The sequence below is a fragment of the Camelus dromedarius genome, chromosome 3 (assembly GCF_036321535.1).
Source record: "Camelus dromedarius isolate mCamDro1 chromosome 3, mCamDro1.pat, whole genome shotgun sequence".
NCBI classification, from domain to species: Eukaryota; Metazoa; Chordata; class Mammalia; order Artiodactyla; family Camelidae; genus Camelus; species Camelus dromedarius.
Window position 1 is genome coordinate 84,236,617 of NC_087438.1, and position 144,179 is coordinate 84,380,795.

At 38.0% G+C, this 144,179-nt stretch overlaps 1 protein-coding gene and 1 non-coding gene across 6 annotated transcripts; one reads left to right on the forward strand and one right to left on the reverse strand.

Moving 5' to 3' along the window:
- Window positions 1–10,415: 10,415 nt before the first annotated feature.
- Window positions 10,416–93,541, forward strand: ZNF475 (zinc finger protein 475). 5 transcript variants are annotated; one of them, XM_064483432.1, is made up of 10 exons: window positions 10,416–10,903; window positions 19,215–19,265; window positions 22,931–23,012; window positions 23,857–23,962; window positions 29,781–29,859; window positions 34,319–34,434; window positions 45,059–45,262; window positions 67,764–69,007; window positions 90,143–90,323; window positions 93,017–93,541. In XM_064483432.1, exons 8-10 carry the CDS (start codon window positions 67,973–67,975, stop codon window positions 93,166–93,168), a joined length of 1,368 nt encoding a protein of 455 aa, XP_064339502.1. In that variant the 5' UTR covers window positions 10,416–10,903; window positions 19,215–19,265; window positions 22,931–23,012; window positions 23,857–23,962; window positions 29,781–29,859; window positions 34,319–34,434; window positions 45,059–45,262; window positions 67,764–67,972; the 3' UTR covers window positions 93,169–93,541. The 5 variants fall into 5 exon arrangements, 4 of the variants coding, with proteins under 4 accessions (XP_064339502.1, XP_010997113.1, XP_031304749.1 ...); XR_010379555.1 differs by lacking the exons at window positions 67,764–69,007; window positions 90,143–90,323; window positions 93,017–93,541 and having other exon boundaries at window positions 45,059–45,442; XM_010998811.3 differs by lacking the exons at window positions 10,416–10,903; window positions 19,215–19,265; window positions 22,931–23,012; ... (1 more) ...; window positions 29,781–29,859; window positions 34,319–34,434 and having other exon boundaries at window positions 44,654–45,262.
- A 26,297-nt stretch (window positions 93,542–119,838) lies between these two features.
- On the reverse strand, window positions 119,839–119,911 carry TRNAS-AGA (transfer RNA serine (anticodon AGA)). The gene has a single exon. It is a non-coding gene; the product is annotated as a tRNA-Ser (tRNA).
- Window positions 119,912–144,179: the final 24,268 nt, after the last annotated feature.

Genomic DNA, 144,179 nt, shown 5'->3' on the forward strand with positions numbered 1-144,179 from the left:
ACAAAATAAGAAAATGAGAAGAGGTGAAGTTATGATAGGAGAATGGGTGAAATTCAGTGAATCAGAGTTCAAAGTAATTTGGTTGTATTGAAACAAAAATCAATGGTCAGCCAATTGGCAAAACTGCCTACAAGTGAAGTCCAAGTGATTTGATCGGGCCTGATGGTCCAGTGACAAAAAGCCAACTGTTCTTCATGCCGTGAAGTGTACCAGGGTTATTCCTGTTTTTAATTGATACAATAAGGTGTGCTCCTTGGTCCACATCCTTCCTTATTTGCTGCTTCTCGGCTCTTCCTGGCATCAGCCTCACTGATACTTGGAGTAGAGGCAGAGTGAAGAAAGTTTTTGTTGGGGCTCTAAATGTGAAAACCTGTTTCCTAATCATTGCTTGAGATCAGCTTGAGAAAAATTATTCTTTTTCTTTCTGTTATCACTAGAATACTGCTCATTTTACCGTCTTACTTCTTGATTAGGTAACCCCTTATGCAAAGAATCAAAGACTTTTATACAATGGCTCTTAGAGCTATGAGAGCCTTTTAAAGCAGGCCCAGTTAGTTATATAGTTAGTACATTGTTGTAAACATGAGTTTCTTTGGCTTCTACATATTTTCTTTTCTTTCTTTTTTTTTTTTAAATTGCAGTATAGTCAGTTTATAGTGTTGTGTCAATTTCTGGTGTACAGCATAATAGGTTAGTTCATACATATATGTATGTACATATATTCATTTTCATATTTTCATTATAGGTTTACTTTCTTTTCCTACATTTCAACTATTTCATGGATCACAGTCATCCTTTCCAGAAGCTGTCAGGTAAAAAAAGAAAATTTGAACCTCATAAAGTCTGTGAGAACTCTGTCTCCTATAGGTACCATTACATAATGGAACTAAACAGTTTGACCACTATTCTGATTTACTTATGGGAACAAGACAGGCTTTTCTGCCAGTGACATATGTTTTATATTTTATTCTCAATCGTCTGTGTAAGTTTTCGCAAATAATTAGTGCAAGAGCCTATAATGCACTGACATATTTGAAAATTTAAATGAATTGATTAAATGAAAATGTTAAATGCATATTAAGTGAAAATCTTAAATGAATGTATACAGTGTCACAATGATCTGTGACTGAGGAATCCCTCATGCCCAAATAATTGAGCTGAATACATGGTGCCTTTTCAAGCTTGTTAAGTGGATCCTCAGTAGAGGAAGAATATAATAAGGAAATAAGCAGTAATAAAAATAAGCAACTCAATCACCCCCTTTAAAGGACAATACCTGTCCTCTCATTAATAACAAGCATTTCTATTTCTTGTCATTTGCTATGCTCCTGGCACAGTGCAAAGTGCTTAAATGCATTACCTCATCTTATCCTCACAGCAACCCTGTGAGATGGTTTTTAATACTTCCATTTTATGGATATAAAACTGGAAACTTAGATAGATTAAGCAACGTGCTTAGTTAAAAATTGGCAGAGCTAGATTTTGAACCCCAGGTTTACCCTGTTACAAACACCATATTACTCTTGCCATGCGAAGTGGAAAAAAAGAAAGTATTAGTCTCTTTCATTTTCTTTCTTTGTTTTAATTATTGGAAAATTAGTCTTAGTAACTCACTGAAGTTTACATAACAAGGAGATTGTGGCCAGGACAATTAAATGAGTAGACTAGCAATGACCATCTAGCTAGTGCCTATGGGTAAATGGCTTTGGGATGAGTGTTGACATACAAGTTGACTGGGTGATGGAGACAGACAGTCCTTGGATAACTGTTACCTCCACTATTAACAGAGTTCTTGGACAAATTAAACTATTCAGAGACTCAGGTTTCTCAGCCAAAAATAAAGATAATCAGACCTAGCTTGCAGGATTGTTGTGAGGATGAAATGTTTGTAAGTATATGGCAGAGAATCTAGCTTATGTTAGGCACTAAGCAGATGATAACTGTTGTTACTGTTTGGTACTTGGACATTAGAATTTAAAAGTAAACAAAGACTACATATTACAATTGTATATTATAAGTAAACAATCATGCGGGTGTTTTCCCTAAACACGGAAAAAGGGACAATCTTTATTTAATTTTTAAAAAGTACCTATTTTGTTACTTTGAGGCAGGAAGATTCTTTAAAAAGTAAATCAACTTTATTGAGATATAATTTATGCAAAATAAGATGCACAACATCAAGTACATAGTTTGATGAAGTTTAAAAAATCTATATGCCTTTGTAATCAGCACCACAATCAAGATATAGACTATTTCCATCATTCCATGAAGTCCCCATGAGCCCACTCCACCTCTGCCCCAGGAAACCACAGTTCCGATTTTTTTCACATAGATTAGTTTTATATGCTCTAGGACTTCATATAAGTAGGAATTATACAGCAAATATCCTCTTTTTTTCTTTTTTTATTGAAGTATAAGTCAGTTTACAATGTGTGTCAATTTCTAGTGTACAGCACAATGCTTCACTCATACATGAACGTACATATATTTGTTTTCATATTCTTTTTCACCATAAGCTACAAGATATTGAATATAGGTCCCAGTGCTAAACAGTATGAACTTGTTTATCTATTTTATATATACCAGTCAGTATCTGCAAATCTCAAAATCCCAATTTATCCCTTCCCACCTTCTTCCCCTCGGTAACCATAAGTTTGTATTCTATGTCTGAGAATTTGCTTCTGTTTTGTAAATAAGTTCGTTTGTCTTATTTATTTATTTATTTTTTTAGATTCCCCGTATGAGTGATATCATATGGTATTTTTCTTTCTCTTTCTGGCTTACTTCACTTAGAATGACAGTCTCCAGGGCCATCCATGTTGCTGCAAATGGCATTATTTTATTCTTTTTTGTAGCAGAGTAGCGTTCCATTGTATAAATATACGACAACTTCTTTATCCAGTCATCTTTCAATGGACATTTAGGTTGTTTCCATGTCTTGGCTATTGTAAATAGTGCTACTATGAACATTGGGGTGCAGGTATCTTTTTGAATTCAGATTCCCTCTGGATATATATGCCCAGGAGTGGGATCGCTGGATCATATGTTAAGTCTATTTTTAGTCTTTTGAGGAATCTCCATACTGTTTTCCACAATGGCTGCACCAAACTACATTCTCACAAACAGTGTAGGAGGGTTTCCTTTTCTCCACAGCCTCTCCTGCATTTATCGTTTGTGGACTTTCGAATGATGGCCATTCTGACTGGTGTGAGGTGATACCTCATGGTAGTTTTGACTCAGCAGATAACCTTTTGTGTCTGTTCTTTTCTCAGCATGTCTGTAAGAGTCATCCTTGTTGTTGCTCAATCAACAGTTCATTTGTTTTTCATAATGAGTAGTGTTTCATGCTATGGACATGCCATAGTTTGTTTATTTGTTTGTTTGTGTTCCAGACGGGAGCTATTATGATAAGGCTGCTATGGGTATTCATCTATGAGTTATTCTATGGATGTATTTTGTTTTGTTTTGTTTTTTGAGAAATACTTAGGGGTAGAATTGCTGCATCTTTAGAGTAAGGTACATGTTTAATTTTGTAAGAAATTGTCAAATCTTTTTATAAGTAGTTGTATTATTTTACATTCACATATGGGGATCCCCAGCACATACAGAGATCCCATTGTTCCACATTCTTGCCAACCCTTGATATATCAATCTTTTTCCATTTTACTCATTGGGATGAAGTGGTATTTCATTGTTATTTTAATTTGCATTTCCTTAATGACTAATGATTTTGAACGTATCTTTTATGTGCTGTTTTTTTTGTGTGCTACTCATTTATGAAATATGTATTCAATTTTTTGCCCATTTTTTCTTATATTATTATTATTAAGGTATAAGAGGATTTTTTTTTAATACATTCTGGAAACAAGACTTATGTGAGACATATGTATTACAAGTATTTTCTCTGTCCATGGGCTTACCTTTTCATTTTCTTAATGTTTTTTGAAGAACAGGAGTTTTTAATTTTTATAAAATCTATTTGATCAATTTTTTTTTCTTTTTGCATCCTAAGAAATCTTTCTAACCCAAATTGACAAGATTTACTTCTTCTATAAGCTTTATAATTTTAGCTCTATGTTCAGGTCTATGGTCCATCTAAGAATACTTTTGGGTAAAGTATGAGGTAGAAGTTGAGGTTTGTTTCACATGGATATCCTGTTGATTCAGCACAATTTGTTGAAAAGACTATTTCTCCAAGATGCCCCTTGGCACCTTTGTCAAAAATCAGTTTGCCTATATCTGCAGATCTATTTCTGGGCTTCCTATGTTTTTTTCACTCATCTGTTTTCTTATTCTCATGCCATTACCACACTGTCTTGATTATTATAGATTTATAGTAAGCCTTGATCAGGTAGTGAAAGTACCCCAAAAATATTTTGACTGTTCTTTATACTTCCATATACATTTTAGAAACACCTGGACAATTTCCACCTAAAAAACTGATTCTGATTGACATAGCATTGAATCTATAGATCAATCTGGGGAGAAATTACACTTTAACAATATGAATCTTCCAATCCATAAACATAGTATATATACACTCTACCTAGTCTCTAATTTCAGCAGTGTTTTATAATGTTTAATGTAGAAACTTTGCATCCCTTTTGTTAAGTTAATTCATAAGTATCTAGTGTGTTTTCAGATTATTGTAAATGGAAATATTTAAACTTAGTTTTCTTGTCATCTGTTGTTCAAAGAAACATGATTGATTTTATAAATTGACTATATCCTCTTAAAAACTTTTTTAAATTAAGATTTAACTGAAAAAATTGTGCTCTACACTGGAATTTGACACAACATTGTAAAATGACTATAACTCAATAAAAAAATGTTTAAAAAAAAAGATTTAAGGAGGAGACTAAAAAGAGACTGCAGAAGAAACCAGGTGGATGTAAATAAGAGAAGAAAAAGGAATGATTCTATATCATCACAAGGAACGATTAGTATATGAACAATTTTTGAAAGTAGGTAAATAAACAATAGTACTGTATCAGTGAACTGCTGCTGTATCACAAATCACCTCAAAACCTCACGCCTTAAAATAGCGTATGTACTATTATTTCACAGTCCTTTGAGTCAGCTGAGTGGTTATTCTGTTTTCACCTGGCTCACTCATGCAGATACACTAACTGTAGTTTGTCTCAAAAACATATGTGGAACCTAGTTTTTCTGTCTATGAATCAATTTATTGGGGAGAATAATTTTGACCATAAAAAAAAGAAATCTATTGAGAAGAACATGAATAATTTATTTCACATACTCGCAATATTGGGAATAACCAAATACTACCAAAAATAGTCGCTTGCTATTTAATATAAAATATTAATACTTCTCAACTAATTATGGTGATTCATTAAAAAATCAAAATCAAAAAGAAAGTATAAAGTATTATTTACTTATTAAATAAATTTAAGCCATTACAGAATCAGTAAGAGTTGCGTAAGAGGAGTCAGGAGCAGTGTTTGTACATATGAAAGTTGTTCGTTTAATCATGGATAAAAAAGGAAATGATTTTTAAATTAATGTTAATAATACATTTATATATATACATACATATGTATATAATAATACATATATATATATATTCTAATACTTTTAATATACAATATAACATGTCCAAAACTGATTATTAATCTGCAGCAAAAATTTTTTTTATTGTTCTTTATTTTAGTAACCATAATCCCAGCTGACTGGTCCAGAAACCTGGGAGTCATCCCTCAGATCCCTCTGTCCTTTGCCCCAACATCCAATCCTTTTTGAAATATGATCCATTGGAGCTCCTTTACGTTTCTACTTCTCCCCATCTCAGTTTCAAACACTCCTGACAAAGTCAGAAATTAGCTCTTTCTTAGGCAACAGCCCCCTAATCAGTTTCTCCACATTTCACCATTCCCACCACTCACTTATTCCATACTGCAGCCAGGGTGATTGTTTTTACAAACACATATGACCATGCCATTCCTGTCATCAAAACAATTTAGGAGAATCTCACTGTCCTTAGGGTAAAGTAGGAAATCCCTGCTATGGCCTAAGGGATTCTGCTCTTGCCAGCTTCTGCAGGTTCAGTGCCACCACCACCCCCTCCTCCCACAGCCCCTATGCACTGCTACTATTCATTGCTGTTTCCAGACCAAACTGTCATTCATACCCTCTCCCATAAGTCTTTTTTGTGTGAATCACTGTTTCCTCTACTCTTCAGCTAGACAACTTCATCTCATTCTTCAAGTCTCAGTTCAAATGTCATTTCTTTCTGGAGACTTTCCTTTAACCCCAACACTAGATCAACTCCTTTTTTGCACATGCATAGTATACTGCATTTCTTCGTAAAACTGACCTCACCTGTAATTATGTGTTCAATGTCTTCCCAACTGAACTTTTTAAAAGACATATATTTCATCAATAATTTAGTCATCCAAGCTTTTTATTTCCATCTGTAGGAATGAGGCCTTCCTTTATATATTGTGTGTGGACCAAGTACAATATCTGTTCTCAATACATGTTAATAAGTAGTAATAAAAAAAAATACTTTGTCCTAACTTAGCATAGTTTCAACAAATAGGTATTACACTCCCAGAATCAATGTGCCAAATGAAAAGTCACTTCAGCTGTCTCAGCATGGGTACTTAAGTATTTACTCACTTGGGAGAGAAATGGGTTTAATTTAACCAGAATAGCAGAGCGTCTGCTCCAGAGAGGTCTTGGGCTGAAGCAACTGGAACCTTAATCTCACTAAAATGACAAGGTCTTGGCAAAGGTGAATGGGGAATCTTTCCAAATGCTTGACTACATCAAACTGGCTTTAGTAGGGCCCTCACATTTACATGTATTAAAATCTACTTGTTTTTTAATTTTAAAAAGGTAAGGGTAACTTAATTGTAAACAAAGCACTTTTATCGTAAACTAAATAGTTTGAGTTATCGCATTTATATTTTCATTTGTAAATTGACTAATTCATTTAACGAAGTGGTGGTTCGCATTTTCGTAGGCCTCTGGTTATTTTATGAGCTGCACTTTGTTGAGAATGGTGTTTGGGCTTCTGAACAATGACTGCATGGTGAATTGTGAATAAGATGAAGAGAAGAAATACTTTCAGGTGATCTAACACAAAATTGCAAGGTTTAGGTGGGCAGAATGCTTGCATGATTACTGAAAAAATGCTCTTAAAAATTCAGTGACTTGTTCCTGAAAATAACAAGGCACCAGCTAAGAGCAGCTCCAGCTGCAATCCAAATAGTGATATTTTCATATGAGAAGTCCTAAATGATCCTTTAGTGATCTTTCAAGCAAACCACAGAGGAAATTCACAAACTACTACAGCAGACTTGCTTGTATTGACACTTGTGTACACAATTAAATAGGCTTTTCTCTATGTGTCTCTATTAAAGGGTTGCGTTTACAAAAGAAAAATATCCTCTACAACTAACTGTAGGAACAAAGAATAAAGAAACAGAAGTTGCTGTTTTGTTTCTCAATACATTTTTACTATGCTGTAACTCTGTACTAATAGTCAGCTATATAAATAAGTGATTAGTGAGAAAAATTGACACAATTTACTCATTTCCTTATGAATAAATGAATATTACCAAGCTGATTATTTCTGGAAGTAAATAATACATTTTTTGTGTGTGATACTAAGGGACCACTACATAAGCTACTGCTAAATATACTACATTATATTTAATCATCTTTAACAAAAAGATAAGTCTTTCATGATGGTACTCCAACTTCTGAGTAGCTATGCCATTGCACTTTGTAACAGAATGGAGCTCTATCATAAATATTCAATGTTTATTTCACATTGGCTAGAGATTGAGACTAAATGCAATGCCTGAAAAGATTTTTCAAAGAAAACTGGCTGTGTATGTGCTCTCTCTTATGGCATTTTCCTCAGAGACTGAGTAAAGTTTCTAACTGCTTATTTACTATTAGGATGATTGACCATTGTTTTGAATTGACATCCTGCTGGGCTAATATGGAGCCCAAGTTCTACTTGAGTTACATGTTCAGGACTACTTTTTGTGATTTTAAGACTAGTGTATAATGATGGCTAGAACTAAACGCTTACTCCATGCCTGCCAGACTATTAACAGAATAGATATAAAGGAGGAAGTGGTCTAAGAACAAGTGCCAGTGGTTTTTAGACTCGTACTAAAAGGCAGTGAAATGTCGTGGAGGTGTACTGAAGCAAAATTTCAGTTTTGGGAACTGAATGCTCTAAAAGTGGAACTAGATCTATGCAGCATTGTATTGTGGGTATCTGTGAGCTTGATTTATAATCCATTCTCAAAAGACCCTCAATTTCCTGGAATTTTTCTCAATTTTTGTAATAATTCCTAAAAAAAAAATCATTATAGTAGACATGTCCTTATTAGTTTAATGTCTCTAATCATCTTCCAAAAACCTCACATCTTCAAAACATATGGCTTCCGCTGGGAGACTTGAAATCAGTTTCTGGATTTACTATACAGGCTACTTGCTACTAGGAATTTGAGAAATTCATGGGAGGTGTCTGTCCAGGAACCCAAGAAATGGAATTTTAGGTGTGGTTAGCAAAATGACTTAAAACTGCTTTAGTAGACCTCCCTGGAGACAGAAAAATACTGTCTATAGGTGTAATGGGCTCAAAACCACATAGTATTTTCCTTTCCATAGTGGACTTTCTCGCTGCTCCAGAATGAGTGTACAGCAGGAGAGAGAGTTTCTGGAATTCATATGTCAATTTCATAACTGTGAGTGGGTAAAAACTCTGCTTTTGCATTCCTACAGACAACCACTGAAATGAGTCATCCTCTAGGGGACAATAGAGTGTGATACAGGCTCCGAATCAATGCAGGCTTGATCATTTCCTTGGATCAGGTTCATGAGGAAATGATTGATCATGAAGAATGATTAGTCTTAGACTTGAGAAAACCTTAAATAGGCTTTAACTTTATTGTGGTGCCCCAGAACCCCCTCAAATTTTTGTGGCTGAGGTGGTCCACTTGATTGATGCAGATGCAATTCAGGAGAATTACAGATGAATGAACCTAAACCCCAGATCTGCAGAAGACTTGAGGAGGAAGGGATGAGGCAAGGCTGACTCAGCCTCTTGAAGTGGGATACTCTAAAGTGAGGTTTCTGCCCTTAGGAGCCTCTGTCTTGCCAGGGGAGAGCCAAGTCGGGGGAGTGTCCCTCTTTATTTAACTCCCGCAGTATGACTTTTCAGCTGGCTAGCTCCCTACACTTTATAGTACCCAGGATAGGAGGGAAGTTTTTCTAGGCCACTTCTGATTCCCCAAAACTCTGTTACTCAGCTTCAGTTATGTCGGTGCAGGTCATTTAGCAGTCAACTGCCTATAATAGAATTCTGTAAAATTACCTTTATCCTCATGTTATGAAAACAAGGATCCCAAGTGGGTGAGTAGATGGACATTAAAAATCCTAATGCTGATTCATTTCCTTTCTGATTTTCTAGGATAAGCTTAGGCAGATACTGGTATGACACACTTTCCAGTGCCTGATGGGAAGCCTGTCTGACTTGAGTGAAGAAGGAGAAAAGCATGTTGGAGTGTGATAAGTGGTGGTGGTGAGTCCTACAAACGCATATGGCATTCTCCTCTTGGTCGTAGTGCAAAAAGATCTGATAGGGGAAAGGGTAACAGAAAAGTAGAATTACTTTGCAAGTATCCAGAGCCTCCTTCACCCCTTTGTTTTCTTCAAAAGAGAAAAAAAAAGTCATAATGGTTGGATCTCGTTTTCTCTGCAGAATTTGAGTGATGGGAAAATTCTTATGAGAAAAGCAATCAAAGCACAGGGTGAGAATAAACTTGACAGAGGGCTGCATGCAGCAGGGAAAGTCTCTGTAGGCAGCCAGACAGAGCTGCTGGTGAGGGACTGGTAGGACGGTCTCTCCTCTGAAAGGAAGATGAGAGAGAAAGGGTGGCAGTGGGAGGACCATGTTCAAGGACTGAGTTGAAAATTCTAAAAGGATGAGAAGCAAGAAAACGCTCCAAAAAAAAAAAAAAAAGTTAAATCATGTGGCTTGTATTAAGAACACACCATCCATTTTTAGGCATTTTCCCCCACCAAGAGACTTAGCAAAGATTCCAAATGCTTTTATTTACTATTTGAGAAAAGGCCATTTGGGGACAGGGACTGAATTATGTTTAAGTTACAATTCAATAGTATATTGATTTGGAATATATGTATTTATTAGCCTGAGTTACTTCTTTTAGCTCTTTCTTCACTTTATATTTTGATAATACACTTTCCTAAATAGCAATAAATCTGAAAAATATTTTAAAAATGTATTTTTAAATCAACAAAAAAATAAAGTTCTAGCTGGGTATTACAAGGCTTCCTGCCAAGTACAGTAATTGTTACTTGTGGAATTTTCTTAGAATGGCCAAGGCATTTGACTCAATAACTATAACTTTGGAATGAGTAGCTGGGTGGAGACATTAGTCTGTTGGAAATTTGGTGGGTTAGTTCAAGCCCATATGCTGGAAGAAAAGATTTATCGATGGATTTGCTCAGCAGATCCAAGAAACACATGGTGTATGTTTTCTTCAAATCGAACACTGAATTTCATTAACCTGTGCTATTGGCTCCCCCTTTCTCTTAACAGATTGCTTCTTTTTTCTACTCTTTTTGCCTTTTTTGTTTTTTATACCATAGTAAGCTGTTTACTAAATTAAACTCTTTGGGATATATAAGTACAAAGACCACACTTAGGTCATGTTAAGAAGAGGGAGTTCAGTTACTTGAGAATACATGTAGACTGGAAACAACCACAAAGTTTGAGCAGCTGGAGCAAACCAGGGACCAGAGGACGCTACTTCACTGTTCAGCCAAGCAACACAGAAAGCATGGTTCCCAGCCACGATGTCCAGATCCAGACTTTGACGTTCTTCTCTCACGGAATGTGAGTTGAAACTGAATTTCCTTGTTGTTCTATTCCAGTTGGCAAGGTGTGAAATGAATTTATAGAAATTTAGAATATAAATGTAAGCAAATAAATTGCAAATGGTACACCCTAAAGTGCAAAAGTTAATTCAAAAACTTTTATCTGTGAAGTATTTGTTATGGATGTGCAGAGAACAATTAAGGAACAATTTTAAATTTTGAATAGCTTTTCACTGCTGCACATTTATTAGGTCCTAAAGGTGATTAACATATCTTTAGTTTCCTCTACCTTTTTATTTCAGTTCACTGACCATATTTGTACATAGTTAATATTTACTTTTAAAACTCAAACCATTAACACAAACAATTAAAAAGCGTAAAGTTTTTCTCCTCTTTGATTTGTTCCTGTGTTAAAAATGCTAAACCATGAGATGCGGTTGTGCGGATCTCCCCTGATAATTGGCACACATGTGGCTCTGTCTGCAGTGGGCCTGCTGCTGTACAGGACTCGTGCGCCTCACGGCTCTCACCCATTCTGTTTTTCCCTTGCATGTAAGTCACTTAAAAATTCATTATTTCAGAAAATCACTGTACGTTTTCAGGGTATAATTTGCCTTCTTTGTCACTTAATGTGAATAAAAAGATCACTATATTTTCTAAGAGACAGGTTGAAAAGCTAGTCAAGGAGGTAATATTCCTCTGTTATACCTATAGTATCTGAAAAATTAACCTACCCCTTCTGCTGAGACACAGGAAATTTCACCCCAAAACTTCTTTAAATGAATTTAAACGTTGTTCAAAAGGTTATTTATAGAACCTTTCAGTTCACAAATCCCTAGAGTTAATTTGCTTTGCTTAGAATTCAGTCCTTGACCACACAGAGAGGGAAATTCAAAAAGCAGTAGAGTCCCAACTCACTGGAAGTTAGCTGGGGAAACATTGTGCTTCAGCTGATTTTAGACTCGGGATGTAGCTCATTAACATTTTGTAAATATGAAGTATCCAAGAACCACATTTATTACGAATCCAAGAGTAAGGTGAGGTCACCTGTTTCAAACTTGTTAGAAATTTGCTTTGGGATTTTATGGGGAATGTGGCCCCCCTTGTGTGATTTCCTGAACTGCAGGGGTGGAAAAGCTAAAATCTACACCTCTCAAGGTCTGCTGAAGTTAAGGGTAAAGGATTAGGTTCTACAGTCAGATGGGATGCACAAAATTGGAAACTTAGGTTAAAGCAGAGGTTCCACTTGTTCGGTTTCTGCTGATTTTGCTGGTAAGCACGAACTGTGCAGGAATTAGGATTCCCTGCTGCCGAGGAGTCCCCCACATCTCTTCAGCAGCTTTGCAGGGCTAGGGTCTAGTACTGAGCCTAGGAGGGGCAGGATGGCTCTAGAGCTAACAGCTACACATACCCCTGAATTGCAGCTATGTTAACTGTTCTGAGAGCAACGTTTCCAGGGACAGCTTCCAGATTTCCAGCTTCCCTCAATGTGGTCAAGGTAGCAGCTCCCTTAGTGGGCCAGAATCATTCTGAAATTATTTCTGGACTCCAATTCTCCATCTCTCTCGATGATTTTTAAAAGGACCTAATTCTTGAGTTAAATTACTTCCTGCTTGAACTAGAGTATTTTCTGTTGTCTGTGACCAAATCTTGATTGATAATAGTGTTTGAGACAGTGGGTTATGTACTTAACCTACTTGGGTTTGAAGGAAGTGAGGATTGACCTACCATCAAATGATGGAATAATAGTAATCTATGGTGGCTAGTGGTGAAATAGTTACATAAATCGTTACCTGTATTCACCTGCCCTGAAGTGCCTAGAGAACATGGCTTTGATAACTGAGTGATAAGCTGGCACAGTATGAAGACATATGGATAGGGATAAGCTGGCACAGTATGAAGACATATGGATAGGGATAAACTGGCTACTGCAGACTGCAGTGGAGAGATTAAAAAGAGAAATAAAGAATTCAAGGCTTTAAATTATCCACTCCATGTGGTTAGAGAACCAGGGAATTTTTAGCTTTAAAAGAATCCTCTTTCTTGTGGCTGTTGGTTGCCAGAAATCAGAGTCTGACGCTATGGCTTGTTAAATTACAACATGGGTTGAATTCAAAGATTTGCCAGGTTTCTTACAGGAAAATGCATATCTTGGGAAAGAGTAAGATGCTGGGATTTGGTGAGATGATCCTTGGAAGGATTTGGAAAATTCTGCTTACCTCAAAACTAAGCCCACTGACTTTCAAGTGACAGCAAATATTGCCCCTTTGTCCTGTGTTCTAATCTTTCCTTGCTTTAAAAACCTGCGGCGACCTTTGTTGAAGTTGTCACCTTACCTGGGGATACTAATGTTCCATACCACTTAAAGCATTTCTTCCAGACCTATAAGTAGAATCTGATATCACAGAAACCTAATTACAAAGCCATACATGAAAGGAAAATACGTTGCTCTTCAAAACACTGCAAAATTTTACTTAAAAGAACTAAAGGAATATGCTGATTCTCACAAGAGCCTCATTGTACAGAAAGAGCTGGCCTGATAGAAGAGTGATATGGCTTATTGAAGACAGTACTTGTGATGCTAGCTGGAAGTGAACTCCTTGTAAATTGGGGTCCACATAGAAGATGAAATCTGTTCTCAACCAGTGACTAGTGTATATATGGGTCTGGACAGGAAGAGGTGCAATTGGGAATAGCACTGTTCATGGTATGCTGACCACAGTCTTGCCAAACTTGCTTCTACCTTACTAAGACTAGGGTTACAAAGCTCTCATTGGCCAGGACTAAGTTCCATGTCAACCCTCAGTAATCAAGCATCAAGTCCACACAAAACAAATGGTTTGAGAAGAGGTCAGATAGTAGTTTTCCAAAGGAATATCTGAATATGCTTGCCAGAAGAAGGGAAGGGAATTCTGGATACCAAAACAACAACTGCCATGTCATCTAGGAAGCCATTGCCCCATGTATCCCTTATACCTTCATAAACCCTGAAAATCTACCACAAGCAAATCATTGCTGTTGTTTAAAATTTGCTCTTTTAAAAGTGGCAAACACTTTCTACTTAGGGTATTATCCTCATTGTAAAGATGAGAGATTAAGTAATCTGTGTGAAGTGGTAGAAATGGGACTTCATACAGAGCTGTTTGACCACAAAGCCCCTACTCTCAAAGAAAACAAAGTAAGTAAATCATATACATGCTGTAAAATTTAAAAGGTGCAGTTAAGGAATCTATAGTGAAAAATAAATTTCCCTTTCACCTCTGCCTCTTAGATACCAATTTACCTGGGGTAACTGTTAGCAATTTCTTGTGTATACTTTATGTATATATGTACACAGGTATACAAGTATACACAAATATTTATCCTAAAAACACAAAAAGATAGTATCATAAGATTGTTTTATGCTTTAAAAAATATATATCCATGTACCTATCATGGTGACCATTGCATATTAGTACAAGCAGTGTGGCCTTACTGGTTTTGCTAATATCTACACAGTACTTAATGTCTATATAGAGCTTTATTTGTGTAACGATCCTTACTTACTCATCTTAAAGTTCTTTCTAATATTTTGCTTTTATTTAAAAAATGCTGCAATGAATATCCTTGTATAGATAGCTTTTTGCTCATATTTGAATATATATGCAGGATATAGTACTGAAAAGAGGGTTTTTGAATAAAAGGGTCTGTGTGTTTTTAATTTGTTAGTCACTGTCAAATTGCCTTCCAAAAGGATGATTTCCTCCTGCCAAGAGGAAGGTTTTCACTCCTGTCAGCAGTATATGAAAGCACCTATTTTCCTGTAGTATCCTACTCAACTCAGGGTGTACTCAAGCATTTTGATCTTAATCAATCTGATAAATAGAAATGGTAATTTTTCTTATAGGTTTAATTTGAATTTCTTTTATTATGAATGATTTTGAATGTCTTTTCATAAGTCTAAAAGTAATTTGTATTTCCAGTCGTGTTAAGTGTTTATAACCTTAATCTCCTGAGTTGTTAGTCCTTTCAATTTGATTTATGGTAGTTAATTATAGATTAATGAAATAAGCTATATTTTCTTCTGTGTTACCAATAGTATCCTCATTTGTTTACAGTACTGTTATTCTAGGCAGAATCTTATTTTCAGTTCTTTGATCGTTTCTAGAGCTGTGTTTTAAAATATGGAAGTCTTTTTGGTGTAAAAAGTGAGAGTGGGATCCCACTTTCCTTTCTTTTCTAGATAACAAAAGTTCCCATTTCAACAACTATGTAATGTTGCTTTCTTGAGAAGATTCTCAAAGATAACATCTTAACAGTTCTATCTACCTTGTACCCCTCACAGTCCAGCAATTTATCAGTGCCTTTCAAACTGCTTCCTCAGAGTTAGACGTTGTTTTATTTTATTATTTATTTAGTTATTATTTTCATTGAGAAATAATTGACATGTAACATTGTGCAAGTTTAAGGTGTACAACATGTTGATTTCATATGCTGTACACCTTAAACTTGCACAGTGTCACATGTCATTTGTATATTGCATAAATGACTCAGAGAGGTGAAGTCATTGCCAATGTCACACAGGCAGTAAGTGCAGAAGCAGAGGTTGGACAGCTCTACCATGCTGACTGACAGAAAGGATGAAGACTGGCAGGGTGGTTGGGACTTCAGAGGTCAGAAGCCTCATAAGTGAGCAGGCCAGGATGGAAGGAGGATGAGAAGACAGAGAGAGCCCTGCCACTCAGGTGACTTGGAAATTTGTCCTTGTAGCCAGCTCTCTCTCTTTCCCACCCCAGGGGCAACCCCAGTGTAGACGATAGAGCTGGGGTGGGGCAGAGGTACAGCAGGACATAATGTGGCGAATTCCCTCCCTTAAGCCACTGAAATAGCTCATTTAAAAGAACAAATGGACTGGGTGGTCAGAGAGAATGCAAGATCCCACTATTCCCAGCAGTTAAACAGCCTGTGGGCTACATCCAGGTCCACAAGGAGGTAGAGAGACATACAGGGAAGGCTGGCTCCTACATCTGCTGAGACATGCAAGCACTCGGACCCACACTGCAGCCCCTGACACAGACTCTTTCAAACATGGATCAGGCTGGAGTCTAGCTGCTACAACCCATGGGAGAGGGACGGGAACCAGAGGCAGGGATTAGTGTGAGATGGCTTGGAGCTCCCAGAAATCTGTCGTCTGTCAGTCTGCTGGGTATTTTCCCTGAGGCTTAGCTGGTCTTGAGCACTCCTGCCAAGGAATGGCTCAGGCAGCCAGTGACCACATGGAAAACCTTGCCTGTTGTTTTGATACTGATGGCTCTCAGGAAGATGGCAACTATTCAAGAAGGTTGTACACACTTCTGAGATTTTATGTACCTAATCTTTTAAAAATAAGCCCTAGATTTTCTAAAGCATGGTATAGCACCTAGTTTGAACTTGGTTAAGTTCATGAAAGTAACCAAAAAAATAGTGTAGGCCTCTGAGTGTAAGCACATGAACAGATTTCTAAGAGAACTTACTTAAACCTTCTGAAATCTGTATCTTTTCACAGGTAACTATATATTATTATTTTAAGAACTTTATTATTATTAGATCGTTAAGTGTTGTGTCTAACAACAAGATTTTTCTGGGATTAAAATGAAATAAATAAGTAGACAAATTGCCTTAATATTGATTAATAACAAGATCTCTTAGAAAATGTATATAGTATTGGGTACTCAGCCTAATAATCCAGGTGTACTTTTTATAGTAAGAATTCATAATACTTTCTGGATTCTTACCAGCTGCAATAAAAAATTAACTCACTTTATAACACCACCTTTCTGCCCAAAAGTGAAAAATAGAAAATAAGGAAAGTAGTGACTGTTGCTATTAACAGAAAGTGATATTTGTGTTTCAATTTGGTAAAATAATTTATGTGATTAAGGAGAAGTGAGGCACGTTGGAGGCAGTACAGGGTAGGAGTCAGACACAATGCCAATTCTGTCTCTGCTTCGTATGTAGGGATAGTTACCTTACATCTCTGAGCTCCCTCAGCCTTTTATTTTGTAAAATGGGGTAATAAAAACTATCTTAGAAGATAGTTGAGAGGATAATGGCACATAGCAGTCATTCAAAAATGATTTCGTTCACTTTTATTAATAATATGGAAAGTAAATTGTCAACCAAGAACAAAATGTTCTTCCTTTGAATCTAAGAGAATTAGGTTCCCAAGCTAAAGCTTGTTACAGTTACTAAATGTAAATTAAACCACTATTTCTTTGGACTGTAGACCTTTTTTATATCTAGTAGGACAGAAACAGTTTAGAACTTGTAGGTGACTTTATAGTATAAAAATCAATGCTTTTTGGGTGGAAATATTACTCCCCTAAATTTGGAAACATTGTGTGTCCCTGAGCAAGTCTCCCAGCTACTATCTGCCACAGTGTTATTATTTCTAAAATACTTGTGATGAGGAGCCACTTTCAGGCTAAAATTAAAGGACATAATGGTTTTGTTTTGGAAAAAACTGATTCATCAATATTTTTTCCCATGTCTATAAAAAGTATTTGAAAATGAAACAAAACAAAGTAGTAAAAATTTTGGTATGTACTTTTCCTTGGATAATGAGGAACTCATTCAAGTCCTCTTGAAAAAGATTCTTTTGTGCTCTGGTCAAGGTGGCCTACTTTCTTTTTGTGTTGAAGGGCTTTGAAATTAGAAGTTATTTGTATTTTCCCAGGGAGTGGCTGCTTTGGGAAGAAAGAAAATTATATGCCTGAAGAACATGGTTGGCCAATTTATTGTTGTTTATGTCTATACTAGGCCTAAAAGGAAATGCATAGAATCCAAGTTTGGTTTTTTTCCCCTGAGATACAGTGTCCCATTTTGTATGTGTGTGTGTGTGTGTGTGATGGAATAATATTTTTTCCCTTGTTTTAGTATTCAGATGTGAATTATTTGAGATCACATTCTGAACCAAACCACATTTATTTGTAAGAAATAGAGGGAAAAGAACATATCAGAAATCTTTCCCTTACAAGAAAGTTTTAGTAAAAGTGTTTTCCCTCTTCTGCAAGATTGCTTAAGTGCATTTTAATTCCTCTGAAGTGTTCATTTTGAAAAACTGTCTACAAAAATAAATTACTCCCTCTGAAATGATTTTGTATTCATATGGACTTGTTCCTGTGTCCTGGGTGGGAAATGAGTAGCTCAGTCACCTGGGATATTATGTAGCTTGGGACTGTCAAAAGGAATGTGTAACCACAGTTATCCTTAGATCAAAAAGAGTTTGCAGTGGACACATAGAATAAATTGATTTGTAAAATACAGATGGTAGAGTCAAAAAGGAATCTTTAAAACCTGGTGTTGGCAGAATGATTTCATTCATTTGTGCTCAGTGCCCTCTCCTGGTCACTGTGAGTAATGTTCAGGAGCTTATTCATTTTCTACATCTGCTTTGGTATGAAACATGATATGTACAGCCATACATGTACTCCAAGCTGGGCTTCCTATATGAGGAAAGAAATCTGAAGAGAAGTGACTCTTAACTTTACAAGAGTCGGAGTCTCATTTCCCTCCCTCACCCTAGTACTTTGATCATCAAGCAATGTTTGATTAGCCTTGTATGGTAGGGTAACTTTTATTTGTTACCTGGCCTGCACTTCTCTTTTTCTTATGAATTCACCATCAATCCAAGGGAATCCTGCATCTGACCTGTTTGTACATGACAGGAGTGAGGTGTGGAACAGATGAGAAAAGAAACATTCTCCTCCTCTCCGACGCTCATTCATATAGTAGCAGCATTTATGTAAGCCCCAGGGAAAGGGAGCAGCCCAATGTAATTGAGTGTTTAAACCTAAATAGCAATGAAGTCACTGAATTTTACTTTAAATTTTTGCATCAGGTAGAATGGAGGGGTCTCAGAATGGGAAATTATATGAAATTTACTACTGAAAAATTGTATCACTATACCTGTTCAAAACCTGTGATTGAATTAGGAAATTTTCTGCCTGATAACTTCAACAGAAAAACAGTTTTCAATCAGAGAGCTTAGCATATCAGAGTTGGGAGTGACTGCAGATGCCACCTAACCTAGTTTCTAGTCTAAGACAGACTTTCAATCTCTTCTGCGAGAAGAGGTAACTGTGTTTCCCCAGACAAAGAATGGGCTTGCTTACTGTTTTTTTTAAAAGCAGTAGATTCCACCAAGTTCAGTGTTCTTTAGCTGTGATGCAAACCCACTGTATGTATTAAATCCATCTGAGCATATTGGGTCATGTTGGTGGGACTTGGGGACTGGAGAACTGATGTGAATATGCTGATACTCATACTGCTTGCTGTGCCATGAGTAATAGAGTTCTGTGTTTCTGATCCAGGAGTCTGCGTCTTCAGCCAGCCAGCACCCAGTACCAGTAACAGGCTTATCTGTAAGTAGAACAAAATCAAATCCCAGACCTGACAGTAGCCTCCCATCCTATTGAAAATATTTTTTTCACTGTAGCATTCTATAATTAATATTTTTACCTTCTTAATGTGTTAGAAATGAGGTCAATTCCAAAACTTAATTCATTTATCTTATTCATCTTTCCCACTGTGATAAGCTATTTATAGAAATCAATAAATTTAAAAATATTTAGACTATGTTGCTGGCAAAAAACAGATACACAGATTGATAGAACAGAACAGAGAGCCCAGAAATAAACCTGCAAACTTACAGTGAATTAATCTACAGCAAAGGAAGCAAGAATATACAATGGAGAAAAGACAGTCTTTCAGTGAGTGGTGCTGGGAAAACTGGACAGCTACATGTAAAAGAACAAGATTAGAACATTTTCTCACAACACATACAAAAATAAACTTAAAGTGAATTAAAGACCTAAATGTAGTACCTGAAACCTTAAAACTCCTAGAAGAGAACATAGAATACTCTGTGACACAAATCATAGTAATATTTTTTTGAATCAGTCTCCTGAGGCAAAAGAAACAAAAGCAAAAATAAATAGACCTAATAAAACTTAAAAGCTTTGCACAGCAAAGGAAATCAAAAACAAAATGAAAACATACCCTACTGAATGGGAGAAAATATTTGCCAATGTTATGACTGATAAGGAGTTAGTATGCAGAATATATAAGCAGCTCATACAACTCAATATTAAAAAAAAAAACAATTAAAAAAATGGGCAGAAGACCTGAACAGACGTATTTCCAAAGAAAATATAAGATGGCCAACAGGCACATGAAAAGATACTCAAATCACTAATCATCAGAAATGCAAATCAAAACCACAATGAGATACCACTTCATTCCTGTCATGATGGCTATCATCAAAAAGCCTACAAATAGCAAATGTTGGCAAGGATGTGGAGAAAAGGGAACCCTCATACATTGCTGGTGGGAATGTAATCTGGTACAGCTACTATGGAAAACAATATGGAGATTCCTCAAGAAAGTAAAAATAGAACTACCATATAATCTAGCAATTCCTCTCCTTGGAATTTCAATTCCAAGAAAATGAAAACACTAATTTGAAAAGATGCATGTACCCCAGTGTTTATAGCAGCATTATTTACAGTTGCCAAGATATGAAAGCAACTTTAGTGTCCATCAACAGATGAATGGATAAGGAGGTGGTACATATATATAATTGAATATTATTCAGCCATAAAAAAAAATGAAAGTCTGCCATTTGCAGAAATGGGAGTGGACCTAGAGAGTATTATGCTTAGTGAAATAAGTCAGACAGAGAAAGACAAATACTGTATATCACTTATATGTAGAATCTGAAAAAAATTAATATAACAAAACAGAAGCCTACTTACAGATATAGATAACAAACTAGTGGGTACCAGTGGTGAGAGGGAAGGGAGAGGGGCAAGACAGGGTAGAGGATTAAAAGATACAAACCACTATGTACAAAATAAATAAGCAACAAGGATATAATATATAGCAAAGGGAAATATAACCATTGTTTTATAATAACTTTAAGTGGAGTATAATCTATAAAAATATTGTATCACTATGTTGTACACCTGAAACTAATATAATACTGTAAATGAACTATACTTCAATATAAAAATTTTTTTAAATATTTGGGATATAAAAATGTGTTACTCCTATTAATCTCTTATGAAGAGAAAGTATCTCTCTTTTCAGAAAGCAAAACTTCAGCAAAATTTTAATGAGGCATGCTGTACACCTCATTCCACTAAAGAAGAAAATAGCTAAAATCCAGCACAGATTTGATAACTGTCTGTGTTCCTCACCAAAATTTTGAAAGGAAGGAATATATGTATTCAGCCACCACAGATAACCTACCACACTGCTCCTGGTACATAGAAAGTGTTCAATTAATATTTTAAATGAATTAATAGATAGGAATACTCTAAATTTTGTTGACTCTGTGATGATGAGCCCAAGATAATGTCTTCAAATGCCATAAAAAAATAACTCCCAGGAGTAAATGACTAATGATGGCTGGAATGGTTGTGGGAAAGGGCTCATTACTTTAAGACTGATTTTGTTTTAGTTGGATACATACTTTCCCAGTGATCTTTTTTTTTTTCCCATTAAAAAAATGAATTAGAAGCCTAAGTATAATTATACCTGAAGTTAAAAGCAGAAAACGGAAGAGAAAACATGCTTTTTATTATGGAAAATTTCAAACATATATAAAGATAGAATAGTATAATGAGCCTACAGGTACCCACCAAACAGTTTCAACAGTTACCAAACATGGCCTGTCTCATTTCATTTATAGCCCCTACCACTCCACTCCTCTACTAGATTCTTTTGAAACAGATCATGAGAGAATGTCAGTTTATCTAGAAATACTTGAGAACTAACACAGTTTTAAATGAAGAGAATAAAAATTTCCAGAAATGATTGATGATTATCATGAACTTAATATTTCTAGTTAAAGTGAAACATGACCAGAAGTGGTATTTCACACTAAAAAGTACTTTTATTTCTTTAGTATGGTCAGCTCTAATCTGTGCTTAAGCAGAGAGATATTTTAAGGCTCTCTTAACTGTTTTTTTTTTTTTTTTGCTTTGCTCTTAATTTTTATCACTGAATTTAGAATGTATTGATGATTAAACTAGATTCAGGCTACTAATGGAAATTAAAAAGACCATTTCAAGTCTAAATTAAGTTTTCCATCAGAAGTAAGAATATTTTCCAGTTACTACCAGTTTGGGGGTAGAATTGTTAATACTTGATTTATATGATAGGAAGTCTAAAAGTAATTATTTATCTCTGTTAAAATAGCCATATTGATTTTTTTCACAACTCCTGATACTATAACTTGGCAATGGAAAGCACTTTTGAGAGTTAATGTTAGTGTGCATATGTATTTAGAATTGAGAGAAAATTCTGTAGTTTGTTGGCTTATATTCAGTCAGCAAACACAGATTTAGCCTTATTTGCTAAAATATTAAAACACTTGTAGGTAAATAGCAGCTGTTCTAAGCCTCTTGACTGTATTCTGCCTGCATAGGCCACCTGGATCTCCCCATGATCCAGCAACTAAAAGGTTAAAATATAGCCCAGCAGAGAACCTGGAGGACCCAGCTCTACCATTAGGCGGCTCTCACTCTAACTGATAGGTGCCCCTGCTTTACTGATTGTTAAACATGATGAAAAACTGCTTAAGTTTAGAAGATGGTAATAGAACTGATTCAGGGAATAGATAAAAAGTGGAACAAATAGTGGCAGGAACATAAGGAATAGTCCCAGAAAAGCAGGATGGAGATAAATAGAAAACACGGCTAAGAGTTACCTATGTACATAAAAGAAACAGAACTGATGTAGTATTTCAAAGCTAGAAGACTAGGTGAGAAATAGATATAAAGACAATAAAAAATCACAATAGGATTATATAGAGAGTGCCTGTGCTGAACACTACAAAGCAAATAAATGAAAACCAGGTTGACTTTGGTGATAAAGGATGTTGCTGGTGGGCACTGTAAAAAAAAAAAAAAAGTTCCTGTAATATACTATGAATTTGCTATGAATAGAATAGAAGCTCTATTAACTTATGACTATTTCACCAACTTGCCATGCTAACCAGTGTTTTCCATTCCTCTTCATAAAGCACACTGATCAGTGCCCACAGTTTGCTGAATGTAGACAGTCATCAGGCTTTTCTCCAGTCAGCCGAGCTCCTACCAGTGGAGGTATGTTTACCCATGTAACAGTCAGTTGTGGTTGTTCCTAAACCTGTTTGTGTCAGTTGTACTTGTAATTTCAAATATATAAATTATTATATAAATTTAATGAAATATGAGTGAAAAGGGGGAAAGTAGTTGTGTTTCTATGAAAATTAAGTTAAAAGATTTGATAGAGATGTCACTAAAAATTGCTGTTGAATTAAATGTAGACAATTAGTGTAGAAAACTGGGGAGGGGAGATTCATTTTACTCTAGAAGGATTTTATACTCACATTGCTTTACAAGTAACTTCAAAATCTCAATCCACCTTAAAGAAATAAAAAATTAGAGATATAGATAATGCATGATGAAGTGGTTTATTTAAAAAAAAACAGCATATGTTTAATCATTTAATCTATTGGCTGTACATAAAAAGATTGTGAATAAATGTGCATTCTTTTGCACAGTGGTGAATAAATGTGTATTTTTAGGTTGAAATAAAAAGTTGAAGATGTGTATAATTTTTCATAAATAAGCACAGGAACTGATTTTTTGATTAATGACCAACTATTGACCCAGATTGCATCAGGATTTCTGCCATATGTGACTATTAGAACCAATTAAAATTTAAAATCTTAAGTATGAATTCTGTTATTTTCATATTCTATATAGAGCTATTTATAAGACTAAGGGAATGGAATGAAAGACATACAAACTTTTCCTTGTGTCTCCCTTTCATGTATACTTTTCACATTTGAAGAAGAGTTAGAATAAGGATCTAATTCTCTTGCCTTCCCCTATGTGAGAGAAAGTGTGAGAAGAAGGTGAAATGATTCAACAAAGCATCACTATGTGTGTTTACTTGTTCCAGGAGATTCTTGTGCACAAGGCAGCAGCATCAGTTGCTCAGAGAGGGGAGCAACCCTGGTGTTCCAGCTCTGACTCTGGGAGTTTGGAGGCATCTGCATCACCCTGAGGTACTAGGCTCTCCCTAGAGAATTCTGTGTTAGGGATGACTGCTGACACTTAGGAATGTGTCATGCAATGAGAGGAGGAGTTGAAAAATATACACCAAGATTCAAATCTGCAACAAAATGTGGTTTCTTTATTTTCTAAAACTGATCTCGTCCTGCCTTGGAACCCCTGTTTTTGCTGATGGCAGAAAAATAATTGCACTTGCCAATTATATTTAAGTTATTCTCTTAAAATTCTAATTTATTACGAGTGTTAATTTTTACTTTCAAGATTTTTACTCCTTTTTTCCTGCTCAAACTGGCATCTGGATATAAAAGGAAGCTAATGTATCCTTAGAGTTTTGGAGGAGGACAGTCTCTTTCTCACTAGTCTTTGATGAGTTGCATTCATTTTGCCTTTTTCTTTGGAGGGCTGTGCATTGAGAGGATTGATAATAAAAGAAAGTAAATGAACTGGGATTTTCTTAGAACAATAGCTTGGGTGACTATATACTTTATTTTCAAAACTATTTTTAAGAGTAAAAGGGAGTACATCATTAATTAGCTCAAAACAATGGGCATTAGCCAGGAGTGTCCCAGTCAGACTAGAATATATCGTTATCCTCTAATGCCACAGAATTTATGCTCTGAGAGGTGGTCAACACCAGCAAGAAAAAGATTTCATCTATAAGATGCTCTAAAGCTTAAGAAACATGATACCCACTCTTAGTATGCTTAATAATGCCTTGCAGTTTCTCTAAAATGGAGCTAGAAGGAGTGCAGATTAGATACTGTGGAGGAAAAGATTAATGAACTTTAAGGCATAGCAATAGAAACAATCCAAAATGAAACACAGAGAGAAAAACAACTTAAAAAATATATAGAGTGAGCAAAGAAGAGCTGTGAGCAATCTTCAAGCATCTTAATATGCACATAATTGGAGTGCCTGAAGGAGGAAAGACAAAAAAAAATTGAAGAAATAATGCCTGAAAATTTTCAAATTTGGTGAGAACTATAAATGTACAGGTCCAAGAAATTCAAACCAAACCACAAAAAAAACCTTTAAGAGTCAGAGAAAAAAAGAAACCTTTCCTACCAAGGAACAAAGATAAAAATGATATCAGATTTTTAATGAAATAATACAAGTGAGAATACAGTGAAATGTCTTTCAAGTAATGAAAGAAAAAAAAAACTGTCAATTTAGAATTCTATACCCAATCAAAGTAGTTCTCAAAAACTGAGGGCAGAATGCTTCCTAAGACATAAAAAAAGCTGAAAGACTTCATCACCGATAGACCTACATTATATACAATTTTAAAGGGAGTCTCTAAGCAAGAAAGAAAATAACAGTAGTAGGAATATGAATATACACAAATGAAGAGCACCAGAAAATTGCAAATATATATGGGCAAATTTGTACATTTTTTTCTTTTTTCTTTTTTTTTTTGTTAGTTGGTCAAAGGGTGGTTAGATTTTTTTAATGTATTTTTTTATTGATTTATAATCATTTTACAATGTTGTGTCAAATTCCAGTGTAGAGCACAATTTTTCAATTATACATAAACATATATATTCATGTATTTTTCTTATTATTTAAATCTTTTTAAAAGATAATGGCTATTTAAAAAATAATGTGGGTAAGAAAAAATGTATGAAAATAATAGTATAAAACCCCTGAGAGAAAAATGAAGTATATTATTAGTATAAGATTATTAAACTGTGCACAAAGTGGTATATCACTTGTCAGTAGACTGTGGTAAGTAAAAGATACGTACTGTAAATCCGACACCACTAAGATAGCAAAACAAAAAGTAATAAATATTAAGCAAAAAACATTAAATTGGAAGGATAAAATATTTCTAAAGAAGGCAGAGAAACAGTAAAACAACAAAAAATATATAACTACAAATCAACTCAATAGACACAGAAAAATCATTTGCAAAATTCAACACCAATTCTTGATTAAAAACAAACAAAAAAGCCCCCCAAACTTCAGCAGACCAGGTATAGAAGGAAACTTACTCAACCTGAGAAAGAGAATCTATGAAAAAAAAAAAAAAAACTACAGCTAATAGCTTAATAATGAAATACTGAATGTTTCCCCCAAGATCAGCAGCAAGAGAAGGATGTCTACTCTCACCACATCTGTTCACTATTATACTAGAGGATCTAGCCAGTTCAGTAAGGCAAGAAAAACAAAGGCATCCAGTATTGAAAGGAAGAAACAAAACTGTATTCAAAGACAACCTGATTGTCTTTGTAGAAAATCTATTGGAATGCACAAAAAAGTTCAGAGAGCTAACAAGTGAGTTTAACAAGGCTATAGAATACTGAATCAGTATACTGTATACAAAAATCAATTCTTTTTCTATGTTAGCAACAATCATCAGTTAAAAGTAAAAAACAATTATCATCTCCATTATCCTTAGATAATATGAAGTACTTAGGGATAAATCTGATAACAGATATTTAAGTCCCATTCATTGGAAATATGTACCAGTGTTGAGTGAAATTAAAGAAAACCTAAATTAATAGAGAGACATAGCTTGTTCATTGGTCAGAAGGTATTAAAATATTGATAAGATGTTAATTCTCCCCAACTGATCTATAGATCCAGCTCAATCTGGAAAAAAAAAAAAAAATCCCAGCAGGCGGTTTTGTAGAAATTGACAATCTGATTCTAAAGTTCATATGGAAATGAAAAAAGACTTAAAATAGCCACAACAATTTAAAAAAAGGACAAATCAGAAGACTAAACACTACCTGATTTGAAGATTTATAAATCTACAGAAAGCAAGGCAATATGGTATTCCTTTAAAGGTAGACAGATTTATCACTGGACAGAGTACGGAGTCCAGAAACAGACCCACAAGTATATGGTCAGATGATTTTCAATAAAATTCAAAGGTAATTGGGTGAAGAAAGGATGTTCTTTTCTACAGATGGTACTGGAACAAATGGCCATTCATATGCAAACAAATAAATTTCAACCGATAGCTCATTCCATATACAAAATGAACTCAATTATAACATCTAAAACTATAAAACTTCCAGAAAAAAACAGGAGAAAACTTTTTTGACCTTGATTTAGGCAAAGATCATAAATAAAATACCAAAAATGTGATAAATTAGACTCCATCAAAATTTTTAAATTCTGAGAATTAAGCCACAGACTGGGAAATCTATTTGAAAACTGTATGTCTGATAAAGGGCTTGTATGCAGATTACATAAGGAACTCTCAAAATTGAAAAGTGGGTAAATTATCAAAAATTTTAATTGGGAAAAATATTTTAACAGACTCTTCACCAAAAAGACCTATGAATAGCAAATAAGCACCTGAACAGACATTAAAAATCATTAGTTCTTAGGAAATGCAAGCAAAACCACAAATACAAGATACCACTATACACCTATTAGAGTGGCTAGAATTAAAGTTTAATTATATCATGTGTTGGCAAGGATGTGGAGGATCTTTGACACTCACATACGGCTGTTGGCAATACAAAATCATACAACTTCTTTGGAAAGCAATTTGGTGGTCTCAAAAAGTTAAATAGACACCTATCATGATCTAGTCTTTACACTCCTAGGCATTTACTCAACAGAAATGAAAGGATATGTCCATACAAAGACTTAATAGACAAATACTCATAGAAGCTTTAATTGTAAAGCTGGAAACAACCCAAATGTCTATCAAACGTGAATAGATTAACCAAATTTGGCATATCCATACAATGGAATACTACTCAGCAATAAAAAGGACTGAGCTATTTATGAATACACCAACATGTGTGAACCTCGAAAATCATTATGTTGATTGAAAGAGGCTAAACAAAAGACTATTCACTATGATTCCATTTGTATAAAATTCCAGAAAATATAGAGTAATCTATAGTGTTGGAAGGTTGGCAGTGGTTGTCTGGGGATAGTAGGTTCATGTTAAATGGAGGGCAGGAGGGAAGGACACAAAGGAGCACAAGGAAACTTTCAGAAGAGATGATCATGTTGACTGTTTTGATTATAGTATTGATTTCATGTGTATATACATGTTTGATGCATCAGTATGATACCAAAACCTGCCTATTGACAGGCTTACTTAAATGCCTCAAGCTGCCCATCCTCAGGGATAAGAGGAAAGATCCCCTCCTACAAAAAATTAATTTCTTTTCCTCTCATACTACCAGGTATGAAACAAATGTCATCTTGCCACCCAAAACAATTTTATAAGGGGATAGGAGTTTGTGTATATTTCTAAATTGCAATTTAAAAATACTGTTTTCAAATCAACAAAAATGTATTAAGGCCTGTTGGGTAGTCTATCATACCCAGAATTATTTGGCAAACAAATAAGTATAAAAAGTTGTCTTTGCCATTAAAGAGTATGAAGTATAGCAAGAGGGAAGGAGGAAAAGTTTTAAATGAGAGAAATTAAATAGAATAAAAATTGTATATAACTTTATTACAAACAAAAGAGGTACTTCTCACAAGGCAGTACTTGGGTAAGTGTCCAATGAACAGTCCAAACGATGGTTGCCATGGGAAATCAGAGGTTCTTCAGAATCGGGGCTACTTGGAGAAGCTTTTCTTCAAAGATGTAGGACTGAAGTTTGGTCTTGGAGTGTTGTATAACATGCACCAAATGTTTGGCTAGAGCTAGGAAACACACAATTGCTTTTAATAAATTGTTGGGCTGGTGTTCTCTGTTCAGAGAGTCAATATGTTCAGGGAATGCACTGTTCCAGTAAAAAGTCAGTGCCTTTAGATGATGCTGCTGACAGCCCTGCCAGCAGGTCGCCCTTCTCCCAGGCCGAACACACAGTGTGACTGAAGTCTGAAGAGGTTAGTCAGAAATAGCCCATTTGTCGGAACTGAGATGTGTTTGTGGAACTATGTGTTGAAGCACCTGTACCCACCCATGTCTGGATGTAGTTATTAGTCCTTCATTTTCCCAAGTGGTAAACTTGTTCACAGATGTTACTGGAGGGAAAGAAAATGTTCAGTGTTTATGCAGCAGATCTGCTCTAAAGGAACCATTCTGCTCAACTGAGGAAATGCCACAGTTATTTTGGTATTTCTTTAATTTTGGAAGTCTGCATTATTTGCAGGGCTGACTAAAAGGCTTTTTTAAAAATCCACAAATAAACATCAAATTCCTGTTTAATATGGTGGATGTTATTGGTTTTTAAAAAACAAAAGAACAGTCAGTCACTCTTGCACCCACCCAAAAAGCCAGCGGACATTCTGGTATTGACAACAGAAACCTCATGACATAAGTTTTAATTTATTTCTGAATTGGAATATTTACCTCAAAAAGTAGGTGCTGCAGGAAGGCCCTTTCTATTCTTAGTTTCTGAAACTGGTAGCAAAGAGCAGACAGAGATAACACAAATTTAAGAGGAAGTTGCAAAATCGATTTTTCATCAGCAAGCAAGGAATTCCCATCTCAAAAAAAAAATTCTATTTCTTTTTAACTTAAAGCCTTTTCTGAACTGGATAAATAGAATGCATTTGTGTTCTTTATTTTATCCTTAATGCCTAAGAAAATGTTTATTGTCTCTCTGAAAATAAAGACAAAGAAATGGTAATTTACAGTTTTTTTCATACATGTATAACTTGTGTCATCTGGCAACTTGAAGTAATTCCAGGGTCAGTTGGGATCACCTGTCCTTTGATTAGTTTAAATAAAAAGTTGACGCAAGCCCCTTTCTAGGGGTTCTTACTTGGGGCTATTTTGCAATAACGGGGTGGGGAGAGAGGGTGTCTTTTTTTTCCTGGCTATCTTTCATCTTAAGTTCCTACTTCTATTGAATTTCTGATTTCAACTCTTCATTTCACCTACAGTCTAGGACACTGACCCATTCCTCCTTAAATACCACTGGCTGTGTGTAGAGGAGAGTTTCCAGAAGATATGGGATAAAAGGTATGGATGGGATGAGGTGGAGCACTTCACACTGAATATTAGGTATCTGTGTTTTAAAAATACTCCAGAAATTTCTATAACCAACAGGCCCTCTTTTCTAATAAGGACCTCGCTTCCTCGCAACACTGCAGCTCTCACCCCCCCCCCCCCACCCTTCAGATCTTGCTTAGCGTTTCACTGGTCCTCTAAATCCAAGATTCCTATAGAGTAGTTCCTCTCAAACTTCCCCCAGACCAGTGCTATCCAGTAGTGGTGATGGAAATGTTCTGTAATCTACAGTATACAGTATGCTAGCCACATGTGCCTACTGAGCACTTGAATTAAATGTCACATTTAATTTTAATTTACTTTTACATTCAATAACTATGTGTGGCTAGTGGTTATTACCTTGGATGGCACAGCTCCCAACCATTCAACATTGACCAAGAGGCCACTTGTTCTGAACTGGACACTTATTAAAGTGTGTTTCTCAAGAGAGATATTTAAAAACAGGACTAGTTTAAAAAAAAAAAAACCAGGAAAATAAAAGATTTTTTTTCTTTCCACTTGCTGCATACCTAATATGGCATGTGTCCCTGTGCATGAAACTTTGCCACAAAAATACTGAAAAGGGGAAAAAACAACCCTCAGTTTAGCCTTCAGTATTCTATTGCCCCAGCCTTGCTCCCTCAAATACATCCTTTTAAATATGCTTATACATTCATTTAGTGCTGGTGTCCAAATATAAATTAGTAAATCATGATACTGTGTTGAAGTTCCTGACAAATAACTTCTTAGATTAGCCAAACAATTTAATACATCTAAGTCATGAGTTTAAGATATGCAATTTGTGTTTCTAAATTTTAGGATACACTCCAGTTATACATATTTTTTCTTTTGTCAGTTGCATCTAAGGAAATTTGGCATGCTGCACAATGGGATTATGTGCATGATTTTCAGCTTAATCTTCCCTCTCAAAGAACTGAATATGCCTCTGCTAACGTGGTTTCTGCATCTAACTGTTATTTCTTTTGGTATAAAGAATACGTTCTGGAGCACTGCAGTTCTTTTAAAGGAAATATTACTTATCCCAAGAGGGTAGATTTTGTTTTATAATATATGTTTGCCTTCCACATTCCTTCCTTTAACATGTTTATTGCAATTGTTGATCTTAAACAGATGGGTTTTGTTTTGTGATTGAGTGTGCATTTAATAGATTCTGTGAACACTTCTCTTCACAAGAAGACCACTGACTTTTGAGACAAGGCCTAACGTGATACTTCTTTTCTGAAACACTACCTTGCTTAGCTGTTTGCTCATTCTACCTTTACATTTCTTCTGCGTTTGGCACCCAGTCATTCAGGTGTTTCACATAAAAATTCAGCATTTCTATTTACAGAGATAAGAATTATACACGAGCATTTCCTATTATGATTAGCATGGCCACCTTCTAGGTGTGCCTTCCTCCCTGCTTGGTAACAAGGCAGCTGCCTTCATTCTGTTGGGCAAAGGGAGTTCTGCCAAAAGAACATTTGTTATCTGACTAGTAATTTATTTCCTGTTAGTTATACTAAGTAAAATCTCAGCTCTTAATCCGTCAATACTATTGTTTCCATTATTAGCATCTCATCCTTCAAATTTTGAATCATAATGGTTAGTCAAATTCATATTTTGTCACCCATAATATATATTGATTAGGTTTTAAAGTCACAAATTTCTTTATTACATACTTTAGTTATAAAAGTAACATAATCATAAAAAGTAACAATCATGTGAATTAAAATATGAACTAAAGGAAAATATAATCCACCACTCTAATGTAATCACTAATTTATTTATTTTCACATAGTTATAATAATGATGGCCATATAATTTAGTATCTTACTTTGTAATCGTTTACCATTTTATTATAAGGCGTTTCCATGTTATGACATAGTCTCCTCAACCCTCTTTTTTTTGTAGTTAGCATTTCATTGGCTACATTATTCTATTCAGAGGTCACATAATAATTTATTTACATAATTCCATATTGGTGACCATTTGAAATATATCTGATATTTAAGTTTGATAAACAAGACTTTTAAGAGCATCTTTGTACTCATCATAGCTTTTTACATATTTTATTTAACCTATTGGGGGATTATTTATCTACTTATAGATTATTAATTTGCCTAGATCTAAATCTAATAGAGTGTATCTGTCTATATATGTTTATTATTAATTTACCACAATAGTTAAATTTTGAAACTCAAACATTAAGGAAGGGTACAATTGTGCAATAATATATAATTAGTATATTAGGAAGAGATACTTTTCTACAATGTTAAATATATTAATTAATTTACTCAAAATATCCTTTTTAAGCACTATGTCAAATACTATTCCTGACGTATTAGGAAAGCATCAGTGACCAAGGGAGACACCACCCCTGTCCTGATAAAGCTTTTCTTGTTATGAGTGGAGCAGACCAGTCTACAGAAGAGACAGTGCTTTGGATGGGAAAATAGATGTCCTAGGAAAACATGTAGATGGGGCTCAATCCCTTAATTCCAGAGCCCTCTAGGGCTTCCTAGAAGAGGTAACATTTAAATAAAGCTTAAAGAATAAAGAACTAGTCAGCAAAAACTGGGTGGGCTAGGGAAGAATAAGTGCGTTTCAGGCACTACTAATGGCGTGTGAAAGCCCACAAAGCAGAGGAAAATATGTGGTGGACAAAAAACTAAAAGGAAGTACTATGTTTGCAGAGGGAAGCATGTGTAGGAATATTAGAATGTTTCTTTCACATTTTAACATTCATCATCATCAGACTATCATTTCAAAGTCAGTGGAATGATTTGATGGAAACCCCCAAGGGAAGCTCTATTCAAAAAGATCTCCTACCATTCTTTTCCTGAACTTTGAAATCCCTACTGTTTCTCTCTGCTTTGGCTTCAGGTATTGAAAGCCCTTGCTAATTTGTGCATTTATTAGTGGAAAGGGTCACATGTCCTTAAGGAATGGGTTACAGTAGTGTTAAATTTTATGAACTTTTCAATAGAAACAGTTCCTACTGAGAGTTTCTCCTTAGAAAATGAAAACTTAGGTGTGTATCTTAGACTTGTGGAAGACTTGGAAAACAGGAGTAGGAGTGGAAAGAAGGTATTACCCCCAAACAATTGTGAAATAGCTCCAAATCATACCTTATTCACAAATTTTCCTAGTCTAAGCCCTGTCCACTGTAGCATTCTAGAGGAAAGTGGAAAATACTTTTGAAATATAACTTCTTTTCTGCATCAAAAGTGAGACCTTTTTCGTTTCATGGCCAATTTTTCAATGTAATGCAGACCAACAGAATCATGGTTTCCTTTATACTCTTTGGCTATTAGGTCATGCATTAGTAGGCACAACCCGTATTTAAGGGAGTCATGAAGAGTTGCACTAGGTGAGGAGTGTAGTAACTAATGCAGTTGTTGGTGCCAAAATTAGGGGGAGTAATTTAATTTTGATTTGGCTATAGCAATCATCATAGCTAATATTTCCAGTCTTATCACACGACATTTGTAATTCACTGTTTAAATACTATGGTAGTTATTTGACTATTATAAATATTCTCCTCCTTTTGGGCATGTGGTAGTTATTTTCATTACCTGCCCTCCTTTAAAGCTGTGACTTGCTTTTTGCTCAATGGAATGGGAATAAAAGTGATGTGTGTCTCTTTCAGATGGAAGCAGTAGCCCCTGGAAGATGGTATCAATCAGGCTTGCTTTGAACCATATCCATATAATAGCCATTGGGAAATGTGGAATTGTGGGAACTATTAAATGAAGAATGAATTCTCATAATCACAGCAAGAAGGAAAATGGACAATTACAAATCAGTATTTTTCTAGCTACACAGCCCCTGCTTTGTGGAAAAACTAGTAACTCTCAAATTCTCCCAGATAGTCCTGAAAGTTCCCAGGAAACTCTTGCTGTGCTCTGCAGCCAAATCTTCTGGCTGCAGTGTGCCATCTGTGACCTTCTCTTTTGTTCCAAATAACTATGGCAATGGCAATGAGCAAAGTAGTCGCTCTTTTAACAAAGCACAAGGACAGCTACAACCCCACTCATTAATGTCAGTTGAGTGTGGCAGAGACTGCTTGTCCCTCAACTGCATTCTTCACACTTCACATCTTGAGTTAAAAAACAAAACAAACAAACAAAACCTTGAGTTTCACTTGGTTACATGGTCCTTAAAGCCTACATGGCTCTTAATGGAAGGGATATCCCTTCCATTTTTCCTTTCCCCCTTTTAACGGGTTGGAATAGAGATATAATGGTGGGAACTTGAGCAACCACCTCATACCATGAGATGGAAGTCACATGATGGTGAAGCAACACATGTGAGTCCTTGACACCATGACACTGTATCTGTCTTATACTGTTATCACTCAGACTGTTAAATAAGACATAAATACATTTCTCTCTAATTTAAGCTACTGTTATTTTGTTTTGTATTACAGATAAGATTATAACCTAACTACTACAATGAGAAAATTGAGACAGTAAACATAAAGCTACCAAAAATTTGAGCAGAACTGGAAAGACTGGAGTTCTTTTGGAGGTAAAAGTACTTAAGGTAAAGCAAAGAAATTCAAAATGCATTGTTGACAAAGTTACACCCACCAGTGTTTGTTCAATACAAGAAGAACAGTTGTGAGATTTTTCCAAAATATTACTTGTTAGTAAACTTATGGTAATTCTGCAACCCATGTCCTCAGTACTGAACATCAGAAGATACCTATAAATGCCAGTGGATTTCCACAACTAACTTCACTTTATGAGCTCTACTGTGGGAAACAGCTTAATTCTCTTATTCTTCAGAATAGTTTCACTAAAAAGAGTAAGGCAGTAGAAGAAACACTTAGATATCTTTTGCCTCTCTCCATTCTCCTATTACCCTACTTCTATGCCAGGGGTTTAAAAGCAAATTGCTACAATCTTAAGAATAAATTCTTTTCCAGCAGCACATGAGTGAATGTTCTCTACTAGATATCTTGAAACCATAGAATTACCATTCTCCAGGCCCAGTGACTCTCCGTGGGCCATAGGCTGTAAGAGACAGGATTTGCCTCTGGGCTGATAGATTATAAGCCCGGTTCTGAATAGATCAGCTTAGTTCATGTAATAGATAAGAACTGTTTCTTTGCTCACAACAGAAAATATGACAACTGGTGACTTAAAACCCTCATGATATTTGTTATACCATTAAAATACGGAGTCTAGAGGTAGGAGGGCCCAAGATTATTTACCTTCAGTGGCATAATGACATTGTCAAATGCATGGACACTTTCCATTCTTCTCCTTCACTATGCTCAGCCTGTTGGCTTCCGTCCCTCTTGGATACAAGATGGCTAACACAGCCCCACACCCACCTCCTTCTTCAGTCCTATTCAAAAGCAAGTTAGAGGAAAGGACAGGAAGCAGCTTTCTCCTTGCACATCTCTATCCAAATAAAGGAGGAAAATCCTTACCAGAAGCCCTCTGTTACAAGTTACCTTGTTACTCAAATAGTGGTCCTCAGACCACACCTGGGAACTCAAAATGCAGCGTCTCAGGCTCCATCCTGGTTACTGATTCAGACTGCACATTTTAACAAGATCCCTCAGGTGATTCTTATACACAGTAAAGTCTGAGAATCACTGCCTTTGTAAACTGCTTCTTATGTCTTAGCCAGAACTTGGTGACATAGCTATCCCCGGATGGAAGGGATAATGGGAAAGTAATCTTCCTTTTTTAGCCTCTGTAGTGGGAAGCAGGGAAGGGAAAATGAGGCAGGGAATGACTGTTGGTGGGACAACTCCCAGGATCTGCCATAGTATTTCTCCAGCGACAGAGTGGTGCAGAATGCCGTGCTCCATGCAGTTCAGTGTTACCCACTGTAGCTCTCTGAGTTCATGGAACCTTTGAAACCTGCCCAGAGAAGGAAACACTGCCCTCAGCAGTAGTATTTTTAACAGCAGGTTGAGACTTTACCCTTGTGATTTTGGAAAGGTTTCTTATTTTTATAATCTTGAGGTTTAAGACTGTTGTCTGACCCTGGAGAATTCAAAGGAAAAATATTAAAGTTAGTATAATTGAAGCGAAGGTGAAAATTGTAAAATAGCAGGTTTCTTTTCACTTCTGGTTGGTGTGAAACATTTTTTCACTGAGAGCAGCAATAAAATTTATTTTTATGTACATCTTTTTCTTTGTTATGCATTAATTTTCTGTCCTTATTAAAAATTTACTAAGAAAGCCTTATAAGTATGAAATAACTGGCTTAGAGGATTTTAGTTTAATTTTTAAAATGAGAATTATGCTGTTTCAAAGTTAAACCATTAATAAGTTAAGCCTTCTTAAGTGTTTTATAAAGTAAAATTCTAACAAGTTTTCCAATCAAACACAGTAATAAAACACAAGGATAAAATGGCATATAGAAAAAGTAATAAAATAAAAATGTGGGGGACCTCTCAATCATGAGACAAGGACCTTGTAAACTCTGATTTAAGCCAATTTTGGTTTGACTTCCTGGTGATTATGTGATGATTTATGCATAGTAGTATAGAAATAAGAGATGTCCTTTTTTGTCTCAAAATACCTCTGCATACTTGTTTGAAGCCTCTAAATCAGTGATCTTTCCCATTCGTTATTTAAAGGACATTTTGAAAATGGGTTTTGAGCTACATTCCTATCTCTTCCCAACCAAATGTTTATTTTGTTTAATTCCATGGAAAAAGTATATTCCCAATGAACCCATCTTGCTGTTGCTTTACCTGTTTGATATAGCAGAATAAATTGAGTGTAACTCCAGAGAAACAGAAATTTTTACAGGAAAAAAAGCAGAGGAATCTTCAATATAGAGATGGTAGTTTGGCTTCAGAAATGCTGCAGACACATGCAAGAGCACGTCCTTAAATCAAAATTACAAATGAGTCAGTGGTCTTGTACAGACAAGCGAAGAGTTAGAGGGTAGGTCACCCCTTACAACACTTGGCATGTTTTAGGTGCACATAGTTCTCATCAAATTGGCTGGGAGGCCCCTACAGAGATCTCCTGGGAGACTGTGGTGCCCACTAAAACAACTGTGACTTTCAATAAAAATTTATGCCATGGATGCCAAAACAAACTTGTGAAAATTGTTCACTTTCAGGCGACCTGGACAAAAACCTTAGGAGGGTTGAAGTCATTATTTAAAAGACTGTCTATAAGAGCCAAGAGAAATGTATCCCTGATTTATTCGAATACAGGTTCTAGTAAATGGCAAATCCACAGTCAGCCAAATTTGCATTTCATACCTGGAACCTGAATTTGGCTCAGCCTAATCTGGCCAGTGAAAATGATGAGGCTCCTTGGCCCTTGCTCTCTGAACTGCTAAATGGAGATTTCAGAATATGGTAAAAACTGGATCTTAAATTTAAAGATTTGGTGATTAATTGGGAGTTTGGGGGAAGTCTTATTTTTCTTCTTTCAAATAGACTGTTCATTGAACTAAAAGGAAAATAATATTTTCAACAAAGCAAAACAGCAAGTTCGATTACGAAACTGGATGCCTTAAGGAAGTATTTTGTTTCTTTTTGGTATTTGAATTTCAGATTCTCGTCAAATATGAGTTGTATTCAGTCAGCTTAGTAGTAAATCAGAATGTCACCACTTGACCTTGGCAAAGTTACCTGGTAATGAGGATGAAAGGTGTATGGAACAGTTTGGGTCTGAGTCACCAAGTTTTCCTTCAACAGGACAAATGTGTCATCTGTTTTGTCATGGCTGGTCTTGAGCAATAGTAGCTGCGGTGGCCACAGAGAGGAATGGGCAAGGCATCAGGCTGCAGGTCAGGAGGTGATATGCACACATAGGTATACTTCTGCAAATGCACAGACTGGAAGAACGCGCAAGAAACTGGTAACAGATGTGCTGCTGCAGGAGGTCCTGAAGGGGGAATCTGGTGAGTCAGGGGTGGGAAAAGAATTTATTTTTTCATGTATATCATTTTTTAATTTTTCAATTTTCTACTGCACACACACACACACACACACCCCATTCAAGAAAATGAATAATAATATCAAAAGATAGAGTGAGAAAGAACATATATATATATTTTTAGCTCTGCATTAAACTCAGTGGATTATTTTCTCTCTCTGGACCTTAGAAGCCTCTTTTGTAAAATGAAATGGTTGGAGGAGGGTATAGCTCAGTTGTAAAGTGTGCGTGCTTAGCATGCATGAGGTGCTGGTTTCAATCCCCAGTACCTCCATTAAAAAAATAAATAAATAAACCTAATTATCTTCCCATCCCCCCAAAACAAAAAATAACTAAAGTAGGGTAGAGTTTAGCCTACAGAAATAGCTAATATTTGTTAAATCAGGGACTCCACAATTATAGAAAATAAAAATTTTCATCTGAATCTGCTGTTAGAGAAAGAATATACTATTACTAATAATATGAATCAAAAGTAGTATCTTATTAACCATAAAGTTCAAAATTCAATGGTTGTATATTGAGCATCTGCTCTGAGAAGGAACATTTGGGAAGTAATGGGGAAGGGAGAAGTTACTTCTTCTTACTGGTTGCAGCCTGTGGAGAACAACAGAGCAAGATGGCTAAAGGCCCAAAGGACATAAGAAACGGCACATTCAAGGGCAGAATGAATTAAGACCACATTCGCCTACCTGGGATCATCACTTCAGCAGAGCCTCTGCCCGTCTTTGCTTTATCTAGGAACAAACCGGTGTGACTGCCTTTGTCCAGCCCAGCTGACCTTGTCTAAGTAGCTTCCTGTAACTGGGCTCTGGCCCCATATGTTAGAGTTCTCACTTGCCCACAGCTCAGACATCTAACTTCGTTCTTGCCCACTCTAATTCCATTATAGCTTTCACTGGGGAAGATTCGGCTCAGTTCTCTGTCTCTGCACTTTCTCTAGTTGGCTTTTGCATCGCAGAAGTGATTTCACCCTTAGTCATGTAGGACTGAATGTCTGCCTTCTAGCTTGGGGCAGATGAAGTGGAAAAGAGTCTAGGCTTCGAAGTCCGTCAGGCAGGGCCTGCGTTCACATTTCAAAGGTGTCCTCACTTGGCTGTAGAAATATGACTAAGCTGCTTAAAATCTCTGTGCCTGCTGCTTCATTTGTAATGTAATCTCTTAGTTATGCACCATGAGTCTGGAAAAACCTGTTAACACAGGCTATTCTGGAAAGAAAGCATTCTCATTTGAACACATGGAGAGTCCAGAGCACAAGCCTCAACACTGGCACTACTGACATTTTGAACCAAATAATTCTTTGCTGTGAGGGGCTGTGTTGTGTGTTGTAGTATGTTTAGCAGGATCCCTGGCCTGTACCCACCAGATGCCAGTAGCACTCCCCAAATCCATATGTGGCAACCAAAATTAACTCTAGACATTGCCAAATGTAATGTCAGTGCAGGCGGAGGGGGATATTGCCACCAGTTGAAAACTACTGATTCAGAGGATGAGCTTCCTATCAAGTTTCCTTTTGGTTCATACAGAGTCAGACTAGGCTGGGTTTCTGGACAATATTGTCTTTTTCTGGTGTTCCTTACCATGAGTCTTCAATCCAGCTTTATTGGGCAGCTTGCTAGGGCAGTGGGGACATGGTTGCCACAGGAGTTAACTTAAGGCTTCAGAGAATTCAGAGAGAGCTTCTACAAGGCAAACAAACTTGATCTTGATGATCTTAACCAACTCTTTGGTAAAGCTTTCACATGTTATTACTGTAACCAAGTTTCTATCTCAGCAAAGATCTGCAAGAGATCAGGGAGGGAGGAGAGACAGAAGACTCCATCCTCTTGCAGCCACGGGAGAACTTGGGAGCAAGCTGCCTGCCTCAAGGTTTGACAAACAACTAAAGTAACCTGTCTCTTCTTTCCTTCTGGGATTCAGTGCTCTCTATCAACCGGCTGCCATCTCTGCCCACTCACTCAGCCTGGTGACCAGCAGCATCCACATCAGGAGCTGCAGGCCGTGGTTTAGTTTTTTGGACTCTGTTTGGATGGATTATACTTAGATTCATCAGGTCTTGAAGTCAGTCTGAGGAATCTGTACTTAAAAAAAAAAATCAATGGAGTGGTTAAGAGAGGAGAGAATTTCTTATAGGTGAGATGGTGACACCGTTAAGTGCATCACAGTCATTGTGGGTGATGGAAACTGAGAAATACTCTTGGCTGAGTTGATCAGGATGGCACTTGTGATATTCTAAGAGGATGCTTCAGTGAGAGAAGGGGATAGGAACCAAATGAGGCTGGAGAGAGTGATTAAAATGAAGGAAGATATGGGGAGAATGGAGTCAGTGGCTTAGACTCCTCTTTCTCAAGAAGGCAGGGGGGGTGCACACAGCAAATACAGATTTTTTTTTTTTTGAGACAGAGAACATCTGAGATTGTCTGAAGATTGAAGCCAGTAGAATAGAAGAAATCAGAGGTGCTAGAGAGGAGGGACGAACCAAGGAAGCAACATACCAGAGAAGAATCATCCTTCCCCCTGAAACTTGTGGAAAGAATTAGAATAAGAGGGAATTCCCGTATAATTTACTGTTTTCAATTAAGAAGTTGAAATGCCCCTTGTAAAACACACTTGAAAAGGTGAAATATTAGACTGTTATCAGCCATGAACACTCTAATTTAAACCAGCTTTAGGAATCTATGGGTAATAAACTAGTGATTAAGTATTTATTAAACATTTATTGTTTACATGCCCTAAGGATTTGGACTTCTGCCAATTCTCTGAAAAGAAAGGCAAAAGTTATTTCAAAATGTTTACATTATATTAAATAGAAAACTTTTGAGTATTAATCTGGATTTAACATCTTGTAACTTTTACTCATCTTCAACCAAGCTGGTCACTATTATCTCTTACAAAGAAGATGTGTGCTCAACTTAGAGGGCAAACATTTACTAAGCATCTACTATTACAAGTACTGTGTTTGGTTCTGGTTTAGTGGGTGTTGGAAAAAAGGTGGAAGAGCAGGGTGGAGAGCTGTGTCAGGACAGCTTGGAAAGCCAGAACTATGATGAGTTGCCCAGACTCACAGCAAATATTTAAAATCTAGAATCTCAGGGCCTTGAAACAGGAGGTTTTATAGCACAGTATATCCAAAGTATTTTATTATCAGTGGATATACTGAAGAAACATCCTTTGCCTGTAGGAAGTGAGATCGAAAGAAATCTTTCTCTTGCCCTAGCAATATTTTCACTGTGCCAAAAATAAAGCAAGGGAGTCCTCTGACAACTTTTTTCATTAGAGTCTAAGTCTGTGGCACATAAACAAATAATTTAATGTCCTCAGCTTAGATGCCTCATCAGTTTAAAACAGACCAATCACATACTCTTGCCTGAAGACAGTTGGCTGGGCTAGATGCTATTTTACAGTTCACTTGAGCTCCAAGAGTTCTATTTCTATGATAAAACCACTCAAATGCATAGAAAATATAATGCATTTATTGCCCCTTTTCAAGTAAGTCCATTTTTCTCTTGAATACAGCTAAGGGATAACTTACTGTAATTTTTTATTTTGGCAATTTAGAAGAGTTTCCATGGTTTCTGTGGCCTCTTGGTCACTTTTTCTGTGCATTGGCTTGACCATGAGACTGTCTGAGGCCAACATTGTCAGCTCTTTGGACTTAAGTCCCTCGGGCATGCCCTTCTCCCTGGGGGCAGTAAAAATTGGTTTGGGATGATGTAATCTTAGATAACACATTGGTTTGTAGGCCACCAAAGGGCCACAATACGTAAACAGATATAAGGCATATCTGTGGTATTAAAATTTCATGATGGGGATGTGGGGGGAAATTAGAAAAAATATCTAAAAAGACTTGGAGTGGGAGCAGTAATAAAAAACAAAAGTTGAGAAACTGCCCCGGGACAGAGAGTCCTGGGGGAGGTGGGGATATGAGTTCTATTGGGTAGGACTTTAACACATTAAATGCAATACTTTTTTTTCTTTTTAAGTTTTAGAGGTCTCTATTTGAAGTGTATCCTACCCCCTTTCATTCTAATCCACCATAGGATACATTTTGCAGTGTTTTAAATTTAGACATTTTCTAATGCAATGCAGTATATAATACTCAGTTTATTTAACAACTGTGTTGTGACAAAAGGCATATCTTGAAAAACAACTCTCTCCTTGAGGTCAGACTGTTCTGTGTGGTAATCTAGTAGAGAGGTCTTGCAACAAGCAAGGGAAGGAGAGTCACTGGACAAGAGAAAGACATACCTACATTTCAGTCCCAGATTTGCTTTGGCTTAGCCTTGCAATTAGGATCAAGTCGAGTAAAGCCCCGGAGTCCCAGCTTCCACACCTGTAAAACAAGGCTGCTGATGCTTCCTGTTGCAGGGTTATTAAAGGATTTAAGATAGCTGATGTCGTGGCTGTTTCTGAGTTAGGGGTAAGGCAAGGGGAAGTAAACAATAACTGCATAGAAGAGGGCGAGATGCCCAGATGCCCAGTGGACCTATTTTACCGAACTCCACAAACATCCTGTTTGAGTTCCTGCTGCTGCTGTTAAAAACAAACAAATAAAAAATTCTTCCACACAGAATGTAGCCCCTGCCCAGTTTAAATAAACTCAAAAAGACTATCAGTATCTTTCAGAGTAAGATTTGGACTTTGCATCCATTAAGAGACATCAGGACCATCAGAAGAAATACCAGCAAGGAGCAGCATTTCTCCTGCTCCATAAAATCACCATGATTTATTCCTTTAATGAAAAAAGGTAGGAGCTGGTGCAGGCACAACAGCTGTAGTTTTATGAGGGAAAAATAAGCCAGAATTCCTTGTGGCGGGGCTATTGCCACAAGGGGTCAGATCTGGCTTATTGGTAGAGGCTGGTATCATCCCACAGTGACACAAACCTGATTGGGTATCAAATAGCTTGAAATAACTCGCAGTTGTTTTAGGTGAGAAGAGCTTAAGCAATTCCAGACCTGACCAGCTCCATTTAGGTAAGGGCTTCAGTGACTTTGATCTGAGGTTGCATTGAATATCCTGACTGGGAACAGAAGAAGGAATACAGTGATCTGTAAACTTGTGCTGGTTGCCCACCTAGCACATGTGAGTGGTTTAACTGTCGCCATGAATCAAGGGCTTTTTTCCCCCAACAATGTTATAAATAGGGATGGGTAAATATTTTGGCTTCATCAGCCTCCAAGTATTTCTTCAGATGTTTTGGGTTCAACCAAATGGAATACGTCGTGCCGAGCACATTCTCCCTTGATTTTTTAAGGATTGTATGTGATTTATGGGAAATGGAATCCATATGTTTCTGCTTCATTTACACTTAAATCATCAAAAGTTTGTGTTGTAAAGCTCTACAATGTCCAAGATGACTTTTGAGCTTGATTTTTTTAAATGTAAGCTGCTTAAAAGTTTTTGTTCTCTAAAAGTTAGAGAGAGATACCTAGGAAGGCCTGTTTTGCAAAGATGAAATAAATTTGAATACCACGAAGTTCAATTAAAGCTGAAACTACAAACCCAAGAATTTCAAATGGGTCCAGAATTTGGGAGAAAACAAATCCTCCTCTCCAGCCAGTTTCCAAAGCATCTCTGATGAATGTGAAAACCCAGCTGGCAACTCAGCAACCCCACCAGGGAAGAGAGGGCTGTGAATGCACCGTTAGCTCCCCAGATAACACATGTGCCTGCTGCTGGAGAAATTGTTACTCTCGGGCCTCGTGAGAGCCCAGCCCAGACTGGTCACTCCAGTCCAGATAAAGAACTCCTTGCCCTATTTTAGCATGGAAATATCTGCTCTCCTGGTGTTTTCCCGGGGTTGTCCTGTCCTAGGCCAGCACTTCCTATCTGTTCTTCTGCCATCTGGCCCAAGTAGCTGGCCACTGGACTGAATACTGTGTGTGCATTTGCGACAGTGTTTATTTATTGGGCAATTTCTTTAGAGAAGTATCTTGTTTAGCTCACAATGGGGCTGAGAATGCATGCAGTTTGTATAAAGTAAGAAATATATTAACTAGGAACTCACAAGTTAGTAAGAAACCAAATGTAAAACTAAGTTTTCTTGCCCCATCTTGATATTAACCACTCTTAAAGCAGCTCTTAAGTCATGCTTTATCATCTACATATGGCATCTGATGAAAAGTTTCAGGAGAAAATCATCCAAATTAGAACTATTTTATGTGATAGTATAACTGAGATATCCTTAAATCTCTGTAGAGGATGTAACTGCTCACCTTAGAACATTATGGAATGTTAGAATTTGGAACTTCATTATCCAGTGGGGTCTTTAAACTGTATAGTCTGAAGTCATTTCAGCAGAAATAACAGTCCTGTGAATTACCTATATTTCCCAGTTCAATTATCTGGGCATGAAGGACAGGATTTTGGAATCTGGGAGGTTAGAGTTTGTTCCCCCTAATTCCTAACCCTAAGGGACATTTAATAAAATGTTTCTTAATTTCATCATCCAGTGATAACTGCTGTTATCTTATTGGTATACGTTCTCTAAGCAGATGCATGTTCTCTAGGCACAGGCACACGTGTGTGCACACAGAGTTTAATGAGATCATCCTGTTAATTCTGCTTTGTAGCTTCTTTTTTTTGTTTAGAAATATATTATGGACTTTTTTCCTGTCTTAATATACTGCTTTACCTCATGAGGTTTAATACTACAAAATTAAAACAATTTTTATAGGATTGTATGACGATTAGCTTAATATCTCAAAGTATTTTTAAATATAGGGTTTTAAAAGTCTTTATTTCAGATACACTTTTAAATGTTGGCCTTGGTTTTAAAAAAGGTTTCCTATATCTTTGGGCACTTTAGAAAATAAACTAATTAGCTTCTACATCTTGGATTTCGTCACATTTTAGACCAAAGCGTAATCCACTCTTTGAGTGCCGTGACAATGAGAATATCCATCTCCCTCTTTTAGAAGAGGCCAAGCTCTCCTATATAGTTGATACTTTTTAAAGACCCTAGAAAAGATCAATAGGACAATCAGCAATTTTTTTTTCTTCCTTAGGAAAACAAGTTGTGTTTTCACCCCACCCCTCCCCTGGCCTAGAAGAGCCTTGTGACTTAAATTTATCTGCCTCCCTTTGTGTGATGCTTAGTCCATTGGTAAAATTCCCAGAGTCAACTTCAAAGAAAGCTGAGGCCCATACTTATTTTGCTCTCTGTTTCTGAATTTCTTCACCCCTTGTTTTGGATTTTTTCAGTCTGTTACTATAGAACTCAGTCTTGTCCCTTTTGTTGACAGGTTGCCAGGATACATCCCAGCGACAAAGGCTGGGGTTCCTGTTCCTGGCGGCCAGCCTCACAACTACATCAACTCCCACAAGAGGAGATATGAATCGTGGAGCTCCCAGCTATTCTACTCCTGTTTCCACCAGCTTTCCCACTGAGGGGTTCAACAGGCCATGACAGAAGCCAAAATAGAAAGATAAAGAACAAATGTTACAAGGTGAGGCTCCCAGAAGGTGTATTCTTTCTCTGTGGTCTGGTAGCTAATCAAGTTTCAATTCTGACCTTTCAACTGGCAATGATAATCTTGATCTCCTCCACTTCCTTCTCACTAGAGTGTAGTAAATATATCCTTGCTATAGACAAGGAATTCAAAGAACAGTAATCAGTCCTCAAGTTAAAAAAAAAAAAGATAATACTAAACAAATTAGCAAATATTTTATTTCACTGGATGATATTGGCAATAGTGTGAACTATAGATTAAATGTTTTAATGGCTATAAGAGAATGAAAATTTTTCTGCAAAGAAAAGTTGATAAATATGTTCTTAACATTAATTCAGGATTATATGTTTATAAACTGGATTATCCGTGAAAGAAAACTGATGATAAATGCTATAGTTACTCAACTGACTCGTTAGGTTTTTTTAACTAATTGAGATAAAATTTACATGGAGTGAAATGTAACTGATCTTAAGTTCTTAAATTCAAGTTCCTAAAAATCAGTGATCTGGATATATGTATACAACCATGTAAAACATCCCCTTAATCAAGACATAGGACATTTCTGTTACCCAGAAAGTTTCCTCACATTCTTTCCAGTCAATCTTCCCTCCATAGCAACCACTGTTCTGATTTCTAATACTAGAGAATAATTTGGCCATTCATGAATTGTATATGTGTACAATCATATTCTTGTATCTGACTTCTTTGGCTTAGCAGAATATTTGTGAGAGTCTTCCTGTTGCTGTGTATAAAAGTGGTTGAGTTCCTTTTGTAGGTGATTAGTATTGCATTATAGAATTATTCCACATCTGTTTATCTATTTTCCTATCGATTGATATTCGGTTTGTTTCCAGTTTGGGTCTCCTATAACTAAAGCTGCTATAAACATTATTGCACAAGTCTTTTGGTGGACATATGTTTTCATTTATCTTGGATTTAAACCTAGAACTAAAATTGATGGATGATAGGGTAGATGTGTGTTTAACTTTATAAGGGGTATGAAATGATATGTAACTGTGGTTATAATTTACATTTTCTTGATGATTAATGAAGTTAAGCATTTTTACACAAACTTGTTGGAGATGTGTATCTCTTTTTTGTTAAGTATTTATTCATATTTTTTTCCCATTTAAAATGTTTCCTCCTTTTTATATCATCTTTATTGATATATTCTTCACATACAGTAAAATGCACCCATTTTAGATACATAGCTAGACAAGTTTTGACAAATGATTACATCCATTTTGCCACCAATGATGCAATAGAAGAGCATGTCTATTAGCCTTTGTAGTTCATTCTCCACTCACCTACCCACCTTGTAATCACTGATCTACTTTCTGCCACCTACAGATTAGCTTTGTCTGTTCTAAAATTTCATATAAATGAAATAAGTCAGTATATTCTTCTTTGAATCTGACTTCTTTTATTTGGTATAATATTTTTTAAAGGGATCCATGTCATTGTATATATCAGTAATTTTTTCATTTTTATTGTGGAGTAATGTTTTATTGTATGAATGTGCCATAATTTGTTTATCCATTTACCTGTTGATGTGTATTTATGTAGTTTTCAGTTTTTCACTGTTAAGAGTAAAAGCTTTGGTGAACATTTGTATATATTCTCTTTGTGGACATATATTTTCATTTCTCGTGGATAATTGTTTGTAGATAGAATGTCCATGTCATCAGGTAGGTATAGATTTAAGTTTATAAGAAACGGCCAAATGGTTCTCCAGAGTGGTTGTAATATTTCACACTCCCACCAGGCACATATGGAAGTTTAAGTTTTTTCATATCCTAACACTTGGTATTGGTATTCTTTTTAATTTTAGCCATTTTAGTGAGTGTATAGTTGTATCTCTGTGGTTTTAATTTGCGTTTTCCTGATAAATAACAACTAATGATATTTACTATTAGCTCATGAGCTTATGGATATTTTATACATTTTCTATTGTGAATAATCTATTCAAAGCTTCTGTCCATATTAGGCAACCCATACTGGGTTACTTGCCATATATGTATCAAATATGTATTGCAAACATTTCTTCCCAATCTGTGGCTTGCCTTTTCATTTCCTTAATGGTATTTTTTAAAGAGCAGAAGTTTCTGATTTATATGAAGTAAAGTTTTAAATTCTTTTTCTTTTATATTTAGGGCTTTTGTGTTTTATCTAAGACATCTTTACGAATATTGAGGTCATAAAGTATTTTCCTATACTTTCTTCTAGAAATGTTATAGTTTTAATTTTTATATTTAGTTCTATGACCTACCTTAGGTTAATTTTTGTGTTTGGTGAAAGTAGAGGTTGATATTAATTTTTCTATTACATGAATCCAGTTGTTCCACCATTGTTTGTTTAAGATTTTCCTCTCTCCATTGAATTATCTTGACATCTTTGTCAAAAATGAATTCACCACATATGTGAATTGTCCATATATTTCTGGATTCTATTCTGTCACATTAGTCTATTTACCTATCCTTTTGGCATCATTAATTTTTAATAAGTCAGCTCATCTTGGCTTGTATGTAATGAAGCAAGTATTCAAAAGAGATATGCAAGTGGAGTCCTTCCATGACTGCTTTCCAGTGGAACCACGCACAAGAGTTTGAACCAGGTTGGCTATTCTTTCTTGTATGTTGTCTACATCTTTTCCTTAAAATCACTAATCTGATTTTAAGTGATTCTGTAATAAGCAAAAGCCAAAAATATACAGTTATAAATTTATTCAAGAATGATAATCCCAGTAAAAAGGATGCATTTTTCAAACCCATTTATACAGAGTTTGGCTTATTCATTCATTTATTCATTCAGTAATTTATTGAGTGTCTATTGTTTTTCAGACACTGTTCTAGACGAAGAAAGAGGGAAGGAAAAGTTTTCTTTGTAATCTCTACCCTGCCTATTTAACAATGTACTTCTTACAATAACAGAGAAAAAAACCACTATGCCTGGTAAAATAAGCATCAAATTAAATGTTTTTATGCATTCCTATGAACTGACAGAAAATTATCAGTGCTCAAATGTTTACTAAGGAAAAGCATTTCCTCAGGCTTTTCAAGTTTGCTATCACTGTCATAAAATATCCATTTCTTTTGAGCCTGAGAATGTAAACTAGCATTTCTGTCAGCTGTATTTTCCAGCTTATTTTAGAAATTGAATCTTACATATTATTTCTAAGTCCAGTTTGTTCGCAAACTGGACTTTAATATGGCTGTTTCTTCTCTGGGTTTATATAATTTAAATGAATATTACTATATTCTTATTTTATTATTTTAAATGATTTCCCAAAACTCGCTGGTGAATGAAACATTTTCAGGAGTATACGCACTTCTAGAAATAAGTTGTAAGTGGTGAAGAATGTGAACAATTCCAGAACACCCTTTTTGAGACAGCAGTGGCGATTCCTTGTGAAGTCTTAAGAACGTAGAGAAGTATTTTTTTTAGATATTACAGCATACAAGTACAGCAATAGGCATATGCCATGTTGGGGGAACAAGAAGAGGACATGTAAAAGAGACAAGTTGTTAATAGCTTAGAAGTGAAGACAAACTGCAAATAGAATATCCCAAGTGCAGTGCAGGCAAATCTGTTTATTTCAGAGAAGACTCTAAGAGGAGCCTGATGGTGTTCTATGCAAGCAGAACTTGGTAGGCTGTTGGTTGCACTAAGTGCTATTTTATAAATTCACATTGATTAATAGTTGGATGTTTCACTGTTAAAATAGAGTCTCATTTGTATGCTCTGATTAAGGGGTTAGGAAGCTTTTCCTATAAATGATCAAATATTAAATAATTTAAGCTTTGTAGGCCATATGCTCTTCAGTTGTAAGGCAGAAACTGTCTAAGATAAATACATAAATAAGCCTGGCTCTGTTCCAATAAAACCTATTTACCAAAGGAGGTGGACAGCTGGCCAGGTTTAACCAGTGAGCCAGAGTCTAGCAACCCTTGTTCTAATCTTCAAGGTATTCTGATGAAGTATCTTCCAAATTATACGTTGTCATTTAAAGGCCTGTGGCCTCAAAACTGTTCTTCCTCTGAATACCCAGTATTTGGGACTCTTTTCAGAAGAGATATGACTTTGAAGGAGAATTAAACTTTGAAAGTCATCTGCACTCAAAACGCATGTGTTAAATAAAGACAAAGTATGAATAAACCCAGTTCAGGAAAGCCCAGCTCTGTTTCTACTTCAGTTTTCTACCTAGTCGTACAGCAGTCGGTGCACGTGTTTACCTAGTCATAAGACCACCTCTGTTGGGCTTGTCTAGCTCTGTTCTCAGGGGCAGCTCCCTGCCAGAGATAGTGGTGGCTCATTAACTGATGAACAGTCTTTACCTTGAGGTACAGGGCTTGGTCTGGTACATAGTCCTTGGCTGGATTCTCATGTCTCTTGGATTTGGTATGTGGACAATCCTTCCTCAGTATCCTTGGGTGGTTGGTTCTAGGATCCCTGTGGATACCAAAATCCATAGATCCTTATGTCCCTTATATAAAATGGCATAATATTTTCATATGACCTATGCACATCCTCCCATATACTTTAAATAATCTCTAGGTTACTTGTAATACCTAATACAAAGTAAATACTATATAAATAGTTGTAAATAAAAGGTAAATGATACGTAAATAGTTTCTGGTGTGTGGCAAATTCAAGGTTTTCTTTCTGAAACTTTCCAGACTTTCTTTTTTTAATATTTTCAATTCGCTGTTGATTAATTCCTCAGATGTGCAACCCACAGACATGAAGGACTGTCTGTAGTTACACTTCTAAACCTAGAATACTAATCCCTTGAGTTAGTATTGTTAGGAGGATTAAAAAGGGTGAGATGTTCAGATATCCCTAAGATTTGAGACAATACCACAAAATTAGCATTTAACCCTTTCTTCCCCAAAGTCCTTTTCTATTTTTATTCCTCTATTTAAATAATGAGCTTGATTTTTGTTTAAAAATTTAGTATAAAATCAAGCTAATCTTACTCAGCTCATTCAACAGTCAACATATTTTGTCTGTGCCCACAGCGTACCTGGCACTGGACTAGGTGCTGAGGATACAGCTGTGTAGGGAGCAGACAAACCCCTCATGTCTTACAGGTTACATCCAAGTGGAGGAGACAGATACTACATATGTAAGCAAACAAACGAGACAAAAACATATGCTGTTTAAGTGCTGTGCAGAAAATAAACAGCAGTGTCATAACTGTGTAACATAACTATACTGGTGGTGTGGCAGTGGTTGTTGACTGAAATAAATGCACAGCTATGAGAGTTATGTTTTGTTCAGTGGACAATCCTGAGGACTCGAGCCTAGGATAACAGCCTCTCATATCGCTCTGAGGGACTGCTCCGAAGAGGTAGGGGAGGAGATAAGATATTTAGGAATTTTACAACAAAGACCAGGTAGTTGGAACGTTAAAAGATTACTTGTTAACTAAAGAAAACTAGACAGGTCAAGTTAAAGAATTTAGTGCTTTTCTGTGTTAGCTATCTAGGCCGGTATCCTCTCCTTTCTTATTCTGAGTCCCCTCAGGGTGCACCTTTGTGAGTGGCTACCAGGCCAGGCTGCAGGCTTGTCTTCACTGAGGGGTGGTGGCAGTGGCTGATGACTTGACAGCTTCAGCATTCTTTGTTTACTGATATGGTTTGCAGTATTTTTCGTTCACATGGTACATGTGTTCATGTGTATGTGCATGTATGTCTGTATGATGTCTGTGCATGTGTGTTTGTGTTTTAGAAAGAGATAAATTACTTGAGAAAGAGTAGTCAGGAAGGGTCTCTTTGAGTTGATATTTAAACAGAGATCTGAGAAATGAAATGAGAAAGCTATGCAAAGAGCTGGGGGAAGATTCTAGGCAGTGGCAAGTGCATGTGCAAAGCCTTTCCAGTCTCTCTCCTGGCCTGCCCCAGAGTGAGAATGGGTTTGGTTTATTTGCAGAACCAAGAGGTGAACATGGATGAAGCACAGTGCAGACAGGAGAGAGTAAAGGGAGACCGGAGCAGAAATGCAGGGAGGCACCTAGTTCCAGAGACCTTCATGGTCAAGAGTTTGGATTTTATTTTGAGAGTAGTGCAATAATCATGAAACATTTAGTCAAGGAGGTTTAGGATTTGTTTTATAATTGAAGTAGTTGAATATGACTGCTCTGAAAAAAGATGGATTAAAGGGTAGGAGTGGTTATTCACATACTATGCCTGAAACAGCATGTAGATGGCAAGGCACATTCATTCACCTACTTGGCAGTAGACGGAGGCAAAATATCCAAAAGGAATAACCAGCTACATCAATGGTATATACAAAATTTTTTCTCTGTGAATTAATATAGCATATCACAAAATATTATCCAGTATCAGTGGAAAAATGGAGATAGGAGTGAAAGAGTACAGGAAAGGAGAGGCATTAAGATGCAAAAAGCAAAAAGTACAGGAGAGGAGCAAGTGAGCAGAAAGAAAATGTAATATGATGACTGGTGTACAAGAAGATGCTTATTTTTCTGCCAAATCATTAATAGGCAATCATATAGGAATAAAAATGCTTAAAATTGTTTAGAGTGTCTACTAGTCCCTTTTACCTTTCCTCTTGCTCTCCTCTCCAGCCCTCAGCTCCCCCTGTATAAGCCCACAACAAGGTCTAGAACCTAGCTGGAGAGCTGGGGCAAAGGAAAACATCCTCATGTTCATCTCACCTGCCCTCCCCACCAGTGTCACCATCTCCCAAGTCAAAAGATGTGGTCAAATTTATTTTAGTACAATCACTGTGAAATGAACAAAGAACAAAATGAAATCTAGTGAGGGTTGAAAATAGAATAAATACACAATTGGAGAAAGACTCAGAATTCAGTTTTCAGTCAACAGTTGTCCTTATTAATACCATATGACTTAGTTACAATCCAGCATATCATTACCTAATAAGTGCTAGATGGGCTGGCATCCTGGCATTGATTCATTGTCAAGTGAAGATTCTGACAATGATTATCGGTATATTCTCTTTGACCTAGAAGGCATCTGGAGTAAGATTCCAGCCTCTTGCCAAGCAAGTATATATATTCCTTGGAAAAAATGGAAATACCTGTATTTGGTTTGTGAAAAAGTGATTTATGTTAAGGCTCATTTTAAAATCAGAAATGTGAAGTAAGAAATTAGTTTTTACATTATTTGGATCAGTTCATGGCACTTCCTCTCAAAAATACCAAATGATTGTGCAACATTAAAATAAGATAAATCTTGGATTGCTCTCTCTGTTCAGTTCCAAGTGAACCATCTTATATATGAAACACATGGCATTTCAATCAACAAAAATTAAAACCACATTTTCCTCTTCAGTTAGCCTATTTCCTATGTCAAATACCACGTCAACTAGAATTTGATTATTTTAATTATTGGGATATTTACAGGTGACAAGAAGTTTCCAAATAAACTTTTCAACAGAGACTCCCAGAAAAAGCTTATTGATAAGTAACCCAAGAATACTGTTCTTGCTGTAATTACTGAAATAGACACTATTCATTGCTTCACTAAATAAAATAGGTTCTGTCGTAATTCACCAACAATTTAGTAATCTTTAGCATGACTGAATTTATTTCAATGTTAATTTTGTAACTGGAATTTTACAATTAACCAAAAAGGATCAAGATTTGTAGCCTGAAATTGTGTCATTCTTCCACATAATATCTATAAGACAGATTTAAAATCTATGCATTTTGAGATACTTCAGCCTAATGTATTTTTGACATATAATTGTGGTATTAGAAGATCCTGGTATTTGAAAAATTAGAAAACTAGAAAAACTATAACAAAAAAGTGAAAACTAGTTTACGGCACTAAAATGGAAGCTTAAGAACACAACTGTAAGAAAAGAACACTGAACAGATAAAGTAAAACCTTGAGAAATTTTTAAAGCCCATGGAAAGTTAATGGGGACTTACTAAGTGCATTCATCTGCACCTTCCTACTCTGAAATCCAGGAAAATTAAATAATTCTCAAGATAGAGATGAAGGAAAAGCCTTTTTAGTCACCTTAGGAGTTATGTGCCATTTATATCTTTTAGTGGAATAGCCTTGTAGATGGGACTTGTGGGCCTGAAAGGACAGGAAAGTTGAAGGAGGAGAAGGAAAGGAAGAGGATGCTCATGGTGAGTATTGTTGGTGTCCTTAGGCTGGCAGAATTGTTTGAAAAGTTCACCTGAGGATTGGGCTAACGACAGACCTTCACAGAAAACCCACAGGGAAAACAGTTCTACTAGACCCTAGGACTGGGGACCCTAGGATTGGTCCATCTGTTCTGTATGCAACAGTAGAAGCACATAATTCAAATAATGCCATAGTAATAATAAGTAATAATACAGTAGTTGCATCCTTGGGAAAGGCCAAGACCATCACTGAAACATTGATATTATTGAGAATCTGTTTGCTTTTTTCAAAAAAGACTCCATACTTTGATAAAAATATATGCTCTTGTTTCTTTAAGTGACTGGATTAGGATTCTTTTTATTTGCAGTGACACACAATCCTAACAGTTACACATGTGAAGTAAACATATTGTAATAATTAATTAGCCTGTTAACTCATAGATGGAAGGGTTGGGTTATTTGGAAATATCTCTAATGAAAAAGGTGGTCGTTGTATTGGGAACTCAAAAATTATGTCACAAAGTATCTGTTCTGGACTCCACTGCCAGAGGCAGCATTCTGGGCTGAATGAATTATTACATAAATCCAGTTCCAGACAGGCCTTCTTAGTGGCCTCAGGTGTCCAGAGACAATGGAGCATTTATTGTGAGGATACATGTGTGGAAATAGGGGAATCTAACAACCGGGCCTCAGGAAGCACAAGAACTACCTGTTCCAGGGGAATCCCTAGCCAAAGAGTTGAGTGGACTCTGTTCTCCAGGCCAACATAACTAGTAGGTTGTTTTTCATAAAAGCTTCAGAATTCTAGGGGAAGTCAAAGGAGCTCCTTAACCAAGTTCTTTTCATATCTTCTGAGTAGAGTGTTAATAATCAGGTATTATCCCCATTGGCTTTTCAGCCCTATACGCATCAGGTCTCTTTCTTGAATTTTTTTCCAAAAGTCTGAGCAGAACTAGAGACCCCACCCTGCTTTCCTTCTTAAGTGAGATGAAGAAAGAGGCCCATCTGCAGTCAAGCTCTGCAAGACTGGGCTGGTCACTGCCTGTGAGGTGACCTGCTACCTCTTTTGTACTTGCCATCACTGACAGCAGTAACATATGATTTCTCATTTCTTATTTGGAGCATTGTGACAAAGGCTTCTTCTGTTCTCTAGTAGGATTATCACAAAGTTCCAGGATCACAGTTATTCTCTAGACGTAGTGCGAGATAGAAAGACTAAAGAACATCATTTGTCTTCTGCACAGGCAGCAGTGGCAACCCCTTAGGGACTCTCACCTGAGTCTCCCAACATCAGCCTGTTTCCCTGCTCTCCCCTGTTTCACCCACTGTCACTTCATCTCCTCTTCTGTCTTCTTCTCATGCATAATTTATGGGCCATGGTGTTTCATGCCGCTGCTCAACTTCACAGCTCTTTCCCAGTGTCTTCTCTGCTTTAGCAACCATTACTCTTATCCTTCCCAAGAAAGGAATTGTGATTCAACCAGTTCATCTGTTCATGTCAGGCCATGTCCTAGACCACCGGTGAGCCTATGATGGGCAGCCTTTGTCGAGTGCCCAGCTCCGATCCAATCAGCTTAGATTGGGGATTGGGAGTTGAGTACTATGCTAGAGAACTTGACCACCTAGCACCACCTCTCCAGAGGGTGGGGCAAGTTTCCTTAACAGAGAATAGCAGTATGACAAGAAGCATGATTAAAATATTTCATACTGGTTTGATTTGATAATTTTAGAAAATGTACTTATATTTCTTATAGCTTTTCAGTATTTTCTTCCTTTTCAGGACTGCAGATTGGAATTGTTTTTAATAAACTGTGACTAAAATGTGGTGTGAATTAGTCGCAGAATGAAAATTTTGGAATTCCTCAGAATATTTTAGAAAAACGAAGAATAATTTTAGAAATCTATAGTTAGTCTTCTAATTATATTTTTCAGCCTGCTGGATTATGTATACAAATATGGGGAGGAAGACATACTAAAATCATATAATAACAATTATGATATCATACCACCTACCAGAAAGTATACTAAACATTTCAACCTTCACGATAGCCTGCAAGGTATTATCATCCTACCAAACGTAAGTTGAAACTGAGGCACACAGAGGTTATATATCCCAAGATTCCATAGCTGATAGGCATTTTGAAGCTAGTGTTTGAACTAGACCTGAGTTTATAGGAGGGACATGCAAAAATACTTTAAAGTGGGGACTAACAAAGTGTTGCTGGATTCTTGGCTATAAGCCACTTTTTCTTCTTTTACTTAGCAAATTAAGCTGTACCAATGTATTTCAGAGCTTGCTTGAATTTGGGCTTTATTTCCCAGTTGTGATAATGTAATCTTGATTAAGATCTGAATGAACTGAGCCCATGACACACAGAAAGGGGAATGGAGATTGGTTTAGCATCCAAAGGGAGGACGCTGCTGGAAATAAATTCTTTCATTCCTTAAGCTCTTGTCTAAATGCAGCAAAATTCTACAGCAGAAGTTCACTGTCTTGTCCAGAAGTATTTGTCAAGATTTTTAGCAAAAATGTTTAGACGTATGTCAGCTACTAGTAACATAAGATGGGACATGGAGGCAACTGTCTGAACCAACATTAAACATAATTTCAGAACTGGAACGCACATGCAAGTCTGGCTTTGTGTAGTACACATAGTCTCAAGAAGTTAGGTGTTAATTATATTTTGTAAATCAGAGGGATCTCTTTTCCTACTAAATGTTTGCTTTTGGAGTAAACTCTGCAGTGGATCCTTTTAGGAAACCGAAGAACTTACTTTGCTTAGTCTTTAAATGTTAAATTTAGATGTTCTCCAGATTTCCTCACTCAATCTTTTTTTCAATTGTGTATTATTAATGTCATAAGAAAATCTGTAGAAGTTCCCCATTTCCTATAGTGAAATTAAAATTCTTGAGATTAGTAATAAGGCTTTTCAGCAAGGAATGTCCCATTTTGGGGGGATTACATTGTATTAATGCAATAATCTTCCCTGTGTGACCTTCTTCTGCCTTTGGAGAAGTTTCATATATGCCTTAATTATGGACAAAATACTCAGTCTCACCCGTGTATTTAAATGAAATCTACCTCTCCTTTCTGGGCACTGCAGGCAGCATCTCCAACGTTCTCATGGTATTTGTACCATGTATTCCAAATTTCATTTTTGTTTTGCTCATGCTTATGTAGTGCACACTTACTGGGTATGAGACGGCTAAATAGTATGACCATGGGCTATTTGTTGATGCCATTTAATGGAGTTAAGCAGAAAGTGTCGTGTTGCAGTATGTTACTTTTTATGGTGGGGCTCTGGAGGAGAAGAAACATTTCTCTACTCTATTTGGTTCAGTGGCTGGGCTTACAAAATAAACTGACAAAAAACTGATGGACAAGAGAAAAGTTGAGTTTATTAACAAGTGCATTGTGCATACACGTGGAAGCACTCAATGATGCGTAACTCAAAGGGTGGACATAACTAGAGGTTTATATAGCATCTTAACAAAGAACAATAAATTTGTGGAGATATGACAAGACAAAGAGAAAGGAATTTAGGCTGTTAGAGGCAGCAATCTGTGGGAAGGTAAATATATGGAGGAAACTAGTAGAAGAGAAATGCTATTTAGTAATGTTGTTATGGTTCCTCTTGGTACCCATCTCTGGGCTGATTAGAGTCTAGAGTTGTCGCCTGGTGTGAAGAGTTCTGCCCTTCCTGGTACAGGAAAAGGTGACACCTTTACAAATTTATGTCCTGCTTTTAGGCAAAGGGGCAGGGGGCAAAGAGCTGTTCTTGTATCTGCTTCTCATTTGCTCAAAGTAAACCTTAGGGCAAAGTAGCGTATTCCGATTCCCTACAATTCTAAATAGGAAATGACTCCACAAAAGGAAATGTATTTTCAGCTCAGACTCTACATTGAAAGTGACCCTTTCCACCCAGGAAGGGTTTAAACATCCACCTTAAGTTGTTAGAGAAGGCTGACTGTGGTCCTGAGAACAGAGTTGAAGGAGAGAAGGAAAAAGTTATACATGTGGCACTTTGACAAGAAATGTAGTCAGTAGCCAGGAGCAGAGTGTATTAAAGTCAAATTTCTGAGGAAAATAGTAAGGATTCTACCAGTTGTAAATATGTAGATGCCATAACAAAGAATAGAATCACACAGGACAGGAGACAGCAAGCTTGATGTGTGGACAGGAAAGGCATGTAGACCACACTGAAGAGAATGCAAAATCTGAAGGATTATTTCTTCATTCACACTGGGTGAGGGTTCTCACAAGAGCTAGAGAGAGATTCTGGAACCCACTCTGTAATGTTATGTGAATATTTATGTTTTTGTTACTATAGGGTGAATTGTATTACAATTCTCAGTGTAGACGGCTGACTGGGGCGTCTCAGCAAGGCCCCTGGGATAGGGTCCCCCTGGTGGTGTTTCCAGTGCACACTAGAGCTGGGTGACCATGAGCTGACTATTAAGATTCTAGGGCACAGTGGGGTCAAAACTAGCTGAGGAACATTTTTGCAGAAGGCTGCATTCATAACACTGATCTCTTTCTTTGGGGATGTTTTAGTCTTTTATTACCACTGTAGTAAAATACCATAAAATTAGCAGCTTACCAGAACCCAAATTCATTATCTTACTGTTCTGTGAGTCAGAAGCCCAACATGGGTATCTTGGGGTAAAATCAAGGTAGTAACTGACTGTGTTCCTTTCTGGAGACCCTGTGCTTGTTTTCTTGCCCTTCCCAGCTTCTGGAGACCACCCACAATCCTTGCACACAGCACCCTTCCTCCACCTTTAAAGTCAGCAATGGCTACTTGAGTCCCTTTTTTCTTCCATTGTCCCATATCTTTCACAAGATTGGGGAAAGGGTCTCCATTTTTGAGACCTTGTGTAATTAGACTGGGCCCATGACTTCTCACCCTGGTTTCTCCAGAATATAATGGAGTTAAAATATAAGCCACGTTTTTCTAATAGTGAGCTGATTGGCATTGTCTTTATCCCTCCTGAGGAAATTAGCTGAGGAGTGAACCACAGGATGCCACATTCTCCACTCACTTGCAGATGGCACCTTGTCCTTGATGTGTTTGGCTTGTCCTTTTAGACTTAAAGTGGAGACAGATCATGGAAACAATGAAACAAAGAGAAAGAGAGCACAGGTGATGGGAAAAGAGCCTGTGGAAAATACAAGAAAGAGGAAAAAACAGCATTCACAGAGTTGATTTTAAATTGAATTCTTCAAATCAAATATTCCAATCTTTCCGATCCTAGGTATGACTTAGGATGATCATCGGTAAAATACACACAGATCTTTTTGTTTTCTAAAGGGAACGAGAACAAAGCAGTTAATACTCACTGACTTCCTTGCTATTTGATACATATTGGACATGAGGTGGAAGGAGGCTTTCAGTAAACTTTAAGCCACAAAAAATTTAAACTACAAGCTAAGAACGTTAGCAAGTAAAGAGCTGTCACCACATTTCATGTTTGACCTGTGCTGTGGAGACTTGAGAACAAGTTTCTCCTAGACACTGGGAGACTCCTTTTAGTGGTTTTCTCCAGCGGGAGATGATAACCTATGTAAGATTTCCTGAGCAATGAGAGGTTGTAGTGGAGGATTCTGAACCATCAACATCTGGCCTGTGAAAGAGTTCCTTGTTCACAAAATTCAGAGCTGTTGAATGAATGACAATAGCTTTCTAATGACTTACTTATGTAGGAGGATGAGAGATGTGGGGAGAAGAACAACAAAAAGCTGATGCTCAGAAACAGCCTTCACCTGGTGGGCGTACATAAACTACTGAATCTCCAGGGTCTAACACCAGAGAAGATGTGCTAAATGTATCAGAAAATAGAGGCGTATTCATTCACACATCCAACAGAAAACCAGCCTGCCTTATGGGCTCGGTCCTGTTTTTGACTTTCTTCCCAGGGACTTCCTTCAGAAACAGCTTTGGATTGAGAAAGCATTATTAACAAAGGGTGTTGATGTTTGTAATGAATGGTAATGATGATCAATTTCAGTGTTAGCCAGGCTTTGGGAGGCACTGACCTCCTGGAAGTGGGTAGAGCTCAGGCACAACTTTGAGGTTTTTGTAGGGTAAGTGGATGATGTGGTTTAAAAGGTTCCTCCAGGATACAGTGAGGCCCATCTGTCCTATGCCAATCTATGTTGGCCAGCAAGCTCCCTTCAAGGGCAGCTGTATTCTTTATTGTGTTTGTTTCCACCTGGAGGCACTAGTCAAGTGACTACACTTCTGACACTAATATTCTGTGGCTTGAAAGTCTGTGCCAAAGATATTGCACTGTTAGCCCTCCAAGACAGTAAATCAAGAGTGTGAAGACAGTGGGAACTCTGTGCAAGCATATCACATGATGGGAACTGATAAACAATGAATCTATTTGTAATTCTTTTTAAAATTTAACACCAAAACAAGGGTATCTGTAGTTTTTCCCCACTTTTTTTTTTTATCATAATACATCAAATGTAGACACTTATGGGTATTGGATATCTCATTCTTTGTTGAGAAGGAATTACTGTGCTATTCTTACACATTTTCAGTTCAAACTAACTTACATATGGTACTTGACAAAATGGTCAGCTTGGCAGAAAGAAAAAGTCCACCAAATTCTGTAATCCCTCCAAGGAGACATAATTCTCTTAGGTAGTACTTCCAGGCCAAATCTTGGAAATGCAACAATAGTCTATATTATTAATAGCTTATTTATGGTCCTTTTTATTGACTGCTTCTTTCTTTAGGCTAATAACTTAAGACATTCAACATTCTTCATCTGGGGAGTCAATTAATGGTAAATCAAGGGCTGCTGACTAAAGCAGAAGAGTAGTTCTTATTATATCAAAGGATAACTAAGTAATTATGGGAATCCTTCCAAAAAGTGCAGATGGTCTCCAAAACACATTTCTTGCCTGTTTATGTTTTTCTTTTTCCTTCCTTCCTTCCTTCCTTCCTTCCTTCCTTCCTTCCTTCCTTCCTTTCTTTCTTTCTTTCTTTCTTTCTTTCTTTCTTTCTTTCTTTCTTTCTTTCTTTCTTTCTTTCTTTCTTTCTTTCTTTCTTCCCCTTCTACCATCTCTCCTGTGACTGATCTAAACACTGATTGCTTGTTTTTCTTTCTTTTCTGAAATTATTTGCATCATTTCCTAGTTGCATCATTTCCTGTGACCCTTTAATAATGTATGAAAATTCCTTCTCAGGCTACCGATTCTTTCTTTTGCCTTGGCTTTTTCCCTCCCTCCTAGAACCAAGTATTTCATCCTCACTCAACTGTTTTTAGGATGTTTCCCTTCTGAATTTTTACTGATAAATATGCCATGTTTTTAGTAATTATCTGCTATAGAAAAGCAGATAATTGAACTGGATCCGCAGTTTTTTGAGGGCCAGTGCTCCTTAGAGTGATTTTCAAATATTTAACTGAGGAGAAAAATGGAGGAAAGGGACATTTTAAAGCAAGAATCACAAAAGGTCACAAACTCAGTGCTGTTGAAAATCAAGCATGAACTGTGATTTAATGAAACAAGGGGCTGATGAGAAACTTTGCAAGAGTGAAGATTGGCTACCCGAGCTATAGGCTCAGCCCTTACTCAGAACCCCAGCTTATGTTCGATGTTGCCACATTGGAATGTGAGCTCTGTGGTCTGATCTTACACCTTTTCAAAAGAAACCAAAAATCCCAATTTTTTAACAACATTTTTTATTGATTTATACTCATTTTACAATGTTGTATCAAATTTCAGTGTAGAGCACAATTTTTCAGTCATACATGAACATATACATATTCATTGTCACCTTTTTTTCTCCGTGAGCTACCATAAGATCTTGTATATATTTCCCTGTGCTATACAGTATAATCTTGTTTATCTATTCTACAATTTTGAAATCCCAGTCTATCCCTTCCCACCTTCCGCCCCCTTGGCAACCACAAGTTTGTATTCTATGTCTATGAGTCTATTTCTGTTTTGTACAAAAATCCCAATTTTGTGTGACATCTCCCAATTTTAAAATAAGGCCAACTACTTCAAACATTTTTAACTCTATGCAGCCAAAAAGAATATATCTATGGGCCAGATCTAGCTTATGAACCGCTCCTTTAAATTCTTGAGAAAGAGCTATAGGAATAGAATTATCTTACTGAAATAGAACTGTCCCAAATGTCAGATAATATGGTATGTAGATTTGTTTGTTATTCAGTGGCCTGACACCCCCGCCTTTTTTGTCTATCTTTTGAATTTCTATACACTATAGTCCTCTAATGTGGATATACTGATGGTTTCCATAACCAGTTCTCCAACACTCCAGATGTCAATATTACAATTACATGGTCATACCTGTGTGGCATTTATGACTCTTGAGTACTCTGTGATTTGGATACTCAATATAGAGTGAAAATTACAGGCTCAATCTAACAATAGCTTTCATAGGGTGATATTATGAGCCTTAACAACATAAAATGACCTTGCAGAAGGTTCTACTTAGAGGTAAAAAGAGTGCATTTCTCCCATTTTTTGTTTTCATAGCTTTCCTAACACCATAGACTGTTATGTCTACACCTGACATTTAGATGGAATAAAAGTAAAAGAACTTATATCTTAGTTTAAAATTCTTCACAGTGAAGAAAAGATAAGGAAAGGAAAATTTTTTATTAGCTATTCAAAATCATCCTTGGAATACCAACATGGACAGCCATAGTCCCTCAAAGCCACGCCTCAGCCTAAATGGCTTTTCTGAATGTGTTTGCATTTTTTTTAACTTTCAGATACTGCTCTTGTCTTTCCCAAACCATACCACCTCCAGTTCCCAGTTGCTCTTTTGCCCACCTACATCAGAATTCCTGAAGACTGCAAATGCCACTGGCCCAGGTGCTACCCAGAGGGAGTGCAGAGAACTGGGCAGGGTGATCTAGACCAGCTTCCCTCAACACTTCCTAGTCATCTTTGATCTAAGAATGGGCTCACTTTACTCTGACTCCTTCTGTGACAGTGGTGACCTTATGGCTGCATTGTCAGTAGTGGAAGAGTGTCATATAAAATTAAGGAAAATATGAATATGCTTAAAATAACAGATTTCTGCTTATGACTTGATTCAGTTAAGTCACAGTTGGAAGAGCAACATTTTCTAGCTCTTGAAGGCTAGTGATGGTGTAAACATTATAAAAATATAATTTTAGTGGTCTGAATGATTTGAGGGTTGCCATCAAATAATTTTCCAAGATGCTATGAAATAATTCATTTGAGCTTATGTTTATTCCAATAATAAGGTAACATGCAATTTGAATAGAACAGATTTTTATTACTTATTCTGATAGTGGTGATACAAGTCAGGAGACAGAAACCATGCTGGTTATTTAAACAGAGAGAATTTAATATAAAGATTGTTAACCAGAAATGAAGTTTTTACCTAGGTAATTAGAGTAAAAAGGGAATGCTACTGTATAAGAGAGGTGGCATCTACCATCCCTTGGGGTGAGGGATCAAAGGGAAAAGATCTGAACTATTAAAACTGGGACACTTAGAAGGAGCACCCTATAGAGCTAAAAATTTAATTTCCAAATAGGAGGCACAGAGTGGCTGATGGTGCTGTCTGGTGGAGAAGGGGAAGTGAGTCTGATTTGCAAATTTTGGAAAAATTGTAAACTGGTTTTAGTTGCTGCTACAGGAAAAAACTGCTTCTGCCAGGATGAAGAAGTATTTCTGGGGTAATACAGGATCCAAAAGCAGACAGGAAACCCTACAAAAAGAAGCAAATCTTCTTTCTCCTCTAACCTCACATTCTTCCCCCAGTCCCAGTATTGATAGATCATAATGCAGAGCAGGCAGGCAAAGTGGAAGTGTGGTGTGCAGAGTCCCAGTGCCAGCATCACAAAGTTGGAAATAGAGAAGAGAGTATGGAATACAGAGACAATATGTTAATAACTGGCATGACAATGATGCCTCCTAGCTCTTTGAAAAGCTCATGGAGAAAGTAGGTTTCTATTCTCCAGAAGTCAAATGTCATTACATTTTTTTTTAAAGATTCTGGAAAAATAAGTGTTGTGAATCAGTTTTTTAAGAGCCATTAGTTGAGTATTTACAGTTTCAAGTTTTTTTTCCTGATTTTTAAGGAAAAGTATATATTTAATAAGTCAATTTTGCCCCCATATACCCTCTCAAAATTTTTTCCTTTTCAAAAAATTATTCTGAAACTTGAAATGTCACAATTAGAATTCATTTTGTTCCAAGCCAATGACAACTATTAAAATGCAATTGTAACTCAATTAGTATTAGGTTTTCATGTGAGTAGAAAACTCTTAAAAAGTGGCTAAAATACAAATAGACATTTATTTATCTTATGTAAATAAGGCCCAAGGAAGGCACTCCAGAGTTTCTATGATGACTCTAACATTATCAGGGACCTAGGTACATCCACATTTCTACTCTGTCATGTCAAGGTTTACATGAATGTAATCTGGCCCAAGATGGGTGCTAGAGCTCCAGCCATCAGGCACTGGTATGAAGGAAGGAAAGAGGAGCAGGCTGTGTCCCTTACTTTTCAAGAAGAGTTTTTACAAGTCCCACACAATACTTCCACTAGCTATGAAGAGCCAGTAGACTTTTGGCTGGGAAATCATGTTGCCAGCTAGAAAGTGGGGCTCTGTTAACTTGAGGGAGTTGAGCAGAATAACTGTTGGTAGGGAACTAGCTGTCTCTGCCAGACTCTGGGAGGGATATTACCTCATCATTCATAAGCCTTGGTAGAAAAGAGACTATCAGCTTCTTTTTGAAAGCAAGATTTCATTGGTGTATATGTGGGTACTAGGCAGGGGAGGCTGCTGAATGGGATAGATAGAGGATATTGAAGACAAACCTCTTCTATTTTATAATTTTACTCAGAACCAGCATAAGCCTCAACTCCATCCTTCTTGTTTATTCATTTGTCCACTTTAAAGAATTTGCATTCTGTACTAACAGAGAAGGGATCGTGGATCACTTATATTTATTTTATTTCAAAGCACTAATTTACTTTTTAATAGATTTAATCACACTTTTTGTTGTGCTCTTTCCCCTGTCTTTTAGAGAAACACCTCTTAATGCTAAGGTGGATTTTGGATTTCCATGGTTATTATATTCATCTTTGTGTTTGTCTCTCACTTCCCATGAACCCCAAAGGGCATGGGAAAATGGCATCATATTGATAAAACGTGTTGCCTTCCAAGATATTCTTTAAATGGCCTATGTGCAAATATGGTCAAAATGAAAAATTCAAGTCAACTGGAGTGAGCATTTCTCCACGGATGGATGGGGTAAAACTGGTTGGCTTTGCAAAGTGGTTCTCTTTACAAACTAGTAACATTGCTTTATGGCGTGTCTGGGTGACAGGCCAAATTCTTAAGTGATTTAAGTGTATGTATTTAGTATTTTCCAGCACTCTCACCTTTAGAACTAACTTATAGGACAGAGCAGCTGACCATGTGCCTTGTCACATTGCCATAGCCGAATCACTGGCAGAAACATCACAAATTTCTCCAGTAGACACCTCAGTTCCCCCAAATTTCGCTGGCTTCTGGCTCCCTCATCTTCCATACATTGATACCTTTAATCACAAAGACAAAAATTTAAGACAATTTTCAGGAGGACATTGGAGGAAAGAGGATGGTGGGGGAAAAAAGGATGAAGATTCAATGGGAATTTTATGATGCTTTGTCATGTTTGCTTCAGGGGAAATATTTGCAGTGCACAAGCACCTGTGTGCATAAAAATCCACCCCTAATCAAAGTGGTGAAGGGGCTGCAAACTGAACACCATCTGACTTCTTTGGGCAGCCTTCACTTTCACCCTGCACCTCCTGGAGCACCCCAGTTCCACTCCCCCGTCCCCATCCCTGGCTAGTCGTGTAGATTTTTCTTAAGGATGTTGGTGAGATCAGGAAAAGGATATATGCTGCACATCATAACAGAGAAAAACTTCATCTAGTAAACCACTCAGAACAAAATAAAATGATCCCTGTCGCTTAAGAGAAAACGCTGTCTTCAGCAGCCCCAATTTCTTACCTGCTTTTTCCATCTCAGCGGTTTCTCCTGTTCTGTGCCCTATTCCCCTCCTCCCTCTCAACCTCTTCCTTCTTCTAAAGGGGGAGCATAAAAGCTGGCAAGAGCTTAGTTCTCTTCCCATGGGGCATATGAATTGTACATTAAAACAGGGATAAAAACTTCAGAGAAGAAGCTCTGCCGGTGGAATTTTAGGCAGAATGAATAATGGAAAGAGTATTGGTGCCAAAGAGAACTGGAATTGATTCCCAGTTCTGTAATTTAGAAACTGTCTTGGGCAAGTTGCTTGTCTTTTCTGAGTCACAGTTTCTTCATTTATAAAATTGAAATAATAATGCCTGCCTCATAATCATTTGAGAATTAACTAAAATTATGTATATAAAAATTAGTACAATATCCAATGCACAGTTGGCATTCAATAAATATTAATTCTCTTACCTTATCATAAGGGAGATGGAGGAGTTGTTGGGGGCAAGTCGTGGGTATTCTAATCTGCTGGGAGCAGTGTGTGTGGAGGGGGACAGATTTCAATCAAGTTTAGGGGAAGTAAGTTTATCTGATTGCATTGATTTTTTTCCATTTTGTCTTAAATAATTTGCTGTCTACAACTTCCTGGTATCAAGGAAAATGGGAAATGAAAACAGGAGGTCCTTGGTGAGCAAGAAATCCAGAACCAACAAAGCAGAGTGGTTGGGGGATTATTTTAGCCATGTGCTGATTAAAATCTAATGAAATAATTTTACTGGATTCCTTGTGTCCTCTAGAACCGCTTTCTCTTTTGGATGGTGCTGCTGAAGTGAAAATTTTGTTTCTTCAAGCTTCATTTTCTGTGTTGGTCATTCTGTTTGTGGCCAACACATTCTTTTGTCACATGTGTTAATATCACTGTCTTAGGATCTGTCAAAATGAAGAATAACTTCCTTTTCTGTGCCAGACCTGATTTGATAGTCTTAATTGCAAAGATGCAGACCTTTCTTGGCACCAAAATACAGGAACTAGGCACAGATCTCACAGCTCTTTTTGTCCCTTATAAACACGATGCCCAGTGTTTTGATATTACCAGCATGGCTGTCCTGGCTCTGCCTGAACTCAAGTGCCTGCTGTGGTCTGCGGGGTCCAGCCTCAGATCAGGTACTGCTCCCTCTGTGACTGGGAGCCAATGCTAAAGAGCCTCTAATCCAGAGTGAGGTCATCCTTCAGGAAATGAAGAAGGTTCTAAGACTTTTGAAAATAATCTTTCTTGTAGCTAGGTTGTAGACTCTGGATAAAACTGACTCATGCCTTTCCCCAAGGTAAAAACTCCTTTGGCTTCTGCCCATAGTAAGATCTTATCAGGTCCTTCTTCTGGTTTAGGAGAACTGTTAGTTAGCCATGTTTTTATAAAAGATATTTGGAAATTAAATAGCTAGGCAGGTAGATAGATAGATAATATCTATATAGAGATATATATCTATATAAAACAAGATCATGAACACAATAGCTATAAAAAGAGCATCAAGTGAAGTCTGAGCATCCTCATCCCAGGGAAGGTGTGAAGATACACCACCAGGAAGAGTACAGCCCTGGGTTGCATTCTCGGCTTGACAGTTACAGCCATAATTAGTCAATATTCCAGTCCCATAATGAAGAGTGGATTATGTTATAAGAAGTTTATGTTATAAGAAGTTTGCCTCCCTCTGAGGGTTTCCCTGATAATCCTCATATTCACTGTTGCATTACTTCTTCTGCAGGGTTCTTAGCCTTAGGCCCATGGACACAAGAAGTCTGGCATAGTCCTATAGCTCAAGCAAAATATAAATCACAACCAAAAATATTTGATAAATTATTTCAAAAAAATGAGTTTCACTTGTAATAGTAAGTACTTTATTTTTTGCTTTTAAAATTATTATTCTGGGACAATGTCCATAGGCTTCAAAGAACCAATAAAGGGATCCATGGCACTAAAAAGAATCCCTAAGGTAGTGGAAGAAGGTCTTTTTACATGATCTGCACTTTCATTAATCTCATTTTCACAGGCCTTGGTTCTTTGTTCCATGATCTCACCACCATGCCTCTTGGTTTGTGCCACATGTGTCTACGATGTGCTGTAACTCTCTGTCTTCCTCTGGGAAGAACACTGCTTTCAATACGGTAACAGTGCCATTCATAATGGAAATTTTCTTCATACTTATTTCAACATTTACTGAACAAATCCTATGTGCCAGTTACTATGCTAGCCAAAGGGGATACTAGGTCAAAAAAAAAAAATTTTCTGCTTTTTATCAACTTAAAATCTAAGATTTGTGTGTGTGTGTGTGTGTGTGTGTGTGTGTGTGTAAAGTAATAACTTCTTGATTTATGTTGCCCCTGCAGATCTTGGAGGCATCTGAGGTTTCATGGGGACTTTCCAGCATTCCAGACTGCTGCCCTGCAATGAAGCTCTGAGTCATAGTCTTTGGGCCTAAGGTACTGGCTACGATGTGGAACCCCAGGACAGCCAACCTGACTAACCTTCACTCTAAGCAGAAGCCCAGAATGAGCCTGGCCTAAAATCACAGTAAGCACTGAAGACTTCTTTGTTAATGGAAAGAGGAAAGGAGAAAAGGGTTTCCAACACACTGCAACAGTCTTTCCACCATTCCAAAGAGCCTACCTTTCTTATAAACGAAGCCATTCTATCTAGTGACTCTCATTCTAGCCTTTTGCCAGAAACAGAGCATGTCAATCCTGGTGCAAAAATAAAGACAAACCCTCAGAAAAATAGACCTGGAACTGTGATACTCTCAAAACGGTCCAGTAGGAGGATTATGTCGGAAAGCCAGCCCAGCCCCCCTGTGATCCCATCCCGCAGGCCTGGGTTCCGGGTGTGCTATGTCTGTGGCCGGGAATTTGGGTCCCAGTCACTTGGCATTCATGAGCCCCAGTGCTTGGAGAAGTGGCGTATTGAAAACAGCAAGTTGCCCAAGCACCTGAGGAGGCCAGAACCTTCCAAACCTCCGCCTCTCAGCAGCAGCGGGTCCTACAATCTTCAGGCAGCGAATGAGGCAGCGTTCCAGAGTTCTCAGGCTCAGCTGTTGCCCTGTGAATCCTGTGGCCGCACATTCTTGCCAGGTCGTCTTCTTGTTCATCAGAGAATCTGCAAGCTGAAGGGGGAGATGCCCAGAGCACCAAATCCCAACTGTTCTGATGACCTTGCTGGTCTCAAGAAAGCTTCTGGTGGTGTCCCAACCCAACCAAGAACTCTCATCTGCTACATTTGTGGTAGGGAATTTGGCACCCTGTCCCTTCCTATCCATGAGCCCAAATGCCTGGAAAAGTGGAAAACAGAAAATGACCGGCTTCCCAGGGAGCTCCGCCAGTCACTCCCACAGAAGCCTCAGCCCCTTCCAACTGGACAGTCCAACCAAGAGGGGCCAAGTCAAGCTCAGCTCATGCCCTGCCCAAACTGTAGCCGGACCTTTGCCCCTGACCGCCTTCTGGTACACCAGAGAAGGTGTAAAGCTCAACCTAGTGGGCCAAAAGTTCAGGATTTGACCTTAGGGAGTAAAGGTGGCCTGAAAGAGTCCAATAGCTCCAAGCAGCAAAGGAACATGGCGGCACCTACTATGACTGATAAGGTAATTTCATGCCACATGAGATGCACTGGGTGGACCTGGGGGTACATTCTCCCTCCAGGGGAATGAGAGAAAACTGTCCCCAGAATCAGCTGCCTCAATCCCTAGGATAGTTTCTTTTAATATCTTATTTCTGCCTCAGTGCAGCCTGTCCAAGTTGACCCCCTGTCGGACTCTGGGGGCTGCACTGGCAAAGCAGATATAAAAACATCCTTGCCTGGTGGGTTCTTAGTCTTCTTCCATTCTGCTGCCTAAAAGAGAGATGGATTTCTTTCTTCCCTGATCTCTCAGACCAGTAATCCTTGGGAGAGACTGTTATTTGAAAATGAGTCAGTAATGCTGTGTCTACATTACAGAGATATAATTCCCATTCCAACAGCCAATATTTATTACTGGTTTATTTTAGTCATCTACCTTAGGAATTCATTTCTGGCAATGCTGGGTTATGCAGAGTTTATCTTACTAAAATAGAATCTGTGTCAAAAACCCCAAATGACTTTAGCAGTAATTAAACACTGGAGCACTTGCAGAAATAAACCCACTCTAAAATGCAGCATGTTTTCTTTCAACACTTACGTGATTGTAACGTGGGGAATTAACCCCAGCACAGACCCAAAGCCAACTAATTATGTTCAGGGATCTGGGAAGTACTCACTTCCCTCTGCTGCTCTGTACCCCAGTTCTGAGTCTTACACCAGGCCCTGACCCCTGACTTTGGCAATTATAAATAAGCATGACCCCAGGGGTCCCCGGCCTGAATGGTGAAGTGGTGTTGGGCCTTTATCTGAAGTTTCATCATTAACCAGGATTGGGAAAGGATACTTATGACAGTAGTTACCTGCAAAACAGGGTGTGATCCATGTGCTTTGTCCTGCCATGAAGCCAGGGGAGTGATTGTGCTGTCCTGTGTCACACCTTACAGAATGTCAAATCATGAGAAATAGGAGGTGGCCAAAGTCTTTTTTTGTTTTACTCTATGGCCTGCTACTTGAAATGCCTCAACTTGCAGGGATTCTTTAAAAGAACTGTTTTCAGGAAACTAAGGTTACCCAAGCTACTGTAAAAAAATTAAACCAGAGGGATTGGGGGATTGGGAGGCATCCTTTATTTTTAATCTAATTTTTCTTCCTTACTTTTTTATTGCATTACTTTAGCAAATGTCGGGTACTTTTTCCTAACTTCCATGTTTAAAATGAAATGATCTTTCTCTTACTGGTTTGGAAGATTCCAAGACAATAACCCTAAAGCCAAAGAGTCAGACTAATGGGCATATTTTCCGATGAACTTGAAGAAAGAACAGCTAGTTTCTTTGCCGAGTGAAAACCCAAACTCGTAAGTGTGTCATGGGCTTCAGGCTGGTCTCATAAACATGACCTGTTTTTCTCATCTTCTGGCTGTTGCTTTACTTCCAAAATGTGTGGGGTCTGGATTCAGAGAGCAAAAGAATCCATGTCTCAGAGCCACAAATCTGAAACTCTGTTAGCAATCTGACTTACAGCCCTGTTTCCTGATGGTGTGCATTTACTTCAAATGTTCTCATTACAGATCTTGAGATAGGGAAGAGTGTGGTCAGGATTCTCGTGCTTGTTGTTGTAACACATACTTTACGCTCCCAAGAGTGGAGCCAGCAGGCTGAGCATAGCATGTTCTCAGTCACGACTGCTGAAAGAGGCTGGCCTGGGCCTCCAGCGTCACAAGGGGACACCTCCTGACTCACCCAGGCGTCTGGAGGGGAGAATGTCAGGAGGAGAAGCCAGTGATGGCTGTTGGTGGCTTGTGCATTTGGATCAGAGTAGAGGGAGTCTGTCAGAACAGGGGCATCTAAAGGACAGGGCTATGTCACAGCACAGCCAACCCCGCTCCTGACCTGAAAGGCGCGTGTCAGTGAGAAACTGGCACCCACTGCCGTCAGATGTGTGCTGGCCCGTTTGGGGAACACACAGGCTTCAGTAGAGGGCATAGAAAGGTTATCCAACATAGGGTCCCTTCAGCTGCCAGACTGAGAGCAAGCTTGGGTTCATTAAAATGGAGAAAACTCCTAGGCTTCCAAGAGGCATAAGATCTCTTGAAGCAATGGACGTTATTCCTTCCTTAGAAAAGACATTTGCCACTGCGTTGTGCTTTTGGCAGAAAGCCTCTCCTGGGTGGTGTAGTTTTCTCTTTTGCTTACAATTCGATCCTGTCTATTGCTGTTTTTCTTTCTCTGTGTCATTTAAAGATTTAGATAGTGCACTGAATCATTCATTTCCATAAAGATTACTGCCCTGTGCATTATTAGGTTTCAGAATTTCATCTGCCTGTGTCAGCTGGCTTTTTGGCTGACGATGACACACATGCATTCTTTTTTTTTAATTCAGACATTTGCTTCCTTTCTTCTCATATCAGTTAGAACAATTTCCCTCTAGAATCCTTGATCTGACTTCAGATTAGAATCAGTGATTCTGCCCAGTGTTCTCAGGGAGCTCAAGCTTGTAGTGATTCAGGTGAGAAAAATAACTTCAGAACCATGATCACAGAGCTTGGAAGCAATTCACTGCAGTCGGGCAACAATGACTGTTTCACTGGCAGAGTGAAATACCCTCTGCTCGGAATGTTCCTCCTGCATAGACTGGCTCAGCTCTCTGATGACACAAATGCTCCTCTTACCCTTCAATCAAATCTAAACAAACAAACGCCGCTGAGAGGATCCTTCTCTAAGACGTTGGCGGGCATTCTGTGCAAGCTCTGCTTTGCCGTCTGACAGCTGAATGGGCTTAAATTGTCCCGTTGCTGCCCATCCAAAATGTAGGGCTGAATTCACTCTCTCTGATCCCACAGTGAAGTTGTGAAGGATACCAAGCAGGACGTGAGGGGAATAAAACCCTCAATGTGGACTTTGATCTAAAAGATGTAACTACCTGGGCTGTTGCTCTCCCATCATACGGTGTCAAAGCAGCATCGCATGCCCCTTTTTCCTCTAAAAGAGGGAAAGCCTGAGTAAGCAATATGCATTTTAGCAAGATTTTAGAAGTGGTGTTAATTCCAGGTGAAATTTTGATGTATAATACACAAAAACACAGATTATCATTTTGAATGTTTAAATTGTATTTATTTAATGAGACCCTCTCATGTCTATTTTAGTAAGTAGTGTCCTAAATGATGCTGAGGAGTAGAACAGAGGTCATTATTACCTCTTTATTTCAATATGAGTGAATATATTTTAATATTTGCATTTAATATTTGGAGAAAATTGCTCTTTTCTAGAAGCTGATGGTATTTCATTTTTTTCATTTTTCATTTTTATTAGGTAGAACTGTTACAATTTGACTGCACATATACAATGTATTGCATGTAAGTACGTATATACAATATACTGCACATATCTTTTAAATTTACATATATGTACTATTCACTGTTTCTAAGGAGGTTTAGAGCTTTAGATTTTTAAACTTACATAGTTATCAAAGGAATAAAGCCAACCACAAGATAAGAATCAATTCAAAAAGATACATACACTCTGCTATTAACAGCAACATTATTTATAATTGCCAATATATGGAAGCATCCTAAGTGCACATCAATAGATGGATGGATAAAGAAGATACAGCATATATATGTAATGGAATACAACTCACCCATAAGAAAGAAGGGTATTTTGCCATTTGCGGCCCTTCATTCACTTTTTTTTTTTTTTCTCTTCAAAAACCAGAATTTTATAACTGACATAAACATTTCCATTGCAACAAAAACAACCAAATACCTAGAAATAAACTTAACCAAGGAGGTTACCTATACTCTGAAAACTGTAAAACATTGAGGAAGGAAATTGAAGATGATACAAAGAAATGGAAAGATATCTTGTGCTCTTGGATTGGCAGAATCAACATTATCAAAATGGCCATACTACCCAAAGCAATCTACAGATCCAGTGCAACCCCTGTTAAAATACTCACGACATTTTTCACAGAACTAGAACAGACAATTCCAAAATTTATATGGAACCATAAAAGACCCCAAACTGCCAAAGCAATCTTTTGTAGGTCTTTTTTTTTTTTTCCTCTTCTTTTTATTCTCTTTTCTTATGGTTTCATGGCTAAAGAAGTTCCTTTAACATTTGTTATAAAGCTGGTTTGGTGGTGCTGAATTCTTTTAGCTTCTGTTTATCTGTGAAGCTGTTGATTTCTCCATCAAATCTGAACGAGAGCCTTGCTGAATGCAGTATTCTTGGTTGTAAGTTTTCCCCTTTCATCACTTTAAATGTATCTTGCCACTCCCTTCTGGCCTGTAGAATTTCTGCTGAAAAATCAGCTGATAACTTTATGGGAGTTTCCTTGTATGTTATTTGTTGCTTTTCTATTGCCAATTTTAATATTTTCTCCTTATCCTTAATTTTTGTCAATTTGAAAACTACGTGCCTCGGTGTGTTCCTCTTTGGGTTGATCCTGTGTGGTACTCTCTGCACTTCCTGGACTTGAGTGACTGTTTCCTTTCCCAAGTTGGGGAGTTTTTCGGTTATTATCTCTTCAGAAATTTTAGTATTTCATTCTTTGACTTAAGACCTCTCTGCCTAATTGGAACACAGATTGACAGAGCTAATGAAATATAACTACAACCCAAAATGAAGCCTCTGTCTACTTATTTTATTAGATAACACTTGGGGTTATTTTCTTAGTATTTTGCTTGTAACATGAAACATTGTTTCTAAAAATCCTGTATTACAAAATAGGCTTTCTTTTCTTTAAGGAATCTATCATTTTTTTAAAAGGATTGTCTCTCTGAATGCAGTTTTAAGCTACCTTTGACATCCTAGATACTCAGGTTTGAGCTCAAATCCTATCAGGCACATCTCTAGCATCTGGTGCTGCCATCTGGTGTTTTATTTTAATGTAATGTCTCCTACACTAGCAAAAATATTATTGCCTTTCTCTTCGTGTTATGTCCAAATATATTTGAGAAGGTCCCTTTATAATACAAACTCCAGTTACTTAGGGCTACAGTTATCTATTTGATTTGTTACAAATGCCGTTTCATGGCTAAGTATCTCATTCTCTAAAGGCAAACCTCTCAGGGAAAGATCACAATCAGAGAGACTCAGAAGGGCAGGATGGATGTTCTCACATGGTCAAATGTTGTGTATGTATTGGATAAGAAGTATTTGGAGTTTATTAGGAGGCATGAAAGAAAGGGAACTAACTTGCATTGAGTACCATTATGATCAGTACTTTATATACACGATCTCATTATATTCTTTATAATATTACAATAAGACAGACATTTTCCCCTACTTTCCATATAGAGAAACTGAGGTTAAGCAACTTGCCCAAAGTCACGCAGGAGGTTTGACAGGGGCTGTCAGAGCCGCATCTGTTCAATTCAAAAGACCCATACCTTTTTATGTCGCTAAAGAGAGAGGCACGTGTGTGATACAGAAAGGGTGCGGCTCCCCTGCCAGAGTTATAAGTGTTAATTAAGCAGGACAAAGAGGACAGAAGTTTGTTCAGTCAACAAATATTTATTGTTGGGCATCAGACTGAGTACTAAATATAGAGTCATAATAAAGATAGACACAGTTCTTGATCTGGAGTTTTTAGTCTTACGGAGGAAGTGATATGAAATAAATAAATATAAAATTTCAAATTGTGATTCGATAGTGTCTAATGGTGGAAGGTGGACATTTAGATTCTTGGTAAGAGAAAACCTCTGGGAGGAGGCAACATTTCAGCTGAGACATGAAAAACATGAAAGCATTAGTCAAGAGTCAGGATGTGTAGGGATGGGAACAGCAGGAGGAGGAGACATTTTAGTCAAAGGTAGCATGTGGGAAGGCCTTGAGGCAAGAAAGATCTTAAAATGGAACTAAAAAGCCCACATGTAGCCAAAATCTAATGAAGGAGGGGACAGACATACAAGATGAAGCTGTAGAAACAGCACAGTTTCCTCCAGCTGCCTCGGTTATTTGGCTGTTGCAGGAATCCAGGTGAAAGTGGATGGAAGCCTGGCCCGCGGTGCTGGTTGCAGAGATGGAGATAAGGTATAATGGGCAGAACTTGGGGTCAGGAAAGGAAGGTCAAGGATGACCCCCAGATTTTTATCTTGAGCAACTGCACTGTTATGCCACTTTTTAAGATGGGAAAGACTTGAGAAAAGGGTAGACTTTTGGGGATTAAGACCAGTTGTTCTATGCTGGACTTACCAAATTCAAAATGCTTGTGAGATATCTAAGTAGATGAGTCAGGCTGAATATGTAAGTCTGGACCTCAAAAGAGGAACTGGGCTGGGATATACACTTGTGCATTATTAATATGTATTTAAAGTCATCAGAATACGTATAGGGCTCGAAAAATAGAGCCAGGTCTGATGTCCTAAGCCATTACAGTATTTGGGGTTAGAGGATTAGGAACTGGAGAACAAGTGACTGAAATCATTGGAGAAATGACTAGAGAGTATGGTGCCCTGGAAGCTGCCAGAGGAGGAAATGTGAAGAATAAGTGTGGAAAACAGGATGCAATGTCCAGAGGTTGAGTAGGAGAAAGGCCAAAAAATATCTATTTGATTCGGCAATGTGGATTTAGTTTGATAAACTTGGAGAAAACACATTCAGAGTCGTGGTGGGGTCTGCAGAGTGTATAAGTGATAAAGGCAGGATGTGTTTTGAGAAGTTTGGCTTTGGAGACTAGGGGAGAAATAATGGGTAGGCTAAAACTAGAGATTTTAGGTTAAGAGAGGTTCCCTTAAAAGATGGGAGCTTCCAGACTATGTTTGAATATTTCAGATAGTGATCCAGTTGAGAGGTGAAGGTTTAAAAAGCAGGAGAGGTGATAAGAGCATGTGGAAAACCTGGAGGAAAACCGGGCACCAGGGGTGGGATCCTGCCTGTGCAGAGGGAGGGGTTTGATAGGAGGGAGCCTGTCTCCATTTCAGGAGGAGGTTGAATGCAGATGAAGGCAAGTTTATAGGATGCTAGTGAGAAGATGAAGGAGCTACATCTGTTAGCTTATGTATTTTCTCAGGGAAATACCAGATGAGCTGATCAGACATATCAGATGAGAAAGAGAGTGGTATAAAGAGAGAGAGAAAAAGTAAATTTTAAGAGTCTACTTAGTCCTTTGTTTCTTCACGCCTTTAGTTAAACTGAGTTTCTGAAATCAAGACTAGGACTCCTAGAACCATTTGCCTCTATGATTCCCAAACACAAGAATGACTTGAGAAATCTTTGGAGGTGGTAGATGAAATGTTCAGTTCAATCCTTCTGGGGGTTCTTACCCTTATAGAGACCTTCAGTGGCCCTAGTTCACCTACTCAGCTGTGCTGATGTCACAAAAACCAGCCTCGACTTCACAAACCACCCACTGATGATGCTGCCAGCTGGGCCATTCATGTCCAACTCCAGGCGCCATTTCTTCATCTTTCCTTGGTGCCAACCATGCCTGCGTATCAGGGCAGCAATCTAGGATCCCACAGCTCTCAGGTGTAGAGAGCCCAACTGTAAGGTAACAGGACCTTTTTCTTCTGTACTGTTGGCCCTAAAACCCAAAGGAATCTGTGTGCATATGTGTAGTGTGTGTAATATGTGTGTGTTGGGGAGGGGGAGAGTTACACATTTTGGAGCAACAGCATCACCAATTAAATTGATATTTGGCTTCCTCATATAAACATTTGAAGAATAATACTCATCTGTACAAATTACAGTCTAACATTTTTTTTTAAAATCAGCCTCAAATTATGATTGTATATCACGTATCCATGGTGAGAGAGACCGTAATAGAGCTACCTCTCCCAGAGCCTAAAGACAAAAGCAAAAATAGGTTGTCCTCACATTGGTGCTCCAACATGTGGCTTCCTGTCTCTCTAAAAAGAAAAGTGCTGATTGTAACCTCTGTGAGAGGAGAGGATCACATGTTATAAGTTCAAGAATTATTCAAGCCTAAAATGAAGAGATCTACAAAGTGCTGTACTCTCAAATAATTTATCTAGCATAAATGATTTCATGCATCTTCTTAAGCCTGCTTCTCTGTGTCCCCCCATCTCCCTCCTTCCACATTTTCTAGTGATAGGTGCCTGGGAACTCTTTATGTAAAGACCAAATGGATATACATAGTTCTTAGAAATCCAAATTCCAAAGTCAACAACTAAAATCTCTCCCCAAATTCTTAGAACTCCACGGAAGGCAATGCAATACAACCTTGAAAGAGTTCCCACTGAAATGGAGGTGAATGTCTGGTGAACAGAATCTCACTGCTAGTTGTGAGGACAAGTCCAGCTTTATGGATAGGCGGAGCATTGAGAGAATTTGACTTAGGTCTCATCTCTTGCTTTCTCTTTATATTATGTAATTCATTCCCTTCTTACATCCATTGTCTCTATCAAATATTTACCTCTGTGAGACTGTCTTATAGGAAGAGAGCTGTCCTACAAATTGAAGGATCTAATAAATTCAGGAACTCAATAAACTTCCAGTAATCCTGCTCCAAGCCCCAGCTCTGTTGCCAGTGTCCTGTCATTTAAAGTCCCCAAGCAGCTCTCACATCCAGGCTAACTTTGTTTAAGCAGAGAAAGTAAAAACATAAAGATATCACTGGTCCCAGCCTAAAGTTTCAGGAAATCAGAGGCAAAGGGTAGTGAAGATCAGGAGAGACTGGGACCAAAAACTCTGATAAGAAAAGGAAAAGACAAGCCAAAAAAAAAAAAAAAAAAAATCAAAACAACTGTTTCTTAAGGTTAGAATCCTTTCTGTCCTATCCAAGATGGTATCTTTTTTCTTTTGATTGGAAAATGTCTTTCCTGGGCCTTCCCCCTGAGCTGGGGGCCCTTTGGCATATACAATGGAAATAACCCAGCTTCCAAGCTCCAGGCCAGATTGTGCCAATGCTTTCTAACTATAGAAGCTGGAAAAACTGAGTGCATGCCTCAATTTGTGGGTTTTTCCTGTCTTACTTCATTTTACCCTGTGACCCAGAAGCCATCTGACTATGAGGGTCAGGCCTGGTGCCAAACTGAGGAGCACAGGAACCAGACACCAGGGTCACCCTCCATCCATTCTCTTCGAAGGAAAGTCATTCTTACAAGAATTTGTCAAGAGATTGAATCAATACCTCACACACCTCACTTTCCAACCAGTATCCTTCCAAGGGATCAGGAAAAACAGAAGAAAAAAAAAAACAACAACAAAACTTTTTATCTCAAATGTGAAAAGAAAAAAGAAAAAAAACTTCAGCTAAGAAACTGTATTCCTTTCCTAAACTGAAGCTCTAAATTGGAATTCATTCTTTAACTTATATTTTTCAGCCTTGTATCTCAGGACAAGCAAGTAAATAAAATGTCAAGCATGTATTCAAAATACCAGTAAGTTACTTTAAAAAATCAGATACATGAAAATACTTTAATGTTAACAGCATTTCCAAATGAATGGCCAGATCGTTCTTATTGTTAAAAGGAGCACAACAAAACTCCAAATCACAAGTTGCAGACTCTCTAGCAGTTGGCCAATAGACAGGCTGAATTGGAAAATTCCTTTACGTGGCATCCAGTGACTTCCAAAAACAATTTCATTTCAAACAACTATCCTTCCAGATGTGCCATTTGGGTAGAATTGTTAAAAAACACCAGAAGTAAATGTGAAATACCAGTGGTTTCTAGAATAACTCTGCGAACGCAGTTACTCCTATATATTAAAATGCTGTTAATACTTTGTCTGCAAGTGTAGGACCTGCCTGGGGGAATGGAAACTTAATTATACACTTTCGGTCTCAGTCAAGTTTGTTGAAAATGTGTTTTAAATGGCCACAGGCGAAATTCTGACTTTAGCAATGGCTTTGGGTGACCTGGATTTCCCTTCCCTTTCAGCACCTCCTGCACCCTCCCTGCCCTACCAACCCCCTTCTCTTGATACTGTGGGAGGAGGTTTGGGAAAATCTGATAAAATTCTTCGTAGAAAAATCTCTTATAGGACTATTTGCACTTGAAAGAGGATCTGGGGGAGAAAACCATGTTTAATCCAAAGGAATGAACTTTTGAGATAATTGAGAGAGAAGTAGGAATTTTGCTGGTTTCTCTCAAATCCCATGCAACAGCTGACCCTGTAGATACATAGGCAAAGCAGGATACACTGCTGACCACTGATGACCTTACCCCTCATGTTTCTAGAAGTAGCTGGAATCAAACAGACCTGGAATCAGATAACAGATGCATAATGAAATTACCTATCTCTGAGCAAATTACTTTAACTTCCCCCAGCCTCAGTTCCCCACAGTGAGAGGTTTAAACATGAGAATTCCTGCAGAGGACCTGGGATCAGATTGTGTTTGACAAACCTTCCAGTGTCAGCTCCTCCCTGCTCCTTTCACAGTGGGATGCAGTGATAGGCAGTGTGAAGACCCACCGTCTGGGTGAAAACCAGCTCCGCAGCTTACTAACAGCGCTGTGCCTCAGTTTCCTGGTTTGTAAAGAGGATTATTATGAGAAATACGGAGATAAAGCTTGTTAAGTGCTTAGTAAAGGGCCTGGCACTTAGAAAGTGCCTGGTAATTGTTAGCTGCTGGTTGGTCAGACATTTTCAATGTTGGAATATACAACAAGGATTTCTACAAGAGGTTTTACACTTTTTTCCTCAAGCACGAGGGAGGAAAACTTTCCCTCTTATTTCCCCATTCGACCTTACTGCATTTTACGATATGCCTTGTGCACTGACCACAGACATCTCAATTATTTGGCCTAAAAGAAGGGATCAAGAGTGTGGAAAATCTAAAACAGCAGCTAAGGCCCAAATTCTTTATGTTTAACCTTGTGCAGAAAGAGGAACACTGTCGATGGAGTGATACCCATTCAAACAGCTGCACAGTCACTTAACAATGACTGGGGTCAGACCTGGCAGGATGGGTCCTGTTTTTGACAGCCTGGGATCCAGCTAGAAGTGGGGGAGGCAGAAATCCTCTAGCAAGTCAATGACTTGAGAATTATGCACAGTTACTGTGGGCACGTGTTCTTGGAAACCAGTCTCATCCCTTAGTGGAGGGGCTTCTTTGGTCTCAGGATGAGTTTCAAGCCTCCTATCCAGTTCTGCTAAAATTGCCTAAGTGCCTATATTCAAAGAGAGCAGGGACTTTTCAGTGTGATAACCGTTGATGTATCACTGCATACTTTTTTCTAAAATACTTCCCTGACGATCTGACAAGATTTTTAAAATTCCAGAGCCAGAGATTCAGTCCTTCTACTCTTAAGCACTGACTCCATAAGGAATCCCAGCTAAAATGCAAAGATCCCCTCCATAGTTAGGGAACCATTTCTAACAATTGCTACATGTATGCAAATTAATCATAGGTTTAATTCATTTCTTAGAAATGAGATATAAGGCAAGTACCTTTTATTGGGGAGATAAGTGGGGAGAGGGAGTGGCGAAATTAGGTTGTTCTGTGTCACAGGCTCACATGCTTTCAGTATTTGGGCAGCTGCATATAGGGCAATAGGGAGTGGTACGGCTTGTGGTATCATGAAGAGTAAGTCCCGCCTAAAGGTATTCGCATTTGAAATTTTTAAACACACTGTCCCAGTCAAATAAAACATGGCTGGCTGTTGGCTGAAATGGTTGTGGGTCCATCCATATACAATCTGAAATCCAGGATATGAAGCAGAGGGGAGGAAGTTCTACAGGGTAGCCTGGGTGAGCTGCTCTAAAGAGGACAGCCTGGGTCATAAGGGACACATGAGGGAACCCACATAGCTGTGTAGTAGTTGTATGCAGGGACCGCTGGCACACACGCTTTGTGCCTGGGCAAAGGATTACTCACCCTTGCTGCCAATTACCATTTGCATCACTTGTGAGAGACGTCTGAGCAATGAGGCCATTTTTGTGGGTCAGACAACTGGGACTCAAAACTTCTAAGAATTTTACAGGGCCACAAAAAGTCCAGGATACTAGAGAGGTCTCCCATCTGGAGAGTAGTTTTCAGAGATGATCAGTCTGAGTTCAAACATATCAGTGGGCAGAGAAGTCAAGAATGCTTACTCCACTCAGCAAGTCCCTTTCACACCCTGTCCCTGTTTCCTGACTAATTTCGAGGGAATGGACTCAGCACTCCGTATAGTGATCTGTCAACCTGATTTATTGCCCCAAAGAGCTTAGGAAACAATAAAAAAAATATTTCCCAAATAGAGGTGGTAACTTACGTACAATCATTCCCACTGTTAGGGTCAGTTCCTGGCTCTAACCCTAGCCTGGGGCATTGCCTGTAATCAGAACATTCTTTCTGAGCAACAGCATCTAGGCTACACTCGACTCACCCCCTGAGAGACAGCCCTCTCCTCCAAATGCATTTTCAGTTAGTGCCGGTCTCATCTCCCCAGTCAGTCTCAGCTGTGTTTCGTGCTGATGTCTCTGGTTTCTTTCTACTCATGGTGCAGCTTCAGTATCCAATTGCTTCATTAGCTTTTGTGAAGTTGAAAAATCCCTGATTAAACCCAGATACTTAGAGAATGACCGTACTGTGCTCGTTTCCAGTCATGAGAAGCAAAGTACACAAAGACATATAGGGCCGGTTCTAGGCCACGTCCTAACACAGGGCAAGGATTGCCATGTGTATTCTTTTCCATGGCCTCCATTTTTAAATTCTGTTTCTTGTGATTAATGATGACAACCAGATGGTTTGAAAGTGTCTTAAGGTGAGGCACCTTTTTCTAATTTACTCGAAGTTGTGGTTCAGGCCATGAGGACTGTTTCACTTTTCAGGACATTCTCTCACCTCTGTGTTCCTTGATTTCTCTTTGACTTAAGTTAATGAAGGTTCCCAAATGAACACAGGGCATGTGGCTGTTTTGAAGCAAGGATGTTATAATGCAACCTAAAAGAGAAAAAAGGGGGGGCCATTAAACTTTCAGCAATGTTTGTTTCCAAGTAATCTGTAAAGCATGTTACTTGGGAGAAAAAGCCAAGCATTTTATTTACACATATTTGGTAATAAAAAAGACGTCTTTTACATTTTGATATGGCTGCTTTGCCCCAGCCCCGCTAAAATAGCTTCTTCAAAAAGAACAGGCCAACTGCTTCAATAACAGCAAATAAATCCAGCTAATTACCGCCTTCTGATGTGCAAATGTAGGAGGCTTCCTCTGTTCCCTGGTAGGAGACAGGTATTTGTACTTGTGACCTTCTAGAACCGGAGCGCTCAGCTCTCTCTTCCTGAGGGGAATGAGTCTAAAAATGATATGGTAGGCTGAAAGGCAGTCAAAGGCAAAGCCAGGGAAAATGTAAAGGAATGACTAGCTTGACACAAAGGGAGCCTCTCCGTATCCCTGAAATTAACTGAGGAAAGTGACTAACCTTGTTTGTCTTTTGTACACATTCTCACACACACACTCATACTCATCTACTAAAGGACCCTGAAGTTCCTCTTACTGGAGGATTAGAAACTGGTGTCACTTAGGTTTCAAATGCCAGATGCCATGAATACGGGCACAGAGAGCACACTTTTAAGCTACCCAACCCTGCTGCAGGGGCTCAGCCCCTGACATGAGAATCACACTTTTCTGGATGAAATTGTATGTGACTGGAATTGCTGCCTAGGGTACTTTCTCTGGCAAAAATGTTAATATCCTGGAAAAGAAACTCAATAAAACACTTCCTAATTTTCTCTGGTTTTCTTTTAAAAAAATTTCCCTCCTATTTTTTTTTTTTGTTTTGTTTTTTTGTTTTGTTTTTTTCTTTTTTCAACTGGAGAATTTCTTGGGAGACAAAGGGTTTAGAATTTAGGTCACTTGAAAATAATCTCCAGTTTCTGGCAAAAGTCACCCTAAAATACATTATTTGACTTTGGAATTTCATCTGACAATGTGTACTGCTGACTTTGAACTGACTGCATTGTGTGAGCATGATAATGCAAAAATACTCAACCAAACTAGGTCTGCATGCGTGGCATGAGTGGTTTTTAATCAGCTTTACTGAAGGATAATACACAAACAATAAACTCCATCTATTAAACATGTGTAATACAATGAGTTTTGACAGTTTTATATACCTGTTACATCACCACCATAATCAAGATACAAAACATTTTTACCATGCCCAAAGATTCCTTATAGCTTTATTTCTCCTTTCCCCTCCAGCCTCTAGGCAACCCCTGATTTGAATTTTAACCATTGCAGCTTGGTTTGGATTTTATATAAATGGAATTAGGCAGTAATGTAGTCTTTTACATCTGGCTTCTTTTAGGATAATGATTCTGAGTTTCATCCATGTTGGTGCAAGTAGCAGTAGCTCTTTTTTATTGCTGAGTAATAGTCCATTGAATGGTGGAATTACACTTTGTTTATCTAGTCATGGATGTTTCTAATTGCATTAATGTTTATATTATCACTTGAGTGTGCTGTCGACTTCAGTGCAGACAGAACCAGTTTGACTGTCTTCAATATGGAAGAATCAAGATGTTTTAGTATCTGAAAATTATAAATTACCTCATCTGGCCCATTCCTTGGTCTAATTAAGTCATCATCTTGAAACTGAAGTCTCAACACAATCAAGGCACTTTCCATTACTTTTATTCGTTGCCCCCTGTCTGCCTGACTCCCACAATAATACAATGTCTTACCATGGCTAAGGCAGCTCTCTTGGCATAGGAAGAACTTGCTTCTAGTACTGTCTCTCAAATCCCTCCCCAGATACTGAAGCATGACTAACTTCTAATGATAGGAGGATGGAGCCTGGGTTCAGTGCTATATTCTTACCTTCACACTTCCTCTAATCAGTCACTTCACTATGGACTTTAAAGCTTTCCTGTTGACATATTACAGTACTACTAAACAGTTGCTGAGTTGGTCATGTCCTTTGGCAATTTGTTTGAGGGCATTCTCCCCTCATCACTATAGCTCATCCCATTAAGCAAACCCATTTAAAATGTCACCCCCTTCACTGGCTTCTAGTCAAAACTCTTGCCTTTCTTCCTACTTCAGGCTCCTATAGCACTCTGTGTATCATGGCACTTATATATGCTTGTCTCTATTACTAAGGCAAGCTAAGCCCTGGGGTTTCCCATATACTCCAGCATGGTGAAGATACTAGACTCAGTTTAAATGCTTGTTGCTGGAAGGAGCAGATGTATAAAATCATAGAGGCAGCAAAGTTGAGGACTGTGACCTCTAGCTTGGGGAAGGGTGTTGAGGCTGGTGTGGCTGGCAGACCTGTTTTACAGGGCTAAAGCTGGGCATGAATGAAATCGGTCTGAAGGGTTTGGACTTTATTCTGTAGCCACAGAGAACCACAGAAAAACCTGATTATTACATCAGACCAGCCAAGTTTGCACAAAACATAGTCAAGTACAGAGGGAAGGGAAGCAGTTGGGAAGTTGAAAATGACACGATGATTTGTCAGTCCAGCCACTATGGGCAACAAAGGACCCAAGGGATGGTTCACTCCATCCACCCCCCCAAATCATCTTTTTGGCTGGCACTTTTTAGCATAAAATGTCTCATACCCTATGATCCCTTCTAGTTATTTGTGAATTCATTTTTTGGCAAATGCAACCATGCCAGGAAGACAAGCCTGAACAAAATGAAAATATCTGGAAGAGCTATACTTAGATTATCTTATGGTGGAAACAGACTTGTGCTAAATTGTGTCCTCAAATTATTTTTCCAGGTTTTTGTTACTACTTTTTAAAGTAATGGAGCTAAATTCTAGGACTTCAATTAAGCTACATTATGCAAGCATTTAACTAATGTGTATTCAGCTATAAACCGTTGACAAAATAGTATTACTGGAATAATGCAATTTAAATATTGCAAATATTTTCATTTTGCATTATACTTCTATTTTATGCTATGCAAGGCTGTATTCATTCCTAATGTTAATTCTGATTCCAATTACTAAGTGGTTACATCACTAAACTGTATTATACACAACACCTTGAATATCATCTTTTATCAGTTTTTTAAGGAATTTTCAGAAAGTAATTTGGGCTCCACTTGATTTTTCCTTTTAGGGCTGATTTTATTACCTAATCTTTTGACTTTTGACTTAGGAGTTGATGTTCTTTTCTATTATTTTATTATTCTTATAAAAATGACACAAGTTCATTATAAAAATTAAGCTAGTAAGAAAGTATAAAAATTAGCATAACAATTGACCCCCAAATAGTTAGATCTTAGTGAATATCATTCCAGACATCTCCCTATGTGAATAAACATGTCTAAATAGACATGCAGATTTTTTTCACAGAAGTGAGATCATCACATCCAAATTATTATTAATAGAGATGATATATTTAATTTTACTTGAGTTTGACAAAGAGAAAGCAAAGTGAAACTGATGATATTGCTGAACTTCAGAAAAATATTTCTTCACTAAAATATTAAAGGACCTACTAAAGGTAAAAAACAAAGATGTTATTAAAGAATTTGAAAAAATTTAACACCATGTTTTGATTTGATACTGCGCTAATTGACTGTTTGCCGTGAAAGGTGGAGAACTTAGTATTGTTAGCATCCTTGTACCACTCCTGCCCTTGCCAATTTTTGTATTTTTACTTGTCAAAGTGTGTTCCTTTTTCTATCCTCTTCCCTAATCACAATTTCTGTCGTCATTTTACCTTAGTTCTGTGTTTAAATGGATTTATTGCCAGTCTTATAGTCATAGCTTCAGTATTTCTGAACTTTTTTTTTGCTGTTTTTGTTTTATTTCATGATTGCTTATATTTTACTAACTGATGTTTTTCAGAAGTGACTCTGTAATTTATTGACTAGATGGGGACATTTTAGAGAGTAAAAGAAGGAACTATTAATCCTTGGTCGGGGCAACAGGTACATTAGCGACTGTCTTACTCAAAGCAGGACTTAAGATCCTTCTAAAACCAGAGGTGGTGTATTTCCTAAGTTCTTGTGGGCTTCAACTTAGTACTTTTTGCAGCATTTAAATGGTGCCAAAATGGCTCCTTACACAAAGGAGCATCTATTTGAAATAAAAGGTTTGGCTCTGACTAAAGGCCCAAAAGCTCACTTCCTGGGGTTAATGGATGGGTTTTAGGGAGTCCACCAGTCACTCCAAATCATTTCTCCAGTTCTCTATACACGTGCTTTTTGGGGGGGGAGATGATGATTGCAACCATTAAGATATTCAAAGGGACTTATGGCTCCATATATATTACTAATTTATATTTCAGTGTATCTCCCAAAAGCTACATTGTTGGATCATGTTCTCCTAACTCTCCTATAAAAAATTTGACATAACTTCACACTATTATTACTTAGTATTTATTGTGGGATTAATGTAAGTAATGACCAAATGTAGAGTGTTTCTGATCTCCTGCAAAACTGCTAGTCATGACTTCCATTTTAGTTTTCGATGTTTCATTACGATTCAAGCAATAATATTTAATATTAGGAATATTTTTTTCTTTCTGGCCACCTCTCACACTTCTTTCTATGAGCTCTACTAGCAATTGACTTGTGTAGCTCACTGTGGTTTCATTTCAGCCCAAGTTAACAAGGAAGTCATCAAAAGCTATTTGAAGCTATTTGAAATAGGTGTCCTAGTCCAGGTTTTCTGGACCTACATCCATTCCTCTTCTGTCAACACCTCTCCAGCAAACCACCCTCTTTTCTTGGTCCGTATTCTCTCCCCTTTGTTTCAATGGTGATATTACAAATTGTAAAAATGAATGGATGGATGACGGGTCATCTCCACTGATTAGGAGAAAAGTTGTTAAATGTTCACTTCCCTTTGCATTGCACAGTCCTGGCCTAAAAGACTGAACATTCCTGACAGAAAAATGACATTAAAAAAAAATGCTGCGTGGAAAATAATAATTCCAATAGTGGCCAGCAAAATGATTGAAAACATATGAAAATGAGTTGGATTCAAATTGAGAGAAATATACACATATGAAAACTCTCCCTGAGTGTCCAAGTGCCTCTGTCTGTATCCAACCTAAATAGACTTTCCCAGGAAACTGAAAGAACAAAAGCAAGCTTGGGATGAGCCCTAATAAACTTGCTGTGCAGGGGCATTTAGTTGCCCCCATAAAACAGTTCACATCTGAATTAGTGCTTATGTAGATTCCGAGATTAACTTTTTAAAAAGTCTTTTACCCTGATGTTAACAAAGTAATGCCTCACCTCCAAAATACTACCTAAGATGTTGACAGGAAAAGTGCTGATCTAATCCTTTGCTCTGCAGAAACTCTTGACTTAGTGGCTTCCTCTTTGCCCTTCTTTGGTTATACTTTCCTGGCATCTTCTGGCCCCACAGGCCTGGTGTACACCAGCCCCCTGGGCACACCTTCGCCCCCACTGCCTTGCTCAGTTATGCCAAGTCACAGTAGCACATTAGCCAAGCAGGGTCTTCTGCTCTTTCCTACAGGGCTCTGGTCTCTTCTTCCTGTTTATTCTCTCCCTCCCCAACACGTCCACTTCCATCTGAAAACACTGAGGAGGCAGAAGTGTAAAACCTTGGCAGTTAAGGCAGTGGCAGGAACCACAAGTTGGAGATTGTTCAGATTTCTCTGGAAATTTCAGACTGACAGCTGTGAAATTAATGAACAATAAAGAGGTTCTCTTATCTCTCTTCAGACCCACGGGGTTTTTCTCTTCAGCTGTGTGTCCGGGTTGCTTGCCCTTTCCTAGAGCACTGCTTAGGAGTAAGATGTTCACAAGCTATGAATATGGAGTGTGTTGCAGGTTCAACTGCAGTTCAACCACAAGTATAGAGGATGGGGCAGGCTTTGGAAAATATAATATAGAACATCTTAGCCTTTTTATGGTATTAATTTTCTCCCACATCCCTGCAAGTTATTTTGTGCATGTCTTCTAGCCTCTGTGTCTATTTTTTTCTGATTTTTTTTCCTTGCAAAAGAAGCTTTATGACAATGTGACATGAATGTCTTCATTTATGACTCACACTGTTTATTTTGCTTACACGCTTGGTTAAATACTAGATTTGGCTCCTGCTTTCCATCTGGAATTTTAATAAATTCATCATTCTCAAAATAAAAAGAGTAACTTCTTGTTTTAAAATTTAGAAACCTGCACTTAATTAATCTTTCAAGTAAATAAACATGTAAAAAATAATAAGGAACTTTTGGATATTTTGAAAATTATTACTTCTGCTTTATCCTTTCTCTTAAGTCTTTAATTCCACCAATATTTTTAAAGTCACTTTTCAGGTGCTAGACTTTGCTACATGGCTAGTAACAAGGAAAGATAACAAACTATTTAGTTGTTTTGATTAATGTAGTCTATTAGTATAAGTCAGTATAGACTAATAGAATAAAAATATTTACCTCAAATAATGTGATTTTAGATTTTATTTTTTATTGAAGTGTAGTTGATTTATAATGTTAGTTTCAGGTGTACAGCAAAGCAATTCAATTATACATATGCATACATATATATAGACATATATTTTCAGATTCTTTTCCATTATAGCTATAGCATAACATATAATGGCTCATCCAGGAGTCACTCCATTTTCCATTTTGCTTGGTCTATATTAATTGTGGATTTACTCATCTAGAATCTGTTATTTCTGCTCAGGTATCCAGGAATCATAAATGTATTTCCATTTGATTTTGATCTTGCCCTATGCTATTTCCACTGCAAGTGGAACCTCCAACAGTCTTAGTTAAAAGCAAGCTGATTCTAAAACATGCACACATTTTACCATGCTTTTTTTTCCCAAAGGAGACCACACCACCAACTTAATTTGTTTCTGCTTTCATGCCACCCACTGCTACTTAAGAAATATTGGAAAAGGTCATTTAATTCCATTGAAATTTCTTACAGCTCAGCTTACCTGGGCCTTTTCCATTATTTGGTGAGTATTCTTCCTTAAATGAATCACTGCTGCCTTTCCCAAAGTGCTTAATCCCAGTATTTTTTATTATTCTATTTCCCAGAATTGGAATCTCTTCACTCTCTGAAGATCTTTGCCTCTTACTTTGAAGAGTAAATTCATCTTCTGTCAGCTCCACTAGAGCTTCCCTCCCTACAACAACCTTCCTCTAACTGCATCTATTTCATTTTTCTTCCTTTTCCTCAGAGGCTAACATTTCCAATTACACCCTTGATCCCACCTGCTCCCACCTCCTCAGAGACCTTTTTCTGTTGATTTACCCCCCCTTTTCTCTTAGGCCTACAATTTCTTTCCCTCCACCAAGATACTCCTATCTTAACAACAACAACAAAACAAATCTTTCTTCAACTCTACTTATCTCTCAAATTTCCTTTCTGCAAACTTTTTGAAAGTGTATTTCTCTTCTTGACCTAATCTTTAACTCCAAACTATTAAGCAACCAGATCTACTCACCTTCCTCAACCACCCATTACTCTCAGTAGCATTTGACAGGGTTGATGATACCAACTTTCTGGAACCAGAAGTGTTTTCAGAAATCTGAACAGAGTCTTTTGTCTCCACGCCCTGTTTCTTTAACTGCAGACTTGAACCTTTACCTTCTTAGGCTGCAATTTCCCTTGCCCAATCTCATTATGGTAGCTACTCTTCCAAGAATTTTTCTCCATCCACTCTCTATATACTCCTTTTCTGGAATTTTTATGGTTTTAAACATTTCTTTCTGTGCAGATAGCTCTGAACCCCACTAATCCTGAACTACAGACCTCTGTTTCTTGTTTTGGCTAGACTTTCATGTTTAAATTCTTCTAGTATGTCAGCTAGGTCCAGAACAGAATCCATTTTTTTCTCCTTCCCCAAACTATCTCTCCTGATTTCTCCCTTTTCTGTAAGTGACATCTCCATCTTCTCTGTTATCTAGAACAAAGCATTGGTGTTCTCTTGGACCCACGATTTACCTACCCACAGAGCCATGAAGGCTCAAGCTCTCACAGACATGCTGCCCTGCTAGTCCTTGTGGATACATTATAGCCAGACTGACTTTACTGAAGTTCAGTCATATTAAATGAGAAAATGCGTTTTATAAAGTACCATTATGTAGAATACTGGTTAGCTCTTTTTTATTTCCTATCCTCCTCCTAAACCAACACCCACCCCACCTCAATCACTCAGATAATATAGTTCTCTTTACTGCCGAAAAAGTTAAATTCATCAGAATGGTTAGACTTTTAAAAAATAGATTGATTTTTCATGCAAATTTAAATGTATTATAATTTTAAAGTATAATTTCCAAACTGGAATTTTATCTAACAGATATTTTGTATTACTTGCAGCCAACAATGATAAGGCGTCCACCAACAATTGTTTGCTACATTTGTGGTCGTGAATATGGAACAAAATCAATTGCCATCCATGAGCCACAATGTCTGAAAAAATGGCATAATGAAAACAACTTATTGCCTAAAGAGTTAAGGAGACCGGAACCAAAAAAACCAGAACTCAGGACCATCACTGGTAAGTTTTGGGGAAGAAAGACTTATCTCCCTAAACTTATGAGAGTAGAGGTATTTTTTTCTTGCTTGTTCAAACAACTGAAATCAGCAACATTTACTGTCTTGGCTACAGCAAAATGGGAAAAACAGTTCTGGAATGCCTGCCCAAAGTGTTGTCTTCAGGTGCTAAGATGTAAAGATATGACATCCTTGCCAACTGTGCAAGGAGAGGGACTCACTGAAATACACCAAATTTCCCCAAAGTTACTTTCATATATTATCAAACACAATACTCAAAAAACATGAAGCTTAAAGAACCTTTGGGGACATCTGGAAACATGTATTCAAATATGAATGTGTCTCAGTGTTCACAGAGCAGGGGTATCAAAGTGAAATGCCTACAGGGTCCACTAGTCATGTTATACAATTGAATAAATTTGTCCATTTATGGAAAAGGGAAGGTGGGGACTATGAGGCATTGGAGAGCACTGGCTCCCTCTAAAGGAGACAGCTGCTACCTCGTCCCAGCTGGTGTTACTAGGAAATTTAGCTTTAAATTTACTGTGAGCATATCTTTTAATAATAAACTGGAAATCTAGACATCTATGTGAAATGCCCATATTTTAAAAATTTTGCAGTTAATATTTTGTAAAGCACTGTACAAGCCATTTGAAACTGGACCTCCATAAACTGCTGTGTGTGGCCTCATTACTGAGCTTACTCACTTAGGATGAGAATGAAGTAGTCCCGAGCACGTATTTGCCATGCAAGCTCAGACCTGCTCATCATATTTCTACCACTGTCATTTTTCTCGGTCGATTCTCTGATTCTCCTCAAAGGAAAACCATTCTCGGTTTTCAGAGAATTATCATTAGTTTAATTGATTCTCTTTATGTAACCATAGATTTACATACCTGGAAAGTGCCTTGGAGGTCATTTAGTGTCAGTTAGCCCAAAGCACTCTTGTTAGAGATGTGACCCAAAGAGAGTCTTTTAACAGCCCACAGAGTGAATCTAGATTATCATGGTAGAGTTCCAGAGGCTGCCAGAACCCAACTATTCACAGTCCCTGCCAAGAGGAGGACTCTGCACACAGGTAGGAGAAGAACTCACGATGAAAATAGCCGTCACTAAAATTAGAGCATTTGCTCACAAAGAGATTGTTTACCTCTTTGAAATTCCCTTCCCAGCATTTCTCATTTGGTGTCAAACATCTCTTTCCTTCACTTCTGATCTTTATCACTTTCTCTGCCTGACCATAATTATCACAATTCTAGAAGAGTTGAGAGAAATGACTGGTTTGAAAGCCCTGGAGGATTCACCATTTTGTTGTTGGCTACAGATGGACAAGGCAGGTCCTATAATTGCACTGCTCTGCAATTTTCCTCTTGGCTCCACGCTATTGTTATTTCTGAAGGTGGCCTTCCTCTCTAGATAAAGAGAATTCCATTGCCATTTCCATCCCATGGTCTTGCTGTAGTCATAGAGTTCAAATAACCCTTCCTCCAAATCCAAAGTCCTAAAACTTTTAGAAATGTAATGACTCATCTTCAAGTGAGAATAAACATTCTGGAATTTTTGAGTCCATATTAAAACTCATATGAGTAAACAGAAAGTCAGTGCCACTCTTTTTTCAACTGTTTTCAAAGTGCTCAAAATACACGTTCATACCCTGCACAGAAACTGTTACTTGTTTTATCCAAGGGAGAAATACTAGGTTGTACTATTGTACTGCAGTTTAATTTCCTATGGAGAAAAATAAATAAATAAAAGGAACATTAATAGGCTTGTTAAAGAATCTAAGGTTTGCTATGGTTGTGTGGACCATTAGATAGAAGTCATATGAGAATTTCCTGGGCTTTAATGAAGAAATATATGCTGTGAAAATGATTTTTTAAAAACTGATTAATATATTTTTGAGCGCCTGGCTACATTTTGGGGTGCCTATTTTGAGCAATTCTAAGGCATAGTCAATTTAATGTACTAAAGCTATTCTATTTAAATAAAGTTTATTAAAGCTAAATCCCACACTGTTTCTCTAAAATAAAGCCATATGCTTTTTTTTCCTGTGCCCTGCCAATGAAGATTATACATCTCTCAGCTGTCTTTGTTGTTTTCGTAAGGACACTTCTTTTCATCAGATTTAACTATTCTGTTTGCATTCTTCACTTTAATTATTTAAAGAATCTCTGAGTTTGTGGCCATAAAGAGATGATAAATTTCTAGGATATAATTCATCTTCAATTCACTCTCAACCATCAGTTTTGGCCTTTAAAAACATCCCACTGAAGGATTACAGAGGAGGAAAATACAAATACATGTTTTTCTTTTTGTAAGCTTATATTTAGAGTCAACTGAAAAGAAGACCAAAAGCCATATTTGCAAGATAATAGTGTGTAAACAAAGATGTTAATAATTAGTGAAGAACACCTATCACAACACCCTTTTTAAGATCTAAGGACTGAAAAGCCTCTGGTTCGGATCTGAGCTAACCGTTCTCAACCCTTAAGAGTGAGCAGCACTTTTTTTTTTTTTGGCAGAAGTAATATGATTTGTTTAAAAGCCTCAGTCAACAGGTATTTCCTGAAAATATTTTCCATCAAAAGTAGAGTAAGTTTCTCCAGAATGAAACTGATCCATTTTCCCATTTTCTTTTCTTTCTTTTTTGTTCTTTTACTTTTTTTTTTCTTTCTCTGTTTTTCTTTAACTTTTCAGCCAAGGGTTTCTATGATCTCGATGCCTTAAACGAAGCTGCTTGGACAAGTGCCCAGAGCCAGTTGGTTCCCTGTAATATCTGTGGGCGTACCTTCCTGTCAGACAGACTGATTGTTCACCAACGATCCTGTAAACCAAAAGTCGCCAAGTAAAGCCCTGTCTCTCTACTAAAGAGTTACAGAAATCAAATCCTTTTGAAAGAGCTAGGATAGGGTGGGGAGGAGAAATAGAAGGGGAGGAGAGGAAACAAGGAAAACTGAAATGACCAAAGGCCATCGGGCATGGGACGCCAAGCTCAGTGCTCTGGTCGCCTGGCGTGATCACTGCGTCACTGCTTTTACTCAGTGGCTGTGTGCGTGTGCCGAGTCACGTCCGGGGCCTTGAATGTCACATGGTTGTCAGGCAGAATTACACGTGGGCCACACCTTATCAGAGCTGGCATTTTTATCTCCAGGAAATCTCAGAGCCAACTGTTGCCATTTTTCTTCTGGTCTGTTTTCCTGAACAAGATTTTGAACCTCACAATTAGGGCAATTATTCAGTGAACAGAGACTTTGGGTGGTGACTTCAGGCAACTCTTTGGATTCCCTCCCATCCCTGTGCTTTCTGAAATAACGTGCCACTCCCTGCTCTTTCTGCTCCAGGGAAATGTTTTTAATTGAGTTAGTGACTGGGAATCTTCTTTTCTCCAAAATATTGTTCAACAGGAGAAAAGACACAAAAGAGCCCAGGGCCTGAAGTGCTAAAACCATACCTAACTCATACTCCCTAGCTAACAGGGAGACATGCTGCAGGGAAATTTCAGCCTCAGTGCCAGCCTCCCATGTTGGGAGACTGCTGTGACAAGATTCATCAAGTGAGTGGAGGCTAGCTCCCACCTCCTACAGAAGAAGTCCAGTGAGAGTTCTCCCTGCCCTCCTAGGGGCATATAGGTGCTTTATTGTTGAGGTCTAAAAGCCTGCCAGGAAGTTCTGTGCCTCTCCACCCAAGGCCCATGCACAGTAAGTGGGTTGTGCAGCTGCTCTGGTTTTGAGAGTCTCTGAATGTGCCTTCAGAGAGGCAGAGCTCTCCTGGGAGGAGGCCAGGCCAGGGAGGTGCTCTGCCCAGTTTTGCTCCTCTGGGCAGCGCTGCTTTGCCTGGACTCCCAGCAGTTTTGCTTGAGATCTTTGTTCATTTTATGGCTGAATTTCAGGGCCATTTTGGATCCACTGGGTTCCTGCAGGCCTTGCATTCATGACTTTGCACAGCATGGTTAACTGCAAATTCGACAAGCAGATTTATTCAGGCTAATGATTTGGTCATACAGCTCTGTATTATAAGAGGTTTGGTTAGGATAATTGTTTGCATTGTTCATTTTTTTCCTGCCTGTTCCAAAGGAAGCAAGATATGAACTTTAACAAAAGTCTCCTAGATATCCTCAAATAAGATTAGCATCTTGTAAAAGACATAGCATTTAATGACTCAGAGTTGATGGCTTAGTTCTTTTATTTTGGTAACAAAAATGACAACATCTAATATGTAGGGAGGGTGCTGTGGGTCAGGCACTGTGCCTAGTACTTCCTATATATATGTCAGTTTATATAAATCTCACGTCAATTCTTCAAGAAGATATTATTCTTATTTTACACATGAGGAAAGTGATACTTAGACTAAAATAGCTAACTCAGGGTCACATTGAACTTGAGTTAAGGATTGGAGTAAGGAAGCCAACTCAGGACTCCCGGACTTCCAAACCCATTATCTTATCCATTGCTGTCTGTGTGCTAGATACCATCATTAGTAAGATTATTCCAACATCAGTGATCTGACAAATGTCAAAAGTTTTGTACAATGTTTAGTAATGAAGGCAAATGGAAATTTTCACATACTTGCAGTTTGGCTGCTGGTTTAGGTTTATCTAAAACTGAGGTGAAAATAAAATCTGAACTGCATGGTATTTCAAAAGCCACTCTGCTTTCTCCTAGTGTGCAGAAGTCAAACAGCAAGGGAAATAAAGCAAAACATTGGCCTTAATTTGAAATAAGTTGCCATTTGGGGTCCTAAAGAGATGTTTGGGCACTTTGCTTTCAAAGCATGAAAAAACAAAACAAAACAAAATGAAACAAAACAAAACTACTCAGATTAAATCTGAGTTCTTGAAGTGGTTGAGAAAGACGAGCTCTTGTAGGAACTGTTGCTTCCACAGGGAACAGCTTGAGGCACGTCCAGGTGCCGGCTGTGGGGATGCCACTTCCAAGTACACCTCCAGCTCCGCCTCAGGTGGCCTGCACATGTTCCATGGACTCAGATCTGGAGCGAACTCAGTCATGATGATGTCAGCCCAAGAGTTCCAGTCTACTATAAAGGCAAGTCCTCATAGTCTAACCATGAAATGGAAGGAGCTCACCTGCTCTCTGCCACCTCCCCCCCCCCCCAATTAGTTCACATCGCTGCAGACACTTGTACTCTGAAAAAGAAAATAATTTCTTTAACAATGGTTGGCACATCCTCAAGCTGTGGATTTGAACCTTGAAATAGTTCCCATAGATAGGCCCCCAGATGATGAAGAGCAGATACTGGAGGAAGGTACTTGGAGCTCTCACGCTCACTTGGGCAGTTATTGGTCTGGGAGGCAATGTGATTACAGGCATCGGCCACAGTACGATTTCCTCTCTGCTCTGCCAACCGGTGCTGCACAATTTTTAATTGGATTCCCCTCTAGTTGAGGTTATGGGAAGAATTCCAGGATTTCTTTGTGCTCATTTGCACATTAAATTCACATTAAAGTTGCAGGGTGTGTGTTCTATCGGAAGGGAACACAGTAGATTGAACAAGCCAGTCCTCGTAGTGGGTGTGGAGTGGGAGACTCCTCCGTTAGAGCTCCATCAGGGGAGCGCTCTGGGTGGCCTTCTCAGCAGGCAGCCCTGGAAGTATTTCCAAGCGGGGTCCCAGTATCTCTAAGAATGGCTCCTAGAGGATGTGGCTCCAGCCTGAAGAACATTGGCTTGAATCTCTTTATGGAAAAAGAAGCTGCTACTGACAAGCAAACCCATTTGCAAGAAGGTCTGTCTTTGCTCCTCTGCTTCTCACATTAGCAGCATTTCTTGTTTATACCCCCGCCTCAGCCGGTTCGTGGGGCTTTAATCCCATACCCAGTCAGGACAGGAAGTTCAGCCCTTTCCTTCCCCAACCCCGAGGGGGCCTTTCCCTCCTCTGGCGCTGGTCCACCTTCCTTTATCATGTATTACTTCCCTCCCAACTCTGTCTGGCCCACATGAACGGGCCGTGCCTGTTTCTGCTCACCCTGTCCCCTCTCTGTGAGCACTGTGGCCAGAGATGGAAACGAAGTTTTCCTGCACTTGGAAGAAACAGCACACGTGAGAAGCAGTTGAGTTTCTAGTCGGGGCCAAATTGGGTGCTGTAGAGAGAATTACACCAGGAAAAAATTTCCATAGGCCCTTGACTGAGGCTTGAATGATGGTGGGTACTTTTTAGGTGACCATTGTAGGATTACCCTTTATATTAAAAATAAAACTATTAATGCTATTCTCAAAAAAAAATTTACACCAGGAAGAACACTGCTAATGTAGCATAAGATGGTACACTTTTATGTTTAGTTCTTTTACATTTTTGTTATAAAAATACTCAATAGATACACTCCTAGGGAAAAGTGTGATGAAAACTTACGTTCTTGATACCCAGGCAAACTTAGTTCTTGAAACCCCACTAATGTTGAATTTGAATGACCTAAGTTTCAACTACAGTTTTTGGTGCCAGAGGAAGATGAAAGGGTCAGGGAGAAGTGCTGGGAGCACAAGATTCCAGAGTGTCTCTAATAATGCCTTTTAATTCTACTTCTGGAAACATGAGATTAAGCTAGCATGGATATAAACCAACTGCAAGAAAAAAGGGAAATCTGGTCTTGGCATTGTGAGGGTTAGGTTCCATCACTGATTCACACTGATCACCCTACAGACCGATGTTTTTCAGGTAATACTTAATTGAGAGTGCATTAGGCAAAATAATGGCCCTAAAGATGTTGACACCCTAGTCCTCCCAACTTACAAATACGTTACCTTTCATGGTAAAATAGACTTTGCAGACATGGTTAGCGTTATGGACCTTGTAATGAGGATGGTATCTTGGATTATTTGGGTGGAACCAATATAATCATGAGTCCTTAATAGTGGAATAAGAAAAAAAAAGGGGGTGAGAGAGAGACATGGCAGCATAAGAAGGATTCTACATGCAGTTGCTGGTTCTGAGATGTAGGGAGCTATGTGCAAGGATGAGAGAGAAACCTCTAGGAGGTAAGGGCAGCCCCAGCAGACAGCCAGCAAAGAAACGGGAACCTCAGTCCTATAACCACAGGAACTGGATTCTGCCAACAACCTGAATGAGCAAGGAAACAGATTTTCCTCTGGAGCCTCCAGAAAGGAATATAGCCCTGTCAACAACTTGTTTTTAATCTGGTGAATCCAGGGCTGAACTTCTGACCTACAGAACTGTAAGAAAATAAATGTGCCATGTTTAAGTTTGTAGTAATTGGTTATGGGAGCAACAGACACCTAATAGAAGAAGCATCTACAAGCAGACCTCAGAGGTATTGTGGGTTCGGCTCCAAATCACCTCAACAAAGTGAGTATCACAATAAAGCAAGCCACATGAATTTTTTGGTTTCCCAGTGCATATAAAAGTTATGTTTATGCTATACTGTAGTCTACACTGTAGTGTGCAATAACATTACGTCTAAAAAAGCAATGTATATTCCTTAATTTAAAAATGCTTTATCGACACCGGGAACTAGACTCAATACCTTCTAATGGCCTATAATGAAGAAGAATATGAAAAGGAATATATATCTATGTGTAAATGAATTACTATGCTGTAAGAAATTAACAGATTGTAAAACAAATATACTTCAATAAAAAATTAATAAATAAAAATTTAAATAGAAACTCATTATTGCCAAAAAATGCCAAAACAATTACAATAGTAACATCAAAGATTACTGATTGCAGATCACCATAACAAATATAATGGTGAAAAAGTTTGAGATATAAGATAATTACCAAACTGTGACACAGACAGAAGTGAGCAGACATTGATGGAGAAATTGGTGCTGACAGACTTGCTTGGTGCAAGGTTGCCACAAACTTTTAATTTGTAAAAAACAAAATATCTGTGATATCTGTGAAGCACAGAAAAGCAAAGCACAATAAAACATGGTGTGCCTGTATGTGGCACAGGGGAGGACCCCCAAACCACCTACTCTCAGGTAGAGTCCTCAAATCCATGCAGGATGCTGGCCACCTCTGCTGCCTGCATTAGAGGACACCATAATCAAACTCAGTAGGGGCAGACAGCCCATGGAAGACTGGCTCCTTGATTTGCCACCCCCAAAATACACAGCTGTTTCACAACCTGGACAAATTCTGGGTGCAGATTTTTAATGTACTGTTTAATCAGTGTTCATTTTAATGTTATGTTAATATGTTTAATCATAAAATGGACTCATATGTACATGCTTGTTTAAAAAATAATAATAGACAAATGAAGTTCAATTATCTGGCAATGGATTTTGCCCATCAGTTACTCTATGACCTTGTCCTGCTCACCTGTCTGTACTTTCCATGAGCTGCAGAAAGATAAACAACTTCACAATGTGACATGGTAGATGCTTATTGTTCTATGAATCTCTAAATAAGGTACTAACTGAAACAAAGTCAAAACATCCAAATGTTGAAAGTGCAGATATGGTTTAAACAAATCTCAGTGTACTCTGATGACCTTCATCAGGGCTTTCCTATGGGGCCATGTGCAGATCTAGAAAGTAGGTTGGACCATCAAAGTAATGTGCTTAAAGTGTGGGGGAATGGTGGACAAAAGTACCTGTTTTGAGGACCAGCATTGGGCCAAACTATCAAGCAAGAAATTAACCTTCAATGCCTTCCTTTCCCCTCCTTGAACTTTTTCTGACTTCTTGCCTCCCTATCTCCATCAAGGTTTCTCCAGGACCTGCTGTTCCACCTTCCACCCATACGGCCCAGACTTCAGTTTCTATTGGAGAAGAAACTCAGGTGCTCCATGTTCCAGATATCCCTCCATCTCTCCCACTCTGCCCTCCCACATTTCTCTTCCTGTGTCCCCGACTTTTCACTAGCTATTTCAACCTGAGAAAGTCATCCAGGCTAAGGGGTTCTTAGCTAATGGTTTAATGAGCGCTCTTTCTCAGATGGTATGGTTATTTTATTTGTTTTTCTTAAAAAATTTTTTTCTTTTGTTTTCTTCAATTTTCTTTTTTAAATTCTTTTTCTTTAAATTTTTTTTTCTTTTTTGCTTTGTTTTTGTTTTTGTTCTCTCTGTGTATGTGTTTTTGGCTTTGTTTTAATTTTTTTGGTATGGTTATTTTAAAAGAAGTTTCTTAGAGGTATTACATCTTTATCCAAAGTAATGAAATCTGTGTGGTGGAATTTCAGACAGAATGTTGGAATGGAAGTTAAGAGGGCATGGCATGTCCCTGATGTTTTGTGACCCTCATCACACCACACAGACCTCTGCTAACCGCCTCTCTGAGTAGAAGCGCCTCTGATGGGGTTTCTACTCACAGCTTGTATTCAGGGAGACTAAGTGCTGTAACAAATACACCAAAATATTACAAGGGCTTGAACAAGACAGAATTTTATGTCTTGCTTTAAAAAGAGCCCTGGGCAAGTGAGCAGTTTAGTGAGGCGTCCCTCCTTCCTGACCTCATTCAGAGCCCCAGGCTGATGAAGTCTCTGCCATTTTCAACATGGGACATGCAAATTGGCCTGGGAGGTCCTGTCCTTTCAGCTCAGTCACAAGGAGAAAACAGTGTGGAGTTACCCATTAAGCCTAGAAGAAATGTTCATCATTCCACTCACATTCATGGCTGAGAGCAAGGAAGTCTGGACATTGTGTTCTCACCGTGACAGCAGGAGGAACAGGTCAACAGGGATTTGGGGGAATAATTAGAAGTTTCTGGCATGCAGCTCCAACATAAATCTATTCCTGCCTTCTTGCTGGGGGACCACTTTCCCTCTTGTGAAAAAATTGACAATATTTGGGCCTAAACCCTGGGGGACAAGAAATTGTTCTTGCCACCAAGGCAGACAAGGTTGGTAAATTAGGACAAAAAAAGATGAAAATAAAAAATTATAGCCATTTTCATCATTCAATATTTGAAGGAAAGATTGTTCTCTTTTTTTTTTATTATTTGAAGAAACACTTTTAAAGGTATTTTTAGTATGCAAAGGGTGGTCCTAGGTTTAGTCGAATAATGGTCACTGGGGCAAAGAGGAAAGGAAGAATTTTGCTAGAGGATGTTTGCAAAATGGCCATGTTCATAATGTACAGAGCTCCAACTTTCAGGAATTATTATTGAGTAAGCTGGTTTTTCATCCTCTGATTAGATCTGGACAAAAAACAAATTGGAGCTCTGGGCTCAGAACTAGGGCCAGGGGAACTCCAACCTCTGTGAGGAGAGACTGCAACCAGAACAACAGGTCGGCAAGACACTCTGAGGTGAGAGAGAGCCTGTAGAGGATGCCCTAGAATGGGATAAGGCAGGTGGGCTTGGGAGCAGTGATCATTGTTACTGAACTGTATATTATAAAATCCTGCACTCAACTTTCAATTCTGGACGCTATCTTTAAGCTTTCACTTTGCCTTATTGTTAGCTGTGCTGGGGTGTGGGGGAAACATGAGGGGAGCCAATGTCTGTACATGGACAAACAGACCAAAGAAGCACTTAAAACTGCACAGAGCATGCCCAAGTCGCAGTTAGGAGCAACAGATGGCAAACAATAGCCAAGGTAGGTACGGAATCTCCAGTAATGCTCAGATCACCCGAGGAGACGACTGGGCTTCCTGGCATCCTCTAACGGGGGACTCAGATCCTGGTTATTCAGTGAGCAAAGGGGAAGGCCAGAGAACACGGTTTTACGGTGAAACATGCTTCACTAATCCGTGAACAACACAAGACTGCGTGTAACTGTGACAAAGGGTGGTGCACCGGCTCCTTCAGCCAAAGCAGATGGGAGAACGGACATCGTTATGAAGACCCCACAGCAGAGGGAGTTTGGGGCCAGCCTTGGAAGGGTGAAAGGCAGAGGCAGAGGGGCCACTAAAGAACACCCCAGGGAAGAAACTCACAGAAATTCTGGTCTACTGCAAGAACTGCAGAGTTGGAAATGTTTTGTTTCCAATCTAATTGGCTTGTTTTCTCTGTCATTCGCTGGGGTTTGTCCACAGGATTTCCTGATAACTTGATAAGACAGGTTACTTTGCTTTCATCTGGGCATTTTCTAGACCACGGCTTCCTAACGAGTAAGCGAGCACTTGATGTGCCCTCTGGCTCTCCTGGTTGTTGGCCTAGGACTGTAGGGGACGCCTCTGGCTGTGGGCAGCCTCAGTGGTTGGCACTGTGTGTAATACCAGTATCAGCATTTTCTAGGTGGAAGGCGGCGGGAAGCTCTGTCTACTTCATGTTCATGGGTGGGAAATGTGGGAAAGACAAGTCCAGAGCCTTTTTAGGCCATGGGATCAACTTAAATGAAGTTATCAAAGTTCGCATTTGAGCTACTTGCTCTGGATAAAGCTGCTGTTTGTCTTCTTTTTTAACGTGCTTCCTGCCCAACTTCTGTCACCAGTGTGGTCTTTTCCCGAGAGGAAGGACAGAGGGTAGGAAGAACCCGTAAATACCTGAGCGACCCGGGAAGGCTCTGGGCGGGGCTGTGCGCGATGACCTGGGGATGACCTGGGAGAGCAGCAGCCAATCGCGAGTCAGGAACAGCCGTGCAAGGGCCAAGGGCGCATGCGCAATCAGGTGCAAGGCGGCTGAGGGGCGAGGGCCGTGAAGACACGAGTGGTCATGGTAGCGGATTCGTCCTCTCAAACCCTCGGCTTTGAGGTGGGTCCGGAGAGCATTGGACAAGATGAAATCTGAAGGTGACATAAAAGTGAGGATGAGTGAACAGGAAGGTTAGAAGGGTTATAAATCTGCTTGTCGCATCTTGTTCCCACAGTGGACTTTTCCTCCTTTTTGTTCTCTCACAGTATCACTGTCTGTACCCTCAGTTCCCTTTCCTCTTCCTAAGCAGGCTCATGGCACGCCGCTCTTGCAATGAGCGAGCTCTGCCAGGAGAGGGCAGCATCTGGAAGCAATGAGCAGAGACGCTCACCGCGCAGGCATGGGTATCGCCAGGCAGACACAGGGTCTGGTTTTCTGTTTATTCTAGCAGCAGACTCTAAAAGAAACGAACTTAACCCTGAAGTCGTATCAAGTGATTCCTTCATCTCCTCCCTCTCCCAGCTCCTTAAAGGAATAATAATAAATATTTAGGTAAGATATACCAACTTGGCCTCATAACAGTCTGTTTTGGCCAGTTTTCTGACAAAATTTACCCAGAATATAGTATGCAAATATCTAGATATTGTGAGTGATTCAGGCCAAAGAGGCACTTTGCTTAAAGTAAGCCGGTTCTTACTATGCACTTGCCAAGTTGAATTTGTATTCTACTCAGTTTTTCTCCCCACCAAGATTGCACAAGTCATTGATTAGCTGTCTCAACACAGATTTCTTGAGCACCTGTGAGGTATCATGTGCTGGCTGGACAATGGGGAGGTACGTAGACAGCCAGGTGGTATAGGTGGATGACGTGGGATTGAAATAAAATAGATTTTTGAAGAAAGGAGAGAAAGTTCTCAAAAGGGAAAGCAATGGTGAGTACAGATGACACCTGCCCCATCCCCAGGCACTGTGGTATGTGGGGTATGGGAATCGGACAGTGTCCTCCGGGGACAGCCTAGATTTAGTTAGAGTAAGAAGAATTCTTTTGGGAGGATGATATAGCTCAAGTGTTTGAGCCCATGCTTAGCATGCATGAGGTCCTGGGTTCTATCCCCAGTACCTCCTCTATAAATAAGTAAGCCTAATTACCCCCCCCACCACCAAAATAAAGTAATTAAATAATACAATAATAAATAAATAAAAATAAAAAATAAAATGTTAGAAAAAAGAATTCTTTTGAATCTTTAGAGATGAAATTGGGAATACAATTTACCTGTGAAAACAGGTATATACAGAGAAACAGCTGATAACAATATGAAGCAATAAAGAAAGGGTTTGGGGTAGGCAACACGGTGCCCCATGAGTGTATAGCTTGTGTATCACAGGGAGCCCCACACTTAGAAGGGCCCATGCTTGTTTTAATGTCTTCTTGTTACTGGCAAGAAATTCTTAATTTTTGAACAGCCCCCTCCTTTTTCATTTTACATTAGGCTATGTAAATTACATAGCTGGAGTTGGGGCATATGTGGAAGTTTGAGTAAAGTAAGACGAGGGAATTTACAGATCTGTCCGTAGGTAAGAGTTTCCCTGATGCCCTGCGAAGCTGGAATTTCTGGTAGTGTTTAAAATAAATAGAGGTGTAATTCCCAACACGATTAGTACTGATGGTGTTTCAGGGCATGATGGTTCACGGTTCTGATGAAGGAGGGATGCCTGGAGAGAAGTCAGTGTTCTGGGAGCACTTCTTGTTCTGTGGGTCTGGAAGATAGGTCTGCCATGGAGCACATGGGGCCTTACTTAGGTTTAGGGGTACTTGGTGCACAGTTGTTTCTAGGTTGCACTGTACAGTATTGTTGGTGAGTTAAGGGAGCTTTGTAGATACAGCAAACTGTAGATACTGCAGGCAATGCTGTATCTGGAAGAAAGGTATCTTATTAGGAGCCAGATAGCCAGTCACACATCTGAGTGTAGTAAAAAATGTTAGACTTTCCCTGTATGCTTTCTGAGTATGATGCTTAGCTTAAAGAGCCTTCTCCCTTGCCAAGACTTACAATCTCTTAAACTTCTAATAATTTTCAGTTTTTATATTTAGCCTTTAATTCATCTGAAGTGTTATTGCTATACGGTGTGTAGTAGGGACCTAACTTTTTTCTTCAGTGACGTTTTCCCATATCATTTATTAGTTTATCCCATATATAAATGGGACGATTTTTGATATTCCCTTCTGTTCTGTTGATCTGTTTTCCTGGCTCTGCAACGTTATTGCATAGTTTTCATGCTGCATCTTTAGAGTATGTTTTGATATTGTATGGCAAAGGCCTGCTTTTTCAAAACAATTTTTGGTTCTTCTTATTTCTTCTTCTGGATGAGTTCTAGACTCAAGAGTGTCAAAAAACGTAAATAATTCTGCTAGGATATTGATCTGTATTGAATTAAACTGATAAATTCTTTTAGGAAGAATCAGCATTTTTATAATATGGATTCTTTCCATTCAGGAACAGTATGCAATTTGTGTTTAAAATCATAAATTCTTAAACCTCAAATTCCATCCACCCACCTATGCTGATTTGTTTTTCCAGAAACAATCTTTTCACATGCTTTCTACTTTTTTGTGGCCCCCTTGGCATCCCCCTTTCATAGCCATATCTTTTCAGATAACTCTGAGGGGCAGCAAATACACAGGGATTGAGAGTTTGAGGACAGTTAAACATCACACTCGGAAATTTTCTAACTACTAGGAGCTTTTGTTCATTTCTTAAGTCTGTGTTGTTAAATTGAAATGTTTATTCTCTTGAGTGCTCTAGAAGAGATTTGGAAAGTTTTGCTTTAGACCCTGAAGATGTCTGCATCAATAGTTTCTCTATAATCAGATAGCTGAAAGTCATATGAAATGAAATGCCAAACATCATTACAAATCAATGTACCACTGGAAAAACACTCTACCTAACTCACCATATTTTTTCAGGAAACTAAAACCTTCAGCAATACTCATCCTGTAAAATGAGAATATTCATAAAGAAGAAAATCATTTTTCTTCAGCCAATTTACTTATTCCACTGACCAAGGCTACTCAAGGCATATGATTAATAATATTCCCTTAAAATTGCATCCTGGGAAGTGTTTTCACTTAGGTTTAATGAGAAACACTTGGAAGCAATTGAGTACTGTGGCGACGTGGTTAGTTATTATCCTTGTTTATGAATTTAAAGAGTAGTTGATACTGAAGGCTAAAGATTTTACTTCTTTTTTTATGACAACGTTCCATCCAAACTGAAATAGAAAGATTGACAAATGTCAGAGGGCATTCAGCCTGCAAAAGAAGCTAGAGATTTGGAATCAGAGGTGGTGGGCTGACTGGATAGTCTGGTGATAACCGGGGAGCCCAGCAGGTGGCGATAGAGGCTCTTCTTGTCCCTCTTTGCGCAGGCACCTAGCTTCTTAACCCATCCTTAAGGCCAACCTAATTTCCATTATCTATGGTCTCCTTGTTTTCATGGAATCAAGGCGAGGAGTCAGGGTAGAATAGGAGAAATGAAAACTTCTATATAAATCGGAACCTTTGGGAAAGACTTTGCTTTCCCAAGTCACTGAAGGCTTTTATTCATACAGAACATGTATGCTTCAATACTGTACATGTTACCATTGTAAGGATTTTTTATTTTAGTTGGGGAGGGAGGGACAATAGAATTTTAATCATCAATAATTTCACCTTAATGGTAAGGTTCTTAGTTTCAACTTAAGTTTCTTGGCAGACTTTGGAATGGCTTATTAGTTCAAAAGGAGCTTATTGAAAGGCTTACACTACTAATGACTGTTGTAAACAGCAAAAATTTTTAAAGTGCACAGAGAACTGAGATGTTACAAGAAGGATTTGGAAGACCAAAGGTGCCTTTTTTTATGTTAATAAGGGGACATTTGGAAAGAGCTTAAGGATGCAGGCTGGTTGCCCAAGAACCAAACATGTGATTAGAAGGTTGGAACTTTCAGTCCCACCCCCTGACCTCGGGAGAGGGGAGAGGGACTGGAGACTTCATCTGCAGTGGTCAGTGGTTTAATCCATCACACCCATGTAACGAAGCCTCCATAAAATCCCAAAAAGATGGCGTTCAGAGAGCTTCCAGGTTGGTGAATGCATGAAGAAATGGAGAAATTGGTTTACCTGGAGAGGGCGCAGCAGCTCCACACCCTTTCTTCATACACTGCCCTGTGCATCTGTTCCTTCTAGCTGTTCCTGAGTTTTGGATACATTCTTTTATAAAAAACCAGAAATCTACTAAGTAAAATCTTTTCTCTGAGTTCTGCAAGCTGCTCTAGCAAATAATCGACCCCAAGGAAAGGGTGTTGGACCCTCCAATCTATAGCTGGTTGGTCAGAAACACGGGTGGTAATCTGGATTCACAATGGACACCTGAAGTTGAGGAGGGTGGCAGTTTTGTAGGACTGAGCCCTTACCCTGTGGAATCTCACGCTCTTCCCAGGTAGTGTCAGAATTGAGTTGAATTTTAGGACACCCAGCTGGTGGCTGAGAATTATTGTTGTAGACACTCCACCATGGCAGAATTGGGTACATAACCTCTCAGCACTTAGACAGTGTTGTTACATAGAGGTACTCAACAGACAGTGGCTATTATGGCCGAGACAATTAGTGCTCAGGGCTTATTTATTTTTTCCATTACATTTCTCTGCCTCCCTTGCAGTTAGTTGAAGGCCAGATGCCTAATTATAGTCAATGAACTGGAGCAGAAGAAGTAAGTTAGTTAAGAACCAGTGTGCTTTTGAGATCTCTCTTTCCCTTGATGAAGAAAACTTGGAGGCCAAGTGTTCCAGTTGGTAAAGTTCCAAGAGCAACCCACATCAGGGTGTGATGAGGGTGACAGATTGTTGTGTTACACCAGATAGCTTCACTAGGTAAGGAGGATTTTACTATTAGAATTTACAAGTATTCTTCTAGATGATGACTAATAAAATGTTAAGATAAAATAAGTAGACTGACTTCCAGTTCTTAATAAGCATAATGTAATTTCCTTGAGTGTAGGCTCTTTATCTTATTTACCATTGAAACCCCAGTACCTAGAATTGTGCTTGCTTGTCACATAATTAAGTGCTAAATATCTATTTTGTGTGAAAGCACTGTGCATTTGCAATATGCCCAGAGCTCTTCATACTTTGTGTAGTACATAAGAAATTAAAACTGTAGTCTTGACCCTCAAGGAGTCTATAATCCAACCAAGGAGACAAATATACCTTTTCTTCTCTTGATCACTCCACCCTCCAACCACAAGTTACACAAACCAATGACATTGTAGCTTCAACTAAAAGGCACTCTATTTAAATGCAAATTGATGCCACAGATGGAAGAGTTCGGATAACAGAGTGCTCAGCAAGGGTGGAAAACAACTGGGACTTGAAGAAGAGATAATATCTCAGTAGAGAGGGAGACCCAGATTAGTGAAATAGAGAGGTTAGTGGCATAGCTGGAGGAAGGACCCAGGAATCTGGATATGAGACTACAAATGTTGATGGGCCAGGGCCAGTCTGGAAGAAAAATACATGTTGGGGAGGAGAAAGGAAAAAAATTGGATGATAGATGCTGTGATGTGTCACCCAGATCCCCCACTTCAGCACTAAAGCCCCCATTCCCCCAGCCGCTGGGACTGTTGACTATTGGCATCTCTTAGCTGAGACCCCTCCAGAAACTGCCTTTAGCTGAGAGAGCCTTCTGGGCCAAGGTCTCCTCCTCTTTCCAGCAGAACCCGTCTCCAGTGGTTGATTGATGCTAAGATACAGAGGCTGGGCCTCTTGCCTCGACGAAGGAGTGGTTCTGCAGGGCTGTCCCAGCTCCAAGCGTCCTGCGGGATTACTGAGGCCTCTGCTGTGAGTGTGTCACAGCCTGACAGCTCTCTTTGCCCAGTCCCACTTCCCTTCCTTCCCCACAGGTAGCAATGACCAAAGTAGGCCAATACTTCCTGCATGCGAATCTCCACCTCAAAATCTGCTCGGCGGATAGTGAGGATAAGACAAAGTTACAGAGGGTCACACAGCCAGGAAGAGCTTAGACTTATTGGAGTAGAGAAAAGAGTCACTAATGACTTCTGAAGAAGGGAGTGAGTCTAGGGGGGATTTGGCCTGGTCGTGGAATGGAGGGTGGGTGGCAGCGAAGATCCTATGTTTCTAAAGGCAAAAATCCCTTTGACGAATTCTGCTAAACTGTCTATGGAGCCGTTCAGTGAAATTCCATTGTCTAGACCCCAGAATATTTGCCTGGAATGTGTCTTGAATTTCAAAGTCCTCGTAGGACTCTGATCTACAAGTCTAATGAAAAAAAGGGAGTGAAATTCCTTCCTTGGCTCCACTTCAAGTAGGATCATTTGACTATAGATGAGTGTGAGCAGTAGCCAGAGTTAAAGGTGAATTCTGGGTTTTTTGAAGAAAATGTCAGCACTTTGTGACCTTTCTCAATATAGTATTGGGATTGCGAGAGAATGAGCCCTTGAAGGGAAGACAGCGTCCTTATGAGGAGAGCCGACCACAGTGGCATCATGCTTACCAGTCAGGTCTTAGTGCTCAATGGTAGCATTGGCCGGAGAATAAAAAACCAGCTTATAGGAGTACTCTGTTGGGAGAGAGAGAGAGAGAGTCCAGCCAAGTGGAGCTCAGTAGACATAAGAAGCGATGGAAAATACCCACCAATGTATATTGTTGATTGTTTGATGTGGTAACGTTTTCAGACACAACTTACTTAAAATTTGGGATCCTTTCTCTACACTAATGAGAAGACATTTCCTTTCTTCCCAACCTTGGTTTTATCTCTTACCTGTTGTTTTCAAGACGGCTGTCTTGACGCTGGGAGTACCAGGACCTCACGCTTTGATGGTGGTCACTGTTAGAATGATGCTCCTTTGACAGAAACCACACACACATCTAATCAATATTATCGGTGGAATCTTGGCATTTTGACTGGAGCAGTTCTAGAAGCATTGATTATTTAAATGAGAACTTAGGGAAAAGAAATGTTAGCCTTCTAAAATGTTTTTGTAAGGGGGCCATTAGCTCAAGTGAGCTTGGCATGCTGTCCTGGTGATCCCAGACTGGTGGAGCAGATGTTGTAATGTGTAAAGGTGGGGATTTGTGAATTCAGAGGAAACAACAAAGATGGGGCATCCTAAGGCAGAATGTGTGCAGTGAATGGTTTTGACGCTAATGAGCCCAGGAGAATGGAATTACCTGCTTTCTAAGCTTATTTAACAAACATTTCTTGAGCCTCTACCTGGGCCAAGCACGTCATGGGAGTGTATTTGGCAAATTTATGAAAAATTAGAACTGGTTAGGCCATCTGATGTTAGAAAAATGAGGGAAAAGGTAAAAGAAACAAAGGGTTTGGGAGAGGACTAAAACTTGTAATCAGGGCAGTGAGGAGGGCTGTGTCTAGACTACATGGCCCACTATAAGAAATGATTGCTCAGTCAGATTCCCTTGTGAGGCCCAGGAGTCACCAGCCGAATCAGGCGATCCCGTGACTTCGGGGAGCAGAGGTGTCTGTGGCGTGATGGAGTGGGTGACTCAGGCTGCCTTAGTTGACATTTCAGATCTGTCACCACAACTATGGGACTCGGGCTAGGTTCCGTAATCTCCCCACCCCTCAGTTCCACATCTGTACAATTAAGTTAATAACAGAACCTTGTGGGATGGTGGCTGGAAATAAATTAATTGATTCACATAGAGGGCTCCGCACAATGTCTCACACACTGTAACAGAACTTGAATAGATGTGCACATGCTTGGTGACTGCAGATGGGAGAACCAGAAGGGTTCTCTTGGAACCCTTGGGGTGGAGTTAGGGTGCTTGGGGTGGAGGCCTTTCAAACGCCCACCCCCTGAGTTCCCGAGGGGGATGAGAATGGAAGAATCACTCAGCACAAGGAAAAGTCTGGGATGCGTTCATCTCACCTCAGATATCCACAGAGACATGCAATTTCTTTTCCCTTAAGTTTATAGCTTATAGACTGAGCTTCTGATAGACTGCAGGTACCTTCTAGTGAGACTTAAGCAATTTTCTCAATTTTTGCTTAATAAGAATAGTTCACTTGGTGTGCCAAGTCTGCATAAATCGTTTCTGACAGATGAAACAGTTTATAAATCCTCGAGAGCTTTTTATTATCCTTGGAAAAACTTTACACGTATTATCTGTGTGCCCTGAGGGCCTGCTGTATGGAAGGGCTCTGACTCTAAAGAACAAAGGCAGGCAATATTTTTTGTTTGTTTGTTTTTGTTTAAAAACACACGCACACACACGTGCACGCGCGCGCACACACACACACACACACACACACACACACACAAACCCAGGCATAATTTTTCTGTGGGACTAAGGCTGTTTCTGACTCCAAGCCTTCGGAATCCTGTGCACTTTAAACATAAATGCACAAGCAAGAGCAGGAATAAGCCAGATTCACAGCATTTCCATGTCAGCACTGCTGGGTCCTTGCATGACAGGTGACAAATAGCTTTTCTTCTTTTTCTTTCACCCTGGCAACCCCTGACATAGCTGAACTCTTGCTCTTGTGTCTTTTCTGGCTTTAGAGGATAACAGCTCAAAAGCAGCTGTGTGTTAAGCAAGGGAAAAGCAGGCTTTAAAGGGTTATTCCGGCTTTTATGTGCTCCAAATAAAAATAAGGTAAAGAGAAGTGATTTAACTTGGCCCAAATGACAATATATTCTGACAGGAGAGCAGCAGGTCATGTTTGGAGTTTTTCTTCACCCCTGTTTTCTGCATCAACCTGTAGCTCCCACCTGACACACCGAAGCCAGCTGATAGCAGGGCTGTTCACCCCCTGCCTTCTCTTCTTAGCTGGACACCTGGCTTTCTAGCTCCTTGCTCATCGTGTTCCACCTTCCTGACGTTAGTGTATGTGTGACCCATGAAGAGTGCTGGAGGATAGCTTTGTGTGTATCTCCGTGCCCATCCTGTGTAACCATTAACTTAATAAAGGCCCTGGGGAAAAACCGTCCAGAGACATGGTATTGGAATGTAATTCTCCATAAATCTCTCTGCACGTCTTGCCAAAGAGTTACTGACTGTCCTTTCCTCTGGGCCATTTTCCTAAAGATATTGACAGAGTGGACAGCCTTGGGAAATAGAGCGTCTCCCTTGAGATCAAAGCAGAGGCATGCTCCCTGTCCATCATAAAACATTCGGGTCACCTGAACTCAGGACTCCCCTCCGGTGGTGTAACCCCCTGCATGTACAACTTCAGTGTGGTTTTCCTCTCGGTGCCCTGTGGGAACTGGGGTTCAGTGACCAGCCTAGAAATGTTCCTGCTCTTGCTGTGTGTAATGAACTGTTTAGTGTCTCTGATCCAGAAGTCCTGTGTCTTCTGCCAGCCTCCACGAGACTGTGGCATGCCCACTTGTTTGTAAGTTAAAAACCTCAGACCCTTCTCAGTTCTTGGTATGTAGTTCCAAATTTTAAATGATCCCAAGAGATGAACTGATGTTCAGAGTCCCCGACAAGGATTCTTCATGTGCTGACCTATGTGGTGCTGCACCAAACTGCTCAGTGTGTCCCACTGCTTCCAAAAATTCTCAGAGACTTATGCCATGTGTGTGTAGCAATAGCTTCTCTCAATCACAGTTCTCCTTGGATCATTATTTTGGAACCTTCTTAAAGTTGGCGAAAAGCATTTAACTTTCAGACCATTCTCTAAATACTATCAAATCTTTGATCTATGCATGAAGGATTAAGCTTCAATAAATGGCACGGCCAACTTGTGATTAGCAAAAGCACAAAGGCATCTCTGTTCCCACTGCATAGATTGGCCCAATCATCCTGACCTTGTCATTTATTCCAATAAATTTACTCATTAACTTAAAAATCTATTTCATGAAGATGAATAAGACAGGCACAATCCTGCCTTCATGGAACTTGTAGGTTAATGAGAAATAAAATATTAAAATATTTACATAAAATTATTTAATAAATTATAAATACTATACATGAAATAAATACTATGAAGCATGATAAAGGATGTAATAGGAAAATTTTTTTTATTCTTTCAAATTTCAAAAGTAGCATAGATTAGCAAATAACTATGCTACAAAACTACACAACTTTTGAACAGTTGAGATCTTTTTTCCTTCCTTTTTTTGCATCACAACTTGCAGATAAACAGGAAACAAGAACTAAAATTAATACATTCTTTATGATTTTACTCAAATAAAGTAACATTTCCTCCTGGATAAAGTGGATTTGGGGGAGGCTTCATGATTTCTCTTAAGAAAGAAGACATCACTCTATTGACAGTTTTGAGGATAAGTTGAAATTTGCTGGCCATTATGTAGAAAGCTGGAGGGAGCCTGAGCATAAAAAAGGCACATTTCGCTTCTCAAAACAGTAAGGTAAACTAAAGACCTGAAAGAATGTTCTCATGTTTCCCAGCAATGTTTTATAACTACATTTAGGTAATTACAGCCTGTGATGATAAGCACCTAATCTGTTCAGTTTTAAAATAAGTCATTTGAAATTATGAGAAGGTGGAACACATAGAAAATAATTGTTACTTATAAACATTCTCAGTTAAAATTTCAGAAAAGCAGAAACTTGTAGGATGTTCTAGGCAACTCTCACCACCATTCAATTCACCGGTTGATTTGAGCAGAAAAATGACAAAACAGCAGGATCACCTGGTATCCTAGAGCTGTATGGAATAGTCTGTGTATCATATCTGTCTCTCTGTCTCTTTCTCTCTGCATGCATGTGATTTTATCTCCCCAGTTTTCTGAATAATTTAAACGTTGTGGTTTAATTTGTGAATTATTCCAAATCATGCAGATAATTTACTAAAATCTGTACTTTTGCCTCATGTTGGCAAGGTTTAATCATAAAATCCAAGAAAAAGCTATTTTTAAGAGGGAATGAAGAAAGCATAGGATAGAGAGGGATTTGACTGAGGAATGGTTAAAAAAGTAGTCTTATGTTCATATAGATTAAAGGAACCTAATCCAATTGAAATTCTTCTTTTAAGGTGGTGCCAAAAGGAATTTATTTTTCTTTGTAGTAATGCTAGGACTTGAAATAAGTCACCTACTAATTAGTTACTTCATGGGAAAGAAAAAGCTCATTTGTGTTCGCATTACTAAACATGAAGGCAGAGAAGGAAGCCAAGATGTGGTAGATCAGTTCTCTTCATCTGTCAGCAGTGGCGATGTTTATCTCAGTTTCTCCCTGACTGCTGCAAGAATAGCTGCAGGAGGCTGACCTTCTGCCAAAGCAGGCAGAGCTGACCCCTGCTTCCAGCGACCACATTGCTCCGAGCTATTGCTTCTGGCTTGGTGACCCTCACTAAACTACTCAGCTCATTTTGGACAGTATTTTTCAATATGATTGTCCCATTCTCCTAAAAGCAAATACATTACAAATTGGTGTAAGATGTCTGGTTTCCTTTCTGAGCACTGTTAGGTGAGTGTGTTTTCTCCAACTCTCTTGGTAGCACAAATGCCCTCTCCTTCAATGTTTTAATTTTATGAGACCTTCAACCCTACCATCAAAGTCAAATAAAAGTTCAAAGACTGTAACCCTTTCATTTCTTCCTCCCTGTGAGGGAGGGACTCTTGGGGCAAGGTACAGATGGGGTATAAGGCCTTTTTGTGTAAGAAGCAAGACTTCATTATATTGCCTGTGTTTGGAAACATCCATGTAGAGTTCAGTTTCTTTCTTCACATTCAACACTGGCAGTTTCTGGCATCTAGCAGTAAAGTTCTGCTGTTTCCAAAGAGATCCTCTTTCAAAAAAAATTTTTTTTGAGGTATGATTGATTTACAATATTGTGTTAGTTTCTGGTATACAGCAGAGTGATTCAGTTTCATATATATATGTATATACTTTTTCATTATAGGTTATTGAAAGATACTGAATGTAGTTCCCTGTGCTATATAGTAAGACCTTATTGTTAATTTATATATGGTAGTTTGTATCTGCTAATCCCAAACTCCTAATTTATCCCTCCCACCCCCTTTCCCCTTTGGTAACAGTAAGTATGTTTCTATGTCTGTGAGTCTCTTTCTGTTTTGTAAATAAGTTCATTTGTGTCATTTTTTAAGATTCCACATATAAGTGATATCATATGATATTTGTCTGTCTGACTTATTTACTTCACTTAGTATGATAATCTATAGGTCCATCCATGTTGCTGCAAATGGCGTTATTTCTGATGTTTCCTAAAAGATTCTTGGTAACTGTTTCTACTTTATCTGAGTTATAGTTTGTAAAATAATGTAAGCAACCTAGTCATATTGTATTAATAAAGGAAATCCTCCTGCTAGATTCAAGTCAGTCTCACAGTATCTAAACAGAAAACAATTGTATTGGGTTTATAATAGAATTCTTAGCTCTCTCTACTTCTAGAAGAGTGGATCTGAGTGAGGCTGCCTTGAGAATTTTGTGTAGAGTAACCCATTTCCATTTAATGATCATTGAAACGAAAGCAAGTATTTTCTTTAGAAAATTGTCTTACAAAAATTCCCATTGACAATTTGAGGTGTTGCAATTCAGTGAGGAATTACAGAAGCCATACCTTTTTTTTTTTAAACATTTTTTATTGATTTATAATCATTTTACAATGTTGTGTCAAATTCCAGTGTAGAGCACAATTTTCAGTTATACATGAACATACATATATTCATTGTCACATTTTTTCTCTGTGAGCTACCATAAGATCTTCTATATATTTCCCTGTACTGTCCAGTAGAATCTTGTTTATCTATTCTACAATTTTGAAATCTCATCTATCCCTTCCCACCCTCCACCCCCTTGGCAACCACAAGTTTGTATTCTATGTCTGTGAGTCTATTTCTGTTTTGTATTTATGCTTTTTGTTTTTGTTTTTTAGATTCCATATATGAGCGATCTCATATGGTATTTTTCTTTCTCTTTCTGGCTTACTTCACTTAGAATGACATTCTTCAGGAGCATCCATGTTGCTGCAAATGGTGTTATGTTGTCAGTTTTTATGGCTGAATAGTATTCCACTGTATAAATATACCACATCTTCTTTATCCAGTCATCGTTGATGGACATTTAGGCTGTTTCCGTGTCTTGGCAATTGTAAATAGTGCTGCTATGAACATTGGGGTGCAGATGTCATCCTGAAGTAGGGTTCCTTCTGGATATGTGCCCAGGAGCGGGATTCCTGGGTCATACGGTAAGTCTATTCCTAGTCTTTTGAGGAATCTCCATACTGTTTTCCATAGTGGCTGCACCGAACTGCATTCCCACCAGCAGTGGAAGCCATAACTTTGGGTGTGTTTTTAAGTGGAGTAGAGTAGGGACTCTTGATGGTCTGTATACCTCCGTCTATGTCCTAGGGTTGTAAGTACAGAGACTTTTACCTCTGGTTTTTGGATTAGCTACCTTATAATCAGTTGGGGAACTCTAAAAATAATGCAAATTTGAAGACACCAGTCCCAGGGATTCTTATTCAGTAGGCCTGAGGCAAATCTTTAGAATCAGTGTTATTTATAAGTTTCTTACTCACTTTTAAGCTCTACCATCTTTGGGAAACAGTTTTTAAAACTGTGGTCTACTTTACTTACTTTTTTCTAGAATGCTTTTTTGTGAAAACATGAAGAAATAAAATAATAACTTCCAATCATGCCAAGATAAATCTCCCAGTGCTATTGCTTGTTTGATTTTATCTTTTCAAAGAAAATGTTGTGGTGGCAAAGCACTGGATTGTTGAGGAGGATCCCAAATCAATATGAATGTATGCAATGGGATGTACATAAATTATTCTGGTCCTTGCCTAGACTAGTGCTACATAATGGTGTTTTGGTTTTGTTGGTTTTATTTTGTTTGATGACAAAATAATCTCTTAATACTTTGAAATTGAGCACGTGAGATTTTATGTCTGAAAGCTAAAAACACAGCATGTATTATTATGCATTTCATTTCTCTGCTGTATAGAGAAAGCAGTAAACATTATGAGAATGTTAAACATTATGCAAAATTATGCTTTTAAATATTTGCTTTAAAATTACTGGACTTAGTCTTTTTTGTATTACTTCGTAACTTTTTCTATGCAAAAGTATATGTCACTAATTAAACAAAGTCTTTTTGACTGAAAAAAAAGGTCAGGCAAACTTAGGTAATTTGTCAAACACATTTCGGGAACTTTTGGGCCCTCTCTTTGTCCGTGGTTGCATAGGGGTCTGTACTAATCAGGATAAATTAGGTTAAACTTTGGAAACAAACAGCCCCCAAGTCTCAGTGCCTTAATACAGCAAAATTCATTTACTGCCCACACCACAGATGCCTGTAATGGACGGTGGCTTGGCTCTGCAGCATTTTCTCTGGGGCTCAGGCTGACAGAAGAGCCTCTGTGTAGAACATGGCTGGTGATTGAGGTGGAGTGGTGAAGAAGGTATGGTTAACCATGTGCAGGCTCTTAAACTTCTGCCCAGGGAGGGTCCCACAGCTGTGCCTGAATTCCACAGGGAAGAAGGTATAATAAGTCCCCGAGTAGGAAGGGATAAAATGTTTGAGAATCAGAGTGCACCACATAACTCTCTTTAAAAAATAAATAGTGCTGGTCTTAAACCAACAGAAAACAAGTATTTATTGAGTACCTGCCATATTCCAGACACTGGGAATGTAACAGTAAATGGGAAACACAAAATCCCTGAACTCTTGGGGCTTTCATTGAAGGGGTGAGAGGGGGAATAAAATAAAATTTTTTTTGAAAAAAAAAAAGGCAGGACAGGAGACTAAGATACTAAGAGTGATGAGAGTGTTGGGAGTTCTTTTTGGACAGAGTCTTCAGGGAAGTATCTTGTGAGATATTTGAGAATGAAACTTAGAGAAGAGAATGGAGTCCATTCCAAGATCAGGGGAGGAGACTTGGAGACAGAGAGCAGCCATTGTCAAGGTCCTATGGCAGGACCACGTGTGGCCTGACAGGAAGTATGAGATGGTCAGGGTTGGTAGACACTTCCATTTCTAAAGGGAGAAAAGGAAAGAAAAAATGGATAAGAGGCCCCAAATAAGTCCAAACTACAAGGCAAGTTCTATGAGATCTTAAGGCCAAGGTCCCACCTTCCAGACACACTGGGGCAGAAGTTCCATTCTGTGGACCCACTAGGGTGGCAGTCTTGGCCCTGAAGCTTTGCCTGGATGGGGCCCTCAAGTCTCTGGGCAACCCTACCCCTGTGGCTTTGGACAGAAGCCATCTGGCATATTGAAAGTGAGATGATAGTCCTCACTTTTGAAACCAAGGAGGCAGCCCTGATGATCTCTGAATTGCCTTTAGAGTTATTCTTCCCAGGTCTCGAAGAACAGTGCACATTCATAATCATATGGCTCTAGGGCTCTGTCTTGTAAAATCCCAGAAGTCCAGTGGTCTCCCTTCGTTCTTCCCACCTCCTTCCTCTTCAGTTCAGCTGGCTGTTTTCCTGCTGAGGTTACTGATGAAATTCATGGTGCACACACATACTAATCTCTTTATCAGAGTTGCTTGGCCACACCCTTAGTGTTCTCTCTTAAATACACTTTCTCACTTTTTACAATATGGATAGGCTGAGAATTTTTCAAATCTCTTAAGTTCTTCTTCCTTTTTGCTTAACAATTCCATCTTTAAGTCATTTCTGTCTTCTCACATTTTCCTATAAGCATTCAGAAGGAACCAAGCCACATCTTTGATGCTTTGCTTAGAAATACTTCAGCTAAATATTCTACTTCATTGCTCGCAAGTTCTGTCTTCCACAAAACACTAGAACAGGGACACAATTCAATCAGATTATTAGACACGTTATAACAAGGATCACCTTTTCTCCAGTTTTCAATAACATGTTCATTTCCATCTGAGACATCAGAATGGCGTTTATAGTCCATATTTCTACCAACATTCTGGTCAGGATTACACAGGTATTCTTGAAGAAGACTGAGGCTTTCTCTAGAGCTCTCCTCCTCTCCTTCTGAGCTCTTACCAGAGTCACCCTTAATGGTCTGTTCATAGCAATGTAAGCTGTTTCTAGCATGCACCTCAAAACCCTTCCAGCCTTTCACTCATTATCCAATTCCAAAGCTGTTTCTACACTTTTAGGTGTTTGTAATCGCAACACCTCACTGTTGGTAACAATTTCTATCTGAGTCCACTCAGGCTAAGACAGAAGACCATAGGCCGCGTGGCTGATGAGCAACATAAATAAGAAATTTCTTTGTCCCAGTTCTGGAAACTAGAGAGTTCAAGATCAAGGCACAGACTGACTCCCTGCTGAGAACCCCCTTCTTGGTTCACAGACTGTGGGCTTCTTGCTATATCCTCACAGGGTGCAAAGGGTCCCCAGGGGACACTCTGTGAGGTCTCTTTTATAAGGGCAACAGTCCAATGCATGACATAGTTACCTCCCAAATCCCTCACTTCCTAATACTATCACAGTAGGGGTTAGGATTTCAGCAAATGAATTTTGGAGGGACACAAATACTCAGTCTATAGCAAGGACATTGGTCTTTTTGGCAAAAGAAGCATAAGGGAAGTGATAAGGATTAAAAAGCTTGACTTGAGTAGTACTGGAGCCTGAGAATTTGGAGAGCAAATAGACTCTTTTAAGAGGGTTCACTGTGAATGGAAACAGGTGGCTAGGGCTCACCACTTACTTTTTTTTTTTTTCCTGCTATAATTGTACCATTTTATGTGCTCGCCAATAGTACTTTAAGAGTTGTTCCACATTTTAACCAACACTTGGTATGGTCAGTTTTTGTTAATTTTACCTATTCTAGTGAGTATACAGTTATATCTCATTGTGATATTTCCCTGATGACTAATGATGCTGATCATTATTTCACGTGCTTATAAGCCATTTGTGTAGCTTCTTTCATAAAGCAGCTCTTCAAATTTTCCATGTTATTACTGGGTTTTTAGTCTTTACAGGTGAGTTATAAGAGTGCTTTATGTATTCTGGATACAAGTCCTTTGTCTGATACCTGGTTTGCCAGTAGTCTCTCATCATCCATGCCTTGCCTTTTTGTTTTCTCATTGGTGTCTTTTAATAAGAAAAAGTTTTCAATTTTGAAGAGATCCAACTTATTAATGTTTCCTGCATGCTTCATACTTTCAGTACTCCATTTAGGAAATATCTGTCTACCACAATGTTGCAAAGATTTTCTCTTATGCTTTTTTCAAGAAATGTTCTCATTTTGTGTGTTAAATTGGCGTCTATGATCCTTTTTGAATTACCTGGTGGGTATGATGTGATGTGAGGGCTGATGCTCACCTTTTCCCTCTGGATATCCATTTGATTCTACAATGTTAGTTAAAAAAAAATTTCTTTTCCCACTGAATTGCACTGGCAGCATTGCCAAAAATCAATTGAACATACATATTTGCTTTACTAAATGATTGGACAGTGGTCCCCCTTCCTCTATTTTTTTTTATATTTGAATAGGATTGATGTGTTATTTCTTTCTCCAGTGTTTTATATTATTTACCAGTGAAATTATCTAGGCCTGGACTTTTCCTTTTGAGAAAAATTTTTATAACAAAGCAAGTGGCTTTAATAGATACAGAGTTATTTATATCATTTATTTTTTTCTTGAGTCACTTTTGATAATGTCGTATTTTTTGGACATGTATTCCTTCATTTCAATACTCCAATTTTTTAAGATAAAGTTATTCATAGCACTCGCTTATTGTTCTTTCATATTTTTAGTGTTGATAACTCCTTTTTCATTACTAATACTGGTGATTTATAATATCTCTTTTTTCTTGCTCAAACTAGCTAGAGTTTTGTCAATTTTGATCTTTTCAAAGAGCCAGTTTTTGGCTTTGCTAAGCAGTTTCTCTATTGTCCATTTTCCGTTTCATTGATTTCTGTTCTTATCTCTGTTATTTCTTTCCTTCTGCCTACTTTGGGTTTACTTTGCTCTTCTTTTTCTAGTTTTTTTGAAATCAAACTTAAGTCATTGCTTTTAGATTTTTTTTCCTTTTTTTTAGTTTTCTATTGAGGGGTGGGGGAGGGAGGTAATTAGGTTTGTTTATTTTTAGAGGCGGTACTGGGGATTGAACCCAGGACCTTGTGCATTCTAAGCATATGCTCTACCACTGAGCTATACCCTCCCCCTTGTCTTTCTAATATAACTATTTAAAGCAACTTTTCCCTCCCACCACTGCCTTAGCAGCATCCCACAAATTTTGACATGTTGTATTTTCATCGTCATTCAGTTCAGATCTTCTCTAACTATCCCTCTGATTTCATCTTTAACCTGTGACTGTTATTTACTTTCCAGATAATTAGGATTTTCTTTTGATATGTTATTGTTATTGATTTCTAATTGAATTCCTTTATGGTCAGAGAATTAACTTTGTATAATTTTGATTCTTTTAATTTTATGAAAAACATGTTATATGGCTTCACATATGGTCTGTCTTTGTCAGTGTTCTGTGAGCACTTGGGGAAAAAATGTGTAGTATTCTCTAGTTTTTGAATGTAGCGTTCTGTAAATGAGATCAAGATGGTTGATAGTGTTGTTCACATCATCTGTATCTGTACAGAGTTTCTGTCTCATTGTTCTGTCATTTCCTGAGAGATGGGTGTCAACATCTCCCGTACTTCAGGGCTGAACCTGAGATTGTGCAGGTTCACATGAAGAATCTGGGCATGTTCCTCTCCAGCTCTCCCCTCTGGGATTCTCCTCTCACTCCAGCCCCTGAACACTCATCTTCCTCATTCCTCTGGCCAGAAATATGGTCTGTTTCTTGGAGTTTTAGCTACTTCCAGAATGGCTGCTGCTGTGCAGTGCTCTGAGACCAGGGCCGCCATGGGGGCAGAGCCCCAGGAGAAGAGAGAAAAAATGACTTATCCCTGTGCAATCACATCTCCAAGTTTTGACTCCTTTCTACACAATCTGCCTTCTTTTGTCTACTTTTCAGAGTCTTCAAATTGTTGCTTTTTATATTTTGCCCAGAGTTGTCAGTCATAATCAGTGAGAGAAATGGGGCATATGTGGATGGAGCTTTTGTGCCAGGCCAATATTGAAACATCCCAAAAGTTTCATGAGTTTCATGTAGAAAAACTTTGTCTTTTCACCAGGAATTCTGGATTTTGTGTTTTTTCCAATGAGTTCTTTTTTATCCTAAGAATACAAATGCATATATATATGTATACACACACACACACACACACACATATTCTATCTTGCTTCTTTTAACACTCTCGAAATTCTTTTGTTTGTTTTATTTTAAGCTTACTTATGAAGCCAAATAAAATACATTTTTTAACTTTTTAGCATGGGCTACAAGATGCTGGGGAAATAGAGATCTAACTTTATTTTTTTCACTTTAATAGATGATTAATTGTTCAAGCACCATTTATTCTATAGTACATCATTTTCCCACAAGAATTTGTTTTTGGATTGTCCATTCTGTTCTATCATCAATTTGATTATTAATTTTCCAATATCTAGCATTATTACTTCAGTCCTTTTTTTGGTCATAATGTATGTTATTCTTGTTTCATACTTAACTTGTTATTTGAGTTGCATTTTCAAAAATTGTCTGAAGTAGGAATCTAACCTTTTTTAAAGGACAGTCAGTTGTTCCAACACCACTTTTTCCATACTCCATTGTATCCACACACAGATACATGCATTTCTGGATTCTGGATTCCCTGTACTTCTCCTTTAACCTATTTGTCTATTACTTTTCCAATATTTAGCAATACTATGTTACACCATTTTTTGATCGTGCTGTATATTATTCCTTTAAAGAAGTTCTTTACTGAAAGTGCTAATATTTTCTACAACTGTGTATGGTGACAGATGTTAACTAGACTTACTGTGGTGATCATTTTGCAGTATATGCAAATACTGAATCATTAGGTTGTACACCTGAAATTAAATAATGCTGAATGTGAATTATACCTCAACAAAAAATGCTAATATTAAACCTAGGGGTTTTGCATTTAACTTTGTAAGACAGGGTCTGTTGTATCCTAATATCCTGGTCTGATTTTGTAGAATCCACCCATAAAATGTTCTGGTCCTGGCTTTTGTCTGTATTTACCATTTTGTCTATGCTAATGGTCTATTCTGTTTTTAACTTCTTGATGAAATCTTATTAATTTACATCTTTTCTAGAAGACTCAACATTCTAATTTTAAAAATTACTTTGTGTAAAGATGTTCTCTTATTTAAAAAAAAATCCTATATTTATAGTTTTGATCTCTTTATCATTCTAATTTTTAAAATTCTTGTTAGAAAAGGTTTGTTTCCTTTATTGATATTTTCCAAGAGACAACATTTAACTTTAAATGTATATTCTATGTGCTATTATTTTCTGATTAATTAATTTCTATTTCTATCTTTTGACACCTCTTCTACTTTCTTTAGGTGTGTTTTTCATTGCTTCTCTAGTTTATGTTGAGTATTTGGTTCACTTATATTTAATTTTTACTTTATTAAATACTTTAAGCCTAGATTTATTATTATTACTAATATTATTATCATTTTTCGTGTGGTTTTAAATTTCAAAGAGGCTAGTTTTTCCTGTCTTGGCTTCTTTCTTTTTTCTGTCCTTTATGAGTTTTTGTTTGTTTTGCTTTTTTTATTGCATCTTTTGGTTTACTTGATGCATAAATTTTTGTCTACTTATATTTCCAAGAAAGGTTTTTTAAAGTCTCCCAAATTAAGATACTCTCTTGTTGCTGGACTAGTCCCAGAGCATACATCCCAAAATACCTATGGAGTGTATTTTCCGTGGCTTCCATAACCTCTGGAACCAGCTCAGAGTTCCAGAGGGAGAGAGCTAGGAAGACAATACCCAAAGGTCCTTAATGCAATGCCTGTTGCATCATCTCTCCTTCCCTAGTGAAAGCCAAATCAGCAGTACTCTTGGCAAGCCAGACCCTCTCTCTGGAGGTAACTGTATGTAATTCATGAGCAAAGCAGTCTCTCTCTATATGACATTATTTATAAGATTTCCTTGATGTGATGAAGGAAATTGGGAATTCCCTGGACAAGGTGTGTGTGTGTGTGTGTGTGTGTGTGTGTGTGTGTGTATGTGTATGCTCTAAGCACTCATTTACTCCTGTAAGATACAAATGTCTAAACTGTTAAACAACCCACCAACTTTGACAAGTGTACCTCCTTTTCAAAGGAAGAAAGTTTGATTGTAAAGAGATTAAAAATGTCATGGTTTCACAAAAATTTTTCCAAAGTAAATTAAAATCAAAGTTCATTAGAGTTCATGAGTATTTTCTTATATCCTAGATAACTTTATACTAAAGGAGAACAGAATATAGATCTGTGGTAGAGTATGTGCTTAGCATGCACAAAATCTTGGGTTTAATCCTCAGTACCTCCATTAAAAAAATAATAAATAAACCTAATTAACCCCCCCCAAAAAACTTTATACTAGCAATAAGCCAGTGACAAAATTCAAAAAGATGTGACTGTCATCACCATACTGACAGATACCATTGAGTACAAGAGATTAGCAGTGACTTATCCAAAGTTATACAACTTACATGTGCTGAAGTCAGTACTGGAATTCACATCTTATGACACCACATATCTGTCTACTTTCACTTTATCACAGCAGTCTCGTACAACTTAAAGACTCAAGTTCCATGGGAAAATTCTCCTTGGATTCCAATTCATGTAGATGATGAAATTTAGGAAATGAGGAATTCCTCACACATAGTTGTTGAATAGATATTGGTTGATTTTAATAGAAATGTGCTAGATCTCTTCCAGTTGCCCCTTCACCCTTTCTTCCATGCTCTGCACACCAAAGGCTGACTTAACACCGCATCATGGGCTCGCTTGTCCCCTGAGATCTGGTAGGGTTGACCAATGGGAGCGCCAGCAGGAGACCTGAGGGATAAGGAGAGGGAGGTTCCGCCATCTATTTCCATTTCCTCCATGCAGGTTGATCTGGGCTGGCCAAATACCGAAACAGAAGCTCTTTTCAGGGGCCTTCTTCACCTCCTTTCCTCCTCTATTCTAGTAGTCGTGCCCTCCCCTTGCCTTCTCCAGCCTGGGGTGGGAGTGGTTCCCTAGTGTTCCTCACCCCAAGTACTCTCCATCCCTTTGGTTTCTCTATACCTTGCTCCCACCTTTGTAAACGTTGCTTTTTAAAGAATCCTCAAATTAACCAGTTTGAATGTGCCAGCTGTTTCTTACAAGGACCCTGACTGATAAAGGAAATAAATTACTCTTGAAGCTTATAGCTTAAGTAAAAAGGATGGGATGAAGGGACAAGGTTCCCTGCCAAGCCAAAAGCTATTCATGCTAACATCTGATTACTACAGTTTTGGAAAGAACTTTTCTTTTAATATATTCTTCACTGGGGATTATACATTTGCTAGACCAAAATCATAAGCAGATCCAAACAATTTCTAATACTTTTTATATTGTTAATAAATTTTAACAGCAACGGGAAAAAGAAGATAAAAAGAAAGAACCTTAAAGTTTCCAAAGCAGAGAGAAAAGACAGGCATTGCTCCTAAATCATCTGTTGCCATGCAAACTTCTTAGCCTTGCCACATGGAGAAATCCCTTAGAAGAATAAGAGTCTCCTGATCCTGATTCTTTGGCTAATTAAAGCAGGCATGAGGCACCACAAGGGCCCACTTTCCAAAATTCAGTGTAAGAAGAAAGTGGAAATGATGATTACATATGAACAGACGGACTGAAACCCTACATTTCAGCTGGCACACTCACACACACACACACACACACACACACACACACACACACCCGAAAGGCAAACTTGCACAGAAAAAGTTACGATTCTCAGAATTCATCCTGGTGCTTGGAGACTAGGTGGAACGGAGGCTATTACTTTCCCCTTGAGCTAGAGCTGGGGACATGCTGGCATGTTCCGTATTTTCTGCCAGTTGGCTACAATTTGGGTGGGTGAGAAAATATGCTTCATTCCCATTCTTCTCCCTTACTCCTCTGCCATGGGTTAATTTTTAATATAATGCCATAAGGAATATTATAATTCAGAAAATAAGAAAGGAATTCGTCTACATGGTTGCTTAATCAATATAGAATAGGTTTCTGCTGTCAGAATTGAGTGGCATATTATCCTCCAGTGGATTTGCTTTCGTTGTTTGTATGAGAATAAGACTGACTACATTTCCCTCTTTTGCATTTTAACGAGAAGGGGGACTGAAAATAATACAATGGTTGCAGCCACTGAAGGGGGGAGGTGGTACGAAATAAGAGTGAGTCATTCATATTAACAGTTTTCAGTTTTGAAACAGTCTCTCTTGTCAGTCCAGGTAATGAGATAAAGTGGCATATTAGAAATTTAAGTTAAAAAAATGTGTGTCCTTGAACAATTATTGCAGGTTGTTAGTTCCTTGTCTCCATTTTTAGCAGTCTAATACATAGTTCTTCAGACCACCAACTTTTGCAGTTGTACAGTTGTCAAAATGTACAATTATGGCACAAATTAATAATAAGACAATTTGGGCATCAGCCCTTCTCGGTTTGGAACAAGGGAGCTGAGCATAAGCACTTAGAAACTAAAATGATGTTTGCCAAAATTAACATTTACTTCCTAAGTTCTCAAAGTGAGGAGAAATAGCTGTACTTTAAATGAAAGTTGATACATTGAGAACCATAGGTCGAAGCATATTATTTAAAACTGTAACTGAAATGGCTTTTTGAACTTAAAATAGTCTGTATTTTTTTCTAATGTCAAAGAAGAAGATGGCAAAGAAAGGAGATGCAAAACATTAAAAGCAGAAAAAATTACTGGTGTGAAAAAAAATCTAATAGATTGGCTAGATGATCAAAGTACACGGCATAATGGCCTGATGAATAAACAAAATGGTAGTAGAAAACTTTATTCTAATATCAAGCAGAGGTAAATTCAAGCTGAAAGTCTTAGGTTACTTAATGTAGGTTAAAATCTGCGGAGAAGTATTATTCCTTATTAGTAAAATTATGGATAAAATATAAAATTACAGAAGATAAAGGATATATTTACAAGAACAAAAAAATGGTGAAAGGCAGCACCTCACTTTCTATTCTTTATGGATAAAAAAGACAGAATTTGAAAACAGAAGATTTGAATAGTAATATATATAATTGTCATTAATAGATGTATAGATGTCAAACATCAAATCCTAGAAATGCATCATTTTTTCAAGGACTTGCAGATATTCACAGATATTTATCATATTTTTTGAAACCAAAAAACCTACTATGTTCCCCAAAGTAGAAATGTTATAGGCAACATTCTGTGACAAAAATGTATTCAATGCTAGAAACAAATAAGAAAATTAGAAACCAAACAAAAAAATTTTATTAAATAATTCTCAGATTGAATGAACAATAGCATCACAATTACAGAGTACCTGAAAAGTAACAGTGAGAGAAAAAAATTTTAAACTGTACACATTTATATTACTATAAAAGAAAGACTGGAAATCAGTGAATAAGGTGCCACTTGTTAAAAGCTAGAAAAATGAATTCAGAATAAACTTCAGAAAAACAGAAAGAAATTTTTTGAAATGAGAGGCAAAAATCCATAATGTGAAAGATGATACAAGTTATAAGTAAATTCGAGACTTGATTCTGTGTGTGGAGTAGGGAATCAAACACATGTAAATAAATCAATAATTTACCAATACAAAATATGAGGGAGAACAAAAGAGAGAAAAAAAATGAATTCATAAAATAAATAATGAAAAGGAGACATGGCTACAGATAATGAGGAAATCATCATATGAAAATACTTTGCACAACTTTATACTAATAACTTAAAACTTGGATTCTTTTTTTTTTTCAAGAAGAAATAGACTATAAATCATGTAAGAAACTGTGAATGTTGTGAAAATTTTTCAGAAGTCTTCTGATACAGAAGGTGTCTTTGGAAATTTTTTCATTCTTCCAAGAAACTCCAGCATGACTTGAATTTGTCCAGAGCAACAAGAAATAAGGAATTCTCTTCAGATTCCTGTGTGACACTAGTGTATATGTGATAGTGACTTCCAACAGATTCTCTTCTCTGTCTCTCCCTCTTTTCTTCTCTCTCTGCTCACAAAAATTGTGAATGACATACTAGCAGTACATTAGAAGAATAATACGATATAGTCAAGTGAGATTAACTCCAAGAATATATTCAATTCAATATTGAAAAATACACTGGTTTCTTTCAATCAGTCAAATCACAATAGATGCTAAAAAGTATTTGATTAAATTCAGGACCTATTTCTGACTTTCAAATTTTTTTTAATCTACCAAAAAATATTCTTAACATGGTAATAATCCAAATTTGGCGAAAAATGTACTATAAGAAAAATTGTATTCAAAATAGTAATGTAAATGAAATATATGTGAATAAACAGATTAAGAGATGTTCTTCAGGTATGTAAAAGAAAGCTAAATTCCACTAAAGGGCATTAAATATAACTTAATAAATATATGTCATGTTTCTGGTTACTAATACTTAATATTTTAAGGCTATTCATATATTCACTATTTTTGTATTTTTATTCAACATTGAAATACTATTTCCTTAAAAACATAAACAATTCTAAAATTTTAAAAATAGATACATGAAAAAGCTAAGAAAATTTGGAAGGATTAAGGACTACTTATCTTCCTAGATATTAAAATTTATAAATTACAGTGTCTAAGACAAAACTGCTACAGGAGGCAGAAGCAATCTGAATTAAAATATCATCGAGTAGCCAGAAATAGAGCCAAAGATATGTGGTAGTTAAGTATATGATAAAGATGGCATTTTAAATTGGTGAGATGACAAACAGACTTTCTAGTAAATAACATTGGAGTTATTGGCTAAACCTTTGGGAAAAAGAAAGCTGAATCCTTTGTGGTAAAAGAACTTCTAGATAGATCAAAGATTTAAACGTATATAAAAAAAAAGGTAAGGAAAGGAAAGAAAGAAACCATAAAATACTAGAAGAAAATATGGGTGAATAATGTTATAGTCTTTCTTTCTAAACAATAGGAGTAATACAAGATCTTTCTAAACAATAGGAGTAATGGGAAAATCTTTCTAAACAATAGGAGTAATACAAGCTCCATAATTAAATTTTGATAAATTTGGCTGCATAGTAATGTAAAATTTCTGTACCATTTAAATAAGCTTTCAAATTAAATCCAAAAGCAAAATACAAGCCAGGAAATACATTAGAAAGAGTTAATACACTTAATATATAAAGAGCTCTAGCATATCAATGAAATAGTTAACCACTCCAACAGAAATGTGAGAAAAAAATAATAAGTGGTTCATAAATAAGAGCTGCAAGGACTAATAAACATGTGGAAAATAGTCACTTTCACTAGTAGAGAAATGGAAAAGAAATTACATATATTATTTTTCTCTCATGAAATTAACAGATGTTTATGAGACTGTAGGGAACGCTGAATTGTGCAAGTGTTGTTGGTGGAAATGTAATTCTATAGATTTCTGTAAAGCAGTGTAGGAGGGTGTATATTATCTTAAATTAGATACCTTTGGCCTAACGACTCACTTCTAGAAATGTGTCCCAAGGAGATCATTGTATAGGTGAAGTTAATGTACGTGTATGAGGATTTTCTTTAATGGATATAAACAGTCTATAAATGTCCCTCTATATGAAACTGATTCAATAAATTATAATACAAATTATAAAACATATATCTAATAAAATAATAATACATATCTGAATATTATTACTCAGAAAGGTGTTCATGACATATTTTTTGGTTGAGAAAAGCAGGATTAAAATAGCAGGTAAAGAATAAACTGAATATGAAATTATAAATAATCAGATCCATCTGTGTACATAGAAATAAACAAACAAACATGTATCAGTTATATCTCCCTTGAATGCAAGTGACAAAAATCTCTGTTGAATCTAATTTAAGCAAAAGGGGAACTTTTGGGCCCGGATAGCTAGAAAGTATAGAATTTTGGTTTGCTTTCAGGCACATCTTTTTCAGGGCTTCAGACAGGGTCATCAGGAAGAGCCAGCTTTTCTGTTTCCAAGTTTCTGCCCTACTTCCTCTGTGGCAGCTTTATGTTCAGAACAGTATCTCCACTCATGGTGACAAGGTGGCTGCCACAGTTTCTGCCTCTCCTCCTCTCTGTTTCAGCACTAGCATGAAGGAGAGGCATTCTTTTCCTCATGACTCAGTTGAAAGCTTTGGGTTCACTGGGCCTGGCTGCTTAACCTGGAACATGTGTCTGTACCCAGTCAACACTGTGATCTAGAGAATGTGAGATTCTGATTGGCTCAGGCCTGTGTGCTGTGTCGTGTGTTCCACTATAACTCTATCATATCCCTGGGTGATACAGGATAATACCTTTGGCATGTGGCCTGAGAGTTGGATGGGGCAGGGGGAGAGAGGAGGACTCTCACTAAAGGAAAATGGGTGGTATAATTACCCAGAGAAGGGTCAGTGGATGCTGGGCCACAAAGAGAACAAACGTTTCTCCTTTTACGGGTGATGTTTCTGGATAATACTACTTTGGTGTGTTATTTGAGAATTTACAGTTTTTTAATTAGCAAAACTATGAAAAACTATTAACATGCATCATTTTAAAATTTAGGTAAACAGTTAATCTATTTTCAATATAAATCAAATATATAGATACTTGTTTCTCTAACTTATGCTAGTTTTGCTTTTTTGTATTTCTGCCTTGTCTTTCTTTCACTTACGTACTTTTCTTTCCTCTAGATCTCTCAGTGTTACTTCTTTCTGATACCTTTGCGAAGCTATTACTCAGTTCCTCAAAGTCACAGACAGGAGAAACTATGCAAAAAGGGGAAGGTGTTTACTCTGGGAAGTATTTCAGTGAAAGAAGAGGAAAAGTAAAGAAAGATGTGGTGACTCCAGCATGTTTGACAGGGGTATCAGGGGTCTCTCTTTAAAGCTGTGTTTACATAGCAAACGTGATTCTTTCTCTGCTTGCAAGTTTATATGTGGTGCTGGAGGGAAGGGTGGCTTTCTAAAGCCTACTTGATACGCCTTGGGTGAATGGTTAATTCAGATCAGTGCTTCAGAAACTTTCATGTACATGTGAGTCACCTAGAGATCTGTTAAAATGCAGATTCTAACCCAGTATGTCCATGTTGGGGCCCACAAGTCTTCATTTCTCATAAGTTCTCAGGTGATGTTAATACTACAGGTCAATGGGCCATTCTTTGAAAAGGAAAGATTTGGATAAAATTTTCTACATATTAACTGAAAACTTAAGCCAGCCATATTCTGCATACTTTTTATTAAAATTAGGAACACATAAAAATATACTTTTAACTATTCTGGGTTTATTTATGTATGCTGTGATACTTCTATTTAGGGCTAGATTTTAAAAAATCAACAATATTTGATCTTATGTTACATCATCTTAAAAGAAGGTAAATATTTTCATTCTTTCTCCCACTTTCTAATATAAAATCCCATATCTATTGTTACCTTAATTCCATAAGAAAAAAATTGCTTTATTGCCATCTTAAATACTATTTTTTCTTGTTCTGAAACCAAAGACTACTCAATTCAACTTTGAATTACACTGCGATTGGGGAAAATCCTTTATTGGAGCATTTGACAGTGTGCTCTGTTGAGGGCAAACTTAAGAACTGGGTTTTTGCTTCACTGCTGCCAACTAGTATGATTTGTAAGGCAGAAGGAGCAAGGTGCAAAGAACTTCTCTTGGAGAAAACGTGTTTTAAAACTTAGATCCCCGCTTGTGCCGAATGGTGTCTCCTCCTCCTCACTGTGGACCGTGTGAACTTGGATCCACCCAGCCCTATTGCAACACCAAGAAGGACTGAAGGCCCATGTCATTTAACCTGTCAGAGGCCAAGTTTTGTGGCTGTCTAGGAATTCACTTTGGGTTACAAAGGTTTTTAATGATTTTGAATGATGTGTATGCTTTTAAACTTCACATCCCTTCTCCTACTCCAGGCCCTGACCCAGTCCCTCTTGGCTCTGCTGAGATGGATGGAATCTGGGAGTCAAGATCAAGGGCAGGAGTCTGCTTTACTTGAGAAGGATGTGTGCGTGTGTAGAATAGAAACATCCCTCTCCACGCCTCCATTGGTTTGTGTGACTTTCTTTGGCTTGTCCTGGAGCCGTACATGCTTTGGGGACTCTCGTAAGCAATTCCAAATGGTAGCTCTGCTATAATTTTTACTTCCGTGTGAGCATCTCACTTGTCTGTGAGTTCCTGGCCCTGTTTCTGATTGTGGCTTCCCTGCTGGGCGAGTCCTGATGCTCTCTCCCTTGGGCCCTGTTGCTATCCTGACTCCATACACAGGTTACCTTATCTTTAGGGAGCTTATTTGGACTTTTAGACTGTGCTCAGCACCTGCAACTACCTATGTTCTTCTCTGGCTCCTACCCACTGGCTAGGTATTTTTCACATTTGTTCATCTTTGGCTATGATTCTGTGCAAGTAACTGGCATTTGCTAAGAAGTGAGAGAAGGAGCAACATAAGCATTTATAACAACAGTAAAACTTGTTGATGAAGAAAAATAGCACCACAACCTACATTTACTATTTTCAGAGACAGAGGCCTTTGGCAACCAAAAATATGTCCTTTTTAAAGGCATCTGTGTAGTAAACAACTTCCTTTTACTGCAAAATCCTGACGCTTGTTGGATAATGGATGTTGGGTTGACCATGGGTGCAGGTTCGGCCTCCAGCCTTGCCATGGTGATGACAAGAACAGAGACTCCACAGTACTTTCCTTTGTGCCCTTCACACTTCCTTCTCTGAGTCCCAGATACCTTGGTGACTGGGGTCCCTACGGGACTTGTAGAGTTAATGCCTCTAGCATAGTATGTAGACAGAAAACAAGAGTCTTGCATATGCATGTGACTAATTTTTAAATGTATAAGAAGAAAATTCTGTTTTAAGCCCATTCGTTTGGGGGCACAAAACTTAAATTATGGAAGAAACAAAAAGGATTCAAGTATGTTTTGAATAATCATTTATTTTAGAGCATCTGGCAAACATGAACTTGGAAATACAAAAGAACCTCCATGTTAACAATGGCCACTTTCCAAAGAACAATAAGGGACATATATTAAAAACAACAACAGCAAAGTGCAAACCCCAGTCGTCTGCCACAGAAGCAGTGATTGCAGCAATTGTACAGGATGGTGATAATAAGTGAGAGGTTATGTCTTTAAGTCCTGCAGAGGAAATCCATTTTAATGAAATGAGGATTTAATTATAAAAACAAAGATGACTTTCACTTCTATTTTTAATTTTATGGATGAAAAGTAAACCTCTGGAATATGAAAGACCCAAATAAAGGCATCAAATAAGAATAACTTAAACTCCTTTTCTTATCCTGGTTTGTGGGGGGAGGGGTTGGGGGTTTTAGAGCAGAGGATCCTTTGGCAGGCAATAGATAAATATAAGCAAACTACAAGTCCTTGACTTTGCCTTAAGTGGCAAAATGCATGATGAAGACAAGACAGAAAGAGTCTGAGTTGATAAACACAGAGGCAATTCTTGTTCTTATTTATTGGCTTATTAGGCACATCTTGCTTAATACATGGTCCTAGGCTGGAACGCAGAAAGGCCCTTAAAACCCCAAAGGAGAGACATTGTGAGAGTTGAAGTCCTGCAGAGAATATTTTCATTTCCTTCAGAAAATCAAATAGCATATGCAGAGCTACGTGTATGGAGGAGTTTCATGGAGTGAGGATTATAATTCCAAACTGAATGCTCCACCATGTGCCCGGAGGCAATGGTATGTTGATCCTAAATCAAGAATTTAGGCTAAAGCATTAAAACAGATTAAGATATTTAAAATCAAATTTATTATTATTGTCATTGTATTTTAAAACTTTTTTTTTTCCTGGGTGAGGGATGGTGGGGTTGGGGAGAGGCAGGAAAAGAGTGGTAGAAAGAGAAGTCTCACAAGGGTTAAGGAAAAATTGGTTAAGTTAATCCAGAGCTACTCAGTGGGAGGTCTATATCATATTTTTTACGTTTTGTAATAAGCCCCAAATTGTCTGGGTCTCTTTTTCCTAAACTGGTAACTTTATGTGGCTATGTTCCTCTATACCAGTCTGAGTGGGAATACACACAAACCAAAAAGTTTCCAAAAATGTTGCCTGTCTCCAGGACATTTTTAAAACTAATTTATTTTACTTTACATCATCATTAAGAAAGATTATTTAAACAGAGATACAGTCTACTTTTTGAATATCCTACCCTGGGACTAAAATTAGCAACTAAATCCTTAAATTTAAACCATTCCAAGTTTTTGGATCCAATCGCATTAACCTTTCTACCAGTTTTCCTGCTCCGTTTAATCTGATAGCCCCAAGAGATGGGTCCTGAAGGAGTGCCCGAGCTTTTGGGGAAGGAAGTGGTTAAGAAGGAAGAAGTACGTTTCTTGGCAGGGTGTCTGAGCGTGCAGTGACCTTACTCATGGCTGGAGTAGATGGTACCTAAATAGCAAGTATAATTTAGAGGTGTCAGAAGGCTTGCCGTCTCTAAAATACCTGATGGTCCCACAATCAATTCACTCAACAAGGATACATTTGTTAATTAAACATTTTGGGGAGAGAGGGCTCGTAGCTTGGGCAGGGTCTTGTGTTTGGCATTTATGTATGATTCCCGGGGGGGACAAGACATGTCTTTGCTTTCAAGGAGAGACCCACCTCACATTTTCCAGACCCTGTCAAGATGCAAATGGAAGCCCACATACCATATGTCTAAATATTTTAAAGCCATAAATTAAAATGTTAAACAAGTTTATTGAGATATCTTTGACATATAAAATTGTGTATGTTTAAAGGCTGTAACTTTGTGTTTTCATATATGTATATGTTGTAAAAAGATCACCACAATCAAGCTAAGTAATGAATGCTTCACTTTTACTTTTATGTAATTACGTGTGTGTGTGTGTGTGTGTGTGTGTGTGTGTGTTGAGAAAATTTAAGTTCTGTCCTCTTAGCAAATTTCAGGAATACAGTACAGTATTGTTAACTGTCATTACCACAATGAACATTGTATCTCCAGAACCCATTCATCTTGCAAAACTGAAACTTGGTACCCTTGTCCAGCCTCTGCTCTTTCCTCCCCCTCTCCCAACCTTTGGCAATCAGCATTCTACTCTCTGCCTCTATGAGTTTTATTATTGTAGATTGCACATATGAGTGAAATATGTAGGATTTGTAGTTTCTGTGTCTGGTTTATTTCATTTAGCATAATGTCCCCCAGATGTCTTCTTTTTTAAGGCTGAATAATATTTCATAGGAGGGAGGGGGGGAGAGAGAGAGAGAGAGAAATATCACATTTTCTTTATCTATTCATTTGTTGAAGGACATTTAGGTTGTATCCATATCTTGGCTATTGTGAATAATGCTGCAATAAACATGGGAATGAAGATACCTCTTTGAGATCCAGATTTAATTTCTTTTGGATATACACCCGGAAGTGGGCTTGCTGAATCATATGTTAGTTCTGTTTTCAATTTTTTGAGGAACCTCCGTACTGTTTTCCTTGATGGCTGCCCCAATGTACAGTCCCACCGAGTGTACAGGGATTCCCCCTTCTCCATATGCCTGACATTTATCTTTTGTCTTTTTGATGACAGCCATTCTAACAGGTGTGAGATGATATCTCATTGTGGTTTTGGTTTGAACTTCTGTGACGATTAGTGATGTTGACCACTTTTTAATGAAGCTGTTGACCATTTTTATGTCTTCGAGACATTTTTTAATCAAGTTTTTGGGGGGTTTTTTGTTTGTTTTGTTTTGTTTTGCTATGGAGTTACATAGGTTCTTTATCTATTTTGGATATTAACTCTTGGGAGTAAACATTTTTTCCAATTCCATAGGTTGTCTCTTCAGTTTGTTGATTATTTCCTTGGCTGTGCAGAAACTTCTTAATTCGATATAATTTCATCTGTCTATTTTTGCTTTTGTTGCCTTTGCTTTTGGTGTTGTGGCAAAAAAATAATTGCTGCCAAGACCAATGTCAGTAAGCTTTTTCTCTATGTTTTCTACCAATGATTTTGCCATTAAAGGCCTCACATTTAAGTCTTTAATCTATTTTGACTTGATTTTTGCATCTGGTGTAAGATAAGGATCCAATTTCATTCTTCTACATGTGGATATCCAGCATTCCCAACATCGCTTATTGAAGAGCCTATCCTTTCCCTATTGTGTGTTCTTAGCACCGTTTCAAAGGTTAGTTGACTGTAAGTGGGTGGATTTATTTCTAGGCCCTCTATTCTGTTTCATTCGTCTATGTGACTGTTTTTATGCCAGTACCATATGCTATTTTAATTACTGCAGCTTTAAATGTATTTTGAAATCAGAGAATGTGAAGCTTCCAGCTTTGTTCTTCTTGCACAAGGTTACTCTGGCTATTCAAGACCTTTTGTGGTTCCATATGAATTTTAGAATTTTTTCTATTTCTATAAAGAATGCTATAAAACACCATTAGAGTTATGGTAGGGATCACATTGAATCTGCAGACCACTTACTTTGTTAGTTTGGACATTTTAACAACATTAATTCTTCCAATCCATGAACATAGGATGTCTTTCCATTTATATGTATCTTTAATTTTTTCATTAATGATTTAAGTTTTCAGTTTACTGGTCTTTTACCTCTTTGGTTACGTTTATTCCTAAGTGTTTCATTCTTTTTGTTGCTACTGTAAATTGGGTTTGTTCTCTTAATTTCCTTTTCAGATAGCTCATTCTTAGTGTATAGAAATGCCATTGACTTTTGTATGTTTTGTATCCTGCAACTTTACTGAATTTGTTTATTAGTTCTAACAGTCTTTTTGTTGAGTCTTTATGGTTTTCTACATATATGATCAAGCCCTCTGCAAACAGAGATCATTTTACTTTTTTTCTTTCCAATTTGTATGCCTTTTATTTCTTTTCCTTCTTTACCTGCTCTGGCTAGGACATCCAGTAATAGGTTGAATAGAAGTAGCAAAAATGGGCATTCTTGCTGGTACCAAATCTTAGAGGAAAAGCTTTTCGTTTTTTTCTCTCTTGATTATGTTGTTAGCTGTGGGCTGTTCATATAAGGCCTTTATTGTGTTGAGGTAAGTTTCTTGTGTGCCAATTTTGTTGAGAGTCTTTATCATGAATGGACATTGAATATTTGTCCAATGCTTTTTCTGTCAATATTTATGAAAGATCATGTGGCTTCTATGTTTCATTCTGATATCACATTGACTGATTTGTCTATGTTGAACTATCTTTACATTCCAGGGATAAACCCCACTCGCTCATGGTGTATAGTCCTTTAATGTGCTGTTGAATTTAGTTTGCTAGTATTTTATTGAAGATTTTTACATCAATGTTTTTTAGGGGTATTGGTTTTCTTTTCTCGTGGTTTCTTGTCTGACTCTGATATTGGGGTGATCAGCATGAAAAATGAGTTTGGAAGTGTTCCCTCTTCTATTTTTTGGAACAGCTTAAGAAAGATTCATATAAATTAACTTTTAAATCAAAATTGTTTAAGTAAAGCTGAAAATGCTTGAATTTTGAAAACAATAAAATGCCACTAAGTATTTTAATAAATATAACACTGTTTGCATTTCTAGGATTGAGTATGCCTTTCGTTACCAAGGTAAAGAATTAGTAACATGCTCCATGCATGTTCTGTCTAGACCTCATCTATGAATTGTTAAATATTTCAGCCACCACGGGCAACTCTTGTGAATATCAAACCTCTATAGCTACAAATTGGAAGACAAAGAGAAGCAAGAAAAGCAACTCTTGGCACTACAAAGAAATGATTGTTATGCAAAAATAGATTACAGTCACACTGTATAAAATAGAAATTTGACATTTAGTAACTTTGTCTTATCTCTTCCCTAAGTTTACCTTTGCTTCCCCTTACGTCAGAGAAGCACTTGCTTCTGACACGGGCAGTGGCACAGCCAACTCACCTTCACCACATTCAAGTGCAGTCACCTTTGTTTTGAGGACATAGGATGAGAAAAGTGGACAACATTATTCCCTGGATCTGAACAGTTTAGGAGAGCTGTTGTTTTGGAGTGACATGCTACATTGTTCCAGTCTTCAAGGTTGAATCTCAAGTGACTAAGACCCATGTGACCTTTAACAAACTTAGCGTGGTGGTAGTTGTGATATATGGCACTTGCTAAAGCATAGATCCTGGGCCAAGGATGGTCCTACAATGGAGCCTATAACTGAACAAGAGAAAGAGATGTATAAATCATGAATTATAGTAGGAGACTAAATGAAGGAGTGCTTTGATAGAAGAATACCAATACCTAACTTTTATTGGCTCCCTATGTGCCACTCTTACAAGTGTTTTATATGCTATGTCATTTGAAACTCACAGAACAGTAAGTGAAGATTGCAAAATACAGAATAGATGCACAGAAACACTAGGTAGCTTCCCCAAGTATGTGAATACCAGTCAGAGGCTGCATTTTTAATTAGAAGTTTGCTGAATGTAGTAATTTGCCAAATCAAATTTTAGATTTTTAAATATATGTTCATGAAAGGCATTTCTTTTCTTTATCTTTATGCTTTTGACAGGTTTTGCATTCTCAAGAAAAAAATTCAGCTCCGTGTGTATGTGTGTGTGTGTGTGTGTGTGTGTGTTTTCCCAGAACTAGGGTCTTTGGCTTTTATCAGCTAAGTCTAAATGTATATGGAAATGGTAGAGGCCAAAAATAGCCATGAAAATCTTGTAGAAGAATAAAGATGGAAGATTTACCCTAGAGGATATCGACATATCATAAATCTTTAACTATGAAAACAATATGGTATTCAGAAAAGGAGAAACAAATCAAGGGAATGTTGCAGAGAATTCAGAAACAGGCCTACACGCAAAAGGAATTTTGATTTATTATAAAATGGTCCTGCCCAGAGTGGGGGAAGGGCAGTCTTTTCAATAAACGATGATGGGTCATTGGATATCTGTATACGAAAATAAATGAAATTTGATTCTTGTTGCATATCACATCCAAACATCAATTCCAGGTGGATTATGGATCTAAATATGAAAGTTACAGCATCAGTGCTTCTAGAAGATAGCATGGGAACATATCTTTCTAACCTGGAGGGATGAAAAGGTATTTTTAAAACATAAAAGCACCAATCATAAAGAAAAAGATTTACGCATTAGACTACATCAAAATTAAGAAGTTCTGTTTATCAAAAGACATCATTAACAGAGTGGAAAGTTAAGCCAGAATCTGGCAGAAGACATTTTCAATATGTATATCTTGCAAGGATGCATATCCAGAATATATGAAGAACTCCTACAAATCAGTAAGAAAACAACAGATTACACAATCGAAAAATGGGGAAGAATTTTGAGCAGGCACTTCATAAAAAGACTATCCAAATGGCCGACCTACATGAACATGTGCTACACATTATTAATTATGAGGGAAATGCAAATCAAAACCCTAATGAGATATAACACATTCACCCCAAAGTGGCTAAAATTTTGTAAATGATCACCAATACCAAAAGTTAATACAGATGTGGACCTCTTTTACTTTGGTGGTGCAGATGTAAATTAATACAACTACTTTGGAAAATGTATTTGCAATATATATTAAACCTGAAAAACTCTTATTCAATGAGGTAGTAGTTTAACTCCTGTACCCCAGGAGAAATGGATATATATGCGTCAAAAGAATGGACAAAATGTTCATAGCAGTATTATTTCTAATAGTCCCAAATTGTCCATCAATAGTAACATGGATGAATTTATTGTGATATAAGATTATGCAATGAAATGATGTTCAGCAATGAAAATGAATGAACTACAGCTGTATGCAACAGCAAGGGTGAATCTCATAAATACTCTATTGCATGAAAGAAGTCAGACAGAAAAAGCACCTTCTACTTCATAAAGTTAAAAAACATGCAAATTAATCTATGGTGCAGATGTCAGGGTTGTGGCTATCTTTGGAGTGGAAGAGGAGCAATGACCCAATGGGAGCATGAGATGGGTCTCTGGGATGCTGGCAATGTTAGACTTCTTGTTTAAGGAGTTCACTATGATCTGTAGAAATCTATCAAACTGTACAATTATGATTTAAGTGCCTTTCAGTAAAGATTAATACTGTGAATAAAAATGTGTTAATATTGTGAAGGAAATAAGCAGTGATAGAATAGAGAATCGCTAAAGGAGGGAGGTTAAGGGAAAGGCTTTCTGAGAAGGTGACATGAATTAAGTCCTAGCGGTAAGAAAGAGGCACATGGCTGGGGAAAACCGTGTGCTCTCTACAAAGTGACTGCATTCCCTCACTTTCACCTGGATGGGGGTTGTTGTGTGCTTAATTCACTGGCGCTCTTGTCATTTATTAAAGAGCAAAGCCCATGACACAAAGTAGATGCATTTTGACGGCTGCAGCTGGGAAGAGAGAGCCCTGAGCTATTCTGCAAAGGGAGAGAGGATAAAGGAAGAAAAGAGAATACTGAACCCAGTCTTGGCCTCCTTCGCAATTTCGCCTATCCTACTCTCAGACATCAAGTGGTAGAATCAGGGCCAAAAAATATTAAGAAGAAAATGACCAGGAAAGAAGAAAGTGTCTAAAGTTAGTTATGAAATATATACAAGCAGACCCACCTGAGGAACTGAGTGGACTGACCTACGTAAGTAGGGGGGTTTAGAAAGGTGAGACCAAAGTGAACAGCTCCATTAATAAAGATAATGTGACTATTCGATACTTAAGTTTGTTTGACATCATCTAGGAAAAAATGAACTATTTTATAGACACTTCTTACAGAATTATTATGTGCACAAAACTTAAGAACTGATGGGTCAAAAGGGAAATGCAAAGGAAAAAGAGAACCTTATGAATGCCTGCCTGCGGACCGCCTTTGACAGCATGAAGGAGTGAATTAGAATCACATTCGGAAACCGTGTCAGCGCCAAAAGAAGAAAAAAAATCATTCCGTACCGACCTTCACAAACATGTTCGCGTTATTTAGAAAGCAGCTGATACGTTACTTCTCTGCCTGCATAGGTTTTACATACACATCATGAGGATAGGTGTGTTCATGACCTTGGGCTAAAAACTACAGACTAAAGAAAGTAAAGGTGCCGAACGTCTGAGCATCGTGATAACACGAAGACTTACACATTCACACACAACCAACTCTGGCTCGTATCTGAGAGGACGTCACAGTGTAATTAATCAGTTCTCGTCCCCAGTGTTTCCTTCAGGTATTTGTTGTGCACAAAACGCCTCAAATTCGTTTTGGTAGCAGAAATAGTCTGAAATAAGGAAATGTAGGATCCAAAGACAGCTCATGTTAAAATTCTAAAATTATCCCATTGCCACACTGTAAACTCTACTTTTGCAGGTGTGAACCAGATGCTCTAAGATGATTGTAAGGTACTTTTTCCTCTGAAAAGCCTTCTTTTCAACATAGTCTCAAAGACTACATATCGATGATTCACACTTGTGTTGAACACATTCCAAATAGCCTATGTAGCAGTTCCTTCTAACAAAAATCAAACAAAGGCGTTTGGAAGATTTATCTAACTTGTGTTTTATTGGGAATCATTTCTTTTCTAGCATTTCAGGAGAACAGCCTTAAAATAAATGAAAACATAGGGGATATTAGAATTATTAAAAAAGTAATCAGTGATATTAACTTAGAGTTGGTAAAGAGTAAAACATGTAATAAGGCGTATTTTTATTTATGAAGTAATATTCAACACATTGCAATAAGAGACTTTCTCTTGGGTGAACAGGTATGAAATAGCTGGGAAAACAAATCAGATATCGTAAAATATACGAATGACAAACCCCAGTGTCTTTAGTAAACTTATATATAGTCCAAACATAACAAAGAGATTAATAAATACATAATACACATTTTATGGTCAAATTGAACAGAAATTTTATTTTATTACACAATAGGTAAAACTAAGGAAATATTTGGACTTCTTTCCCAAAATTTCCCACTAGGCCTATGCTCTAAAAATAAATATTAGAAAAATACATTTACATTTATCATACAGAAAACAGAGAGCTGTGAGTGAGGCTGTGACAATTGTCATCATGTCACAATGGGGGACTGGGGTAAGTCCTAGCTGAGGGAAAGCCCTTGATGTGCATCAGTACCTCCCGCAGTGACCAGAACTCCGTTATGAGAAGTGTAACGGGGACTTTTCTAGGCTACTAGGGATGTGACGATCCTGTAGCAGAATCCTCCCTCGGACGGTACTTACTGGTTTCCAATGACTGCAGCAGAGATTTTTCACCCTGTGGCTTTTCCTACTCTAGGAAAACAATGTGACTCAGGAGAATAGCCCTGGCTCTCAGCTAATTTCATCCATTTCAGTGATGCATTTGCCAGACATGTGCTGGGGAGAAGCTTCTATAGGTTGTCAACATGCAATTATCATGACCTCATTATACAGTCTCCAGGTCCACACCCATGACGACCCTCTCAAGATACACACACCCCACCTCACCCCTCTCCCTTTTACCGTTTCCCCATCTCTGTTTCCTCTCCCCCTGGGACTCTTTCCTCATCTCTCCTTCTTGTTTTCTCCCTCTTCTCTACTTCTTCCTCCATCTTCCCTATGTCCTCTCCCTGGACCCTTCTTTCATCCTATCTTCCCTTCTCTCTATTTCCCCTGCCTCTTGCATTTACTTGGGGTGTTTTTTGGGGATTTGGAGGGATGAATTCTTTGGGGATGGATGCCCCTCTGAGCATGTTCTCCACAAAGCCTATTTCAGCAGCTCTCCTTGGGTGTCACATCCTTTGCCCCCCGACACATCTCAGGCTTAGCCCAACCTGACCCTTTGTGACCCAAACGCATAATGTCTTTTGGAAAGCTAGAGTGATTAGGGAGGTGAACGCCTTATAGAAAATCAAAATCCTCCCGATGTATTGCCATCAGTAACATGTTTAGGCTAGAGGGTCAAGGACCTTCCCTTTTTCAGAGTCTCCTCTTTTTTAAGGCCTCTGATTGATTTATGCTTAGACAAAAGATGTCAGAGCCAGCAACTGATGTCCCTGTGATAGGTTACCAAGGCCTGCATATTGGAAATGAAATGGTTAAGGTAAACTAAGCCTAAAGTATGCAAATGCGTCATCTTCCCAGGACAGTTTTAACGCAGGAAATAGATCACAGACAGACTGAGGAAGGAAGGCCCCTTGGAGCTCTGTTGGTGGATGCTCTGCTCACAGGGAGTGAAGGCAAACATGGCCCCAGGCATCCACAACCTCAGAATGTAGATCGCTCTCCACCAACCATACTATTAACTGTCGGATAATGAAAACTGAACTATTGGATTATGTACCTACTTTTTCTTTCTTTCAAAATAACTGTTTGATGCTTACACTATGAATTCTTTTATGATAAAAGTAGGAGTTAAAAATAGGGCTTGTCTGTGTTGTTCTTGACAGAATTTCAAATAAAGCCAAATTCTCTCATCCTGCTCTAATCAGACAAGTTACTGCTTTTGTGTTTCCTTACTGAATCCTATTAGCTTTTTTATGATTCACAATTTAGTAAGCCATCATGGCATTCTTTTCTCTGTGATTAACCCAAATTAAAGTTTACATTATCTGGTTTTTTTTTCCCCCAGATTTCCTTATTGGATGAAAGAAATGTACTTAGCATTCGATGGGAATTATGCTAATGAAAATGACCCTAGCCAGCCATCCTGGCACTAAAAATATGTGGTTTGCTAATTACAAAAAGAAAAAAAAGCCATTATGTCAGATTAAAATCTTCATCTCTTGATGAGCAGCAAGCTCAGTTTCTTTGTCTGAAGGATATTTTCAAATCAGTTGTTCCCTTTGTATGAATCCAAGGACTTTGCTTTTGCTACTTGAAAAATTCAACTGAAATTTCTAGCAATATAAGAAATATTTTTAAATGAGTAAAGACACTATCTGAAAATAAAGAGAATGCTAGTAAATTGTTTAAAGTACGTAAGTATTTAGTTCCAAGTTTTATATGTGTATATATACGTGTGTGTGTGTATATATATATATTATATTATCTCTTGTGACTCTTAGTTTTTTTTCAGATGATCATAGAATGTTCACACCGAAGAGGACCTTAGGGACCATCCAGTGGTTCTCAAATTTCGCTCATGTCAGAAACACCTGGAAGGCTTGTTAAAAAATTAGGTGGTAGGCTCACCCCCAGAGTTGCTGATTCAGTAGAATTTGCATTTGCAGCAAGTACAGGTGATACTGATGCTGCTGGTCCAGGGTCCATGATGTGAGAACCCCTGACCCAGGCCAACTGTCCTGACGTACAGACTAGAAACCTGCAGGTGCAACACACTGCCCAGTGCTCAGCAACATGTGAGCGGATGAGGTGAGAAAAGAACCTGGTTCTTCTTGCTCCTGCTTTTGTTCTTTTGCTCTTGGTCTTCTCAAACTCTCACGTGCGTACGAATGACCTGGGGAGCTTGTTAAAACATGGACTGTGGGTCAGGAGGTCTGGGATGAGACCTGGCTTCTACATCTGTAACAGGCTCTCAGGTACTGTCCCTGCAGCTGATCCACAGGTAGTCTTCAAGTAGCAAGGTCCTGCACTGTGTTAGGCAGTAGTGCTGTCTTCTTTATGTTAATGACTTATACTCAAAAAATGGAAACCAGTCATTCTGTTTTTCCTGATAAACTTTATTTTAGAGCGGTTTTAGGTTCCCAGCAAAACTGGGCAGAGAGTACAAACAGTTCCCATATACTCCCCTCTCCCCTCCCCCCCCCCCGCCCCCTGCACAACCTTGCCCACTATCAACATCCCCCACTAGAGTGATACTCTTGTTGCAACTGATGAACCTGAATTAATGCGTCATTGTCACTGAAAGTCCGTAATTTACATTAAGGTTCACAGTTGTAAGTTCTGTGAGTTTTGACAAATGTATAATGGCTTTTATCCACTATTACAGTATCATACAGAATAGTTTCACTGCCCTAAAAATCCTCTGTGCTCTAACCCCTGGCAACCACTTATCTTTTTACTGTTTTGATTGTTTTGCCTTTTCTAGAATGTCATGTGGTTGGGAATCATATAGAACGTGGACTTTTCAGGTTTACTTCTTTCACTTAGGTTCCTGTACGTCTTTTCATGGCTTGACAGGTCATTGCTGTATAATGCTGAATAATACTCCATTGTTTGGGTATATCACTTTGGAAAGCATGACTTTATCTGCTTAATGAGTGTTCTGGAATATAGGAGCTTAGATTTGAAGGAATCATGATCCTTTGACACTTCTGACTTTGAACCAATGCTAGAATATGTCTATAGATTTTAGATTTTATTGTTACTACTACATCTAACATCCACCCAAGGTTTCCATTTTTAGTTTGTCCAAATTTACATTTTATCAGTTTTCTGGTCTGATAAAAAAAAAGTGTATTTCCAAATCTCTACTTATCCTTTAGTATATGC

Excerpts from the sequence above, each read along its gene's own strand:
- ZNF475 (XM_064483432.1), top strand. The coding sequence starts at position 67,973 with ATGGAAAGAGGAAAGGAGAAAAGGGTTTCCAACACACTGCAACAGTCT. Across the intron at positions 69,008-90,142 it reads CACCTACTATGACTGATAAG|CCAACAATGATAAGGCGTCC; the intron begins GTAATTTCATGC and ends TATTACTTGCAG. Across the intron at positions 90,324-93,016 it reads AGAACTCAGGACCATCACTG|CCAAGGGTTTCTATGATCTC; the intron begins GTAAGTTTTGGG and ends TTAACTTTTCAG.